We start from the raw sequence: 144,179 nt of genomic DNA on the forward strand, positions 1-144,179 counted from the left end.
TCTTAAGGAAGCATACAGTCAACTAAATGACGTCGAATGTTACAGAAAAAGTACTTCATTGAAATACAAAGCAATGCAAGATATGTTATTCCAAAGTTTGTTAGCGTGGAAAGGTTTGGGACTCTTGAGTTGGGATGAATATAGGTTTATAAAAAAAGAACATCCACTGGTACCGTATATATATTTTATACCTAAGGTCCACAAAAGTCTAACCATTCCACCAGGAAGACCAATTATTGCAGCATGCAATTGGCCGCTAGAAAATCTTTCCAAATACATAGATTACTTTTTACAGACTCACACGAAGAAGCTAGATTCCTATATACAAGACACTAGTGACTTTCTCAACAAAATTAAGGATCTAACTTGGAATACAGATCTATTATTAGTAACACTAGACATAACCTCTTTGTATACATGCATTAGGCATATGGATGGTTTAAGAGCAGTTGAATACTTCTTGAGCAGGAGATCAATGGAACATATAGAACATACACGAATGTTGTTAAACATGTTATCTTTCTGTTTAGAAAATAATTGCTTCCTCTTCAATGGCCAATTTTATTAACAGGTGCAAGGCGTGGCTATGGGGGCCAGCTTTTCCCCCAGCTATGCCTGTTTGTTTATGGGCTGGTGGGAGGAGCTGGTCCTCAAGCGTAAATATGAACAAACCTGTAAATGCAATATAGTCTCCTGGATGCGCTTTATCGATGATTTATTTATTGTTTGGCGAGGAACTGAGGAGAGTGTTTTACAATTTGCAGAGGATATTAACCACAATGATCTTAATCTTAATTTTACTTTTCACATCAGTAAATGCTCAGTGACATTATTAGATGTACAGGTTTTAGTACATAACAATATATTAACAACTACCCTTTTTAGAAAACCCACTGCTGGCAATACACTACTACATGCCAAGAGTGCACACCCCAAACACTTGATAAACAGCATACCTTATGGGGAGATGCTCCGCATCAGACGCATCTGTAGTGATCCATTGGACATGATAGTAAAACAAAAGGAAAGCCAGGCAAGGTTTTTAGATAGAGGGTACAGTCCCAGAGTAGTCGAAGCAGCTATGACTAAGTCACAGCTTAAGCCAAGGGAAGAACTCCTTCAATACAAAATAGAGACAGGAAATGAAAAGTTGGAGCCAGTTCGTCTAATTCTAACCTACTCATAACAAGAAAAGAAGTTGAAGAATATTGTCAGGCGTAACTGGCATTTCGTTTGAGATGACCCAGTGATAGGTGACTTAATGCCCCCAAACCCTGCCATAGCTTTTCGTAAATCTACAAGTATGGGCAATGTGTTGGCGAAAAACAGTCAGGAGAACTTTCAAAAGGAGAGTTGGCTGCCTACCAGAAAGGGATTTTATAAATGCTCCAGCTGTAGGGCATGCCAAATTGGAACCAATACTAAAACCTACAGGACATTTTTCTCTGATAATATCAGAGAAATTAAACAACACTTGACATGCAAAACTGAATACTGTGTGTATGTCCTGGAATGTGATTGTCACTTAAAATATGTAGGGAGTACCAAATTGGCAGTACATAAGCGCATCCTACAGCATTTAAGGGCAATAACCAATAAGGATCAGAACTATCCCGTTGCAAGACACTTCGAAACCACACACAACAGTGACCCCCGATTCCTCCACTATTTTGCTATTGAATCAATCCCTATAACAAAGAGAGGAGGGGACAGGGAAGCTTCTCTACGATGGTTAGAGACCAACTATATATTGGAGTTTAATTGCAAGTGGCCGGGAGGTTTGAACGCAACGGAAGATCTACATACCCTCTTATGAGCAAAATAGCGAGTGAATGGGGTTGTATCCCCAGATAAGAGTGTATACATGGCACTCAAGTGCAAAATGTCTGATCCCATGTAATGTGGCCAAACCCTATATTATAAAAGCAATAATAGAATATCCTGTCCTTGGAATCCTGCTGAGATAAGTAAATTAAGAAGAATGAGGAGATGGGAACAAAGTAAAATTATCTATCATAGGGGCCGCAATCCCTTGACATTGTTATTGACGATTAGTTTTAAGAATTTTCATGGGTAGTTTTTTTCTATGTGTTCTTTTATTGATTGTTTTAGACAGGTCACTGGGCTATTGTCCATGATCTAGTATTTTTTACCCCCATCATTTTACACACTCTCTTTTATATTTTCCTGTTTTATAGAACAAACAGCATCTCTTATCTCTGAATTTGTAGCTTTTTAAACACGTGTTTAATGGGTTTATGTCACTTTGAAATGCACTTGTCACTTTTCTGAATTTAGCGTTTAGGTCTTAGTTACCCTAAACGTGTGGTATCATAGCACTATAGCCCTTTTGGAGAAAAAAACATTCTATTTTTTATCGTTTTGGTGAGCACTTAGTATTATGTGATGTATATTGTGCAACAAATTGATTCATGAGAAAAGTTTGGATAAAATGCAATATATTTTTCCACCATAGACTGATCAACTTACATAAGAATACTTGTATGAGGAAATTAGGGCATTCAGGCTTTTATTTAGTAGATTTGCAATATATATTGGCAAATGTATTCTTAAAATGCATAAACTATGTTGAAATGTATTTGTACAAATAATAGTATGTCTTCTATGACTATCAATGGATATACTGCACTTTCACTTTTAAAATGGGTAAACTCTTGATGTATTATCAGGTGATCAAGGCTGCTTGGACAGCCGAAACGCAGCTTGACATAGAGAAAATAAAATAATGCTTAATACAGTTGGTCTACGCTGGTGATTTCCGCGCGTAAGCGGGTGAATATCGCGAGTTGCTGAGATATATATATATATATATATATATTCACTGAAAAAACCATAGGTTTCCTGCACGTTATAGTTAGAAATTAGCATTTAAAAAACCTTAGAAATTCAATGGAAAAACCATAGGTTTCAGGGACGTTATAGTTAGACATTTCACTCGTACAAAACCATAGAAATTCCCCCGTTATAGTTAGTTCAGCTAACTATAACTCGCGCCCCCTCAATGCACTGCTGATGATGTCACATATTACATCATTCATGACATCGTCAGTGACATCACTGATGACATCTCAAATGACATCACTGATGACATCATCCAGTGACTGTGTGTTTCTCTAAAGTTTAAATATGTTTTATATATATGCCAAGGAGAATGAGTGGGTGTATAAGTGTCTGGATGGAGGATTTAATATGTGCGTGACTGACTGTATAAGTGAGTGATTAAATGTGTCTAACTGTATGCATGGGTTAGTGACTGAACTGTCTGAATGTGTGTATCAGTATGTCTGTTGTTGTGTAAGCTGCTGTATCTGTTGGTCAGTAGCTACATGAGTGTCTATATTAGGCCTGGGCGAAGCACTACGCTACGCTCGCGTAGTTTGCGAAGTTCGCGCTACTTCGCGCTACGCGAACTGCACGTAGCACAGTGCGAACACGCGTAGCGTAGTGTTGCGTAGTGCTGCGGTCATTTTTTGCTTGCTCGCGGTCCTCAACGTCAAGTTGGCGACCGCGAGCAAGCAAAATGACATCCTGGCGAGACTTTTTCCTTGTTCGCGATCGCGAGCATGGAAAATAAACCTCCCGGCGAGATTCCCAACGCGAGAAGGTCAGGTTTCTCATTGCGAGGGGTCGCGTATGCTCGCGACCGCTCGCGATGAGAAACTACCAGTTCGCGTTGAGAAAGCTGCAGCTCGAGTAAAAATCTACTCGAGCAGCAGAAAACTACAGCTCGCACTGTGCAAGATGCCATTTTCAATGATTGCACAGTGCCGGTTGCTTGTCCGCACTGTGCAATCATTGAAAACAACATCTTGCACAGTGCGAACATGTTACTTCGCAGTTCGCGAAGTGCTACGCGTAGCTCGCGTAGTGCGAACTTCACTTTGCGTAGCTTCGCGAAGTGCTACTTCGCGAACTACGCCCACCCTTAGTCTATATGGGTAATTGATTGGTTGACTGAGTATTTGTATGGGAGACTGAGTGTGTGTGGGTGGGTGGTAGGCGTGTGACTCTGTGCATAGATGTGTGAGTGGTTAATTCACTGGGTGTATGGGTTCAAGAGCGCAAGTGGAAACAGTTGTATGGGCGGATGAGTGTGTGTATGGGTATGTTGGTGAGAGATTGGATGTCTCAGTGGTACATGTCCAAGTAACTACATATGTAAAAGGCAGTGTATGTGAGACTTGGAGTATATAAATGACTATACGTGAGAGTCAATGACGGTGAGAGTGGCTGTATGGATGAGTGTGTACTTGTATCAGTGATTGTATAAGAGAGTAAGTATGTGTTAGCATATGTTTGAATAAATGAGGTGGAATGGAATGGAATGGAAAGGCATTAATAGAGCGCATGGCTACTCGGGAGCATTCCAGCGCTAATAGCGTTGCGGTTCCAACTATAAACAGTTTTAGGGGAATAGATAAGTTTTAAGTTGCTTTCTAAAAATCAGATGGTTAGGTTCCAAGCAGATATTAGTGGGTAGGTGGTTCCAAAGTTTAGCAGCATCGAATGAGAAGCGACGCCCTCCGCTTCGAGTTCTTTTTATATTTGGAATTACCACCAGTAGTTTATTATCTGACCTGAGAAATCTCTAAGGACGGTAGGGGTGAATAATGCTTCTGATAATGTAGGGGCTTTTGCCTGAGAGAGCTTTTTGCATGATACCTAAAGCTTTGAATTGAACTCTTTCTTGGATAGGCAGCCAGTGCAGTGATGACAAAGCAGGCCTAGCTGAAAGGCGCTTGGGGGTGTTCAGAAGCAGGCGTGCAGCACAGTTTTGAACTATCTGTAGTTTCTTCATAGTTTTGGCTGGGGTTCCTAGATATAAGGCGTTAGCATAGTCCAAGCGTGTCAAAATCAAAGCTTGGACCTATATCATTTTAGCTGAAAAAGGAAGCACGGGGAGGATTTCCTTATCATTCTTAAGATTCCAAAACAAAAGCTGCCACCTTGCCTGATTGTTCTTTAAGATCTAACTTAGAGTCAAGCCATACGCCTAGACTCTTAATGTGATCCTTTGGGGTGAGAGGAGTCCCAAAGCAACTAGGCCAGAAAGATCCTATACTCAGTGAAATGAAATTATCCAGGAGCATGAGCTCAGTCTTAGCTCCATTTAATTTCAAGTAAGAGTCGTCCATCCAGCTTCACACCTTTTCCAGGCATAAGGCCAGTTCCGGGCCTGTATTCTCTTTTTGATTAAGCGCGACCACCAGCTGGGTGTCGTCAGCGTAGGTGATGATCTGAATGCCAAAAGGTGTAACTATATCTGCAAGCGAGCTCATGTAGATATTGAATAGAGTGGGGCTCAGGGACAAACCCTGAGGAACCCCACAAGTGGCATTCGCTTGGAGATAGTTCCTTCTTCAAAGACGGCAAAAGATCTGTCCTCTAGGTAGGATTGCAGCCATTTTAATGCTGTTCCTGCCACTCCTATCCTTCTCAATCTTTGAACCAACAATTGGTGGTTCACCGTATCAAAGGCTGTGCTGAGATCTAACAGAATGAGTGCAGCGTAGCCCCCTCCATCTAAAATTTTCCTAAGTTCCTCCACTGCTATTAAGAGTGCAGTTTCTGTACTGTGTTTTGGTCTGAATCCATTCTGTGACGGATGCAGACGAGAATTATCTTCGAGGAAGGAGGATAGAGTCAGGTTTTTGTGCTTCTCTGCTAGTTTACCCATACCTGGTAATAACGAAATAGGACGATAGTTGGTGAAAACATCAGGATCCAGATTGTTTTTTTTTAAAAAGTGCTCTAACCATGGCCTGTTTCCATTAAAAAGGCACTATTCCAGTTGCTAAAGAAGCATTTATCACATTTAGTACAACCGGGGATACCGTCTCGGTGATTAGATTTAGGATATTAGGGGGAGCAGCATCTGACGGTGCTCCAGATTTAAGCTGACTAAAAAGTCCTTGAAGAGAGGAAAGACTTAAAGGAGGAATTACCTCCAATAGCAGATCTCCGTCTTGGCCTGTCTCTTCAAGTACCGGTAAGGAATGTGGGGTCAATACTTGAGAAAAGGAGTTATAAATCATTTGAGTTTTGTTAAAAAAGATTTCAGCCATATCATTACACCATTTGGGTATGTCTACAACGGTGGTGGAAACCGTAGGAGGGTGATAAGAGACTTTACAATCTGGAAAATTTCACGTGGACGATTTGTCGACAGCATGATTTTTTCCTCATAGTAGAGAGCTTTGGCTGCCTTTATTTCTATTTTGTAGATCTTTATAGCCTCTCGATATTTGTTTTTATTGATGGCAGAGGGGTGTTTCCTCCACATTCTTTCCAGCTTTTTATGGAGTGTGTATAACTGTATAGGTGAGGAAAAGGGAGTGTGATAGATTTTTTGCATGACTGACTAGGTGTGTGAGTTGCTCCATGGAGAAGTGGTGGTGTGTGAGTGTCTGTATAGGTGTATGCGTGCATATGATAGTGTTGTATTGATGAGTGACTATATGTATGAGTGATTGTATGGGTGCATGAGTGGATGTGTGTGTAGACCTAGGAATCAGTGAGTGTGTAAGTAGTAACAAGTATTGATGTTTCGATGGTTTCGAAAATGGTAGTCTGTATTTTACAATGGTTGTATCAAAGATTATATTAAAGTGTGAGGAGGTACATCAGATTTTGACGTGAATGATGTTATCAGTGATGTCATCAGTGATGTCATTTGAGATGTCATCAGTGATGTCATCAGTGATGTCACTGACCATGCCATGAATGATGTGATCTGTGACATCATCAGCAGTGCATTGCGGGGGCGCGAGTTATAGTTAGCTGAACTAACTATAACGGGGGAATTTCTATGGTTTTGTACGAGTGAAATGTCCAACTAACTATAACGTCCCTGAAACCAATGGTTTTTTTCAGTGAATTTCTAAGGTTTTTTAAATGCTAATTTCTAACTATAACGTGCATGAAACCTATGGTTTTTTCAGTGAATTTCAATGATTTTTTAAATGCTAATTTCTAACTATAACGTGCCTGAAACCTTTGGTTTTTTCAGTGAATTTCAATGGTTTTTTAAATGCTATTTCTAACTATGCCTACAAAGTTAGGACATGTGAAGAAAGAGGAAGAAAAGCGCAGCAAGAAGCAAGGCAAATGCAGAAAGAGGCAACAAAAGTCCAGAAAGACGAAGAAAAGTGCAGGAAGAAGCAAGAGATGTGCAGAAAGAACCAACAGAGGAGCAGAAAGTCCTCCTGTGTCTCCAACTTTTCAGTGACGGGTACTGGTGGTAAAAGACTCTGGTAAAAGACTTAATCCCCCAATTTAAAACTTCAAACTTAAAACGGGGCGCGTTGCACAATGGTGCAGAGAGGGGGCGGGGCCTGATGTGAAAAGTGTGCAAATGCGTCCTGTGGCGCATTTTAAGTTAGGGGATTAAGTCCCCTTGAATCCTGAGGGTCCCTGGGGGCCAACTAGCCCACCAGGTACCTCCAGTAAGCACCAGGGAGCTGCGTTGCAGAGAGGTGTTCAGAGGCCTCGCCCCTTTTTACACCTCTCTGCAACGCAGTTCTTTGGCGCTTACTGGAGGTACCTGGTGGGCTAGTTGGCCTCCAGGGACCCTCAGGATTGAAGGGGACTTAATCCCCCAATTTACAATGTGCCATGGGGTGCATTTGCACACTTGGTATGTCAGGCCGCGCCCTGTGCACCAATGTGCAAATGCGCCCCCTGGAACATTGTAAATTTCGTGATTAATTCCCCATGAGTCCTGAGGGTCCCTGGGGGCCAACTATCCCACCAGATACCTCCAGTATGTGCCAGGGAGCTACGTTGCAGAGAGGAGTTCAGAAGCCACGCCCCTTTTTACACCTCTCTGCAACACAGCTCTGTGGCTTTTACTGGAGGTACCTGGTGGGCTAGTTGGCTCCCAGGGACCCTCAGTACTCAAGGGGAATTAATCCCCTAAGTTAAAACGCGCCACAGGGCCTGTATGCACACATGTCCCATCAGGCCTTGTCCCCTCCCTTCACCACTGTGCAAACGCGCCCGTGACGCGTTTTAAGTTGGGGGATTAAGTCCCCTTCAATCCTGAGGGTCCCTGGGGTCCAACTAGGTGTAAAAAGGGGCGTGGCCTCAGACCACCTCTCTGCAACGCAGCCCTGTGGTGCTAACTTGAGGTACCTGGTGGGCTAGTTGGCCCCCAGAGACCCTCAGTATTGTAAGGGAATTCATTCTCCAACTTAAAATGCGCCACAAGGCGCGTTTGCATAGTGTTGCTGGGAGGGGGCGGGGCCTCCGACGCGATGCCAGCTTTTCTTTAATTTTGTTTTTTAGAAGGGGGGCTGTGTGGCCCCCCTACCTTTCCTATTTTTTGGGCCCTGGGGACCCCATCCCCCAGGGCCTGACCCCTAATTTGTTCATTTTAATTTAAATTAAATGGAAGGGGACTGCGCGGCCCCCCTCCCGAGGCCATTTTCGGCCCCGGGGACCCCATCCCCGGGGCATGGCCACTATATATATATATATATAGGCTTCTGCCTAGTTTATTTTTTATTTTACTGGCGAGGAGGGCCACGTGGCCCCGCTCCCGGGCCACTTCTGGCCCCGGGGATCCCATCCTCCGGGGCCGGCCATTTCCGTTAGGGACCATGGGGGGAGCCCCAATGCCCCCACGGTCCCTGCCGGCTCCCCGCCTCCTGCGGGATCTGGCATTGCTTTTCCACATGGGGAGATGCTGACATGCAGCTCCCCGTGTGGAAAAGCAATTCTGCTTTGCTTCATTGAAGCGAGAACAGGTTTCCCTGCTCTCGCTTCAATGAAGCACAGCAGCTTTTGCAATGACAGGGCGGGAGCCGCACGGCTCCCGCTCTGTCACTGAAAACAGCAGTGTCCTGGGGATGGGCACCCCGGGACACTACAGAGCCGGCCCTGGGGGTGGCGGTCCCTGGGGCTGCGGGGGGGGGGTGCCCCCCGCAAATAATTAATAAAAGTCCCAGGGGTTGCGGTCCCCGGGGCTTGGGGAGGCCTTGGAAGCCCCCCACACATTTAAAAATTAACCCTGGTTGTGGCGGTCTCCGGGGCTGCGGGGGGGGGATTGGGGCCCCCCACACATTTTTGTAGTGTCCCTGGGACCTGGCCCACCCGGGGGCTTCAATACAACAAAGCACGGGAGTCCGCACCCAGCGCGAATTTGGCCGAATTTTTCTTTTTTAATTATTTTTTGGGCACTCAGGGTCCTTATGGGGCCCCCTGAGCAGGCCTAGGGGGTCAGAGTGTTCCTACCCTGAACCCTTTCCTTTTTTTTCTCATTTGTCTTTCCCTTGTTAGAACCAAGTCACAAGATGGCTGCCAACACTTCCTGGTTTGGAGTGTTGACAGCCAATTCGAATAAAGCTCGGGGGGCAACTCATAAATCAAGCTCCAGGGAGGTGGCGGTTCCCAGAGCAGTGTGGGGGGATTGGGGCCCCCCACACATTTTTGCAGTGTCCCTGGGACTTGGCCCACCCGGGGGCTTCAATACAACAAAGCACGGGAGTCCGCACCCAGCGCGAATTTGGCCAAATTTTTCTTTTTTGAATTCTTTTTTGGGCTCTCAGGGTCCTTGCGGGCCCCCTGAGCAGGCCTAGGGGGTCAGAGTGTTCCTACCCTGAACCCTTTCCTTTTTTTTCTCATTTGTCTTTCCCTTGTTAGAACCAAGTCACAAGATGGCTGCCAACACTTCCTGGTTTGGAGTGTTGACAGCCAATTAGAATAAAGCTCGTGGTCAGGAGGGTGCGCGGATCCACCGTGCCTCTAGATATCAATATTTTTATTTTTTGAATTTCTCAGCAACTGCTGAATGGATTTACTACCTTTTTGGCAAATTTGGTGTAATTCCGTTCAGCAGTTTGGGCTGTAGCCTTGCCCAAAGTTTCCCATGGGAAATTGATTTTTTGACTCTTATTTTTTAAATTTCTCAAAAACTACTAAACAGATTTACACCATTTAAAAAAAAGGTCGCTTTCCGAACCAAGCTCTACCTTTTTGCCAAATTTGGGGTAATTCCATTCAGCCATTCAGGATGTAGCTCATCTCAAAATTTCCTATGGAAATTAACATGGGGAAAACGTGTTTTGGGACACCCTTTTTTCTCAGCCCCCGCTTGACGAATCACCCCCAAGCTTTCAGGATAGGAGCTGACCTAGATAGACTTTTTTTGAGGAGAATTTTGCGAAGATTCGGTAAACAACGCAAAAGTTATTAGCAAATGAAAAAATGCATTTCCTATGGAAACTAGGTTCTAACTATAACTACCTACTGGCGACCGCCAGTAGGTAATATATATAAATATTTATACATATCTAAAAGAAAAGCAGCTGAATGTTGGATTGTGGGACCGGCAGAAAGGCGCCCGAGTGATTGGTGCAACTGACAGAATTTGGAAACACCACCCACATGGGGGAGGGTACTTACCTGGTGCCCAATCGCCTGTCACGCACACCGTGTCATCTTTGCCTATCGGAGTGAAGCAGGTGCTTTTTAAAGATGGACACTGACTGTTTGGTTTGGTCAGGGAAGGCATCTGAGGAAGGTATTTAACCGAAATACATTATGCCAATCCATTAAATCTGCTGGTCCAAACGATCCTCTGTGTCTGCCTGCTTCTTCATTGTGGGGGGCTTTGGATGTGATATTGCGGTGCATGGCCACTAAGCACCTTGGGCACCCCATCCACAAGCAAGTGCGGCGAGCTAAGTGGCAAGTTGGACGTTTTTCAAGGTTTTGGAAAATTGCCGCGCCGCTGCTTTTCTGAGAGATTTAACAACAATGGTTTGGACTGCCTTCAGTCCAGGACTCCATGTCGGGACTTCCTGTAAAAGAAAAGCGGATGGATGTTGGATTGTGGGACCGGCACAAAGGCACCCGAGTGATTGGTGCAACTGACAGAATTTGGGAACACCACCCACATGGGGGAGGGTACTTACCTGGTGCCCAATCGCCTGTCACGCACACCGTGTCACCTTTGCCTATCGGAGTGAAGCAGGTGCTTTTTAAAGATGGACACTTACTGTTTGGTTTGGTCAGGGAAGGCATCTGAGGAAGGTATTTAACCGAAGTGCATTATGCCAATCCATTAAAACCGCTGGTCCAAACGATCCTCTGTGTGTGATTGCTCCTTCATTGTGGGGGGCTTTGGATGTGATATATACATATCCAAAACGCCTCCACCCGACTGATCGTCAACGACCCCCGTCCTGAGAGACCTGCACTGGCTCCCCATCGACAAGAGGATCACCTTCAAGCTCCTCACCCACGCACACAAAGCACTCCACAATGCCAGACCAGCCTACCTGAACAGCAGACTCAGCTTCTACACCCCCACCCGCCAGCTCCGCTCCGCCAACCTCACCCTCGCAGATGTCCCCCGCATCCAATGTATGACCGCCGGCGGCAGATCCTTCTCTTACCTCGCCACCAAAACCTGGACCACCTACGACAGACCCAAGACCTACTCGCCTTCAGAAGACTCCTCAAGACCTGGCTCTTCGAGCAGTAGCGGCACCCCCCCACCCCTCAGCGCCTTTGGACCCTCATGGGTAAGTTTTTTCGTATATATGTATATATATATATATATATATATATATATATATATATATATATATATATATATATATATATATATATATATATATATATATATATATATATATATATATATCCACAAAAAGTTTGCCCTGAAGCAAGGACGCAACTTCCCAGCTGAATCGCTTTTCAAAAGCCTTTATTGTTGAAAACCGGCATTTTCAGCTCCAAACAATTACAGATTCCTGACGCGTTTCAGAGCCCCCAGGCTCTTTCTTCAGAGGATGACACTGCCAAACTGAAATGCAAGGTAGGCGCCATTGACTGCATGCATTATATATACAGCCCACGTGGGCTTCTCATGTGAGTCACGATTGCAGCATGCTGGTACCTGTAGTTTTAAGTCCAAGCAGGGTATTCCCCCAGTGGGTTCAGTTTCGGTAACAGTATCCTTTCTTTTAAACAAATAAAATACCAGTGTGGGTCTCGGAATGAAATCCCCAGTTTTCTTTTTCCGTGATTCAGCTGCGCCTAAAGGTCATGAATGTTCAAACCTCTGTGGCCCCATTTTGACTCCATGGTGAGGCATCCTTCTCGGCCGGGCTGCCGAGTATAAATCCACAAAAAGTTTGCCCTGAAGCAAGGACGCAACTTCCCAGCTGAATCGCTTTTCAAAAGCCTTTATTGTTGAAAACCGGCATTTTCAGCTCCAAACAATTACAGATTCCTGACGCGTTTCAGAGCCCCCAGGCTCTTTCTTCAGAGGATGACACTGCCAAACTGAAATGCAAGGTAGGCGCCATTGACTGCATGCATTATATATACAGCCCACGTGGGCTTCTCATGTGAGTCACGATTGCAGCATGCTGGTACCTGTAGTTTTAAGTCTAAGCAGGGTATTCCCCCAGTGGGTTCAGTTTCGGTAACAGTATCCTTTCTTTTAAACAAATAAAATACCAGTGTGGGTCTCGGAATGAAATCCCCAGTTTTCTTTTTCCGTGATTCAGCTGCGCCTAAAGGTCATGAAGGGGGAATACCCTGCTTGGACTTAAAACTACAGGTACCAGCATGCTGCAATCGTGACTCACATGAGAAGCCCACGTGGGCTGTATATATAATGCATGCAGTCAATGGCGCCTACCTTGCATTTCAGTTTGGCAGTGTCATCCTCTGAAGAAAGAGCCTGGGGGCTCTGAAACGCGTCAGGAATCTGTAATTGTTTGGAGCTGAAAATGCCGGTTTTCAACAATAAAGGCTTTTGAAAAGCGATTCAGCTGGGAAGTTGCGTCCTTGCTTCAGGGCAAACTTTTTGTGGATTTATACTCGGCAGCCCGGCCGAGAAGGATGCCTCACCATGGAGTCAAAATGGGGCCACAGAGGTTTGAACATTCATGACCTTTAGGCGCAGCTGAATCACGGAAAAAGAAAACTGGGGATTTCATTCCGAGACCCACACTGGTATTTTATTTGTTTAAAAGAAAGGATACTGTTACCGAAACTGAACCCACTGGGGGAATACCCTGCTTGGACTTAAAACTACAGGTACCAGCATGCTGCAATCGTGACTCACATGAGAAGCCCACGTGGGCTGTATATATAATGCATGCAGTCAATGGCGCCTACCTTGCATTTCAGTTTGGCAGTGTCATCCTCTGAAGAAAGAGCCTGGGGGCTCTGAAACGCGTCAGGAATCTGTAATTGTTTGGAGCTGAAAATGCCGGTTTTCAACAATAAAGGCTTTTGAAAAGCGATTCAGCTGGGAAGTTGCGTCCTTGCTTCAGGGCAAACTTTTTGTGGATTTATACTCGGCAGCCCGGCCGAGAAGGATGCCTCACCATGGAGTCAAAATGGGGCCACAGAGGTTTGAACATTCATGACCTTTAGGCGCAGCTGAATCACGGAAAAAGAAAACTGGGGATTTCATTCCGAGACCCACACTGGTATTTTATTTGTTTAAAAGAAAGGATACTGTTACCGAAACTGAACCCACTGGGGGAATACCCTGCTTGGACTTAAAACTACAGGTACCAGCATGCTGCAATCGTGACTCACATGAGCAGCCCACGTGGGCTGTATATATAATGCATGCAGTCAATGGCGCCTACCTTGCATGTCAGTTTGGCAGTGTCATCCTCTGAAGAAAGAGCCTGGGGGCTCTGAAACGCGTCAGGAATCTGTAATTGTTTGGAGCTGAAAATGCCGGTTTTCAACAATAAAGGCTTTTGAAAAGCGATTCAGCTGGGAAGTTGCGTCCTTGCTTCAGGGCAAACTTTTTGTGGATTTATACTCGGCAGCCCGGCCGAGAAGGATGCCTTACCATGGAGTCAAAATGGGGCCACAGAGGTTTGAACATTCATGACCTTTAGGCGCAGCTGAATCACGGAAAAAGAAAACTGGGGATTTCATTCCGAGACCCACACTGGTATTTTATTTGTTTAAAAGAAAGGATACTGTTACCGAAACTGAACCCACTGGGGGAATACCCTGCTTGGACTTAAAACTACAGGTACCAGCATGCTGCAATCGTGACTCACATGAGAAGCCCACGTGGGCTGTATATATAATGCATGCAGTCAATGGCGCCTACCTTGCATTTCAGTTTGGCAGTGTCATCCTCTGAAGAAAGAGCCTGGGGGCTCTGAAACGCGTCAGGAATCTGTAATTGTTTGGAGCTGAAAATGCCGGTTTTCAACAATAAAGGCTTTTGAAAAGCGATTCAGCTGGGAAGTTGCGTCCTTGCTTCAGGGCAAACTTTTTGTGGATATATATATATATATATATATATATATATATATATAGGAGAGTTCAACTGCTGTGGAAATCATGAAGAAATTAGAAAAGTTGAAACGTACAGAGGTCTCAAAATGGTGGGAAGTAAAATCACTCACACGATATTTGGATGTAAGACGAGTCCCGCGAGGACTAAGAATTTTAACTGCACCAACCTATGAAAATCCCGACCCGGAAATGTTGCGTGAATGGGATGCGAACAATGCTCAATCATCAGCAAACATGTTGAAAATCTTAGTTAAATATGCGAGCTCGGACCGGGACAAAATACTAACTGAGATCCGAGAATTAGAAGAGAAACTTAGAACAGTAAGCGACTCAACTGCAATTTCTAATTTTGAAACTGACCTCCAAGCACGTTTAATTAAACATGACAAAGGACAGAAATGGCTCAGCACACAACTCAAATTCACGTGTAATTAATTCATCATATATATATAGGGCCACAGCGCCGGTTGGTCTCCCTCTACTTTCTCGAACACGCTGAGCGCGGACCCTGTGGCATTCTGACCGTATATCACGTACGTTTTTTAATCTGTGAGCATTAGACTTTTACTTTTACTTTTTATTCCTCATACCCATTTAGGGTTTTTCTTTAATACCTAAACTATGGTAGTGCTGTTTTTTTCAATCAGAGAGCTACTAGATGGTGCCTAGTTAACTCGTCAATATGGCGCTGACGTTTACACATGAGTGCGGTTCCGCTTACCTTCTTACTTAAGAGCCCGATGTATAATTTGGAATCTTACTAGGATCATTGTTGTCCACTAAACCTTTATAGATTAGGTATGGAGGGTCCCCTCTAATATGAGGGTGTTCACTCAAGTTTATATTTTGGCTCTCATCGAATAATATGCCTCGTGTATGTTGAGCCTTTGAAGAGCGTACCATCACTCTCAGCGTTTTTCTAGTATTAGCGCTGTGTCCGCGTAATGTACACTTTTGCGTGCATAGTAGGACAGTGTATTAACTCGAATTCCGTGATGAGAATAGCATGCTTTGTATTAACAGGGATAATTTTTTTTATGGTCTACTGTTCTACCTTCAGCCTAATAAATGTCTACGTCGCCATGTTTAACTTGGAAATGGCCTCTTGCTTCGCAGACTTAAATCAATCGCTTTCATGCTGACAACTTTACATGTTGTATCCTTTAGAACAACCTGGCCTCTATTATTGTATAGAGAAGTGTAATCAAAACAACAAAAAATTAAAATTAAAAAATTAAAATTAAAATTTTAAAATGTCCTTGTTTTCTTGTAGGATCAAGGCTATCGCACCTTGAATCTTCCACCTCCACATCACATAAATATAGAGGTGTTTGTCTGTATGAAGGTATGTTTTATGCACGCAATTTGTTTGAGTAAATGTTACATAAATATAGAGGTCTTTGTTATTATGAGGGTATACTCTGTGCACCCAATTGGTTTAAGTAAATGTTCTGACATTATGGTTCTAACTAATTACATCACATATTTATCAAACTTACAAACTAACCTGTCTAAATGACTCAATAATACAGTAAGAGTGAGTTTCAGTTGTTGTTTGTTGTTCAGGCAAGGGTACAACTACTCATTAATTGCTTATGCACACCATAAAATTTTGTTTCTTTAGACGAAACAAGATAATTCCAAATACTGTGAAAGGTTTGACCTTTATTAGCATAAACAAATTGAGATAAATAAATTTCTGCTCTTTACTATAGGTTTTAGACCTTTGAATATACTAATTACAGAAAGAATAAGGGAAAACATTGACTCGCGTTGGACCGTATAAGCATTTTCTGTGAGGTATGTGCAATCTTAGGCAACAAATTTATTGATTCTGTTGCATGTTGAATACTATTGAGTAATGTTAATGGTGAAACGTCTTGCCTGTAGATCTACTGTAGATATACTGTTTATAATACTTACAGAACAATCTGATCAAAACTGTAATACATATATATAATAGTTAGAAAAAACTGAACATAAATTCAACTTGTCTTTATATGGTTAAAACGATCAGGATAACTCTGTTAGATCCTCCTGAAATTGTATTTTTTTAACTAAAGTTTCTGCTTTCGAACACATCCCCAAGTCTGTACAGATTCTTGGATTTGACTGTACACATAAATGTATTGAGATTGTACTTTAAACATTTAAGTGATAATTGTGTTTCTTCTTTTATGTATTTTTAACTGTATATAGTAATGTATGTCCTGTATATGTATCTTTATATCCGTGAAGAAGTCCCGTTGGGACGAAACGCGCTGCGTCGGCTATGAATTGTATGCTGTACTTTTAATTCAGAATAACTTGAACAACAAAATAAAGAAAATTTCATCATCCAGATACTGAAGTCTACCGTGAATCCTTGGGGATACTTCACATAATTGTTTGTTTATTGACTTTGACATATATTTCTGTCCATTACACGTGAATTTGAGTTGTGTGCTGCGCCATTTCTGTTTTTTGCGTTTTCTTTGGGTGACACCAAATATTAGGGACGCAGGAAGGTCATGTCCCTGGCTCTTTGCACCACATTTTTGTTTATTTACATTATTGTATTAATCTGATTGGTGCAGGTTCTCTAGTGCCCTGATCTTCTCTCTGCTGTTCAGTATCACATATATTTGGGCCACCTAGCACATTCTAATTTACAAGTAACTATTTCAAACATAATGAATTTTGAAGACAATAGGGAGGAACTGATAGGGGACCTTTTCAACACTGTAAGAAGTGAGACCACGAATAACCCTACATCATTTGCAACTAAAAATGAGGGTTTAAAGAGTAAATATATTTGACTTGAGAGACTAAAAAAACAAGAGCTTGCCAAATGGGGGGACGGAGCCACCCTAAAGAAATATCTTGAAAACAAGAGAATTCCACATGGGCTCTGTATCCTCATCTTCCCCAATTATGAAGATCTGGACCCTGATTTATTAGCTGAATGGGAGGAGGGCCTTTATGACTCATCTTACAAAATGATGGATATTCTTATTAGGAATTCCGAACTTAAAGTTAAAAAAATCAGGGAAGATATATCCAGATTAGAAAAAGAAATTAGTGATATGAATATGGGAGATGTCACCGCAAAGAATCAAGAAATCTTAAAAAAAGAACTTGCTAAATATCAAATATATCTTAAAGAGAAAAAACAACAAAAGATATTACGGGATCAGGGAGATTACGATAAAGGTCGTATATTCACATTCGCACGTAAATATGACGATATGATGCCCAAACAGACTACTGATATACAGAGTAATGTGAAAGATACGAATACCTCCTCTAGTAACACCTCCATCTCCTCAATTGAAAGTGATCCCGGTGAAGGTACTAGTACATCTAGTATTCCTAATGCGCCTTCTGTTTTTTTACGAGAGGTACAGCGGTACCGTCTGGGAAACAAAAAGAAAAATCCTATCGAAGAACAAGGAGGGGTGGCAAGAAACACAAGGGCAGGAACAAAGGCACGAGTAGAAACACAACAGGGCAAGAAATAACAAAGACTGTGAACCATGAAATGGGCAGCAACAATGATGATGTATTGAATACTTTGAGCATTGTGAATTTATCATCTAGAGTTCTAAATAACTATGAGAAATCTGTGTTAAGCATGGGTCTTAACTTTTGTATAACTGAGAGACCTTTTTTTGAAAATGTTCATCTAGACTTATTCAGATTTGTCCGCAAACTTAAATTAAAGAAATATTTTGCAGAACATCCCTTTGCTCATCTTTCTGTTCCTGACACTGTTCTTGACTCAAACTTTAGCATTTCTGATGTGAATGTATTGCATCTTCTTACTATGTTAGACGATGTCAATGACTCAACTAATTTAATGGATTTTGCATTAGATCTCAAAATACATGAAGACACGTCTATAGACAGTGGCTTACACCAAAAATCCAAATTCACTCCGACAATTGTAACAGATTTCAGTATAGATGAATTCTCAAGAAAAGTAACTGAGGAATTACACAAACTCGAGGACAGTTACGTCAAGAACAAAAAATATGCGTGCCCCCCTAATCTAACTAATAAGGATAAGGAATTTTTATACTCAATCAGAGATGATAACAATGTAGTAGTCCGTGAGGCGGATAAGGGCGGCAACATTGTCCTAATGGATAGAGTTGACTATTTGGCTGAAATTAATCGCCAACTAGGACAGGGCAACTGTTATGAACAACTTAAGAGCAATCCCACTACAGCCATTGAAAAGACCATTAATGCGCATCTAACTGATTGGCAGGAGTCATGCCTTATCACTGATTTGGAATATAGATACCTTACAGCAAATAATTCCAGGTACCCCTGTATCTACATCCTACCGAAGATACACAAAGGTGGTTCTTTTCCACCTGGCCGGCCTATAATATCTGGCAACGGAGGACCCACTGAGAGAATTGCTGAGTATGTTGATCATTTTCTTCAGCCAATAGTACTAAATTTACCATCTTACTTAAGAGATAGCAAAGATCTAATCTGCAAATTGGAAGATTTCAAATGGGAACAGGATACCTTCACGTTCGTAACTATGGATGTGGAAGGTCTCTACACGTGTATACAGATGTCATGTGGCCTAAGAGCATTGAAATTCTATTTGCACAAACGGAACGCAAAATATCTTCACCACACGCATATGTTACTACAGATGTCCGAACTGATTCTGACACATAATGCATTTATGCATGGTGGGGATTGGTTTCTCCAAAAACAGGGGACCGCCATGGGCTCCAGGTTTGCTCCATCTTATGCTAATCTGTTTATGGGATTGTATGAGGTGGAGCATGCCTGGGGCTCGGGTGCAGGTAAATGGATAAATAACATCCTTTTCTTCTGTAGATACATTGACGATATCTTCCTCATATGGAAAGGAAGTGAGGAAGAGCTTTCAGAATACCATCATTATCTGAACAATAATGAATTTAACGTAAAATTAACAATCAAGAGCTCCAAAAGGGAGATAGACTTTCTGGACCTAAGACTGTATATTAAAGACAACACAATACATAGTGATACCTTCAGAAAGTCGACTGCCTGTAATAGCGTTCTCCACGCTAGGAGCTGTCATCCGAAAGCAACCATTTCAGCAATCCCCTTTGGGGAAATGGTTAGAGCTCGCCGCAATTGCAGCGAGGATCATACATTCCTAACACAAGTACAAAAGATTAAGAAAAATTTTACACAAAGAGGTTACGATAAGGATTGCCTACAAAGGGCTGAGGATAAGATTGTCAAAAAAGACAGAAAATCTATTCTTTCCAAGGCCAAAAGCAAGAAGGCTCATGCTGAGCATGTGGATTTGTCATTTATAACTGAATATAATTCATTCAGTGGACACATTTTTAACATACGGAGAAAAAATTGGCACTTGCTTACATCTAACATTTCATCTGTCAATATAGTTTCTCCTAAACCAAAAGAAATCTACAGAAGAGGAAGAACCATTAAGAATATCATTTGCCCCAGCTATGTAAAACCATTGAAAATTTGTCAACAAACTTGGCTACCTGAAAAACCCTGTGTTTTTTTCATTTGTGGTAATTGCAATATTTGTAATTTGGGGACCAATAAGACTTTTAGTTTTCAATATAACAACTCGAAGAAATTTGAAATTAAGTCCTTTATCAACTGCAATACCACACACACGGTTTATCTTCTTAAATGTGCGTGTGGAAAAGCTTATGTTGGAAGCAGCATTCGCAGTTTAAAGACACGAATACAGGAACATGTCAGGGCTATAAAAAAATTTAGATGATAAATATCCTGTCTCTGTTCATATACATGAAACCCATCCGGAAAATACCAAGATCACTTTTCACGCTATAGACCATGTCACCAAAAATGAAAGGGGTGGGGATTGGACTGCCGATTTAAGACAAACTGAGACACGTTGGATTTGTCGTTTACGTACTGTAAGGCTTAGTCTTAAAGCCAACACTGAATTTCACCATTTTCTGTAGTAGCCTTTGTCGTCTTGAGATATGCCCCCAAAAATAATTTATACATCAAATAGGATTATTACATCCCACAGTTATATCAATTGGGTAGTATAACCCTGGCTTTCTTTCTTTCCTGAGTTTTTCTAGTCTCAGATGTTTATTGGCATTGACTAATCTCTATGATTCGCGACAACACAGGTCAGATGTTCAAATAGGAACTATGGACATCTATCTTTGACTATGATTTGCGTGAGCAGATATTCTCTACGGTTCACCAATGGTGTTATTCCGTCTCAGGGGACGTAACAAAATCTCAGTTCACCTCTGAGGGCCATCTGCCCATAACATGAACTCACTATCTGTACTATCGGTTGTGATTTGATTCAATAAACAATGTTCTGATACCTTTCTCTGTCCTAAATGACAATTTTAAGATGGTGGTAATGTTATACATGTTAACTTTATGCAGATAATGACCATGGTATACATGAAACCTCTGCAAAAAAGGTAAATATGTCATTCTAGGCTCGACAGTGCTTTTCCCTCCTTTTTGTTTGGAAATAACCACTGTAAAATGGCGGGCACTTTTTTCTTCTCCGCGTTCAGCAAATGTCAATTTGGTTATTGCTCAAATCTCTTATTGGGTTCTTTTTATTCATCGAAAGTAAGTCTTAATTATTCTCTTTCTCGCTGTTCTAAATATATTTTTCTAGGTGTTTAGATATTCCTTAAGTCCATAAATCTATCTCTCGTATGGATCGCTACATCACTTTAAGATGGCGAACTAGTTTGCGTGGGCTTTTCACAACATTAAACAAATTTTATCTGAGCTCTCAACTCCTCCGTGTTCAATAAATGTCAAATTGGCAACTACTCAAGTTTCATATTTAGTTTTTAAAATTATCCTTTTCTTGTTGTCGTAAATATATATTTTATGTTTAAGATATCCTCCGTTATTATTAACTTCTCGCTAGGTTCGCCACACCACTTTATGATGGCGGACAAACTTGCAACTGTTCAAGCTTCACTTTGCGTTTACATTAATTATGGAAAGTAAGTTCACAATATTCCTCTTGTTGTCTTAAACACATAATTTTGTGTGTTTAAGATATCTTTTAAGATCACAAGATATCTCTCGCTAGGATCGCCATATCATTTTAAGATGGTGGACCAGTTTAGGTACATGTTCCATAACATTATACGGCTTTCATTTGGGCTCCTAACTTTGCCTCACACCACACAGGTGTAGTGAGTTAAATTCATCATATATATATAGGGCCACAGCGCCGGTTGGTCTCCCTCTACTTTCTCGAACACGCTGAGCGCGGACCCTGTGGCATTCTGACCGTATATCACGTACGTTTTTTAATCTGTGAGCATTAGACTTTTACTTTTACTTTTTATTCCTCATACCCATTTAGGGTTTTTCTTTAATACCTAAACTATGGTAGTGCTGTTCTTTTCAATCAGAGAGCTACTAGATGGTGCCTAGTTAACTCGTCAATATGGCGCTGACGTTTACACATGAGTGCGGTTCCGCTTACCTTCTTACTTAAGAGCCCGATGTATAATTTGGAATCTTACTAGGATCATTGTTGTCCACTTAGCCTTTATAGATTAGGTATGGAGGGTCCCCTCTAATATGAGGGTGTTCACTCAAGTTTATATTTTGGCTCTCATCGAATAATATGCCTCGTGTATGTTGAGCCTTTGAAGAGCGTACCATCACTCTCAGCGTTTTTCTAGTATTAGCGCTGTGTCCGCGTAATGTACAATTTTGCGTGCATAGTAGGACAGTGTATTAACTCGAATTCCATGATGAGAATAGCATGCTTTGTATAAACAGGGATAATTTTTTTTATGGTCTACTGTTCTACCTTCAGCCTAATAAATGTCTACATTGCCATGTTTAACTTGGAAATGGCCTCTTGCTTCGCAGACTTTAATTAATCGCTTTCATGCTGACAACTTTACATGTTGTATCCTTTAGAACAACCTGGCCTCTATTATTGTATAGAGAAGTGTAATCAAAACAACAAAAAATTAAAATTAAAAAATTAAAATTAAAATTTTAAAATGTCCTTGTTTTCTTGTAGGATCAAGGCTATCGCACCTTGAATCTTCCACCTCCACATCACATAAATATAGAGGTGTTTGTCTGTATGAAGGTATGTTTTATGCACCCAATTTGTTTGAGTAAATGTTACATACATATAGAGGTCTTTGTTATTATGAGGGTATACTCTGTGCACCCAATTGGTTTAAGTAAATGTTCTGACATGGTTCTAACTAATTACATCACATATTTATCAAACTTACAAACTAACCTGTCTAAATGACTCAATAATACAGTAAGAGTGAGTTTCAGTTGTTGTTTGTTGTTCAGGCAAGGGTACAACTACTCATTAATTGCTTATGCACACCATAACATTTTGTTTCTTTAGACGAAACAAGATAATTCCAAATACTGTGAAAGGTTTGACCTTTATTAGCATAAACAAATTGAGATAAATAAATTTCTGCTCTTTACTATAGGTTTTAGACCTTTGAATATACTAATTACAGAATAGTATAAGGGAAAACATTGACTCGCGTTGGACCGTATAAGCATTTTCTGTGAGGTATGTGCAATCTTAGGCAATAAATTTATTGATTCTGTTGCATGTTGAATACTATTGAGTAATGTTAATGGTGAAACGTCTTGCCTGTAGATCTATTGTAGATATACTGTTTATAATACTTACAGAACAATCTGATCAAAACTGTAATACATATATATAATAGTTAGAAAAAACTGAACATAAATTCAACTTGTCTTTATATGGTTAAAACGATCAGGGTAACTCTGTTAGATCCTCCTGAAATTGTATTTTTTTAACTATAGTTTCTGCTTTCGAACATATCCCCAAGTCTGTACAGATTCTTGGATTTGACTGTACACATAAATGTATTGAGATTGTACTTTAAACATTTACGCGATAATTGTGTTTCTTCTTTTATGTATTTTTAACTGTATATAGTAATGTATGTCCTGTATATGTATCTTTATAGCCTTGAAGAAGTCCCGTTGGGACGAAACGCGCCGCGTCGGCTATGAATTGTATGCTGTACTTTTAATTCAGAATAACTTGAACAACAAAATAAAGAAAATTTCATCATCCAGATACTGAAGACTACCGTGAATCCTTGGGGATACTTCACATATTTGTTTGTTTATTGACTTTGACATATATTTCTGTCCATTACACGTGAATTTGAGTTGTGTGCTGAGCCATTTCTGTTTTTTGCATTTTCTTTGGGTGACACCAAATATTAGGGACGCAGGAAGGTCACGTCCCTGGCTCTTTGCACCACATTTTTGTTTATTTACATTATTGTATTAATCTGATTGGTGCAGGTTCTCTAGTGCCCTGATCTTCTCTCTGCTGTTCAGTACAAACATGAGAAAGGAATACGCGAACGCAAGGCAACCAAATTTCAACGGGATAGGTTGGACTATGCCAGAGGTCAAATCTATACGTTTGCAAAAAGAGTTGACAGCATACGAAAACAAAGGCTTTCCAAAGCATCGGCAGCGCAATCTAATCGGAAACCAATGGGCATCAACCAAGACGAACTGACGGATAAGAGCTCTGATATAAGCTCAGCGGTCAGCTCGGAAAGTGAATCAGGAGCAGAGGGAACCAACTATAACCAAGACGCAGCACCAACAGTTGTTGAGGAATTAGTTTTTTTATTAGTGGACAGGACAAAAAGTGTGAGACCAAATTTTCAAAAACCCAAAAACAAAAACTCGCCAGGAAACGGAAGAACAGGCGCCACGGCAATGGAACTGAGGTCAGGAACACGGAGGAAAGATTCTTATCAGCGCAAATAGGTATGGAACCTCTGACTGTTATTAATTTAACTAATTTGACTCTCACAGGAGAAGAAACCAGGATATTTGCACTGGGCTTGACATTCTGTATAAGAACCAACTTTGACTACACTGAAAGCAGAATAGATCTTTTCAGATTTATCAGAAAATTGAAATTAAAAAAAAAAAATTGTGCATAAAAAATGTCTTACAGAATTTACAAATATTGACGAATCTGTTAATCTTCAAATTAGAGACCTGGAAGCTCTGTGCACTTTACACCAACTACAAAATGAGGGAGAAGGTGCATGCAATGATCCTGATGACGGTTCTTTGATGGGGGAATTGATAGGTCTTAATCTTTGTGACACTGCAGATACTAACTTTAGGCCCAAATTGACATTTATCCCCAACACCCCTAGAAATGCCATAGACCTCTTCTCTGACAATGTGATTAAAGATTTCAAGGCCATTTCTTTAAAATCGAGTACTAATTTCCCCAAGAAATGCAGTAACTTTTATTTATTTATTTATTTATTTATGGGCTTGTAACGCGCCGGCATCACACCCGAAGGTGTATCTCCGCGCGGAGCTGTGAAGAAACAGGTAGGGCAGCGCTCCAACTAGAACAGGGTAGTCTTAAGGTGTTTCCTGAAGGCTAGATGGCTAGGGCAATCTCTGAGGGAGAGAGGAAGACTGTTCCACAGACGTGGGCCCATGATGGAGAGGGAGCGACCTCCCTGTCTGGTCTTGTTATGTCTAGGAACCTGAAGTAATAGCTGATTGCTAGACCTAAGAGTGCGGGAAGGGCGGTGGTATACAAATTTCTCGGCCAGGTAATGTGGACCGAGGTTGTGAAGACTCTTGTGCACCACACAGCAAATCTTGAATTCCACCCGTTTCCGGATGGGAAGCCAATGAAGGGCCTTGAGGAGGGGCAAGGATGGGGTTCTAGAGGGGGCATTGGTCACCAGGCGGGCCGCAGTGTTTTGAACCACCTGGAGTTTATTAAGCACTCCTTCGTTGGCTGCTAAGAATAGGCCATTGCAATAGTCCAGGCGGCTCAAAACGAGGGCCTGGACCAAGGTCTTTCTTGTATGGTCTGGTAGAAGGGGGAACACCTTCCGAAGGAGGCTAATAATGTGAAAGCAGGAACCCGCCGTGGTGCTGGCATGATGGGCAAGGGTGAGATCATGATCTAGACGGACCCCCAGATTTTTCACCACCTGTTTAGGGGATGGGGCCTGACCCAGACTGGAGGGCCACCAGTCAGGGGTCCACAGGGTTTTTGCCCCTCCGAATAGCATGACCTCAGACTTTCCCACATTACACTGGAGAAAGTTCTGGGCCATCCAGCTGGCGATCGCAGTCATGCCGTTGGAGAAAGCTTGTCTTATCTCCGGAGTAAAGTCTTTAAAAGTGAACAGCAGCTGCGTATCGTCAGCGTAGGAGATAGGCATAAACCCAAAAGACCTCACAATGTTAGCCAAAGAGGAGACATATACGTTAAACAACGTAGGGCTGAGACAGGAGCCCTGCGGGACTCCTCTGGTGATGCTGGCCGAGGGGGAGCTGAAGGAACCCATATTCACCTTCTGGGTACGTTCAGAGAGAAAGCTGGTGAACCACGCCAAGGCGGCACTATCAATACCAATCTCCTTTAATCTGGTAAGGAGAATTGCGTGGGATATGGTGTCGAAAGCTGCGGACAAGTCCAGCAGCACCAACACCACTGACATCCCTCTGTCCAGGGACAAGCGTATAGCATCCGTGACGGAGAGGAGAGCCGTCTCGGTGCTATACCTGGGCCTGAACCCCGACTGAGAGTGGTCCAGACAGCCGGCCTGCTCAATAAAGCTGGAAAGGTGGTGATTCACATGCTTCTCCATCAATTTGCTGATGAACGGCAAGAGGGAGATAGGCCTCAGATTAGTCATATCAGACCAGGGGATGGAGGTGTTTTTCCTGATAGGCTTGACCATGGCCTCCTTCCACTCCCGGGGGACCAGTCCCTCAGAGAGGGAGCGATTGATCACCGTCTGAATGGAAGGACTGAGGACACTCCCAATGAGGTGCATGACACGGGCAGGAACAGGGTCCACTGGGCTGCCTGATTTAATAGTCCCGATCAGGGAGGTGACTTGGTCCAAGCTAATCTCGGGAATAGAGGACAGCGCAGTGGAAACAGCACCGACTGTTCCGGGCTGGGGGCTAAAAGGGGGGACCGTCTCCTCAATAGGTGGGCTTATTTGGGAGATTTTACGATAAATGGAATCGATTTTATTGGCAAAAAACCCAGCGGTATCCTCACACAGTTTTTGGGTCAGCATTTCAGGACTGTCACAGGCGACGGGCTTGGTAAATGTACAAAGAACCTGGTACAGTAGTTTAGGGTCGTTGCCAGCCTCGGACAGTTGGAAGACAATGTGGGATTTACGGGCAGCTCTGATGTTTTTATGATAGAGTCTCATGGCTGAGCCATAGCGATCTTTATCGGTCATACTGCGTGAGTTTCTCCAGGCTTTCTCCAACTTCCTGCAGGCCTTTTTCTCCGCACGTAGTAGGTCCGAGTACCATGGTTCCTGCCTGCGGTCAGAGCGCCGATTACAGCGTCTTAAAGGGGCAATTAGATTGACCGCCGTGATCAAGGCATCATTGTATTTAGACAGAGCCGAACTGGTGGAGTCAGAGGGGAGAAAATCGGGAGGTACGAAAGTAGATTTAAAAGTGTCAGCAGACACCTTATACCACTGCCTGCGCCATAACGGAAGGGGAGCAGGTAGGGAGCGTTTTGTGAAGAGGGCGGGGAGGGAAAAATTAATTACAAAGTGATCAGTCCATTCCACCTGCGTAGAAGGATAACACGACAGGAGGTGCGAATTGGACAGGATTAAGTCGAGGGTGTGACCGGCCCGATGGGTTGGACCCTGGTTGCACTGCTTAAGACCAAGGGTAGATAGATCAGCCAGCAAGTTGCGCGCATCTGCATTGTCAGCCAATTCACTGTGGACATTGAAGTCTCCAAGGAGTACAAAATTAGTCCCTATGCTGATATGAGGAGCTAATGTCTCCAGAAGGAGAGTCGAAGCCTCCCCACAAGGGCCAGGGGGACGGTACACCAGTGCTCCCTTCCAGCAAGCTTGTGACAAGGACCCAATTCTGAAAACAAGGATTTCAATGTCCCTAGTACAGCATTGGCCGAGAAAGGTGACAGTGAGAGTGTCTTTATAGATTACTGCGACCCCGCCGCCGGTTTTGACAGGGCGGTCGAGCCTAAGAATCTTGTACCCCAAAGGGATCCCCAGGGTGATGGCAGGGACCAGATGGGGTTTGAGCCAGGTCTCTGTACAAAAGCAGAAATCAGGGCGGGCCGAGTGGATTAAGTCCCAAACCTCCGAGTGATGCTTCGGGAGGGATCTTATATTACATAATATGCTATTGCCCCTAGGAGACCTGGGACACAAGTCCTCAGGGGTCAATGTGCCTGAAAGGGGAGGGCATGGGTTTGACTGGTAACGGCAATGCCTACATGAGAAAGGGCCCTCTAGACATAAGTCAGGGTCCTGAACGCAACCTTTCAGCGGCGGGTGCCACAAATTACGTAGGTCATTGGAGGAGTACCTAAGTCTGTCGGAACCGCCAGCGGAAGGAGCCTCGATGACAGGGGTCATGGCCCCTGGCCCCGTGCGGGCACAGACGGGCTCCTCTCTGGCTCGTCTCAGGCGCGACTAAGGCGCCCCCTGCGCGCAATCGCTGCGCGCTTGGGCGACGAGAGGGCTTAAATGCCCTGCCTGATGCAGTCAGCTAGAGCGCTAGCAGCGCGATGGTGTGGGTGGGGTCACTGGCTCTTCCTGTCCCGCCCTCCGCTCAATCGGCACTGGTTGCCGTGTCGGACCGGGGCGGGGCAGGGGAAGAATCGAGCACAAGCCCTCAAGGAGTCAGAACGTCAGCACAATCTCACCGTAATGGCAGTAAGTATGACAAAGGTTTTTTAAAATATCGTAGTGACAAATTAAAAGCTAGACTGTGCAAACACACACAAACAGGTACCGGCTAGTGGGGAGCGCAGAGCGCTGTTCCAATCACAGCAGATAGTAAAGCGGGTCGGGGAGACTCTGCCACCGTCCTCCCTTCCGCAAGCTCCCGCTGCTCCTCGCCGCCTTAAATGCCCTGCCTGATGCAGTCAGCTAGAGCGCTAGCAGCGCGATGGTGTGGGTGGGGTCACTGGCTCTTCCTGTCCCGCCCTCCGCTCAATCGGCACTGGTTGCCGTGTCGGACCGGGGCGGGGCAGGGGAAGAATCGAGCACAAGCCCTCAAGGAGTCAGAACGTCAGCACAATCTCACCGTAATGGCAGTAAGTATGACAAAGGTTTTTTAAAATATCGTAGTGACAAATTAAAAGCTAGACTGTGCAAACACACACAAACAGGTACCGGCTAGTGGGGAGCGCAGAGCGCTGTTCCAATCACAGCAGATAGTAAAGCGGGTCGGGGAGACTCTGCCACCGTCCTCCCTTCCGCAAGCTCCCGCTGCTCCTCGCCGCCTTAAATGCCCTGCCTGATGCAGTCAGCTAGAGCGCTAGCAGCGCGATGGTGTGGGTGGGGTCACTGGCTCTTCCTGTCCCGCCCTCCGCTCAATCGGCACTGGTTGCCGTGTCGGACCGGGGCGGGGCAGGGGAAGAATCGAGCACAAGCCCTCAAGGAGTCAGAACGTCAGCACAATCTCACCGTAATGGCAGTAAGTATGACAAAGGTTTTTTAAAATATCGTAGTGACAAATTAAAAGCTAGACTGTGCAAACACACACAAACAGGTACCGGCTAGTGGGGAGCGCAGAGCGCTGTTCCAATCACAGCAGATAGTAAAGCGGGTCGGGGAGACTCTGCCACCGTCCTCCCTTCCCTTTACTTTGAAAGAAAATATCACACTGTCATGACCAAAATCAAAGAAAGACCTGACATTGTAACTCGACAGGCAGATAAGGGTGGGAACCTGGTACTCTGGTCCTTGGAGGCTTATAACAGGGAGGCAAAATCGCAATTAAGAGACACTAACAGTTATCTTAAGGTCCTGGCCAGTAGTCTAGATGAGGTTAGAGTAAAATATCACAAAGACCTCTCCAGATGGCGTGGAATGGGCCTTTTGTCTCAAAAAGAATTTTTGTTCTTAAAGATTGATAACCCGGTCACCCCTGTATTATATTTAATCCCTAAAGTCCACAAAAACCAGAAAACTCCACCGGGGAGACCGATAATCTCTGCAATAGGTAGCTTATTTGAATCCACTTCTAAATATTTGAATTCTATTTTACAACCATGTGTCAAATCACTTCCTGCTTACATTCAGGACACAGGACATTTTTTAAGCAAGATTGCAGAGATTGATTGGAAAGAAACATATATCCTAGCAACGATGAATGTAACAAGCCTGTATACCAGCATTGCTCATGTTGATGGTCTAAAGGCTACTTCTCACTATTTGAAAACTAGACCTATCCAGTTTTATCAACATTCTATGATGCTTTTGGAGATGTGTAGACTGTGTCTCACAAATAATTTTTTCCTTTTTGGAGCAGACATGTACAAGCAACAACGGGGCACGGCGATGGGCACCTGCTTCGCCCCCAGCTATGCCAATTTGCATATGGGCTGGTGGGAGGAGCAGGTGCTCAAAGTCCTGCACAAAACGACCTGGGAGAAAACCATCATCTTCTGGGTTCGTTTTATTGATGATCTATTCATGGTGTGGGATGGGACCACTGGCAGTGCAAAGGAGTTCATTGATCTTATCAATGACAATGACCTAAACCTCAAGTTTACGGAAACCATCAGTAGATCATCAGTGCCCTTTTTAGACTTGGAGGTATATGTTATGGATGGGAGCATTCATACGAAAACTTACAGGAAAACCTCTGCAGGAAATTCGATTCTTCACGCGGGGAGTTTTCACCCCCAATGTTTAAAAAAGAGCATTCCATATGGGGAACACATCAGAATGAAAAGAAACTGTAGTGAGTATATTGAATTATCTAAAGCACAAACTGATCTTAATTCAAGATTCTTACAGAGGGGCTTTGAGATTAAAACCTTAAACCAGGCTATGAAGAAAGTTGAGGGCATGCAAAGACATCAACTCCTTATGAGATCAAATGAGCAAACTGCTAAAATGAAACAAGATAAGGGTGAGGCTATAAGATTAATAACTGGTTATTCAGCATACCAGGCTGATGTTAGACACAGTCTAACTAGGCATTAGCATCTACTCAAAGGGGATCCAATTTTGAACAACCTTATTCCCAATAGACCACTGCTCACGTTTAGAAAGGCAAAATCAATGAGAGACGAATTGGTGATAACAAGCCCAGAATTAAAAACTAAACAGACGTGGCTTAAACCAAGTCCAGGCTTTCATCGATGCTTTAAATGTAAAGCCTGCAAAATTGGGAAAAATGAAACTCAGGTGATTTCCACATTGATAAAAAATCCGTGGAAAATCAGATGCTCGCTTAACTGCAGAAGTGAGTTTGTAGTCTACATCCTTAAATGTTCTTGCCCCAAGCTATATATCGGGAGCACGATACAGATGGTACATATTCGAATCTTACAACACTTAAGGGCAATAAACAACAAAGACCCCAACTATGCAGTTGCCCGACACATTTATGAGACTCATAATGGGAATGCAAATGAGTTATGTTACTTTGCTATTGACCAGGCTCCCAAATCCCGGAGGGGAGGAAATAGGGAGCGGAAATTGAGACAACTGGACTCAAGGTACATTATTCTATTCAACACAAAGGTGCCGCATGGTTTAAACTCTGAGGAAGATTTACACGTTCATTTATAAATTTAAATTCAACCAGACAGATCCTTTTGAGTGTTCGTATTTTAACAGAATTCTGCAAATATTTTTTAAGGTCACTGTTGGTTTTAAACCGATATTGTTTGATTAATTTCCTCTTAAAGTGTGCATATTGATGTTGTCATTCCAGTTGAAATCATGTGTTTGAGACGCGGGAACTTTTAAACAATTTGTGTGTTGCTTTCCATATTGAATAAGAAATTATACTACAGAGGATGGTTTATAGATCAATCATATTAGAATTTTGTATATAGAAGCACTTGCACTTTTTGTACATAGTAAACCATTCAAATGTATAAATTATCGAGGCAGCTCTAAATGATGTAACATGGAATTTCTTACCTACTTAGGATAGAAAACTTTAACAATTATTTATATATTTATATATTAATATGGGATACTATTTTAAGTTTAATAGGCACTTACTGTGAAGCCCTTTGTCATTTTAAAAACCTTAATTTGATTTGCCTTTCAGATATTTCTTATAACAAGAAAAGATCAGAGAGAGAAACTTAAGCAAATGGAGAACACAATGAAAAGAAGCCATAATAAGATAGTTATCCCAAAGATAAAGCTAAAATTTTGAGTTGAAAACATCGATATGATAAGTTATGGGAAGTATAACAAATTGTTAAACTGGGTGTCATTACAGGCTTGATAATCTTCAAATAGAAGCAGAGAACACATTCACTGGCTGGCAATGTATGTTAAAAGACGACACTGTGGGGGGAGGAGCCTAGCGCGCAACCAAGATGGCAGCGTAGGTGCGAGGCTCCCGAGGACCTCCGCAACCTCCTACATTTATCCTGTATTTATCCTGCCTCGGTTGAGGGGACTGTGTTGGTGAGCCTGAGCTGAGGTGGTACCCGTTTCCCGTTCTCAAATTGGACCTCGGGTGCCGGAGTGAGCACCGATTGAAGTTTGCGGCCTTCTCCTCGCCGGACCCCGGATTTGCGCTGAGGGGTGACCTGGTGGCAAAGTGAACAACAACGGCGGGCTGGGCCTGGTGGGTCGCGTACCCCGCACTTTCGCTTTCACTTTCGCACCCCCTCGCCTTCGCTGCGAGTGAGACGTCGGAGCTCTTTGCATTGGTGTGGCCTCGCTGGGGGACCCTGCCTGCCTGCCGGCTGTGACCCACCCCGCCGATCTGGGGTGGCCCCCCTCGGAGCTTGTGGCCCCGATTGCCTGCCCTCTACGGCGTCGCTGGTGCGAGTGTGAGAACGGTGGCGATGGCCACGAAACAAGATGGAGATCGATCAAAGACCAAGTCGACCCGGCGTGGTGCCGTCCACCAGTCCAACATCATGGACCGCTATACCCTTCAGAGGGGATCTCCTGGCGGACCAGACAAGTCCTCTGAGGGCCCTTCTGATGCTCCAGACTTGCCCACGGATCTGACTCTGCAAGACGTCATGGGCGCCATTGCCGAGATGAAGGCCTCGGTGGGCCAGCGGTTCGATACCCTGGCACATAAAATCGACGCGGTCCTAGTGGATGTTGGCCTGGTGAGGGCTGATCTCTCTAAGACCAACGACCGGGTTGATTCTTTGGCCCACACCGCATCGGGCCTCACGACTGAGGTGGCGGCCCTACAAACGGAGGTGCGCCGACTTCGTCAGGCGAGTGAGCTTATGGATCGGCGCCTTGAGGATTCCGAGAGTCGGGCCCGGAGGAACAACATCCGCATCATCGGGGTGCCCGAGGGACGGGAGGAAGCGGCGGCGGATCTCTTCGTGGAAGACCTGATCGCTACCCATCTCCAGCCTCGGGGACTGAATACATTTTTTGCCGTGGAGAGGGCCCACAGAGTTCCCGGGGGAAGGCCGAAGGTCGGGGCCCCTCCGCGACCTCTCATTGCCCGGATTTTTAACTTTCGGGACAGGGACGCGATCTTGCAAGCCTCCAGACTGCAAGGGCCGATTAAGCTGGAAAATATGGAGGTGAACTTTTACCCTGATTTTACCCAAGCGGTCCAAAAGCAGAGACTGAGCTTCCTGGGCGTCAAGCGCCGACTTCGGGACATGAACCTAAAATATGCCATGCTCTTCCTGGCCAAGTTGCGAGTGGAGGTGGATGGTCGCTCGCACTTTTTTGATCGTCCCGAAGCAGCCGGGGACTGGCTGGATACTCTGTCTGGGGATCGTGGTCGGGATGGCGGGGGGGGCGGCGGGAGGAGACGGCCCACTGGATCGGGACTGAGGGGTTGATATTGGGCCTCACTCTGGACGACTATGATGCCACTTTCGACTAAGCTTCTGTCTTTGTTGTTTCCTCTCCCATGGAGGTTGTGAGGGGTCTGGGAGGGGTACTCTTTCCTCCTCTAGGGGGTCTAGTTAGTTTCATTATATAGGGGCGACAGGCACACTGCAAGTTGGGGGGGCTGTCCGGGCTCATGCAGGGGTGCAGGGAGGGGCGAGTGTTGTTGGGGCGGGTGGGTTGGGGTGGGGTGTTGTTCGTTTATACCACAAGGCAAATGTATCATTGTGTCATCTTTAAAGTGCTCTCTGGGGGATGAGCGATGGCTTCTGTTTATGATGGGGGGTAGGGGACTGAGTTTGTTGTCCTGGAATGTTAATGGACTGGGGGACAGGATAAAACGAGGTGTGGTCCTGCAGTTCTTGAAGCGAATTTCGCCCGATATAGTTTTTCTGCAGGAGACACACCTCATTGGCAACTCCTTTCGTGCTATGAATCGACGGGGCTACCGCCTTGTGGCCCATTCGGGCTTCACGTCTGGTTCAAGGGGTGTGGGCATTATGGTTAAGAACTCGCTCCCGTTGGAGATTGATGAGGTGCTCCATGACGACAGGGGACGCTACACGGTCTTGGTGGGCAGAATGGAGGGCAGAGTGGTCGTTTTTGTGTCAGTATATGTCCCGCCGGGGCTGCAGACGACCACCTTTGCGGACCTGGGGCGCCTCCTCCTTGGCCTTCCGGAGGGGATTCTAGTGGTGGGGGGGGATTTTAATGCTGTGGTTTCCGGAACTGTGGACCGTCACCCCCCTAGGGATCTCTCCCGGGCCCAGGCGTGGTTGCCTGGCCTCTTGGATACCTTGGGGCTGGTGGATTGTTGGCGTTTGAAACATCCCACGCAGCTCCAGTATACCTTCCACTCCGGGGTTCATGGTAGTCTTTCACGGCTAGATTATGTCCTGGTTCCGGCGGCTCATGTGGGGAGGGTGGGAGAGGTGAGCCATTTGGCACGGGGTATCTCGGACCACTCCCCGCTCTTGTTGCGCTTTGATATTCTTCCGAGGGGAGAGGGTAGGGTGGTCCCGATTAATTCCTGGTACCTGCGTGACCCCACCATCCGCGCGGAGTTGGTTAAGTCCCTTAAGCGCTACTTTGACGAGAATATGGGGTCTGTGTCATCGGCGGTCTCACTGTGGGAGGCATTCAAGACGGTACTCCGAGGAGAGGCCCTGTCCCTTATTTCCCACTCCCGGAGGCGCGAGCAGGAGGAGGTGACCCGTGTTGAAGCTGAGATAACAGAGTTGGAGGGTGATCTAGAATGTGGGGTGACGGATAACAAATTACATGTTCTTCGACTCAAGCAAGCGGCCTATAAGGCCCTCGTCACGGAGGCGGCCAGGGGCCTCAGTAGAGAGCAACAGGGGAGACTGTATGATGTGGGTGATAAGGCTGGTAAATTGCTTGCGTGGCTGGACAAAAAGGAGAGAGCGAGTCGAGTTGTCCCCTTGATTGAGAAACAGGATGGTGTGTGTGTCACTGAACCGGAAGAAATTGTTTCTTGCTTTGCAGACTATTTCCGTGGGGTGTATTCCCCGGTGTCCTCCCGCTCTGAAGAGGATTCCCATGCCCTGCTCAGAGATATCGCGCTGCCTTCCCTCTCGGAGGAGGACAGAGTGTCGTTGGACGCCGCTCCAACTTCTGACGAAATTGCCCTCGCCATACGCTCGGTCGCTTCCGGCAAGGCCATGGGTCCTAATGGTCTTCCCATCGAGTTGTATAAACTGCGACCGGATACGCTGGCACCACATCTCCGTGCTATGTTCCTTGCGGCCCACTCGACGGGTTCCCTCCCGCTAGACCAGCGTCTGGCTACAATTGTGGTTATCCACAAAGAGGGGAGGCCACGGGACCGAGTCACATCCTATCGGCCCATTTCGCTATTGAATGCGGAGCCCAAAATCCTTGCCAAAGTGTTGGCCAATCGGCTGGTCGGCGTAGTGTGTGACTTGATTCACCAAGATCAGTCCGGCTTCATCCCCCATCGCAACACAGCGCTTAACCTGCGGCGTTTGCATGGGGTGCTCGCACGTGTCCCGTACATACGGGAGCCAGCCATCTTGGCGTCCTTGGACGCCACTATGGCGTTTGACACACTGGAATGGCCATATATTTGGGCGACGCTCGCGAAATTTGGGTTTGGCCCTGGGTTTATCAGTTGGGTTAAATTGCTGTACTCTGGCCCGCTGGCACAGGTGGTCGTGAACGGTAGAGTATCGGCTCCATTCGAGCTGGGCAGAGGCACGCGGCAGGGCTGCCCGTTATCGCCGCTCCTTTTCGCGCTCGCCTTGGAGCCCCTGGCGGAGTGGCTGCGGTGGGAACCTTCTATTCGTGGTCTCCGCTGGACCCCCGAGTATGAGGACCGCGTATCTCTCTACGCTGACGATATTCTCCTATACCTGGCTTCCCCACGTAAGTCATTGATAGTACTGGTTGATGTATTGCATTCGTTTGTTCTTAATTCCGGCCTTGTCATCAACTGGGCTAAATCGTGCGTCTATGTTCTCTCTGGGGAGGAACTTATCCTTCCGCGGGGCTGTCCTATCCAGATCGCCCCACGGGGATTTCGGTACCTGGGGGTCTTCATTACCCTGGATGTGGAGGCCCAATATAGTCAGAACTTGCTTCCCCCCCTCCAGCGCCTGAAGGAGGATGTCGCACGTTGGAGGCGCTTGCCGCTCTCGCCGCTCGCCGGGCGGCATTGTTTAAGATGATGTCGCTGCCGCGTTTCCTGTACGCTCTGCAGAACACAATGGACGTCGTCCCGGCGCGCTACTTCCGCGAAGTAGAGAGTTTGCAGCGCCGCCTGTTCTGGGAGGGGAGACCGCGTATCGCTCTGGCGAAGCTGACGCTCCCGTGGTATGACGGGGGGATTGCCCTCCCGGATATCAAGCGGTATTATTGGGCCTCCCAGCTGGCTGCGATTAATCACGGCATGTACGGGCCCGCTCTAAATCCGGCCTTTGAGTACTAAGGATAGAAAACTTTAACAATTATTTATATATTTATATATTAATATGGGATACTATTTTAAGTTTAATAGGCACTTACTGTGAAGCCCTTTGTCATTTTAAAAACCTTAATTTGATTTGCCTTTCAGATATTTCTTATAACAAGAAAAGATCAGAGAGAGAAACTTAAGCAAATGGAGAACACAATGAAAAGAAGCCATAATAAGATAGTTATACCAAAGATAAAGCTAAAATTTTGAGTTGAAAACATCAATATGATAAGTTATGGGCAGTATAACAAATTGTTAAACTGGGTGTCATTACAGGCTTGATAATCTTCATTTAGAAGCAGAGAACACATTCACTGGCTGGCAATGTATGTTAAAAGACAACACTGTGGGGGGAGGAGCCTAGCGCGCAACCAAGATGGCCGCGTAGGTGCGAGGCTCCCGAGGACCTCCGCAACCTCCTACATTTATCCTGTATTTATCCTGCCTCGGTTGAGGGGACTGTGTTGGTGAGCCTGAGCTGCGGTGGTACCCGTTTCCCGTTCTCAAATTGGACCTCGGGTGCCGGAGTGAGCACCGATTGAAGTTTGCGGCCTTCTCCTCGCCGGACCCCGGATTTGCGCTGAGGGGTGACCTGGTGGCAAAGTGAACAACAACGGCGGGCTGGGCCTGGTGGGTCGCGTACCCCGCACTTTCGCTTTCACTTTCGCACCCCCTCGCCTTCTCTGCGAGTGAGATCTCGGAGCTCTTTGCGTTGGTGTGGCCTCGCTGGGGGACCCTGCCTGCCTGCCGGCTGTGACCCACCCCGCCGATCTGGGGTGGCCCCCCTCGGAGCTTGTGGCCCCGATTGCCTGCCCTCTACGGTGTCGCTGGTGCGAGTGTGAGAACGGTGGCGATGGCCACGAAACAAGATGGAGATCGATCAAAGACCAAGTCGACCCGGCGTGGCGCCGTCCACCAGTCCAACATCATGGACCGCTATACCCTTCAGAGGGGATCTCCTGGCGGACCAGACAAGTCCTCTGAGGGCCCTTCTGATGCTCCGGACTTGCCCACGGATCTGACTCTGCAAGACGTCATGGGCGCCATTGCCGAGATGAAGGCCTCGGTGGGCCAGCGGTTCGATACCCTGGCACATAAAATCGACGCGGTCCTAGTGGATGTTGGCCTGGTGAGGGCTGATCTCTCTAAGACCAACGACCGGGTTGATTCTTTGGCCCACACCGCATCGGGCCTCACGACTGAGGTGGCGGCCCTACAAACGGAGGTGCGCCGACTTCGTCAGGCGAGTGAGCTTATGGATCGGCGCCTTGAGGATTCCGAGAGTCGGGCCCGGAGGAACAACATCCGCATCATCGGGGTGCCCGAGGGACGGGAGGAAGCGGCGGCGGATCTCTTCGTGGAAGACCTGATCGCTACCCATCTCCAGCCTCGGGGACTGAATACATTTTTTGCCGTGGAGAGGGCCCACAGAGTTCCCGGGGGAAGGCCGAAGGTCGGGGCCCCTCCGCGACCTCTCATTGCCCGGATTTTTAACTTTCGGGACAGGGACGCGATCTTGCAAGCCTCCAGACTGCAAGGGCCGATTAAGCTGGAATATATGGAGGTGAACTTTTACCCTGATTTTACCCAAGCGGTCCAAAAGCAGAGACTGAGCTTCCTGGGCGTCAAGCGCCGACTTCGGGACATGAACCTAAAATATGCCATGCTCTTCCCGGCCAAGTTGCGAGTGGAGGTGGATGGTCGCTCGCACTTTTTTGATCGTCCCGAAGCAGCCGGGGACTGGCTGGATACTCTGTCTGGGGATCGTGGTCGGGATGGCGGGGGGGGCGGCGGGAGGAGACGGCCCACTGGATCGGGACTGAGGGGTTGATATTGGGCCTCACTCTGGACGACTATGATGCCACTTTCGACTAAGCTTCTGTCTTTGTTCTTTCCTCTCCCATGGAGGTTGTGAGGGGTCTGGGAGGGATACTCTTTCCTCCTCTAGGGGGTCTAGCTAGTTTCATTATATAGGTGCGACAGGCACACTGCAAGTTGGGGGGCTTTCCGGGCTCATGCAGGGGTGCAGGGAGGGGCGAGTTTTGTTGGGGCAGGTGGGTTGGGGTGGGGTGTTGTTCGTTTATACCACAAGGCAAATGTATCATTGTGTCATCTTTAAAGTGCTCTCTGGGGGACGAGCGATGGCTTCTGTTTATGATGGGGGGTAGGGGACTGAGTTTGTTGTCCTGGAATGTTAATGGACTGGGGGACAGGATAAAATGAGGTGTGGTCCTGCAGTTCTTGAAGCGAATTTCGCCCGATATAGTTTTTCTGCAGGAGACACACCTCATTGGCAACTCCTTTCGTGCTATGAATCGACGGGGCTACCGCCTTGTGGCCCATTCGGGCTTCACGTCTGGTTCAAGGGGTGTGGGCATTATGGTTAAGAACTCGCTCCCGTTGGAGATTGATGAGGTGCTCCATGACGACAGGGGACGCTACACGGTCTTGGTGGGCAGAATGGAGGGCAGAGTGGTCGTTTTTGTGTCAGTATATGTCCCGCCGGGGCTGCAGACGACCACCTTTGCGGACCTGGGGCGCCTCCTCCTTGGCCTTCCGGAGGGGATTCTAGTAGTGGGGGGGGATTTTAATGCTGTGGTTTCCGGAACTGTGTTCCGTCACCCCCCTAGGGATCTCCCCCGGGCTCAGGCGTGGTTGCCTGGCCTCTTGGATACCTTGGGGCTGGTGGATTGTTGGCGTTTGAAACATCCCACGCAGCTCCAGGGGTTCATGGTAGTCTTTCACGGCTAGATTATGTCCTGGTTCCGGCGGCTCATGTGGGGAGGGTGGGAGAGGTGAGCCATTTGGCACGGGGTATCTCGGACCACTCCCCGCTCTTGTTGCGCTTTGATATTCTTCCGAGGGGAGAGGGTAGGGTGGTCTCGATTAATCCCTGGTACCTGCGTGACCCCACCATCCGCGCGGAGTTGGTTAAGTCCCTTAAGCGCTACTTTGACGAGAATATGGGGTCTGTGTCATCGGCGGTCTCACTGTGGGAGGCATTCAAGACGGTACTCCGAGGAGAGGCCCTGTCCCTTATTTCCCACTCCCGGAGGCGCGAGCAGGAGGAGGTGACCCGTGTTGAAGCTGAGATAACAGAGTTGGAGGGTGATCTAGAATGTGGGGTGACGGATAACAAATTACATGTTCTCCGACTCAAGCAAGCGGCCTATAAGGGGCCAGGGGCCTCAGTAGAGAGCAACAGGGGAGACTGTATGATGTGGGTGATAAGGCTGGTAAATTGCTTGCGTGGCTGGACAAAAAGGAGAGAGCGAGTCGAGTTGTCCCCTTGATTGAGAAACAGGATGGTGTGTGTGTCACTGAACCGGAAGAAATTGTTTCTTGCTTTGCAGACTATTTCCGTGGGGTGTATTCCCCGGTGTCCTCCCGCTCTGAAGAGGATTCCCATGCCCTGCTCAGAGATATCGCGCTGCCTTCCCTCTCGGAGGAGGACAGAGTGTCGTTGGACGCCGCTCCAACTTCTGACGAAATTGCCCTCGCCATACGCTCGGTCGCTTCCGGCAAGGCCATGGGTCCTAATGGTCTTCCCATCGAGTTGTATAAACTGCGACCGGATACGCTGGCACCACATCTCCGTGCTATGTTCCTTGCGGCCCACTCGACGGGTTCCCTCCCGCTAGACCAGCGTCTGGCTACAATTGTGGTTATCCACAAAGAGGGGAGGCCACGGGACCGAGTCACATCCTATCGGCCCATTTCGCTATTGAATGCGGAGCCCAAAATCCTTGCCAAAGTGTTGGCCAATCGGCTGGTCGGCGTAGTGTGTGACTTGATTCACCAAGATCAGTCCGGCTTCATCCCCCATCGCAACACAGCGCTTAACCTGCGGCGTTTGCATGGGGTGCTCGCACGTGTCCCGTACATACGGGAGCCGGCCATCTTGGCGTCCTTGGACGCCACTATGGCGTTTGACACACTGGAATGGCCATATATTTGGGCGACGCTCGCGAAATTCGGGTTTGGCCCTGGGTTTATCAGTTGGGTTAAATTGCTGTACTCTGGCCCGCTGGCACAGGTGGTCGTGAACGGTAGAGTATCAGCTCCATTCGAGCTGGGCAGAGGCACGCGGCAGGGCTGCCCGTTATCGCCGCTCCTTTTCGCGCTCACCTTGGAGCCCCTGGCGGAGTGGCTGCGGTGGGAACCTTCTATTCGTGGTCTCCGCTGGACCCCCGAGTATGAGGACCGCGTATCTCTCTACGCTGACGATATTCTCCTATACCTGGCTTCCCCACGTAAGTCATTGATAGTACTGGTTGATGTATTGCATTCGTTTGGTCTTAATTCCGGCCTTGTCATCAACTGGGCTAAATCATGCGTCTATGTTCTCTCTGGGGAGGAACCTATCCTTCCGCGGGGCTGTCCTATCCAGATCGCCCCACGGGGATTTCCGTACCTGGGGGTCTTCATTACCCTGGATGCGGAGGCCCAATATAGTCAGAACTTGCTTCCCCCCCTCCAGCGCCTGAAGGAGGATGTCGCACGTTGGAGGCGCTTGCCGCTCTCGCCGCTCGGCCGGGCGGCATTGTTGAAGATGATGTCGCTGCCGCGTTTCCTGTACGCTCTGCAGAACACAATGGACGTCGTCCCGGCGCGCTACTTCCGCGAAGTAGAGAGTTTGCAGCGCCGCCTGTTCTGGGAGGGGAGACCGCGTATCGCTCTGGCGAAGCTGACGCTCCCGTGGTATGACGGGGGGATTGCCCTCCCGGATATCAAGCGGTATTATTGGGCCTCCCAGCTGGCTGCGATTAATCACGGCATGTACGGGCCCGCTCTAAATCCGGCCTTTTAAATGGATAAGATGTTACTGCCGGGTGGTGATTATAACCGTGCGCTTTACTCCAGCTCGCTCGACGCACGTCTGACGGGGCCCACGCGTGTCATGGTACAAGTGTGGCACGCGGCTAATGTAGCGATGGGGTGGAAAGATCGTTTGACCCGGGCGTCGCCACTATACGCAGCTGAGCAGTTGGGCACCCTGTGGACTTCGAAGGGCTTCGAGAGGTGGGACATGATAGGCATCAGCAGGGTGGGTGATCTTTGGACTAGGGGGGGATTCAAAACGTTCGAGATGCTGCAGACGGAATTCCAGTTGCAGGACAGGGAGTACTTTCGGTATATGCAGATCCGTCATGCGCTAGGCTCCGTCTTCCCGGATGTTGCCTCCATCCCGGAGTATTCCCCTCTGGAGGACAGAGTGCTAGATGGACATGTACCGGAAAGCACGATTTCACTAATCTATAAAAAACTTATTAATGACCGCGCGGGATTGCTAACTAACCTTCGTGAGGCATGGGTTGCCGATGGCTTGGAGCTGGACGACGAGGACTGGGTCTCTGCGGTGGCCTCCCCGAAAGAGGTGGCCATACCGGCCCGCCTTCGCTTCGTCCAGCTCAAGATACTCCATAGGGTCTACGTCACGGGGCCAAGGCTATTGCGTATGGGTTATGCTGTGGACGGGCTGTGTAAGCGTGGGTGTGGTTCCTTGGGGACCTTTCTTCATGTTTTGTGGGACTGCCCGGAGGTGGAGCGATTCTGGCGTGGTGTGCATGAGGTCCTGCGGGTGGTTACGCGTGTGTCGCTGCCGCCTGAAGCGAGGAGATGCCTTCTGAGTGTGTGGGAACCAACCGACTACTCGGCGCCGCAGACGTGGTGGGTGACTCTGGGATACATGGTGGCCAAACGCGACATCGCCCAACTGTGGGGTTCCCAGAGGTCGCCGACCGTCTCGGCCTGGAAGGACAACATGGACTGGTGCATGTTTCGGGAAAAGGTGGTGTATGTTGCGAGAGGTAAGCCTGGGACATGGGTGAAAGTATGGGGCCCCTGGAACGCCTACCGCGGGGGAATCTGTACCCCGCCGTTATTGCCCGATCCGTCTCCGGCCCCGTCCCCTTAGCCGGTTTATCGCCCCGGTACCGGGCACTGAGTCCACCTAGTCGCTGTCCTGACCTTTTCCCCCCCATTGATACTCCTATGGATTGGTAGGGTCCCCCTTCCAGGGGAGCACATGTTGCTGTTTCCGATTGTGGGTCGCCTTGTGGATTTGTTTTTTGTTGTTATTTATATCAAAAAGAAACCGTCATATGGGTTCCGGATGGTGGGGCTATCAACGCTGCTAACTCCTGTGCATTTCCCTTTGCCGCAGCATGTGCGCTATTGTTTGTACCATATGCTCCTTCTGTCTGCTAGCGGCCGGCCTGAAGGTTGTAGGCCCATCTGTGTATATTTTTTGAATTTTGTAATAAACGGTTTCAAAAAAAAAAAGACGACACTGTGTTAAAATTATATCACTGGCAATGAGGAATTATGAAGTAGTCAGTTGCACACTGAAAGACTTGTGATATATATACATTTGCGGGTTAAGGATGCTGGGCACTTGCCCAGGACCAATAGAGTAAAGATTTTATATTTTTCAATATTATGCGATGCGTGAAATGGCTTTTTGCACTTTTTTGCACTAGCACCTTATTTTGCACATTAGGAGATAAGCACCATGGCACTTTATCATTGTAAATAATTTTTACATGGAAATAGTTTTATTGGGAACATGTCTTTTTAAATTAGAATCTCTCGATGAAGTTTCTGTTTGATTAATGTCCTATTATTTCACGCGCATATAAGCATATATTTTTTATATATTTTTGTAAAAGGAATAATCAAACAAATTATACTTTTAAAAATCTTTACTCTCGTTTATGTATTTAACAGTTAAATGCAATAGACGGCATACCAAATATGAAATAATATGTGGTATTGTACATTATCTGTGTGGATAAAGTTTTGTTCTAGACAAAAAATGGGAACTTAACATGAATGCATGTATTTAGACAAATCCCACAGTCTTTTCTTCATATTGAGTAGCCAGTGATTGGTGGAAATAACCATGTGACCTTCAAATGCAGTTTACGTTTTTGTATTTTAACCCACACACTGAACTAGTTTTCTATTGCATGATTAAGGCAGGTGATGCCGAAACGCGTAGCAATGGAATGTAATCATTAAACCTGTGGATTCAGTGAAAGTCGTTGGTGTCGGCCTCCTTTCTTTTGTCGAAGATTGGAGTTGGTGGTTGAGATATATATATATATATACATATATCTATATACAAAGAAAATCCTAGGGCTGGTCCAGTAACACTGGCGCAACACCAAGGCACAGCCTCCACAAGCGATGATGAATCAGGTGTCTTTATTCCAACATAAAGATATCCAAAAGTGACGCGTTTCGGCCGCCAGACATGCGGCCTTGTTCACACATTGGGCTGCATAGCAGTGAGTAATATTTATACACATACATGGTGACACATAAGAAGAATAGTAACTTTACTATGTATATATATATATATATATATATATATACATATATATCTGTGTGTGTGTGTGTATGTATATATATATATATATATATATATATATATATATATATATATATATATATATACACTGGAAAAAAACAAAGGTTTCACACTTGTTATAGTTAGGAATTAGCATTTATCAGTGTCATCAGTGATGTCATGAGTGATGTCACTGACCATGTCATGAGTGATGTAATATGTGACGTCATCAGCAGTGCATTGCGGGCGCGCGAGTTATAGTTAGCTGAACTAACTATAACGGAAGAATTTCATTGGTTTTGTATGAGAGAAATGTCCAGCTAACTATAACATGTGTGAAACCTATGGTTTTTTCAGTGAATTTGCAAGGTTTTTTAAATGCTAATTCCTAACTATAACGTGTGTGAAACCTTTGGTTTTTTCAGTGAATTTGTACGGTTTTTTAAATGCTAATTTTTGAATTATTAAATTAAATATTTTTTTTAATAATAAAAATAAAATTCCTATGTATTCATTAATATATTATCTGTATCCTTTTATTTGTTTTTGCTCTTTTTTTTAAATTTCAATTAGGATAAAGTTGAACAGTTTATTTAATTTTTGCAATTAATTTTTCTCCACTTTTTTTTTTTCATATAAATTCTTGTGGTGCGCGCTCTGAGCGCGCTCCTAGTACGTTTTCGTAAGTTTTTTATGAATACCGTCGTACGTAATTTACGTACACATATATACTTTATAGTGCGTGCTGGGAGCGCGCACCCAGTACGTATGCGTACGTACGAACGCATGCGTGCGTGCGTCGTACGCGCTCCACGCGGTTCACTTCCGCATACGCTTAAATTACGCGCAATAACGTTCGCGTATACGCGTGTTCAACGTATGCGCGTTATGTACGCGCATATGACGTATGCACATGCGCTCCTACGCGTTCGCGCATGCGTAATCACAAGGTGCGCGCTCGGAGCTTGCGCAGTGCGCGCACCTCGGGTTATATGCTTAATAAAACAACACTTCTTATTGGTTATCATTACTTTCAGTTTCTGATTGTTTCAACACCACACCCAATCCCCTCATGGCAAGTCATGTGATCATGAATCATCACTTTTGATTGGTTTGAAGTACTTTCAGTTCCAGATTCTTCCCAAACCACACCTACTCCCCTCATTATTAGTTCTGATTCCTTTGGAGAAGGAGCTATTCTGTTGTTGAGAGACAATGGCTGAACAGCAACAATCTTCAGACAGTGACCAGGACACTCTTGAGAGGCAGAGGAGCAGGAAGCAGAAAGACAGCTTTATATGGCAATTTTTCACTTTTCCAGAGGGACAAAAAAAGGTAAATGCACCTAAAGTTACTTGTGTACTTTGTCAAAAAGTCTTGTCACGTGGGAATCCTAACAAGAAGTATTCTTTTAGCATTCACACTATGTTGAGGCATGTTGACAAAATGCATCCAGTGACTTTTCGTCGAGCTTCTGGAGCAAACCCTCCACCTGCTCCACCGACGACATCTGCAGCAGCTCAGCCGAGCACATCTTCGGCAGCTCAGGCGAGCACTTCTTCTGCAGTGGTGCCTTTGCCTTCTTCCACACCTCTTTTTGGACCACCTTGTTTTGCGAGGTTGTCCACACGCTGCACTGATTGCGGTCGACTTATTTCTGTGTGTGAGACCAGTCTTGATCTCATTCAGAGAAAATTTGATGCGCATGAGTGCAGTAGGTCATAGATTTTTTTTTTTTTTTTCGTTTTTCTCTTCCTGTTCCCTCCATTAACTCAAGGGCTCTTTTAAGAGCCACTTAAAAACTAAACCCCCAAAATATTTTGGGGGATTTATTTTTTTATTTTTATTTTTTGGGTGCGCGCACCCTGCACGCACCCAAGGATGTTTTTTAAAAAAAATTACAAACAAAAAATTAAATTTAATGTACAAAAAGAGGTGAAGAAATGGAAGCATGAAAAGGGAGGATTGAGAAATACAAATATTTTTCACTTATTTTTTAAAAAAATAAATTATTTTGAAAAAGATTTTTTTTAGTATTTTGCAAGGGAACAGAATTTCTTTTTTTCTTTTTTCTTTCTAGTTCTGCAAAAAAAGAAAAAAAGTATTAATATTCAATCATACATTACAAAAAGCATTACATGTTTTTACATATTTTACAAAGCAATTTTTTGCCCTTTTTTTGCTGTTTTCAGAATTTTTTAATTTTCACTTAAAATAGTGAAAACAATTGTATTCATCATTTAACAGCGGTCAAAAAAAAAACAATCTACAGAGGCAGAAAACAGCACATGTCCTAACAGCTCCTTGAGACCATGACCATGTGTTACAGGGTGAGTGATTAGACTAGATCAATAAAAATGAGGCCTTGGTGACGTTGAATGTGTTTGCATTACACAGTGCTATCTGAAACATCACACAGAGCTGATTACTACGCATGAGAGTGTTGGAGAAGGTGCTGCGTGTGTGCCAAGAGTGTGTTTCTGGAGACTGTGTATTGTCTGGTGCAAGACAGATGAGCAAAGAGACTTCAAAACTGCATGAAGACTGCTGGGATGTATGTACAGTGCATGTGTGCGAAAGGTTAGTTTCAGTTTTGAACATATGGCAACTACCTGTGCCTTTGCTATGTTGAAATGGAAATCTACCCTGTTGGTTTCAAATGTTTTAGCTTTTGCCTCTCATTTGCGATTAAGTGATTTCTGCTGACTGCTAACCACCACATTTGAAGAAAACAAGCTGTCCCTTTCCTGCAACTGCATGTTTTACAAAACAACTGCAACACAAAATACATCTCTGGCCACAATTCCTATATTCACACAGACTCATGCTGTGTTGGTAGGCACAAAACACAGGCTGCCCCTTTCCTGGATCTGCAATCCTTACAGAACAACAACTTCACAAATTAAATCTCAGACAACAATTCCTATATGCACACAGACTCATGCTGTGTTGGTAGGCACAAAACACAGGCTGCCCCTTTCCTGGGTCAGCTATTCTTACAAAACTAATGCTAATTTCAAATGTGCTGCCATTTTCCTCTCTTTTCTTTCAAAGTGATTTCTGCTAAATCCTAACCATCACAATTAAAAACAAGCTGTCCTTTCCTTTCAACTGCAAGTCTTACTTTTCAACAGCAACGCAAATTAAATCTCTGTCAACAATTCTTCTCTGCACACAGACTCATGGTTTGATGGTAGGCACAAAACAGTATTCCTCATTCTTACCAGTACACATAAACTTATTGTGAAAACATACTCCATAATATCTTACAAGTTCAAAACAGTTAAATATCTCGCAAACCTCAAAATGTAAAACATAACTTTTGAAGAAGATTCACAATTCTAATATTTATCTCAAAAATCACCACATACATCCCCTCTCAAACTCATAACTCACCTTTTAAAATAGTTAGTTGAGAAAGAAATGTGCCACTCAAACAGCAGACTATCAGAGTCAGAATATCAGAGCTCCACACCTCTCTCCTCTCTCCAGAACCAGTAAATGGCAATGTTTCCCTCTCTTTTTTCACACATATACATGTTAATTTCAAATCTCAGTGCTTCCCACTTTTTTTCAAATGAAATCACACATTTCTATTGGTTGAAAACTTCAACCCCTTTCCAAATGTACCCTTCCCCCAACTTGTCTCCTGCCTGCTACCATAGCAACAGGTCATGGAACACTGCTGTGAGGAGAGAGGTCAGAAGTTCAGCAGACAATGTTTCATATCCAAAGAGCAAGAGTGCTTGACTTTTCAAACCTAACAGCAAATCCATAGTAATGTTCTTTGGTAACACATTTTTCTGAACCAATACAAAACATGCTTTTTAAAATGTAAACAAACAGCCTAGTTTTTAGTGTAGAATGGTTTGAAACAGCCAATGAGTTCTTTTTATAAAAAAAACTATGTGTGCCCCCATTTTTCAACTGTCTTTCATTTCATATTGCCTTTCTACTGAAAGACACCTCCTGAGTGCATCCAGATTTCCTTGGAAGATGTTCACAGTGTGGATTGTAGGTCACAGCTATGTCTTCTGGAGTGAAAAATGTGCAGAAAAAAGAGGTATGGTGAGAGACCTTGCTTTGCCAAATGTAGACATTAAATGGATTGGTCAGAGAGGGTTAAAGTGGCACCAATTAATGCCTTTGGTGAGAACCTTTCTACATCTCCCACAGCCTAACCTTATTATTGTGCACTGTGGTGGTAATGACCTAGGCACTTTAACTGGGGTAGGTCTGGAAATGCTTATTAAGGACACCTTTGTGCAATTGATGTCGCTTTTTCCACAAACTGCCTTTGTATATTCTAACATATGCCAAAGGCAAAAGTGGAACTGGTCCAACCAATTTTGTCCGCAGATTGACAAAGCAAGGAAGCACGTCAACAAATCTATTTCTGCTTTCCTCAGAGACTATGGTATGGGTTCTATATACCACAACAACTTGCGTTACAACATGCAAGACATTTATAGAGGAGATGGTGTACACTTCACTGATGAAGGCAACAGAGTCTTCCTCTTGAACTTTAGACTCTGCATCGGTACTTACTTGTAGGTACCAAAAAACACACAATAAACACAAGGGCTCTTTTTAGAGCCACCTTATATCTTTTCACTTAATTGCTAATTTTTATAATTTTTTTGTTTTTAAAAAATTTTCGGGTGCGCGCTGGGTGCGCGCACTCTGCGATATTATTTTTCAAAATATAAATCTTTTTTTTTTGCCCTACAAGGTCCTACTGTGACCCCCTTACAATGCCTAGTGGGTCAATATCTCCCCACTCTGCCCCCTTTTCACGTTCTCCCCCTTTGTTTATCACTCCCTCTTTATGCGAGAGACAAAATGGCGGCCACCGCTTCCTGATTTCCACCGATTCGAATGTTTACTGACATCTAACAACCAATCAGAAGTGCGCTCGCGCACGGCAGGGTGCGCGCACAGGTCTTGCTCAGTGCGCGCACGCTGCGCGCGTACAGATATATATATTGATTTAAATGCTAATTTCTCAGGAAATACTGAACAGATTTACACCAAACCTGCAAAAGGCACTTCATGGACCTTATGGCTACCTCTCTTCCAAATTTCACATAATTCTGTTCAGCCGTTCGGGCTGTAGCTGCGACTAAAGTCCCTATGGAAAAATGCATGGGGAAAACGCGTTTTGGGACCCCCCTTTTTTCTCGGCCCCCGCTTGACGAATCACCCCGAAACTTTCAGGGTAGGAGCTGAGCGGAGCGCCCCATTAGTTTTGAAAATTTCACGTGGATTTGTCTACCGGCGCCAAAGTTATTCAAAATAGAATTTTGAGATTTTCTATGGAAACACGGTCCTAACTATAACTACCTACTGGCGACCGCCAGTAGGTAATATATATATATATATATATATATATATATCCAGTTCTGCTGCTGATTTCGTTCCGCAATCTCCTAGGTAACAAAGCAGGCACGGACCACAGTTTTGTGCTTGTTAGTTTATTTCTCGCTAGTCGGCCATGACGCGTTTCGGTCCCTCCTGGACCTTGATCACATGACAACGTGTTATAACCTATTGTTGTTGTGGTGCATCTTCCTTATTAATATTCTGTCCCTTGCTGCTCAGCCGCTTCTTGGCTTCAGCCTCCATTATATAGTTTTGAAAGTGCAAGTGCTTAGTGCAAAAACGTGATTAGAAGCAACACAATCCACAATATCATAAACAGTAAAAAAAATACTTAAACTGGTATTGTGTAAATATACTTTGTTTTTCACTGGACTAAATGCAAATTCTTTTAGTATCAGATTTAAATATTATAAAAGACATAATGCCAAAAAAAACACTCAATGAGTGCATATGGGTGCATAAAATTCAAATGTGTTCAAATTGCTTTACAATATTGTAAAAGTACAAAGTTATATAATACAAAAAATACTGATTAACGCCTCCAGTGCAAAATTTTTCAAATTTAAACCGTAGTTGCATGAATGCATATTGACACTAGATATAAGATAGATAACTTATAAGACTGCACTAGAACGTTAGCCAGAGAATGTTGCTAAACTTACACATTAATGCTGATACAAAATAGTGCAATGTAACACACGTGCTAAATAAATGACAAAGACATAAAAAATATATATATATATGGACCTGGTTACGAATATTGTACTCATGCGTGTAGCCTATTTAACTGAATTTTCTCTTATTGGTAAGGCGTAGGCAAACTCTAATATCATAAAAAGTCATATAAAAGCTTTATAAAAAATCCTTGTTTTTTTCTTCTCATAAACAATGGGCATCAATTGGCAGTTGTTGATTTGTCCCAAATGATAAATATCTGGATTGTTAACTCAATCTGGCTGAAAAATACCTAGGGAGTTATTTTGCCTACCTTTAAATTATTAGTTAACTTGGTGCAACATATGATGTACTTATCTAATATGGTTTGTTATGTTGACCTGTTAAATACAAGTGTAAAGGTCCTCGGTGGCATTCAGGCCTCCCGGTATCTTACTGTCTAGATTTAGGATATAGCGGGTCTCTAGTTTTCGTAGTGCGTCTTCTCTATCACCTCCTCTTCTGTTTTTTGGTACCGCATCAATAAGATAATATGATAGATGTTTGGGGTCGCTGTTATGTATTTCCTGAAAATGTCTGGCGACCGGGTAAGAGGGGTCCCTATTGATAATGGCTCTAAGGTGTTGTAGAATTCTTTTATTAGCTGGAAGTTTCGTGCTGCCTACGTATTTGAGATTACAGGTGCATTCTAAAACATATACTACATGATCCGATTTACAATGTAGGGCCTGCTTTATTTCCACCTCTTTCTCACTAAATGGAGTTTTGTAAGTTTTCCTACTTTTTCCATGAATGATGGCTTTACAGTTTTTACAAGCTATGAATCCCTTTCTTTGAGAAAGCCAATTCAGAGGTTCACATACCTCAGGGCTGCTTGTAACTAAACTGTTACTCACTGAGGGAGCCCGTCTGAAAGTAAGACCTAGTCTTTTTGGCAGTAATGATCCTATTACTGGATCATCCAGCACTATTGACCAATTGCGCTGCATTATGTTTCTAATAGTTTTATGCTGCAGGTTATAGGTGGTAATAAGTCGCAAGTCATATGTTGAGTCACTTTTGGGTTTCGTAACTAGAAGTGGCTCTCTTTCCAGTTTTGATGTTTTAGCAATGGCTAAATCTAAGGTTTTAGCATTGTAGCCTCTGGCTAGAAATCTCTTTTTGCAGTCTGCTTGTGCTTTTTGCAAATCTGACCCGCAACTACAAATACGTTTGATTCTTAGCATTTCCCCGTAGGGAATGCTATTAATCAAATGTCGTGGGTGGAAACTTGACCAGTGTAATAATGAGTTCCCTGCTGTTGGTTTTCTAAAAAGTTTTGTTTCCAGTATGCCGTTCTTAACATATAATTCCACATCTAAGAAATTGATGTTATGCTTATCGATTGTTGCCGTAAAGCTTAGATTAATTTCATTAGTATTTAGGCTTTTGGCAAAGTCATAAGCATCCTGTGCAAGACCATCCCAAACCAAAAAGATATCATCAATGTATCTATAAAAGAATTTTACATGTTGTTCCACCATCGAATTGCGTGTCACACCGAGGACCAGCTCCTCCCACCAGCCAATGTGTAAACATGCATAGCTGGGAGAGAAGCTGGCCCCCATCTCAACTCCACGAGTCTGCTGGTAGACAGTTTTGTCAAATAAAAAAACATTATTATGCAAACAGAATTGTGTCAAATCAATCAACATCATGCTATGTGCAGATAGTCCCGGCTTTCCTTTACTGAGGAAATGTTCTAAAGCCCTTATGCCATCCCTGTGTTTTATACTCGTGTATAAGGACACCACGTCCAGGGTCATTAAAAGATAACTGTCCTGCCATTTGAAGTTGTTGATCTTTTGCAGGAAGTTACTGGTGTCTCTTATATATGTAGGCAATGCCTGTACCATTTCTTGAAGGAAAAAGTCTATATACTGACTGGCGTTCTCCAATAAGCCGTTTTGTGCCGAAATAATTGGTCGACCAGGGGGGTTCTTGGCATCCTTGTGTATTTTAGGGATAAAATATATATTAGGTATGGTAGGATTTTGATTTGCTTTGCATGATCTTATAATTCAATTTTTTGATTTCATTGATTACTTGGTCATTAAAGATGTCGATACTGTCTCTTGGCATTATGGGATTGAACGTTGATTTATGTTTGAAAGGTGTATTTTTTCTGCATTCTGATAATGCAACAAATGTCGGGGAACTTGTGATTTGGCTTAATTCGTCTGGAGTTGATGGTTGAGTGTTCGTTGCTACTGCCCCCATGTTGCAGTTGGTATTCTGTAGTTCAACGAGAGTTTCAAGTAGAGAATCCTCAGACGCTTGCAATGGTTCAATTGAGAAGGATTCCGCCGTTTTTGTTTGGTTTTTCATTTTTTCGTTTTTTGGTGGCTTCTCTGATACTGTTCCTCTTTTTCCTTTGATGACTTAGTACTGAGTTCATGATGTTTTTTCAATATTAATTTCCTTATAAATCTATATACATCCATTCTTGTATTGGCATAGTTAAAGTTCGATTCAGGGCAAAAGGAGAGTCCCAACGATAATATTTGTTCTTCTGATTTCGAGAGGACGGTGTCAGTGAGGTTAATGACTGTTTTGGTTTCATTAGTGTTTAGTTGTGCTTCCATCAGCCTCTCCCTCTCCCTCTCCCTCTCGTTTTTTTGTTGTTTATTGGCCATTCTGTTGGCCTTTCTCCTCTGCCTTCGTTTGTGGTTCCGCCTCTTCCTCTGGCACTCTGTTGAGTCCTTGGGCGTAAGGTGGCTCTCCTTTCCTCCACTAAAAAATTCATTTCTTCCCCTGGTGACAAATTAGATGCCGCTATTCTTGGAGCTGGGGGTTGACCCTCTGGTTCAGTTTCACTTTCCAAGTTCGAACTTAAATATGAAACCGATATTGATAGATGGGATGCTTTATATAGAGATGTCTCAGTAACTCCTTCATTTTGCTTTGTCATTTTCTTTGTTTTCATTACATCGTATTTTTTGGAAAAAGTGAAAATGCGACCTGTTTCATAGTCCACTCTGTCGCGGTGAAACTTGAAAGCCTTTCGCTCTTTAATTTTATCTTCTTCTCTTTTTAATCGTAATGCTATCTCTTCCCTTAATTTCTTTTCTTCATCGCCTTTGTTCATTTGCTTAATCTCATCGTTCAATGTTTCAATCTTTTCCTGCAGCGCTATTCTGTCAATTTCTGCGTACTTTACCAGTATTTCCACTAATTTCCTAGAAGAGTCCAGGTTACTTTGAGCCCAGTCCCTCATCATGTTTGGATTGGGTTGGTCGTAACTAGGGGCTATCAAAATTCTTAGGCCCCTTGGAATTCTATTGACATCCAAATAGTGCTGCAAAGACTTATTTTCCCACCATTTTCCTTGTTCCGATTTGGACAGTATATATAACGTGAATTCCGCTGCAGGTTCCTTTCTCCCAATGTAACGGACACGGACCCAAACTGGTGCTAAAAAGTGTTTATTCCACCGTCGCTATATATATATATTATCTACTGGCGGTCGCCAGTAGATAGATATAGTTAGGACTGGGTTCCCATAGGAAATCTGAAAATTCTATTTTGAATAACTTTGGCGCCGGTTGACTTATCTTCGTGAAAAACTAATGGGGCGCTCCGCTCAGCTCCTACCCTGAAAGTCTCGGGGTGATTCGTCAAGCGGGGGCTGAGAAAAAAGGGGGGTCCCAAAACGCGTTTTCCCCATGCATTTTCCCATAGGACCTTTAGTCGAAGGTACAGCCCGAACAGCTGATCAGAATTACTTGAAATTTGGCAAAGAAGTAGTCCTCAGGTCAGGCATGTGTGTTTTTCTTTAATGGTGTAAATCCGTTCAGTAGTTCCTGAGAAAATCACAGATATATCTGGGCGGAGCCTAACCACACATCTCATCGTGAGATCTGATTGGCTGTCAGCACTTCATCCAAGAAGTGTTGGCAGCCATCTTGGGACCAATATACATGATAGAACCTCATTAAAAAGCATTGCAGTTAATAGAAGGTTTTAAGACTTTAGTTACATTATAAATCATTTGTTGATGGTACCATACTCATTTTAGGAATTGTGGTGTGTTCTAAGGTGATTTTACCATGTGAAAAAGCCTTCTGCTGTGATATCATGAATCATGTTTGAGAGAAAACTATTTTCTCATGCTTTTCCCACAGAGGTTTGGAAGGTGATCTATAAGCTAACTGAGAGCATATTTTCTGTAAATTCACATTATCTTTCTCAGTCATGTGAGAATGAAGTCTGACATTCTCAGTAAAACATGTACATCCAACAAGGGCAGAGACTGTCAGTTGATTCCTTTGTGTTCTACTGCAGCTTCCCAGAGTGTTCTAAAGAACAACTAGAGCGCTAACAGTCCTACTTATGACAAACGTATTGGCACACCTGAAGCCATCTTGGTTGGAATAAAGTGGTCATTCTTAAAACATTTAATTTAAAGAGGAACAAAATGAGGGGGTTAATTTTGCCATAGAAAATATGATTAGTGCTGCAGAAAGAAAAATTAGGGCACATTTTAACTTCTCAAATCCTCTTCTATGTCATAAAAAAATTCTGACATGCAGACTGAAACATGCACTTTCAATACCAGCAGCAGACTTCCCTGGTGAGCAGTAGCTTTACTACAGTGATCTAATGAGCAACTAGAGTGCTAACATTCAGAATTGATGGCAAATGTGTGACACATCTGAATGCCTTCTTGATGGAACCAAGTAAAAAACTGAAAGTATTTCCTACTGAGGAGACTGCAGTAAATGAGAAAATTAGGAAACTTCATAACAAATAAATCTCCCGAGATGGCCACCAGAGACAAAAGAGCCCAAATGTAGCCCAAATATCACCCAGATGTAGCCCAAGTATAGCCCAATTACAGAATGTCCCAGTGTGTTCTAATGAACAACTACAGCGCTAACAGTCTTACTTATGACAAAAGTATGGCACACCTGAAGCCATCTTGATTGGAATAAAGTGGTAACACTTAAAACATTAATTAAAAAAGGAACAAAATGAGGGGGTTAATTTTGCCATAGAAAGTATGATTAGTGCTGCAGGAAGAAAAATTAGGGCACATTTTGACTTCTCAAATCCTCCTCTATGTCATAAAAAAATTCTGACATGCAAACTGAAACATGCACTTTCAATACCAGCAGCAGACTTCCCTGGTGAGCAGTAGCTTTACTACAGTGATCTAATGAGCAACTAGAGTGCTAACATTCAGAATTTATGGCAAATGTGTGACACATCTGAATGCCTTCTTGATGGAACCAAGTAAAAAACTGAAAGTATTTCCTACTGAGGAGACTGCAGTAAATGAGGAAATTAGGAAACTTCATAACAAATAAATCTCCCTAGATGGCCACCAGAGACAAAAGAGCCCAAATGTAGCCCAAATATCACCCAGATGTAGCCCAAGTATAGCCCAATGACAGAATGTCCCAGAGTGTTCTAACAAACAACTAGAGCGCTAACAGTCTTACTTATGACAAAAGTATGGCACACCTGAAGCCATCTTGATTGGAATAAAGTGGTAACACTTAAAACATTTAATTTACAAAGGAACAAAATGAGGGTTTAATTTTGCCATAGAAATTATGATTAGTTCTGCAGAAAGAAAAATGAGGGCACATTTTGACTTGTCAAATCCTCTCCTATTTCATAAACATATTCTGACATGCAGACTGAAACATGCACTTTGAATACCAGCAGCAGACTTCCCTGGTGAGCAGTAGTTTTACTACAGTGATCTAATGAGCAACTAGAGTTCTAACATTCAGAATTTATGGCAAATGTGTGACACATCTGACTGCCTTCTTGATGGAACCAAAATAAAAAACTGAAAGTATTCCCACTGAGGAGACTGCAGTAAATGAGGAAATTAGGAAACTTCATAACAAATAAATCTCCCAAGATGGCCACCAGAGACAAAAGAGCCCAAATGTAGCCCAAATATCACCCAGATGTAGCCCAAGTATAGCCTAATGACAGAATGTCACAAAGTGTTCTTAAGAACAACTAGAGTGCCTACTGTCTTACTTATGATAAAAGTATGGCACACCTGAAGCCGTCTTGATTGGAATAAACTGGTAACACTTAAAACATTTAATTTAAAAAGTAACACAATGAGGGGGTTCATTTTGCCATAGAAATTATGATTAGTGCTGAAGAAAGAAAAAATAGGGCACATTTTGAGTGACTTCTCAAATCCTCTTCTATTTCATTAAAAAATTCTGATATGCAGACTGAAACATGCAATTTTTATACCAGCAGCAGACTTCTGTGGTGAGCAGTAGCTTTACTACAGTGATCTAATGAGCAACTAGAGTGCTAACATTCAGAATTTATGGCAAATGTGTGGCATATCTGAATACCTTCTTGAAGGAATCAAAATAAAAAACAGAAAGCATTTCCTACTGAGGAGACTGCAGTAAATGAGGAAATTAGGAAACTTCATAACAAATAAATCTCCCAAGATGGCCACCAGACACAAAAGAGCCCAAATGTAGCCCAAATATCACCCAGATGTAGCCCAAGTATAGCCTAATGACAGAATGTCACAGAGTGTTCTTAAGAACAACTAGAGTGCCTACTGTCTTACTTATAGTAAAAGTATGGCACACCTGAAGCCATCTTGATTGGAATAAAGTGGTAACACTTAAAACATTTAATTTACAAAGGAACAAAATGAGGGGGTTAATTTTGCCATAGAAATTATGATTAGTTCTGCAGAAAGAAAAATGAGGGCACATTTTGACTTGTCAAATCCTCTCCTATTTCATAAACATATTCTGACATGCAGACTGAAACATGCACTTTGAATACCAGCAGCAGACTTCCCTGGTGAGCAGTAGTTTTACTACAGTGATCTAATGAGCAACTAGAGTTCTAACATTCAGAATTTATGGCAAATGTGTGACACATCTGACTGCCTTCTTGATGGAACCAAAATAAAAAAACTGAAAGTATTCCCACTGAGGAGACTGCAGTAAATGAGGAAATTAGGAAACTTCATAACAAATAAATCTCCCAAGATGGCCACCAGAGACAAAAGAGCCCAAATGTAGCCCAAATATCACCCAGATGTAGCCCAAGTATAGCCTAATGACAGAATGTCACAGAGTGTTCTTAAGAACAACTAGAGTGCCTACTGTCTTACTTATGATAAAAGTATGGCACACCTGAAGCCGTCTTGATTGGAATAAACTGGTAACACTTAAAACATTTAATTTAAAAAGTAACACAATGAGGGGGTTCATTTTGCCATAGAAATTATGATTAGTGCTGAAGAAAGAAAAAATAGGGCACATTTTGAGTGACTTCTCAAATCCTCTTCTATTTCATTAAAAAATTCTGATATGCAGACTGAAACATGCAATTTTAATACCAGCAGCAGACTTCTGTGGTGAGCAGTAGCTTTACTACAGTGATCTAATGAGCAACTAGAGTGCTAACATTCAGAATTTATGGCAAATGTGTGGCATATCTGAATACCTTCTTGATGGAATCAAAGTAAAAAACTGAAAGCATTTCCTACTGAGGAGACTGCAGTAAATGAGGAAATTAGGAAACTTCATAACAAATAAATCTCCCAAGATGGCCACCAGACACAAAAGAGCCTAATGGCAGCACAAATATCACCCAGATGTAGCCCACATGTAGCCCAATGACAAAAGTGTGCAAAACACTTATTTTTTGTGTATTTGCAGTTTTATATAGTGCAGACTTGTCAGGTATTGGAATGCTTTACATGAGCATTGGTTACATCACACAAGATCAAATTCATTTTGGTTGTAGACATGTGGAGATTAAGTGATTTGACCACAATCACAGAATGTTGAGCTGAAGCAGAAACTCCAACCTGGTTCCCCAGTTGCAAGGTCTGCAGCTCTGCAAGGAACACCACATCCTCTCGCCAAGGTGCAACATTTAATCAAGTGGTCAACGGGATAAAAAAACATAAAGATTACAAATAATTTAAAAGTTCTTTGTCGCTATTTGAAAACTCAGAAAATATGTCCTCATTTTAGTTTTTTAGAGCACTAACCATAATTTTGATGCAAATAAGACCCTCTCATATATGTAATTTCTAAAGGAAATACTCTAGGTATTACAGTTTTGATTACATCAAGATGACGTCAGGCGTTCCACACTTTTGTAATAAATATAGAATGTTAGAAATCTAGTTGTTCATTGGGATACTGCTGAGAGGCAGAGGCCAGGGGCACGGACTCTGAAAATTGAAAGCAGGTAGGAGAGTGCAGAGGCAACAATTTGACCACACTGGGCAGGCAGGAAGGGCAGTGGCAGCACAACAGACTATGGAGGGCAGTGGAAAGGGGGGCAGGGGCAACAAACCAACAATACAGGACTGGCAAGAGAGGCTGTGGCAATATAATAGACCATTGTGGGCAGAAGGAAGAGGCAGTGGTAGTACAACCATACATGCCAAAAGACCCGTTTCAGCCAGGAAACGTCCAATGTTTTTAAGCTCAAATGGGTTTTATTTGATCTGTCTCCTGTCTGCAATCTCCTCTTTTTCAATGTAACTCAAAGGGGAAAATCAATACCCCAGTTTTATTTCAAAATCTCCCTCTTGCCAAGTTCAAAATGTTCACAAGTATGGTACATTGAATCATGGTAGGCAGGAGGAATTGGGGTAGGGACATGGACTCAGATAATAGAGGACAGGAGGGACATGGAAAGGTGCACCAAACTGACCCTACAGGGCAGGCATCAGGGTTTGCAGCAGCACAATACACCACACAGTGAATGCGGGACGGGAGTGCAGCACAACAATCCATAGAAAGCAATAGGGAGGGGACAGGACCATGCACATGGACAACAGAGAACAGATGGGAAAGAGGCAATGGTAGCTAGCTGACCATAATGGACAGACAGGAGTGAAAGCTGCAGCATAACAGACCATAAAGGGCAGGAGGGACGGATCAGGGGCATTACAATGGAACAGACAAGCCAGGAGGAAGGGAATAGGGGGTCTGCACATGGAAACAGAGGGCTGGGGGCAAGGTGGCAGGGCAGGAGCAGCAATATGACCATGGAGGTCAGGTAGGATGGGCACTAGAAACAAGACACACCATGAAGAGCAACAATGAGACTATGGTGGCATACACACAGACCATGGAGGGAAGGTGGGAGAAGGTCAGGGGCAGCTAGCTGACCACACAGGGAAGGTGGGAGGGGACATGGCAGCACAGAAGACCATGCATGGCAAGCGGGAGGGTTAGTGGCAGCACAATGGCTATGATGGGCAAGAAGGAGGGTGCAGGGGCATGCACAAAGGACCATGGAGGATAGAAGGGAGGGTCAGGACCTGGGCACAGACAAGAGAGTTCAGGGGAAGGGGCCTCACAACAGACCACGCGGGGCAGGCAGGAGGAGCAGTTGCAGCACAACAGATCAGGGAGGGCAGAAGGGTGGGGCAGTAAAATGGACCACGGAGGACAGGAGGAAGGGGATAGGGGCATGGCATGTGGACAGGCAGGGTGGAGGTGGCAGGGACAGGTTACAGTCATCTGACAATGCTAGGCAGGTGGGAGGGGAGTGGCAGCTCAACAGAACACTCAGAGTAGATAGGAGTGGCAGGTCCATGGAACATAGTGGGCAAAAAGGATGGAGCAGGGGCATGCACAAAGACATCGGAGGGCAGGGGGAAGGAGAATAGGGGCAGCAAGCTAAGCACAGAGGCTAAGCAGGAGGTCAATGATGGGCCATAGAATTGGGCAATGGAGGGCAGGAGGAGTGGACTGGTACATCATGCTAAATGGAGGGCAGTGGCAGCACATCAGACCATGCATGGCCGGAGGGAGGAGGCTAGTCCATGGATTCAGACAACAGAGGATAGGGAGGAGGTGGATGGGGCAGCAAGCTAACTGTTCAGAGAAGGTGGGTATTAGGAACTTTATTGTTTTTAAAATGTGTGTCTGTGCGAACTACTTAAAATATGAACGAGTATGCAGCATAATCTCACTTTTTTTCAGGAAGAAGAGGACGTTTGTGACTGTGACTCCGGGCTCACTTGGCAGAAACACCCCCTGACCCTCCACCCCATCACAAAATGTAATGCCCGTGAAAAGGGTAGGTGGACGCAGTGTTATATAGTACATAGTCCTGAGAGCACGATTGAAAATGAAAACTAGATGTAGTATATGGCATAAACTATGCACCAAAAAGTGTGATATAAGATGAACCGGGGAGTGAAATATAATATGCAATACATTGTGCGCAATGACAGATTCATTGGAGAGCGCGAGATAGCACAGGCACTAGCGCGTGCTATGCGATATGCGCCTTGCAGTGTAATATGCACAGGGCAGTGTTGTGTAACATAACTAGTCTCTAAAGTTGTAATATAAAATATGTGCTGAGGAGTGTAACGTTGCATATGCACTGTGACAAAGATGAGGATCCCAGATTGTAATATGTATGGCATAGCGCTGTGCGTTATAACATACACATCGAGGAAGGCACGTTAGATGGGGCAATATAACCTGTGCGAAGGCAAGTGTGGCATGACATATTCACGGGGTGGTGTTACAGTGCACATGGGCTAGAGAGTGTCATAGCATACGCACTAGCTGGTGGAATACAACACAGAGGTGTGAGGCAATCAGCGGGCACTGGTGGGTGTAACACAGCATTGGGCTCAGCCAGGAGCACGCTGTGACTCTCAAGTGAGGTTCGTCTCCTTTCCAGAGAGTAAAATAAAAAGTATTACACATCCGGCGGTGGATGTGTTTTTTATTAACCGTGAGGGGGTTTTCTTGCATAGTTTGGTCGAATTTTTGTCGAATCACCTTTGATTGGCTTGATGTGCGTGTATATTAAATGTGCCCGTCAATAGCTACCCATGTTTGTATAAATAAACGACAAGGGTGTCTACTTGGAGAGTACCCACCTGCGGGGGCGCCGGAATTAGGCACGGTAGGGCGTCAGACATGTCAGAGCTTCACTAGCGGTGTAAATACATTCCATGTGGATTCATTCTATGCATAGTCACCTTTTAATGAATATCACGCAAATCTTCATGGTGATAGGTACATACGATTTGTCCAGCATGTCCTAGGTGTTTCTATAAATATATATATTTTTAAAATAATAAAAAACAAAGGCCGGCCCCGGGGGATGGGGTCCCCGGAGCCATAAGTGGCCTGAGGAGGGGGGCAACGCAGCCCCCTCCTAAAGAATTTAAATTAAAAAAAGGCCATGACCCGGGGGTTGGGGTCCCCGGGGCCGATTAAGGCCTTGGGAGGGCCAAATTTATTTTTTTCAACAAAAAAAATTAGGGTGCAAGCCCTGGGGATGGGGTCCCCAGGGCCAGAAATTAGAAAAAGAAGGGGGGCCACACAGCCCTCTTAAAAAAATAAAATAAATAAAAGATCGCACTGGAGGCCACGCCCCCTCCTTGCAGCACTCTGCAAACGCGCGCCCTGGCCAGTTGTAAGTTGGGGAATTAATTACCCTTCAATACTTAGGGTCCCTGAGGGCCAACTAGCCCAACAGGTATCTCCAGTGTGCGCCAGGGAGCTATGTTGCAGACAGGTGTTCTGAGGCCATGCCCCTTTTTACACCTCTATGCAACGCAGCTCTGTGGCGCTTACTAGAGGTACCTAGTGGGCTAGTTTGACCCTAGGGACGCTTAGGATTCAAGGGGACTTAATCTCTCAACTTAGAACAGCCACAGGGCGCGTTAACACAGTGGTGAAGGGAGGGGACGGGGCCTGAGGTGACGTGTGCAAACACGCCCTGTGGCGCGTTTTAAGAGGTAGTTTTAATCCCCTGCCCTATTATATAGTAGGGGCTTACAGAGGAGTTCATGCTGATCACAGGGGGACCCCAACGCATAGTGTTCCCTAGTGTATGTAGGTGTTTTCACTGTATTCTGAGTGTCTTTTAACATAGCACTGGCTCTAGGACTGGTTAGTCAGACTCAGTTACCACCAATATCCGTCTGAAAAAGTTGAGGGTACAGGATGATTTTGCTACAAGGCTTCTTTCTGCTCTTCTGTTTGTTCTTTCTGCACGTTATCCTTCTTCCTGCACTTTTCTTCGTCTTTGAGGACTTCTGTTGCTTCTTCCTGCATTTCTTTTTTTTCTTTCTATGTGTTTTCTTCTTTCTTCACATGTCCTATCTCTGTAGGCATAGTTAGAAATTAGCATTTAAAAAATCTTTGAAATTCACTGAAAAAACCTAAGGTTTCAGGCACGTTATAGGTAGGAATTAGCATTTAAAAAACCTTAGAAATTCACTGAAAAAACCATAGGTTTCAGGGGCGTTATAGTTAGCTGGACTTTTCACTCGTACAAAACCATTGAAATTCCCCCGTTATAGTTAGTTCAGCTAACTATATCTCGCACGCCCGCAATGCTCTGCTGATGACGTCACTTATTACATCACTCATGACATGGTCAGTGACATCACTCATGACATCACTGATGACATCTCAAATGACATCACGAATGACATCACTGATGACATCATCCTTATGATAGAGTGGCAGATCTCCTCTTCCCCTAATATAACCTTTGATACACACATTCAAAAATATAAACTACAATGTTCAAAACAATGGACATACCAATACCAGTTACAACAACCTATTCAGTAATTCTAAGATCCACATACACATACACTCATTCACCAACAGTCCTATACAGTCACTCATATATGTACTCACTCATCATATGTACTCACACACCTATACATCCTGTTACACAACGCCACTCATCCATAGAGTTACTCACACACATAGTCACTCATGCTAATAAAGAATCAAACATCCATTTACTTGCATATACAGTTATACACACACCACCACACTTACTTCTACAGAAACTTACACATACTTAGTCTTTTAAACAATCACTTATAGAAACACATACTTATTCATACAGGAACTCTTTCAATCTCTCACTCTCACATATACTCACTTATATACACCAATAGTCACATATACTAGTTTAAAACATATGTTGTTACTCATAAAGTCACTATTGAGACAGTCTATCACTCACTAACACACCCATGCACACACTCATCCACCTATACAGTCCTGCACACATGCTGTCTTCAACACATACAAACAGTGAGTCACTCATTCATGCACCTATGCACTACGTAATACTCCCCACCGAACCATTCAGACACTCAGACACTCATACTGATACTCAAAAAACCAACTAATAACCTATATAGACACTCATGTAGCTACTCACCAACCCATGCAGCCACTTATACACAAAGTGAGAGACTGATACAGATATTTACACATTTAAACATTACTCACTAAGCCATGTATTCACTAAGATACACTTAATCAGTCAGTTATACAATCAATTTTTCAAAAACAAATCATCCATTTAGACACTTATATACCCATTTATTCTTCCATCGACCTTGAGATATACATATATAAAACAAACCAAAATCCAAACTTTTCAGAAGTTCTTCCAATGCACCAAAACTTCTAAAGCAGGAAACGGACACCAATTAGTGCTGTTGTTGATTTATTTGCTTGCAACAAATGCTGCCATGACGCGTTTCGGGCTCTCAAGCCCTTGATCACATATGTAATTTTCAGAAAAACACACATTCACTGGATGATGTCATCAGTGATGTCATTTGAGATATCATCAGTGATGTCATGAGTGATGTCACTGACCATGTCATGAGTGATGTAATATGTGAGGTCATCAGCAGTGCATTGCGGGCGCGCGAGTTATAGTTAGCTGAACTAACTATAATGGGGGAATTTCAATGGTTTTGTACGAGTGAAAAGTACAGCTAACTATAACGCCCCTGAAACCTATGGTTTTTTCAGTGAATATATATATATATATAGTGAGATGTAAAGCACATGCATTTTCTGTTGATAAATGCATATTATTCCACAAATACATTTTAACATATGATATTATCATGGAGTATAGTAGAATATTAAGAGTCCTATCCAAAGCACATTTTGATTAACAAATACAAAAGATCAAACAATGGTAATATGAACATAAAATATTAATTTAAAAGTGTCTAGAAGTAAACAACTGCAGAGATTCCCAATCAGGTTTTAGACCTCAACGAGCCACCTTAATGAATGTGTGCATCAGGGACAAAAATCAATATTGCATTATAATTCTCTTTGAGCTGTATACAGCCTTCGATGCAGTGAACCGCAACACCCTCATCTCCATGCTGGTGGCCACAATTAAGATAGGTGGGGTTGTACTCCAATTGTTTACATGATCCTCTCACAATAGAGATACCAGGTAAAACATGGGGCCTTACTATATAAATCAATAATATAACCAATAGACTACCCTAAGGAGCATCCCTGTTGCAAGCTCTTTTCAACAACTACACGGCTCTATTTGCTGCACTCCTCAGGAGCCACAGCTACCATATGTAAGAAAGTGGATTGTTCATTGACTGAGGTGTGAGACCTGGTCAAGCAGCAACCACAAACCTTGTCAGGGTGAGGCACAAGTTAACCCTAAATTAACCTGTGCTCAACCCTCTGGTAGCTTGGCACAGAGCAGTCAGGCTTAACTTAGAGGCAATGTGTAAAGTATTTGTACAACAATACAAACAGTAATAAAATGAAAAACACCACACAAGAAGGATACCAAACCACGTTAGCACAATAGAGCTATGTTTAATAAATAAAATACGCCCAAAAAGACAAAAATAATAAATCACAAAGATATGCAGTTTTAAAGATTTTAGTGAAAAATGCACCAAAAAGCACAAAGTGTCACAAGTTCAGACAAACCGTAATGGAGCCTGGGCCAGCCACAGGGACCCAGTTAGGCTAGCTGAACAAAGTACATTAAATCTTGGTTTGTAGAGCATTGTAAGGATCCACGTTGAAGATGCATCGTGCCAGTGAAGTGATGCATTGGTTCCGAGAAGCAGCGAGGCGAGGTCTTGTCACTGTGCCATCGCAGAGGATCCCATTTATGAGGGCTTGTGATGTGAAGTCCAGTGTCGGTGATGTGTTACGAAGTTGTGGTGATGCTTTAGTTCCTAGGCTGTGATGCAGAGTCCAGCATCATTGTCGAGGCTGCCATGGCTGCCATGGACAAGGGATGCAAGGGCTTGCACTGAGGATACGTTGCATAACGGCGGTTCCGAAGTAGCTGCATTGCCGGAGCTTTGCGTCTGTTCCAACACAAGCAGCTGTGGCAATGCATAGGTTTTGTTCAAGGTTCTACCACGCAAGAGGGGATGCGTCAGTTCTACTGGATCCACTGAGGCTGGCAGAGTACCTTAGGCATGCACAGATGGTAAAGTCCAGGTGCCGAGTTGAAGGTTGTTGGAGCCTTCTATACCTGAGGCTCGTGTCAGGAGGCATCCCAACCAGCTCTTGGAGTCACTCTGGTGGTCCTGGGTTTAGCAGATGTAGGTCTAGTACTCCCAGGCAAGAGGACAGCAGGTCAGCACAGCAGAGTGGCAGCACATTCAGCAGCACAGCAGTCCTTCTTCATGGCAGAGTACCCACAGGTTCAGACATGCACTGAAGAGTTGGCTTATGTGTTACTATTTTTATACCTTGGGGCCCTCCTTTTGGAAGGAGGGAGAAGTTTCTAGACAGTGTCTTTGAAATGCATGCTGTTTCCTGACTCCCCTGCCTGGGTTCCAAACTGGCTGAAGTGATAACGATGAGGTGTTAGGCCCTTTGTGTGATGGCAGAGCACTCCCTATTCAGTTAGAAGTAGGACCATGCTTATCTCTGCCACACTTTATTGTAATAAGGAATCCCCAATGTTATCCAATGAGAGGGGTAGGCCTCACAGTAGTGAAAAACAAATGTAGGTGTTTTTCACTACCAGGACATGTAAAACTTAAAAGAATATGTTCAACCTTTTAATTGCACAGCACCAAACCCTACAGGCCACCTACTGCCTGTCTTAGGGGTTACTTATATGTCATAAAAGGAGTGTTTAAGGCTAGACATGGGGATTGCTAGTGCCAAGTCGACATGACAATTTAAAGCTGTATTCAGGATGCAGTGACAGACCTAAGATAGGTTTTAAGGTACTACTTAAGTGGGTGGCACAATAAGAACTGCAGGCCCTTTGGTAGAAATTAATTTACAGGGTCTAGGTATATGGTATGCCATTCTACAAGGGACTTATAGATAAATTAAACATGCCAGTTTGCTACAAGCCAATTTAACCATGTTTTGGGGGAGTGAGCATAAGCACTTCAGCACTGGCTAGCAGCCCTATGGCCAACAAACTGAAGATCAGCAAAATGGAGAAGGAGAGGCACAACGTTTTGGGAAAGACCGCCCTATGGTTGACAGGACTAGCACCATATGTATGTCACCACCACTGAAACAAACATTCGAATTTCAAAAGAACCTGAGCCCAGACATGAGGTGCATGACTGCCTCCAACAGGTGCACAAACAGATGAAAGACAAATGGCTTGGCTTGAATGGGACACAAACTGAGATCTTACTCATCTGCCCTGATAAAACCGGAAAATCTTACTTCATTTTGCAGTTTCTACCTCAGTACTCTTCCCAGAATGAAAAACTCTATCAAGCATCTTAAAGTTATCTTTTGCACTAGACTATCTTTATTCTCTCAGGTTAATTCTGAGACCAAAAGTGTGTTTGTCACCTCTATTGCCTCCATGTGGTACAGCCACCTCTTCAAACTAAGACTGAATCATTATCTCATAGCGGGGGGCCTCTCTTGCATCTGCTCTTAAGTCTATGGGGCTGGGGGTGGGGGGTGCCAAAAAAATCTTATGTGAGCTGTAAGGATCAAAACACTTTGTGGCCAGCTTCTTCTATCAACTGAAAGACCTGCACAACATCAACACAGTTTTAACATCTCTTCACCAGTCACCCATATAAAGAAGGATTCATTTAAAAATTCTCTGCCTAGTACTCAAGGATTGAACTGTTCTGCTCTCGAAAAACCTCCCAACATATTCATTTCATACCAACTGATCTGAACTGATACTTAAGTTTAGTCTCCCTGAATATTCTCTGCTGTTCCCATCAGGATTAAAACGGTATATGGGAAGGTCTCTGCACAATCAGTGTTCCTTCATTTGAAAATCTCGTCCTGAATCTGTGTGATGCTAGAACATCAGATCTGTCTAACGACCTCTTCGTCGAAGTGTATGCTTCTGAATGACTTTTGCCCATTCCCTCTCCCCTAAAAATTCTTACTGCTGCACATTTTTTCTTCCATTTGTCATTCCCCTTCCATCACCAAGACATACCTGTAGAATCATTTAGTCGCATGAGAACATTATGCAAAGTTTTAAATAAACAAATTTGATATGCAAGGTCTGAACAGTAACATATTAAAAGCTGGGATTTGTGAATGATTTTTCTGCATGCAGTGCCTATGCGTAAATTCTATCAACCACAATTTCCACATCAAGGAGCCCACTCACGCCAACTTTTTCACCTTTCTGGAGAGCCTTATCAAAATAGGCCTCACCCAACTGTTCACCAAGCTCACACAAATAGCCAGACGAACACTCAATGTCATTTTAACCTCCAGTGACACAATCAATTCCACCCACATCACCGAACTCACCTGGACCGACCATGCCGTCGCATTTCACCAACTCTGATGCCCAGCATACTATCTCCAAGCAACACAGTGCCACCCACCACAGCTGGGGCAAGGTAACCGACATGCAATGGACACAGGCCCTCAGCACCATACAACCCGGAACTTCGGCAGATCTCGACCAGGCCATTCTGAAACTCTCCACCTGGATCACCAACTGCATCCACTGAGCTGCCCTGCTGAAAACAGCAAAGGCCATCAAAACCTCAAAGCAAGCCAGTTGGTACACCCCAAAGCTCAGAGCTGCCAAGCGCAGCTGCCACTGACTCAAGAAGACATTGTGCACCACTAAGAATACCTCCGACAGGGCTGCTCACAAAGCAGCCTTTAGCAATTACCATTGGCACCTCAAGGAGGCTGAGAGGAGCCATCACTGCCCACATCAACACAGCGGCCAACTGCACAATGGTGCTCTTCAGAAAAGTCAAGGAATTATCCAACCCGACAGCCTCTGAGAGCACCATCCCAAGAACTCTGCAGCACACTCTTGGACTACTTCCACAGCAAAATCATAACCATCTAAATCAACTTTGACCCCCAACCCATCTCACTCAGCCTCAACAACCTCAACCTCCCAGCGAACATCAGCCGAACATTTACCACCTGGTCTCTACTCACCATCACAGCCATCATGTCATTCATCCACTCTGGGGCACCCACTGACCTGTGCCCTCAACATTTTTTCAACCTCAGAGCCAACCCAATTAGGACAACACTCACCTGCATCCTCAACACCTCAATCTCCACAGCCACCTTCCTAGAAAGATGGAAACACACACAGGATAAACTCCTCCTAAAGAAACACTCGGCTGACCTGAATGACCTCAAAAACTACCGGCTGGTCTCCCTGCTCCCCTACCCAGCAAAGGTACATCAACAAACAACTCACTAAATACCTGCAACACAACCACCTCCTTGACGCTTCTCAATGAGGATTCAGCTCCAACCACAGTACCAAGACTGCGCTGATCGCTGCTACAGATGACATCAGAACTCCCCTCGACTGTGGAGATACAGTGGCTCTGATCCTCCTTGACCTCTCCGTGACATTCAACTTTGTCTCCCTCCACACCCTCATTGGCAGACCCCACAACTTCAGCATACAACAAAACACCCTCCAGTGGATCACCTTCTTCCTCATAGGACACACACAGAGCACTTGGGTGTCCCCTACACCTCCTCACCCAAGGACATCAAATGCAGCACATCACAGGGATCATCCCTCAGCCCCACCCTACTCAATATGTTGATGAACCCCTTTACAGATGTCGTCAGATCTCATGGACTCAACATAATCTCCTACGCAGCTGACACTCAAATAATCCTCTCGCTCACTGAGGACCCCTGCAACACCAAAGCCAACTTCTGCAATGCCATGACTGATGTAGCCAAATGAATGAGAGACAACTGCCTCAATCTCAACTCAGACAAAACAGAAGTTCTGATCTTTAGGAAGAAAATCACTGCTTGGGAGCACACCTGGTGGCCAGTAGAAGTCGGACCCAAACCCACATCGACCGACCACACACTCAACCTCGGCATCATCCTCGACAGTCAACTGACCATGAAAAGACAAGTCAACACAGTCACCTCCTCCTGCTTCCACACCCTCCCCAAACAGACTCCCCATCTAGAATAGATGCCAATTAAAGATTCTCAAACATGCCTTAAAAGTTCTTCACAACCAAGGACCATCCTACATCAACCACAGACTAAACTTCCATTTGCCCTAGAGGCACCTGTGCTCTACCTCACTCACCCTCACACACACCACTGAATCCAATAGAGCTGCAGTAGGGGCCACTCCCTCTCCTACATCGCCGCCAAGACCTAGAACAACCTTCCCCTCCACCTCCGAACAGCACCCTCCCTGGCAGACTTCAGAAAGAAGCTCAAGATCTGGCTTTTTGACTAAAACATGGCACCCTTTGCAAAGAGATAGCCCTAGGTGTGATAGTGTTGTCCTTTACAAATACTGATTGATTGATAAATAAAATTGACTTCGCAGTCTTGAATTCAAATTAAACCCTTAATTGAGTTTAGTATGAGGTTGGAATTTTATAAAGCTTCTGTTAGATAGAATACTTTTGATTACACTCTTTCCTGAAGCAAATTCAATCATTCGGTCCATGCTCCTTTACCTACATGAAGATTAATTTGAAGCATCAGACAATTTGTTTATGATTCCTTTGAAAGGAGTGAGTGTTTACATGAATTTCTCTTAATCCAAGTGTTTCTTCCTGCACTGCCAAAAATCATTGTTAGGAATGTGAATATGAAAACTACTTGTTAATTGAGTAACTTTTATAATCAAATAATTTGACCTTTCCTTTGCAAGAAATGTGTTACTTAGTATTATTGGAAACTCTGTAGGATCAACTAGATTTGAAAACCCTCTCATCAATATTCCTGATTTTACTATAGAAGGTTAGAAGCCTCAGTTGTTGACCGCACATTTGCAATTATCTTGAAGCCTAAATACTTCCTCGCTAGCCTGAGTCATCCTTGTAGGAAAGTGAAAAAGAACATCAGAATAACACAAATGTAGCCTCATTCTATGAAAATTGGGACATCTCAGCATATCATCAGCTTAGTCATGAATTGGAGATGTCCGTCTCCATTTGAGCCAAGACCAAGTGCTAAGACAGGAGTGTCCAGGATTTATTTTAGTCACACATTTCTCTGGTTGTGAGGTAGAAAAGCATTTGTCATGCATCGGGCCTGAATTAGATTTTGGCAGATGGAGGCAAATATTTGGTATAGTGGAGTACTCAAGCCATACCGAGGGTCCTAAGCCCACCAAATTTAGAGATATTGCTCACCAGTCAACATCTCTTAACATAGGCAGGAACCGCTATGATGGCAGTTCCTGTCAATGTATTAAAAGTTTGACAGATGGTACTGTGTTCATCAAACTTTTAATAGGTTTTTATATGCTAAAAAACAGATTCCCAAAGCGGGATTTTATTTTTGAAAATACAAAAACTAATGACTCCCACACCATGAGAGTTGTCTTCCATGGAGTGGGGGTTATTTTGCAGTTTTCACTGCCCCTTACCTCTAGGTCTTACTAAAGTGCATTGCTGGAATTCCAGTTTGCAGATGGGCCAGTTTCTGCAGCTGGATTCATTCCCCTTGGTAGAATGAAAAATTGCCATAGACAACACTGGCTGAGACACAATTAATTCAATAAACACTTCCAGGTGTGAGCATCTGCTGTACTAGCCACCCTTATCCAGGCCCATAGACTCATCCAGAAGTTCACAAAATGTGCCTATGTGGCTATAAGGCTTTATTAAGTAATTCCATAAAACCCTAGTTCAGAGGGCTTCTCTACTAAATTAACGTTCTCTTGGAAATCACCATGTTTTCAATCCCACTTTGGTGCATTCCATTTTTTTCTTTTCTCTCATTTGGCCACAAGTACTTAATTAATCATACCACAAATCATTCTCCTATGCTATAACTGATATCCCATTATTTCACAGTCTTGCCCCTGGATATCCACCTCAGGATATATATAATCTACATTGTGCTCTAACTTCCTTCTTGTCCTGATGTTGACCCTTTTAAGGTTGAAATGTCATTGACAACTCATGGTGAACAGACTTTTTGGAACTCTAAAGGCTGCCCAGGAGTACTGATTTTTTTTAATTTTCTCAATCCATATATGCCTCATCAGAATAACCCTCTTAAAATACTTTTTGTGTTTATCGCTTCTTTTAACTGACACAATTATCTGGCTGTTTTGATTTCTTTTCGTTTCACTGGCATTTTGTGACCAATAACTTCACAGCGTACTGTTCTTTCTGTAGAGCCAAAACATACTTTAAATATTTGTAATGCCTCTTTACATATACATCTATAAAAATATTTATATGTACATATGGTCTCCTTTAAATAATGTGTAGAATATGAGCATGCTGTGCAATAAATAAGAATAACAGCTATCATCATCATCATCATCCTCAAATAACTTTATTTTGTTATTTGTTCCAAACCATCAAAGTATACAAAAAGTTAAAACATTTGTCTATTTACAATCTAAAAAATATAAAAACAAGTGCATTTCCAGTTCACAAGTAGACAAAGGCATAGGAATGGTCGATCAGAGCCTACATCAGAATACATAAAAAACAGCTTTAGTACAGCCTTCCTACTGGCAGCCACGCTGCTTGCAGATACGTTAAGGAAAAAGATGGTTTTCCTATAATGCACAGCACATAGAATACATTGTTCAACATAATACAATCAGGACAATTAATATTATAATGCAACCTATGGAAAAAGCTTCTGTCGGATTATCCAGAAGGCAAATAAAAAAACGGCTAACAGCAAAAACTATTGTCCCAGATACATCAGTTTTTAAAATTCTATACGCAATCTGGTATTGCCTTGCTTCTAGGTTTAGGCAGATTTGTCTTATCCACCTCCTACGTATCTGTCGATATTTTGGGCAAAAGAACAAAACGTGTTCTTCAGTTTCTTTTGCTTTAATACAGGTGGGACAAGAATCTATTAGTAAACCAACCGCCTCCTTTCCAGGGAATTTTAGGAGCAAATTGCCATAAATGGCATGTAGCACAATGGCAAATGGAATACAGCCTCTCACAGCTATTCCATCTTGGTAGTTAACGTGGGCTATATAAGGGACTGTGCCTTTGCAGTTAGTCATTACCGATTTTAGAAGGAGACAACATAGTGCCCCGATTTCCACACATATTATTCTAGGTTCATGCCACGCTTGGCTCTGTGGTGTGGCACTGGGTGGTCTGCTCGATCTATGTTTGTTAAAGTCCAGTTGCTGGGGGTGCTCCCCCCTTTTTTTCCAACATTGTCACCCTTCCTTGCTACTATTGATATTGAGGGTGCTGAGGTATATCTGTGGGACAAATATTAAATATATAAAATACACATAGTGGCACGGTCATAACTGATTATGGTAGGCTCATGCTGCGCTCTTCTCTATGGTTCGACTCTGGGTCTTTTGCACTGTTTTCATTTGCTCACATCTCATGTTTGCGGTGCCCCCTCTTCTATACCGTCTCACCTCCCCCGCTACCACTTGATCCTTAGGGTGTTGAGTTATATTCGGGGGACAAGTAAAACATATGGTGGCACTGTCTTACTTTTATCTGACAAATCGTCTGTTGTATGTGGATCTGGCATACCATGTTGTTGGTTCACTTGTCCTTAGGTGTGGAACCCTTAATTCCTTTGCTCTGGCCCACCGTATTTGAGTGTGACCGGATGTTTTTGGTGCATGTGGACATAATTCTGGAAATCCGACACGATCTGATATTGTGTACTCATCAAAAGTGAGTATCATGTTTAAGTTATGGATACCCCCATTTACTCGTTAATCATTTTAATACAGATTTTTTCTGAATACATGAGACATATTGTTTAATCTTATTTATACAGACTGAACACGGGGCGATCCATTTGTCCAGTCTACGGCAATACTCGTACTTTGATCTTTGTTCATATTTACGGACATTTTGGCATTATATGTCAAGGTCAAATATTCTTATAAAGCGCACAAATCACCGAAAGGTCTCAAGGCGCTTGCAGCAAAAAGACAGAGAAACAGACAGTAACCTGAATACCCAAAGCAAAAACTATTGTGAAATAAGCCAGGTTTTCAGCCTTTTGCAAAAACGTGGATGGTCTGCTATGGATAAAAGTTCTGATGGCAATTTGTTCCAAAGCATGGGGGCAAGGTAAGAAAATGAACGGCCACCATTACGAAAAGTTCGAATATACGGCTGAGCACGATAAGATTTAGTACCAGACCTTAAGTAACGTCCGGGTACATACCATTGCAATTTTTTTGCTAGATTACGAGGACCAATACCATACATTATCTTGTGTGTGAGACTTAAGATCCTGTAATGTCCTCTTTGACGAACCGATAGCCGTGCAGGGTTCTAAGAATCGAAACGGAAGAGCATCTCGGGGGGGGGAGATTGAGAATAAGTCTGGGGGCAGTATTTTGAAGAATCTGGAGTTTAGAGAGCAAATCTTGATTAAGTGCCGTAAACAAAGCATTACCATAGTCGAGACGACTAATGACAAGTCCCTGTACCATAGGTTTCCTTGCTTTGATGGGTAACCACTTAAAAATTTTACAAAGATTACGCATAATCCCAAAACAGACTGCTAGGACCTGGTTAATATGGGCTTTCATGGACAAAGAGTTATCAATAATATGCCTAGGTTGCGTACCGCTAACTTGGGGGAAGGACAGGTACCCAGCTCTGGGGGCCACCAATCCTGCGTCCAGAACTGCTCGGCTCTTCCAAATAGAATAATCTCAGTCTTGCTGCCATTCAACTGTAGCTTATTTAAGCTCATCCAGTTGTTAATTTGGACCATGCAGCTCTTAAAGCGGGATAGTGCGCCATCATAATCAGAGCCACATGTAACAAGCAGTTTACATATCGAGAAGCGCCTCACCTATGGTGGGTATCTAGTATATTCTCTCTCTGAACAGCTCCTTGGACTTCTTGTCCCCCCCCTCCGTAGCTGTCTATTCTATTGGTACCAATATAGTATTAATATTAAATATAGTAACCTGTGCTTTGACTTAACATATGGTCTGCGGGCATACCAACATGGTTCCTCTTATCATAAGGACTTTTATGTGCAGCTGACTTTTATCCTTTCCGATCATTCTCCTAACCCGCTATTGGGACTAATGACTCCAATCCTTGAGGGATGAACTTTACTTTCTCCTCTGAAGCTTTGCACTTGTATCTTTTCTCTCATTTTACTTTTTTGTTTTTTCTGGTCTCTGTTCCTCTTACATTTTTTCAGAATAAATGTTATTTGGCAGTTAGGGGAAATTCTCCTATCAACTATGTATGCAACCCAGATTTTGGAATTTTGAATAACATAGTGTCAAATATCATGTGCTTTGACAGGCTCTCGGGCTTTAAGTGTCTATATGTTTTTTCACCTGAAGTGCTGTCCTGATGGATTATTATTATCATTGGATCTTATGTCATTCGTGTTGAAGGTTTCATTTGGAATAGGTTTTTATGTCACATCTGATTTTTAAGAGTATGTTTTTATACAAAGTCAGTCCTGCCATATTGTATCTGTTCTTTTTGTATGTTTTGTACATAGTGGTACCGATTACGATCCGGTAAAAACCGGGTACGAACCGTCGGTCGGAGCGTTTTCTCCGTCCGACTCGTACCCGGTTGTAAAACTTTACAAACATGGAATTACGATTCGCACGGAAACACCATTTCCGTACGAATCGTAAAAAACACCGACCGACGAAAATATACGTACGAATGTGATCCGGGAATGCTGCGACGTGACGTCGGGACACTTTCAGGCAGCGTTTCACGACCCAGGAAGTACGATTCCAACAGACAGCAGTCCGGACGGCAATATTTTCACGGCACCCAAAAAGTGCCGGAAAAGCGAAGTTCGGCGCGAAACGACCAGAGTAGGTGGCCCGGTACGTGCCGTACACCCCCCCAGCCCCCGTATGTACGCGCCGACCCCCCCAGCCCCCGTACACTCGAGTCGTACCCCCACCCGTGTATGTACACCCGTTTACGTGTCGTACCCCCCCGTGTATGTACACCCGTGTACGTGTCTTACCCCCCCATGTATGCACACCCGTGTACGTGTCGAACCCCCGTGTATGTACACCCGTGTACATGTCATACCCCCCGTGTATGTACACCCGTGTACGTGTCAAACCCCCCCATGTATGTACACCCGTGTATGTGTCGTACCCTTGTGTATGTACACCCGTGTACGTGTCGAACCCCGCATGTATGTACACCCATGTACGTTCGAGTCGTACCCCCACCCGTGTATGTACACCCGTGTACGTTCGAGTCGTACCCCACCCGTGTATGTACGGTGCGTACCCCTAGCGCTGGGGTATGCACCGTACATACACGGGTGGGGGTACGACTCGAACATACACGGGTGTACATACACAGGGGGTTCGACACGTACACGGGTGTACATACACGGGGGTACGACACGTACACGGGTGTACATACACGGGGGTTCGACACATACACGGGTGTACATACACGGGTGGGGGTACGACTCGAACGTACACGGGTGTACATACACGGGGGGTTCGACACATACACGGGTGTACATACACGGGGGGTACGACATGTACACGGGTGTACATACACGGGGGTTCGACACGTACATGGGTGTACATATACGGGTGGGGGTACGACTCGAACGTACACGGGTGTACATACACGGTGGGTTCGACACATACACGGGTGTACATACACGGGGGGTACGACATGTACACGGGTGTACATACACGGGGGTTCGACACGTACACGGGTGTACATATACGGGTGGGGGTACGACTCGAACGTACACGGGTGTACATACACGGGGTGTTCGACACGTACACGGGTTTACATACACGGGGGGTTTGACACGTACACGGGTGTACATACACGGGGGTACGACTCGAACATACGGGGGCTGGGGGGGGGCGGCGCGTACGTACGTGGGCTGGGGGGGGGTCGGCGCGTATGTACGGGGGCTGGGGGGGTTTGCGCATATGCGGGCACATGTCTCCATGGTTGCTATGGGAGTTCGGTGCGGACGGTGTTTTTTCCATACGGTTGTAACATCAGACGCACGGGATGGATCGTGATTCCGCGGTCGGACTTCACTTTTCACATTTGTACCGTAAATCGTCCGTGGACGTGTCGGACACATTTTCCGACCCGAGGACGTGTGGGGAATAATTCCCAATGCGATTCGTATGGACTTTTTCCCATGCGAATCGTAATTGGCAGTTTGCATGGCACTTGTACGATTCGTACGGTAAAAAGACTGGATACGGGTTGTCCGGGGAATTTTTTTACCGGATCGTAATCGGCACCAGTGTGTTTTCTAAATGTCTTTAAATGTTTTTGTACTGATATATATGTATATATTTGATATTCTACAGCCGTGAAGAAGTCCAATATCTTTGGATGAAACCCGTTGGCTGATCGACTTGAAAAAGTTGTTGATGTTTAATGAAAATAAAAAAGGATCATTTAACCCCTTCAGCCCGGCGCGGATTTCCGCGCCACGCTGAAGGTTCCGTGCGCGGGCGGGGCCATGATGGAACGGTTCCGTCATGCGCACAGCGCAACCGACGTGCATGACAGAACCGTTCCGTCATGCGCGTCGAAGGGGTTAAAGAACAACTCTGGACATAGTTCTCATATTTGTGTGATATTACCTGTAAAGGGGTGCACCACTTGCTTTGTTTTTACTTGCAAGGATTTAGCTGCAGTTTCTGTAGCTTTTTGTGGCATTTTCAATGCGAGTTAACAAAAGGGCCACTAGCCCTTTTAAGAGATTAGATTTGCTGCATGTGTAGTTGTGCACTAGGTATTCCTCATTATCTCTTTCCTTTTTACCCAAAACTCCTCTTCTCCTGTGAGTTCTTGGAAGGTGAGTCGCGGTGGTGGGGGTTCGCAGTGGGGGTGTGGAGTCGGGCTGATGTACTGGGTTGAAGGTCTTCTTGCTGGGTGTGGATCAGAGCTTCATGGCTAGGCAAAAGCCAGGTAGGAATTGAGCTGTGTGAGTGGTGACCATGGAGGTGCTTGCTATAGCTGGCAGGTCTGGGAGCATGCTCTCATCGAGTAGAAGTAGAGCTATAACCCCTTTCATCTCTTAAAATCTACTCACTGCAAGAGGTACTCTGTTTACTCAATGTACATGACCATTAGAAAGCAAAGAGACAGACATGTTGTAGTAAGTCCCTCCATGCTACATTTCCGTATAAAAGCACTACCAAGGTGCATCATCGCGCCCTGCACATTGGGGCTGTAAGTAATGTGCCACCGACTCCAGCATTGTTAACTGTGGGTCCAGTACTGACTAAAGAAACCATGTCTACTGATTCAGCAGTAAATGTGCACAGTCCCATGGGTTTTTCTCTGAAGAATGATCCTAAATGGAGTGTGAAATCAGTTGGTAAGGGGAAACTATTGGGTCAAGAGTCTACTGAATTATTTTCGCATAAAGAAAATATTGAGTTTCAGCAACAGAATTTGGTAATGGACTTCACTCATCCAGATGTTAATATCGACTGTTTGCAGTTCTCCCCTAAGTCTGCTAATCGTAGTGGGAGTGATCAGGGAAGAAATGATACCCCTCCTCCAAGAGAGACATGAGCTCTTTTTGAAAGCATTCCCTTACCATCGGATGATCTTTAAAATACTCCAGATTTACCAGAGTTCATTAATCTGGGGCATATGTAGTCTTAATAACAACAAAACCAGAGAATGGAGGGTTCAATGGACTATGTTTTAAAGACCTGCAGGGAGGGTGTCCCCTATTTACAACGTATTATAACACAAAGCCTCACTGGGCCTGGACTCACAAAGTGTGTACGGGGTAGCAAATTAGGAAAGGTATTGACTCTCAGTAGAGGAGAAAAATCCCTTCAGGACGATTACCCTCGCTCACCAAAGGTGACATGCTTCATCATTTGGGAATCTCCTCTCAGTGGAAATCCTAGTTCCACTGAGGGCTACAACCCCCTCACTATGAGGGAGGAGCTCAGGGATGTTTTTAAGTAGAAGCTGCTACACTCTCAGGGATCCTAAAGTCCCATGGTAAGTAAGGTAGTGAGGAACAAATTGATCTAACTTTATTGGCTTGCTCCCACTGGTAGACATAAAAAGCAGTGCAACAGCAGTATGGAAATTAAACTGCTGGTTGTAAACACAAGGTCAACATGTTTCAGCCCCTCTGATCAATAAAGTATCCGGGCTTTTGTCCGGACCATAAAGAAATACAAAGCTGCTGCTGAAGTGAAAAAACCATAAAGGTGCAGCAAAACACAATATTATTGTAATACTAAACCATCCTCCAGTGTATCCTTCAGTGATACTGGAAATACCTAAAAAAACAGAAATTAGGCATTTGTCAAGTCAATACTCCATAATGAGCAGACAACAACACACAAATAATTAAATTAAAGGGCCTTATTACTTGTCCCTTACTTCAACAATTTCAAAGGTGGAAAATAACTCACCCAATCTGTTGGATATTTTGAGGCTCACCTCAACCTGGCAACAGCTCAGGTAAGGGGGCCCCGCTCTACAAAAAAGAAGTACATAACTCTGTGTCATGTGTCTGTCTCATCACACTTTCACAGATTCATACAAAAAGACATAGAGAAACACATACTGCTCAAGTGCCCGAAATAAAACATAGAATGTAGACTAAAGAGAGACCTGGAGAAACATTTTAAAATATCTAATTCAATTTCTCAGTTCGTATAACTCATTTAGTCGCTGTATTAGCATTAATGTATGCATTTTTCGGGCACCTCGACAAACATACAAAAAGAAGAACACGACGTGCACTCACCTCTCCGTCGGTACCCCGTCGCAGACTGAGGCTGTGAGCGGAGGCACCGATCGGGAGGCGCCGTTCAAATTTAAAGTGTATCTGCTCTGTCCCCGAAGCCTACAGAGGACCCCATAGTAGTCCATCCATCTAATGCCTGATCAGAGGAGGAACGAAATTTTGAGAAAACATGACTCGTTTCATGGTTACAGAGTAAGATCACGTTGCAATGTAATTTGCCACAGAAACTGCTAAACCCATGAAAAGATAGAATCATGAGCAGACCTTCAATTAGTGCCCAACAGATGTCTTAAGTGCCAAAAAGACTGAGTATTACTAGTGTCTCAGAATAGCTATATTAGCATTCATGTATGCATGCTTTGTGCACCTCGAAAAACATACAAAGAAAAAACTGCATATGCCGAACAATGTGTCTCAAATGCCAAAGAGGATAAGTAATACTTGTACCTCAGAGTCGCTGTATTAGCATTAATGTATGCATTTTTTGGGCACCTCGACAAACATACAAAAAGATGAAGACGACGACGTGCACTCACCTCTCTGTCGGTACCCCGTCACAGACTGAGGCTGTGACCGGAGGCACGGATCAGGAGGCTCCGTTCAAATTTAATGTGTATCCGCTCCGTCGCCGAAGCCTACAGAAGACCCCATAGTAGTGCATCTAATGCCTGATCAGAGGAGGAACGAAATTAACGTACCTGTGCGGCTCACTAACACTAGTCGTCGCGCACATGCGCAAACTATTACGAGGAGATTTTTTGTTCACAACTAAGATCGTATTGCCTCAAGTAGAGATTAAAATCACGGTTACAACACAAGGCACCAAAGGACACTACAATCAGGGGCACAGTTAATGTTTATACCAAAAGATAGGCTTAAAGGTGTCTGTGCCAAGTAATTTTATGACCGTATAGCACACACCTCTGATCGTATGGAATCCTATCCCCAGTTGTAAATATAGGGATCTCTTATTAAGACTGATAAACATACTGAACAGTCCACAGTTAGTTAATGACATAGAGTCATACAGACACAAATAGGAATGTCGCTTGTCGTCAGTTTTACAGATTGCATATTAGACGGACCATAGATAATTGATGACATAGTGTAATTGAGCCACAATGGGAAATGTCACTTAATCACCTGTATTTGTAGACTGATCTACAGATTACCCCAAAGATCAATGCAGCACTGCCTGGTAAATGCCTGCATGGCCCTCTATTTGTAGTAACAGCACTGACAGGTAAGAAACCTGAATGGGCCTCTGTTTGCAATACTTATTGGTTATTAATAATAATTAACGATTGAGCAAGAACTTAGAGAAATCAGTAATATGCGGTGGAATAAAAGGTTGCTCAAGAACCACCCATTTCAAATCAGATTCTGAATGATTCAGATCTATAAAGTGATTGGTCATTTTTGATGACCTTTTCTTGCAAGCGTATGGTACTCTTGTGCTCAAGAATTCTTGTTTTCACTTTACGTGTAGTCATGCCCACGTAGCGCAAGCGACATGGGCATGTGATCATGTATACCAATTTCTCACTGTTGTAATTAGTGTGCTTAGATAATACCCATGGTCGATCAGTCCCGATATCTATCTCCGTAGTGTGTCTAGTTTGTGCACACGTCGCACATGACCCACATGTGAAATGTCCATGTACAGGAGGTAGTCCCCATAAAGAAGTTTGGCATCCTGTCTTTTTCAAGATGGGTCTTGTGTGTACAATCTGATCCTTAATATTGAAGCTTCTTTTAAAAGCAAAAAGGGGCGGTGGTATCGGAGAGACTCCAATATTGAGAATTTTCCAATGTTTCAAGATGCTCTTCTTTATATCATTGGAATATCCACTAAAGGTATTTACACACGTAAGTCTTTTTTCTTCTTCCTTGGGAGGAGTAATCTCAATCAGTGCATGCCTGTTATTGTTAGCCGCTCTTTTTTTTTGAGTTACGAATTGTTTTTGCCGGATATTTCCTTTCCTTTAACTGAAGAACTAGTTGTTTAGAATGTTCCTCATATTTCAAAAGAGACGTACAATTACGTCGAACGTGTAGAAATTGCCCGAAGGGCAAATTATCACGAACAGCTTTTGGGTGAAAGCTCTGATATGAGAGTAGGAAGTTACGTGCAGTAGGCTTACGATAAAGTTCAGTGCCCAAACTATTACCTTCTCGAAAGATTTGCACGTCTAGAAATGGTAGGCTAGTCTTGGAAAATTCGAATGTAAATTTGAGAAACTCATTCCTCGTGTTCAACCATTGATGGAATGATATGATAGAATCAGGAGGACCCCTCCAGACCACAAAGATGTCATTGATGTAACGCTTCCATATTTGGATATGTTGTACATAGGGATTGTTCTCTTGCAATATCTCCTTTTGTTCAAAATCGTGTACATAGAGATTAGCCAAACTGGGAGCGAAAACACTGCCCGGGGAAGTACCAGAGGTTTGGAAAAACAATTCTTCTTAAAATGTGAAGAAATTCTCCTTCATCGCCAATGTAGCACAGGCCATGATAAAATGTATTGGTGTTATACTATCCAGGGTGGTGTTATTGAGTAATTTCTCAATCGTGGATAGAGTCTCATCCGGTGGCATACATGTGTATAAGGATTCGACATCGAATGAGAGGTTTCTGCCAAAAGGCGCAAGAAGTCCTTGGTACCTTGTACATAGGTAGGCATGCTACGCAGTAAGGGTCTCAAGAAGAAATCAACAAAAGTTGATAAAGGCTCTAAAATAGAGCCAATCCCAGAAATAATGGGCCTCCCTGGTGGTGGTAGCTGCTCCTTATGAATTTTAGGAAGAACATAAAAGTAGGGAGTAATAGGATGGGGGGTTACTAAAAACGAAGCCTCATGATCGGTAACCCAACCTTTTTATTTTGCTTCATCGGCCATTTTTTTGACAGTTAAAGATAGACGTGCGGTAGGATCCATTTTCAATGATCGATAAAATCTGGATTTCTCAAGTTGGCGCCTACATTCTGCTCTATAAGTCTCAGTGTCAAGGATGACAGTTACTCCGCCCTTATCCACTGGTTTGATGGTAATAGACTCATCCTCAGCTATTCGTTGCAAGGCATGATGTTCTAATTTAGACAAATTATGAAATTGTCGCCTGTCATTCTGACACAAAATAGAAACATCCTTCAACACTGCTTTTTCAAAAGTACTGATTTCAACAGGAACCATGTGTTCCTGAGGATTGAATGTAGAGCAGATTTTTCTCCTCTACTGAGAGTCAATTCCTTTCTTAATTTGCTACCCCGTTCACACTTTGTGAGTCCAGACCCAGTGAAGCTATGTGTTAGAATATGTAGTCTTGCCTGAAGCTTTCCTTGTGCTACAGGGTTTATTGGACTCTATACTGAAATTATTTTAGAAATCAACAGCGAATACCAACCACATTCTGGATTCTTTTTCAGCTATGCTTCTGTGCTTGTCTCAGACAAAAACTACAAGTGGTTCAATTCTTCTATTCTTCCTTCATGACTCTTCATATAAAATATCTATATTTTCTCCCACTTTAGAAAAGGTAAAAACATAAAGGAAGAAGCAATATAGGTGGGTTCCCCTTCATATAAGAAATTCAGAAAAGTGGTAAAATTGCAACATAAAGTAGTTTACTCACTTCGGAAACTTTTTGATTGATGTAAAAGGGATGTTTCGAATAATTCTAAACTAACTCAAGGCCGCTCCAAGTGGCAAAACACACAAGGGTCTTTGGCAATTTCTTCCTATATTTATGAACAAAATGGTTAAGCGAACTAAGTCTACCTTAGCTATAGCTGATGCCTCAGTTGAAACTGAAACTTAAGAGAATAACATTTTGTCTTCCTGTAATAAAAGCATTAAGGAAACAGGCAGACATAAACTAGGGTTTAATAACCTTCTATCATTCACTTCTACGGAGCTGTCGCCTTCTGGGATTCCCAGGCTCAAGCAGTGCATAGATAAAGCACAGATGGCTCTGTTAGCGCAAACAATGTGGGAGTGTAATTGATGACAGGAGCAGACTCAACCACTTACAACAAAAGCCTCCTATTTTTAGTGTCCCTTCATCTTCAGGACAATGGATCTTGGCTGCTTCGGCAGAATGTGTCAAGGTAACAATGCGTTCTTACCTGAAGTCCGCACTGTGTGTATTGCTGAGACATCATGGACCAGCTTCCTAGCACCCTACCTTATATCCTGTGCTGTAATAGTATCACTAGGAAAACTCAGTAGGGTTTAAGGAGGAGGACCGGATGATGGACGCTCAAGAAGTCCTTGTTGGTGACCTGCGAGGCAACAAGAGAGTTCTATTACGTTTCTTTATTAAGCAAAACCTCCTACACTTTTTTCCTGTTTTACTATAATAACTAACCATGTGAATTTCTGTGAAATCCTACCTGCGATCAAGGTTGTAGCTGCTAAGCGTCTGTGGAGTTTGTGAATGAAAATGACAGTTCGGGTGACTATTCTTTTAGAACTTGCGTGCGTGGTGTTGAACTGAATTGGAAGATAATAAGACAGCATTAGTTGGTTGCTTGTGGTTTTCTCACTACTAACTATGTAAGACAAACTATAAAAATATACTCACAAAACTACACATCCACTGTAAAGGGTTCTTACATCATCAATAGAAAACAAAGTTCTATGCAGAGAGAAAATAAAACTTAGCACAATACTCTCTGCTGTATTGGAATCATACGTGCGAAAATACTATGTTGCAGTTCAGAGCGCAATACACTCAGTCATCTTGTACATAAATGTGAGCAATAAAATATTGAAGTCCTGGATAGTTCAGATCCATTGAGAGTCTTTGTAATGTTTCAAAGAGAAGGTTCCAAAAATTATTCTAAGAAAACAATATCTTACTTGCGGTAGGCACCAAAAGCAAGGGGTTACATTCCTTTGTTTTGTTTTACAGGGTCCAATCCCATGTTACCAGGAAATCAAGAAGTGAAGAGCAACTTGTTGCCGATCAGGTAAGCATCACTGGTTACAAGGTGTTAATCGCTGAGACTCCTGAAGGCTAAGCACCTTCTAGAACCAGGGTGTGACAAAAAATACTTGTGCCACACCCAAGATGGCCACCACATAGTTGACGTGTGCGTCACGTCCTGTCGAGACGTATTGCCAATGCAATTGTTCCGGCACGGCAAATGCGAAGTGCGCGAAGAGGAGCCGGACTCAGTAAACCTCCTTTCTGTATACTCTAATACTTTTAATGCGATCGCATATGAATCTTTTTCTTACTGCATGGCATATGTTGAATAGCATAATTCACAATGGCTGTAAACTTTAAACAAAAATATTAGACATTTCCATGAATAAACACAATAAATATACATAATGACAGCACGAATGAGAACCAAAAGTCAATAAACACATAAACACCTAACCTTTGGCAGTGCTGGTTGCACGGGATAGGGGTGGGCTTTTCTTGCTGGGCAACGACTGAGAGGACTCTCCATGCACTTTAATACAAACAGTGTGTTACATAAAGGAACTAGTCCCTATCTTAATCTAAGAGTCCTAACCTAAATAGGAACCCATAAGAGTTTTCTTGAAAAAGAGCAAGATTCTGGAGCATTTAGTTAGCTAAAGAATTAACTCCCAATAAAGAGTAGTTCAGGAAACTCAGCCAAGTTCCCTAACAAGTTGCAGTAGCAACTGTTAATTGTATCACAAAGAAGTAATCACAGCTGTAGCTATGATCAGCTGTAAGAGAAAGGCTCCCCGCCAAAAGGTCAGGATATTAGGAAATTGCTGAAACCAATAGCATGCAGTAATCTGGACAAGAATAAGGAAGAAATAATGAATTGAGTGTAAAGTGGCATCGAAAGGAAAGTCAAATGAATAACCTCTAACTTGAAACATGTCTATATGAAAACATAAAGCATTTGCAACATCCAGCATGGTTCAGCCAATGGAAACCGATCTTCTGATGATCTGTCGTCTCTTCTCCCATTTCTCATGGTAAACATTCACGCCTGGGAGCAGTTAAAGAAAAGTTTCTAATATGTCTTTCACTAGATACATGAGGGAAGGTTCTCAAAAGAACCTTTGCATGTCTAGTCTGTTAAGTGTTGTCAGTACAAAGGACTAGTCTAAAGCAATGAAACATTTCTATCAGTAAGTCTTGATGAGACCATACGAACAAATATCTTCAATAAGTTCAACATTGCAAATGGTCTATTTATTTTGAATTATAGCAGAATACATTGTTTAGTAAAATGAGGGAAATAATGTGGTATGCAAAAGCAAAAGAATTAAATTTTTCTTAAAACAGCACATTTTAAAGTGATAAACAATTTTACAGTTAGAGGATTATGTCAGCAGTTTCTAAAAGGCATTTTATTCTAATATCAAGCAGAAGTCGACAAAATATTTTTCGGGCCAAGTCATAGTAGCATCTTCTTCTAAGGTTAAAGATACATTATTTATTCATCACATTTTAAAGAGTCATTTTGTATGTTTCCTGTTTTCTTTTCTACAGATACAATAAAGTTAAACTCATGTTCTAGTGTCTGGCACATTTTCTTCATTGTTAAGTAAGGCAAATTTTAAGAAAAGTTTAGACTTTAACAGCTCCAAATACACAGGGTATGACTGAGCTTAAAATAGATAACCCTAATACCTGTAATAGGTTCCCCAACAACGTAGCAAAAGGAGGATGAATTAAGATCAATGGTAGACACTGTGAAGCAAACAAAGGTGAACTACAAACCACTCAAGTCGTAGGAAAGAAATCTCCTCAATCTAAGCTAATCTTCATTCGAAGAAGTCCACATTTTCTGAGGACCAAAATGCAATGAATTTAGAAACGTTATAACATCTGAAATTTCTCAGTTGAATAATACGAAAATTACAGCTCCTTATTTGTTGACAGATGACATAGATGTCACCTTTTTGTTTGCAGGTGATGAAGCTCCTCTAAATCGAAAAAGGATGTTGTAGTTGCTACACTTATTCACTCCTCTAAAAACTATTACTTCGGGGCAAATAAAAGGGTTCAATTCCTAGATAATACCAACTTGAACCCAGCAATAGTAAAGTTCCAGTCGCGTTTGCCACCTGAAATCATTTTAGCGAACGCTGATTTCTTTAGAAAAATTGGATATGACATCTATCCTATATTGCTCCCACAGGGCTTGGAAGGAGAAATGCCTGTTAAAGGTATCTGTAACTCTCCTATGAACTTGTCCCTTACTTACTTAAGTTCTACAGCTCTCCAGACAGACCTATATTCTCTAGATGGATCTGTGAAAGTGAAATCAAACCCTTCAGGAAGACAGATAAAAATAGCAGCACTTAGATCACCATCTAATGGAAGCTTCACCATGGACATAAATTGCTGATGCCTTGAATGATGGTAAAACAGTCCCATTACATTCATGCTTTGTTTAGAAGAAATCATACTTTCATGGAATACAGCAAAATAGATGAAAGTAAAATAAACTTCCTCATTTCTCAGAATTCTCCCTAATCTGTCTTAAAGAAACCTGCTCATTACATGCACTAATAGTTGACTCTTATTATGTGTTCAATTGCCCAGCAGGGACAACAACAACAGGCTATGCTAAAGGGGGTCTAGCTAAATTACTTTTGATCAAATTTGATCAGAAAATTCAAACAATACCTACACTAAGCAAATACGTTCAAGGTTTAAACATTTTGTTGCCACTGTGGAAACTCTTTTATTATTTAATGTTTACGTGCCACCAGCAGGCTGCAATGATGGCATTATTAATGAAATTGTAAAGAAAATAAAGGAAATAGGTGACAAAAAAAAACATGAGATCCTAATAACTGGTGAATTTAATGCAAAATTCTCAAACTCCTTACTTGAGCACAATCAACATGCACAACTAGAGGAAAGTTGGGGAATACAGGAGGCTAGATTTCTAAACAAAAGTATGAGTGACAGAAGGGGTGCTCTCCCGGAAGAGCTAAGCCTCTTGGGTATGATACATTTGAATGGGCGGAAATAATCAGATTTTCCGGCAAAGGTGACTAGAAGTGGCATTCTTTGTTTCTACATTATTTATTATACTAGACCCTCCTTTGAAGTATTCCACTTTACGGTTATAATGCAATTCTTCTACTATGTTAATGTCATCTCCTGAAAGTGCGAAGGACTGGCCACTGTGCGCCTATTCTAGGATGGCGAATCTCCCTACAGGAAGAGATAAATCATTTTGGAATCCTCACAACATGGCTAAGTTTCATAATAAGGTTACACCTTACCTTAGCTGTCAGGAGGAACTGCAGATAAATATCTTACTTTAATGGTATGAGAGTCTAATTGTTCAAACAAATAACTGCTTTATAAAAGAGGGGGGAAATAAGCGCAAAATTGAATTAGCATCTACTTATAGTACAGTAAGAAAAACAAGAGAAGACATTTTAGATTGTCCTCAGATACCTCTTTGAATTTTATTGTGAAAGGGCCTACATCCTGACTGACAATACCCCTGAGCTGGCAAAAGATTACAATCTGTCTCCTCTTCACTAGAGAGACTGTTCAATGATCAAGAGTAAGTGATTCACAAACCTGGCTTAGTACCATCCTGGATGGCAGCCTGGCTGTAACATCTGCTGGTGTTGACATACGTGTCTATAGGGTGAAGCTGAGCTATGAACCTGGGGCTCAACAATAACAAATGTATTCTCAAAACTCTTAGTCTGATGGGACGTATGACCCAAAGGTTGTGCTACGTAGGCTCAAAAAGTGGAGGATAGAACAGAAACTAACACCGTCCTGCTCACGTTTAGCTTCCACTACAGAGTTCTCAGGAGAGTAAGGCCAGCCTTTGTTAATGAGGAAACAGACACATGGGTGGCTTATTGAGGCAGTAAAAAAACACAGCAAATCGAGGAGGGTAAATACAATGCACATAGGATGTTTTCACAGCTGTAATCTGTCCACTATAGATGGAATGCACATATGGGACTTTTGCTGTGGGATTTTGATGCAAGTGTGCTAGCATTCTGACTTGCTCAGCCTGATAAGGGAGGAAAACACATTTGTAGATTTCACAAATATCACCTTAAATTCTGGAAACTTGCCTGAAGCAGCTGGCTAGGTAAGCTAGAAAGAGGGCCTGTTACATGACAACAAAGCTTTGCTTCTCTCCAGAGATACAGATGATGTGTCAGACGATCGCATTGTATGTGTTTATACCTTTGTATGATGAGGTCATGTAAAGGTAAAATTGAAAATATTGGACATTCTCAAATGCTTCTACATTGAGTTTTGTTAAGTCTTTTTTTAAAGAGAAGACGCGCATTACAATTAGCCTAAACTCTGGGATACCCCAAAAAACACTAAATATAGTAACTAGAATGTGGAAGTACCTGGCACAAAAGTTCACTTTTGATGTGAATAATTCATGAGTCACAACACAAACATCAGACTAATACTATAAACTGTAAATGAAGAACAGTACCAATGAACTTCCACACTAGTCACACATCAAAGAATGTTGACTATCTACGATCTTGTCTCTGCAATGTGCGTAGGCAGCACAGCTGTGAGGTGCACCTCCCTATGAACAAACACGTGGCTTCCTTCAATACCCAATGGGAGGAATCCCGATTGTAAATCATTTTTTATCGAATGGACATCAAATACCTGTTATTAAGTGTATTTTGATCGGCCAGACCCAGACATTTAAAAGACCACTACTAGCTTCTTCAAATGTGAACAAAAAGAGATTTTTAATGTGGACACAAACGAGAGGAGCTTAATTAAAAGTTGAAATGGACTCCCCTTGCTGTGCCTTAGAATAATCCTAGGATTACTAAAATATTAATAGAACAGGAGCACATACGTTTGTTCAAATACCATTTGTATACATCGGGTATGCAGTCAGTGAGGCCAATAAGCTGAAATGGCACGATACAGCGATAACAGAATAAAGTAAACACGACTAAAAGAGAAAAATAAGCACAACGATGGAGCATCCGCAACAGAGCACTATAACCAGGAATCTCTTATGGTTTCTCTTTCAAAAACCTTTCTATGTTGCGCTGTTCCTTCGGGTTTCTTCATAGCATTGCACGTATCTCCGCAAGGACATCCCTTCTGTTTCTGATGATATACAGATATAATTATTTCGTTACAAAAAGTGGGTGTAATTTTGGTGATCATCGTTGTGGCGGGTGAAAAATCGTTCAGGAAAAGCGTATTTCTGCAAACCGATTCAGGCCTAAGAAAGAATCAATGTCCCACTATCTGTCCTTCTGAACCGTGAGATTCCGGTTTGACGCCTTTCATTATTGACATTTCCCTTCAAAAAGGTGCATTTTCTGATTGATGTTTTGAATCTGACACTGAATTCCATCAAGTGGAATTTGGCATCAGTCTCTCTCTACCGCTTGTGCTTTTGACACGGGCTTCCAATCCCCTGTGCTTAAGTGGTTTGCTATGTCAGCAGCGCATTTGTTACTTGTGAACCCAGATTCTCCCAGGAATCATGACAGTGGAGGGTGCAAATCCTGTGTGGTCTACATGTTGCTACACACCTGCCTGCTCATTTGGGATCACTCGTGTTCTGTATTGTCTGCTTTTAACACTCAACCCCTGCCTTTTGTATTTACTCGTATTAGCTATGTGTATGTGTATTTTTTTAATTGTGTGCTCTATGTACCAAGAGATGTTTAAATATATGGGTGCAGATCATTAATGACACACTCACTCTATCCTTTTATTACAGGTCCATTTTTGGCCATATACTTTAGCCCAGTACTGTTTCATCTGCTAGATTTTTCTTTCTTTACTCAAGATGCTTTGGTATTGCTTCTCATTTTTTAAATCTATGACACAAACTATCAAATGTGAACATTCTCTCCTATTATCACCATGAAGAATGATACATAACGCAGAGATAATGGCTACAGCTTGGATGTATCCATTTATCTTTAGAAATGCTTGCAGCCTGATATTCAGACAATTTGTGACTTGTACCACACCATCTATTTCCGAGATACTTTTTGCTAATGGTTAAAGGTTGGTAATGTACTTCCAGTTAAAATGTGTTTTCTAGTCACAGCACACTACTTTTGAACAACACATTTCTCATCAGATTAATTTGAGGCGTATTCATTTCAAAAGGCGCACCTCTTGAAAATGAACATTTACTGAGTACTATGTAGGTCTTCTAAAATATTTAATTTGATTATTCACAACATTGTTAAATAATTGTGCTCACTGTTTGGTAGTCTCCATGAGTGATTTCACTGCTTGTACTCTGAGGGCATGATGTACTAATCCCAATTGTGAATCAAGGATGTGCAATTTGCACATGGAATTATTTGTAAATGAAAATACAATTTACGATGCAGCCTATCTACTAAAAGGTGACTTAGGAGGAGGCGTTTGTTCGGCCCGCGGCCCGTGGTCCGCAGTCCGGGCGAGTGGAGCGAATGAGTGGAGCAAGTGGAGGGAAGCCGGAGTGAAGCAGGGAATAGAGACTGAGCCAGAGCCGGAGGCTCAGTCTCTGAGCTGGAGTTGAGCAGGGGTTGATCCGTGTCGAGCTGGTGTGGCGGTTCATTTTCCCGCTCCGCCTCCCGCTCCCTGCACCCCTACTCCCCCGGTTCTCACTTTCCCTCACTACATCGAGCAAGTGAGCGATGAAAAAGCTCTGAAAAAGCAGTGCAGGGGTGAGCCAAGACGACTGTGAAACACCGATAAGCAGACATGCCGAGCTGAGCCGACATGACATGCAGAGCTGAGCAGAGCTGCAAGAGGCAAACGGCAAGCAAGTAGCTGCGAGAGGTCTCCCGTCTCCCGTCCACAGCCCGCAGTAAATCGTGTAATTTGTGAGAGAAGGAGCCAATTACAGGATGGATTCATGATTCTGGGCCTGTGAGGACAGCAGCAGGAGGAGGCAGGAGGACGTACATCTCTCAGAGGGTAAGAGAAACTTGAGAGTGATTGGAGGCTGGGAGTGGACTGGATCAGCTAGAAGCTTCCTCAGTGGCTTGCCTAGAAGTCAGCCATCCAGCCACTTTCTTTACTGGTTCTGCCCTTTCACTCTTGAGGAGTGGAGAGCGGCGGGAGTAGCTGTCAGCTGCTAGGTCACCTGTGCCAGTGCATGTTGGAGCCTGTAATCAGCCATGTTGGTCTGCACACTGCACTGCACAGATCAGGACTCAGGACTTGGGATATCGGCCAAGTCCCCTGTCCCTTGTTCCCCCTGTCGCCTGCGGAGGACTTCGCATGCGCCAGAGAGGCAGGCAAGCACACTGAACCAGAGGGTATGTGTAAGCGAGGGCAGGAACGAGCAATCGAGCAAGAGAGTGCAACCGTCGAAGTGGCGGTTGCAGAGTGAAGAGCCCAGGTGTGTTTGCCGAAGCGACCCAACTAGGTTGGGCGGGGCTAGCGACACACAAGTGCACCCAGCTCTCGCACGCTCTGCCACCTGTCATCCGCCATCGCTGCCCACGCTTCTGACCTCATTTACCTCCGCCATCCCATCGCTATTCAGTCGGGGCTGGTGACATATCCACACGTTGAGCAGAGCAGTTGTAGCAAGGAGGAGCCCTGTGAATTCTGGTGGAGCTGGTTTACGCGGGAGGAGTGGAACGCCGAGGTGCAGTCGGGCGTCGGGTCAGAGTGACCCAACCTAACGCCAAGCCAGATCAAAAACAGCATACATCGAACTCAGGACATACGATCTTAAAACTAAAAAAAGTGCATAAAAGCACAAATAGATGCGCTCGGGGAAAACTAGAAGAGTGCAGGAGGTAGTCCGGTGGGGACAGAAACAGCTAGCCGGGGCATCTTCTATTATAGAGGACAATAAAGATAAGATAGTCAACATAGCAAAGGGGACTTGTATGGAGGAGCCAGGCATGGAGGACCCGGAGGGGTCTGCAACCTGCCCTATTAGATCCCCAAATTGCAATCAAAACAAGGATATGCACATCAGGGATCTGCAAAGCCCGATACAACTGCAACCACCATCAAAGCCATCTGAGACAACTGAGTATTCCAAACTGACCTCCAGTGTGGCTAGGAGTAATAAGGAGAACTTGGAATGTTTTTCCCCTCGATGGGTCTAAATACAAAGAAAATCCAGTTTAACCGGGAAACCTGGGCCTTAAATAACGACCGGCAAAGAGGGAAGGAAAGTAGTGTGGCAGTGGCCTTGCAAAAGAAGGTGCCAGTCACAAAGGAACCAGCCGATAACAATTCTCCACAATGGAAATCAGAATCTCCAACTAGGGTTAGGGAGCTAACGGGGTCAACGGATCCACCGACACCAATGAAGTCAACTAACTTGGGGAAAGAAATCCGGACTCTAACTCAGGTGCATCAACAAATAGATAACAACATGGTAAACCCGGTTAAGATGGATGATCTAGACGACCTAGAAGGAATAGACCCTAAATAGAAATTAAATCTAAATCAGGGAACATACCTATCGGGCGCCTTTGGGGGTAAAACTTCCCCTGTAGAGATAGAATCCCAAGCAGAAAATGCATATGACCAATCTCATGAAGTACCACAGAGAAAGGACAAGGTTGAGGGAGTTAATCTGTGGGGGGGTCATCCAACTGGTTCTCATATCGAGGACCCCCCGGGTATTTGCACTCAAGTCGGCTCCCCAAATAGTCAACTAATGGGAGAACAAGGCCTGGATCAAGGCCGGAATAGTAATACTTTGGAGATCCTACTTAATTAATTTCAATCAGTTGTCAATGCCTTGACATATCAATCAAGCAAGCTGGACATTCAGGTGGATCTATTAACACAATGGCATTATACATCACGGCTATTGACACAAAAATAGGAGTATTGAACCAGTTGGTACAAAGGGTGCAGGAGGAGAGGTGCCTTCGGGGGAAATTCCTGTGCGGAGAAGTTAGAGCAGAGGAACAAAGTTGATTCCACACGGTAAAGTAACCGGGGAAAAAAACGTAGACCATGGGAAAAGGCTCACAAATGTCCAGTCATCCAGTACACCAGGTAGGAAGAGGGCAGAGGAGGATGGAGCATCAGATCCAGCTTTACGAGGGAAAACGGTCAAGATAAATAAACTTTCTAAGAGACAGTGCAAAAGACTTAGGAAAAGCCATAACAAAAAAGAGGCGGAGAGCACTTCAGTACATCAAGGGAAGGTGTATCCAATTTTTTGTTTAAACACAGGTAATTGAGTGGCATGTCAAGAAAGAAAAAAAGAAGACTTGGTAGGGGCTAATAAAGTGGAAAAGGAGATCGAGAGGATATCTGCTCGAGTGGAAGTAAAAAGGATGACGAAGGAAGTGGATGGACAAACTGTCGAGACTCAGCGGGGGTTAGACCAGATCAGACCAGGAAAATATGAACTAACAAGTCAAAGTAAAATAGTAAAATCAGTGGGGGACCTGGAAATAATTCAAAAAGCTCTTAAAGCAGAGAAGGGCATGGAAGACAAAGACAAAAAGGAAATTATAACGCGAACAAGAGAAGAATCATTAAGGATTGAAAAGGACCTACAAGGGGAACGGATGCAACGTCAGTCAGGTGACACTTAACGCAGATATAAGGTCCCAGAAAAAGCACTGCAGGTTAAGAACATACAGCAGGATATAGTCTGTACAATAAAGCAGGGTCAAGGAGAGTGTTCGATTTGCTCCAGTTCACCTAGTTGTCACTGCAAATTGACATTTTTTCCAAAATATAAATCCAGGGGGCATTTTGATAGAATAAATAGATGGTCTGTGATTCGAATGACAAAAGAAATACCAGAGTTATGTCATATAGAGTCTACCGACATACACTCAGTCACATTCGTAAATATCCCAACTTGGGGAGGTGAGGAACCGACTATGATTACATGGGCCACTCCAGAGGTAGTGGACCAAGTTTGGGCTGAAAAGGAGAAATTTGAAAAATGGGGCATTGAGAGGACCTGGGAAAAGGAGGAACCCTATCCACAGTTTTTAGATCCTGATGGTTGTGGCACTCGTCAAAAAATGGTAGGAGAGGATTGTGGCAGGGGACGTCAAAGCCAAATAAAAAGTCCATTAATGTGTAAGCGGCAATCTGGACTAACAACGATTCTAAAGGGGGCAAGGAGTAGTTTGTTTACACCTTTAAAGGACAACACAGCCACTCAGTCAGATAAATATATATACGTTATGATGAGCGAAGGCCCTCACCCAAAATCTGATTGGTCTTGACTCCCGAGTGCGCTGAGTGCCAGTTCAGACAAGGATCTAAGACCCTGACAGAACAAAGTCAGCAACGAAGGCCGTATTATGTATCTGCTCATGGAATATAGAGGGCCTGGCAACAAAGGTAGACAATGAGGAATTTATTAGAAGGTTCCAGATAGTCCTCTTCAAGAAACATGGGCCCAAGAGAAAATTAAGCTTCCAGGATATCTATGTTACAGTAAAGCCAGCAATCAAAATAAAATTGAAGGGGTGAGCAGCAGGAGGTCTGGCTTTACATGTAACAGTGGACCTAAGAATATAAATCGTAGAAGTAGAAATCGATCATTCGAACATACAAGCCATTAAGGTTTGGCCTCATAGTCCAGCTGATAGGATCCCCTTGATGATAATAAATGTGTATACACATCCCCTTGGAAGCCGAAAAAAAGAAACAATCGACAAGATTCTGAGTTTCTTGACATCGCAAAGCATAATGAATCCAGTTCCGTGGATCCTCTTGAAGGGAGATTTTAATATGAATCTCTTCCAGGTGACTCCTAGGGATCAAATACTGGACGTAATGGATCAAATCTGGCACATCCCAGCGACGGAAGTACCCAAACAACGATCAGATCGAATGGGCAAAAAAGTGGTTGAGAAATTTGGAGCACCACAGACTCTGAGTATTGAATCGCCGGACGTATCCGGATATACCAGCTCAAGCGACCCATCACTCGGTAAAATCGAAAGCCGTTATAGACTACTCTTTTGTATTACTCCCACTATATCAGATGGTATCAGATGGTTAACAAGTTACAAGTTGGGCAATAGGCTGGAAAGTGATCACCAACCACAAATGATTAGACTTGACTTAAATATTCCTCTACATGACCAAACTGCCACAGAATTAGATCAGTCCATTTGCCTTAAATATAAGAGACTACACTAGTCAGTAAATAGCATACACATTTTCGAACAGCAAGCAAGAGACCAGTGGGAAGCCTTAAATAAAATTGATCAAAATCCTTTGACTCATTGGGAGCAGTTTTCAATCTGTCTAGTAGAGAAAAATGCTGTCAAAAGTCAGGGCAGCAACAGTTACGTCTTTCCCAAATAAGATGTCTGCGCACCTTAAAACAGCGAAGAGAAAATTGAATCATGCCTTAAGGGTTTTAAGCAATGACGCATCCTTCAGAATCAGGAATTACACCCTACCAAAATTAAGGTCACTTTATGAAAAAGAGGTATGGTTGCAAACAAAAGCGGAGCTAGATCTGTATTGGTGTAAAATTAATTATGCAGCTAAACGTAAAGACGCACGTGAGTTTTGGAGATTGGTAAATCAAGCCAATGACAGGAAACAGCAACTAATAACTTAAAATATATCGGAAGAAGTCTGGGAAAAGCACTTGGGTTCTACGTCAGGTGCCATAAACAACATAACAAATCTAATGGAAGATGGATCAGGGCATAATTCAAGGAACATCGCGCAGTTAAAGATCCAGTACACAACAATGGGAAAAATTATAAGTTCTAGTCGTTGGAGTGGTGCTCCAGGACCAAATGGCATCCCTCAAGCCCTATTTAAAGAAAACTCGCAATATTGAGCGAAGAAACTGACAATTCTATTTAATCATGCCTTGCAGAATCAAGAAATCCCTGATAAATGGAGGGGCTCAATCTTGGATGAACGATATTAACTCTCATTCCCCGTCGGTGGCCGGTTTTATGGTTTCCCACTTACTGTATGTCGACGACATTGTATTAATAAGTTATACAAAGGTGGGGCTGCAGAGACTAATAAATGAAACTGCTCTATATGCTTCATCTCACGGGTTAAAGGTCAACTTATAGAAGTCAAAAACAATGCTGGTGTCAAAGGGGTTAGCAGCGTGACCTTTATTGAGTATAGAAGGGTCTGTTTTAGAATTCGTTTCAGAGTATAGATATCTGGGTGTCATACTAGATGCTAGGGGGTCAGGTAAGAATCAGTGGGCAGCACTACAGAGAAGAAATAACTAACTGCAGCATTCGCAACCATTCAGAATAACTTAAAAGGCCTTTCCCTCAAACCGTTACTACAAGTAATGTCAGTTACACATGTTCCATCTTTGACATAAGGAGTAGAGACCTTTAGAGGATGTGCTGATAATATCATAGACAAGCTGGTGACAGGTACCTATTGTCGCTTGTTTCATCTTCCTCAGCAGACATCACCAGCGCAAATTCGACTTGAATTTGGCCTTAGACGACAGAACCTAAACAGTTTAGGGGCATATTTGAAATTTGCCACAAACTGAGACAGGATAATAACGCAAAGCTGATGACAGTGATTTGGGAGGCGATAAGTGACAACAAACATAAGCAGCCCAACGAATACTTCAAATTGGCTATAGATACGTTTAAGGCTGAACAATTATGGGCTTTAACCATTTCACAGGTGGCATTTAACAAAGTGATAAATGGGAGCAGTAAAAAATGTCCTTGCTGTTGGATAAAGCAGTACTGGCAAAAAGAGCCCATGCATGGGCAGTGATTGCTTCCTATGGTATGCTCAAATCTCAGAGCTATCTAGGGGTTTTAAATAGCCAAAGGGCCATTTATGAGTCTTCGGTTAGGCAACAGCCTATTCCGTGGTGACACCCCAACATGGAAAAAGCTGAGTGGTAATAGGACGTGTCACCTCTGATATTTGTCATATCATTTGTAGTTGCCCAGCGCTATTAGTGGAACGTAGGAGGCTGTTGAGGCAGGATTTTAATAGCCAATTGATGCGAACATGTTTACAAGCATGTCATAGACAGCCTGCAGGGAGAAGCTTTACAATTCACTGGCAGACTTTTGAAGTTTATTGAAATAGCAGCGAGGAAGCTGACTAATAGTGATCAATGAAGAGATTTTTTAGTACTTATGAATTGAGGAATTGTACTTTAAAATTATGTGTTTTTTAAATATTGTATGAAACGTTAGAAAACTATATTAAGATGTTTTTTACTGTAAGTTTTTATTAACTGAACAATACATTTTTCATTCATTCATTCATTCATTCATTCATTCAATAGGTGACTTAGCTGATTCACAAGGGTTTGGATTATGACCTACCTCATGAATATTAATTTAACAGCTTGCACTTCGCAATCCCTTTGGCATAGATGCGAATACGCATATGGAGGCCTTTAAAGTACAGCAGATCTCTATCCCTGCATTTACATTCCCTCGTGTAAAGTGTCCATTAATGGCATAGATGCTTCTTTTTTTAAAAAATATATCTTGTTTGGGAATGAACTGGGCAGAACAGGTATTGGCTTTGATCTCATGGACTTTTTGCTCCGTATCTCAATCTCATGAGGCAGCAGACACGACCGCCAATGAGAGGTCTATCCCAGGTAAACAGCTTCTCCTTTACAAATCCATTTCCACCCCAAAATGGGGGACACCAAACCATCAATGGCTTACAACTGCAACATTCGACTGAAAACCCAAACAGCAGTGAGGCACTTCTTTCACTCCCCCTCCTCCTAATTACACTTCGCTAAATGTATTGTACAGGATAAAAATACATTCTTTTTTATTTGGAAATGGAATTTGATTCATTTTAAACAGGTGTTTTGTAGTTGTAAAATGTTATTTTTGGATCAAAGGTTTTACGACTGTAAGACACCTTCTTACACGAGACTCTGGTTTTCTGTAACCACCTGCCCCTTCTCATCCCACTTTGCCATCTAAGAGTGTGTAATGATATCTCAAAAATATTTTCTAAAGGCCTGGCTTTGCTTTTATGTAAACTATCCCCCAAAACTCATTTTCGCAAAATATCTCACAAACCAACTAAACTTAATGCTTAGCCATTCTTGGATGTTTTTATTGCTTGTCATCCCAGCAGTATGCAATGGGGAAGGTGTTGTCATGATGACATGTAAGCTGTATTTGAGGTGATACAAGTTATTCACAGCATTCATTGATTCTTGGAAAATCTGTCAGTTTGAACTTAACTCGGCCCGCGGCTGACATCTTGGGACATACATAGATTGCCGGAGTTGATCATGGCGAATCCCCCTGGGTGGCCAGCCGATGGTCCTGAGCACCGGAGATCGCTGTGTTCTGCACTACACCAAACAGCCCCATAGAGAGAAGAGCGTGGACGGGCCTGGCTCTTTGACGACCGCTCCGGGAGGAACTGCGGGCCGCCATCTTGAGAAGTAGTCTCTCTCTTCTCCGTTCAGAACTCAGTTGCAATGCTCAGAGTCTACAACTTAAACGTCTGCTAAAAGCCCCAAACGGCGGATCCAACGTACCTCGCAGGAAAAGGTAGACCAATTAGATACCTTGGTTCTCTCTTTCACTGTGCGTTGTTTCACCTTGCTGCAGACCTCCGACCTGCCTGACTTGCCTGACCCTCAGGCCAGGAACTAAAATGGCAGATGCTACCGCGGGGTTGAACTCTGGCTTGGAGTCCGACAGGCAATACTGATCAATTGGCATTTATCCAACTTCCAAAGAGAACCTAGTAAGCCCTACCCTTGCATTCATCCTTTCCTAAGCACTCAAGCTTCCTCACCACACAAAACAAACCTCCGACTTGCCTGTCTAAGATGCCTGACTTCAATATGGCGACCTACCTGCAGTCGAAACGTGATCAGACACCCCCCGGACATGACGTGCCTGACCTTAAAATGGAGGCCGCCTCTGCCTTTGTTTCCTCTGCAGCTTAAATGGCAGCCCCCAGCTCCTTCTCTGGATTGTTTTTTACTACCCCCCTTTTCTTTTACCTCTGCCCTCTAGTGGGGACATGTTCTTCCGCTACTCGACTGTAGCCTATGTATCTATTCTAAACTGTTTTTTCCTGAACGCTGAGACCTGAGCAACATGGCTGATGCCCGGTGGAGCTGCTAGACAGCTATTAAGGAGATTGGCCCTGGTTTCCCTCTCGACCGTCACCTACCCAGCCGGACATTGGACACAGTCCTTCCTCGTCTCCCTGCTATGGCTCCCTTCCTCCCCTCCCTCCTACGTATTCTCACAACATTGTTTTGTTTACTGTACCTTACTATGCTCTTGTAACTGATGTAACCTGTAACACAATGATCCTAAATGTAAAGCACTCTGATACCCTCTGGGGTCTGGTTTGCGCTATATACAACTTTATAAATAAATAAATAAAAATAAAATAAATAAATTAAAGAGTCATACTGGTTAATACCCTTTCAATAAGTCATTTGAAAAGCTTCGCACTGTCACCCCTAAAGGTATCTGGGTGCTGAGGGTGTTAGGTCTCCGTCGAAGAGCCAGGTCTTGAGTCTCTTTCAGAAGTTCACCAGAGAGGATGCCGTTCGGAGATGGAGGGGCACGTCGTTCCAGGTCTTGGTGGTGATGTAGAAGGAGCACCCCTGCTGTAGCTGCATCAGATGCAGGGAATATGTGCGAGGGTGAGTGAAGCAGAGTGCAGGTGTCTTGGGACAGATGGAAGTTTAGTTGGTCCTTAGTCATGGAAGGCTTTGTATGTGTGTGTTAGTATCTTTAACTGGCATCTTTTTTGGATGGGGAGCCAGTGGAGGTTTCTGAGGTAAGGAGTGATGTGGGGTATGTTTGAGGAGCTCCAAGTTGAGTCTGGCTGCAGCATTCTATATGGTCTGGAGTATTCTGAGGGTGGGGATACCAGCGTAGTGAGCTTTGACGTAGTCAAGGCAGCTGGTGGCGAGGGCCTTTGTGACCGTTTTTCTGGTGTTAACTGGGATCAATTTGAAGATTTTGTGTAGCATGCAGATGGTGTGGAAGCAGGAGGAGGTGACCATGTTGACTTGTCATTTCATGGTCAGTTGGCTGTCGAGGATGATGCTGTAGTTGTGTTTGGGGTCTGTTGGTGTGGGTCTGAGTTCTTATGGCCATCAGCTGTGGTCCCATGCAGTGGTGTTCTTCCTGAAGATGAGTACTTCTGTTTGAGTTGAGTTTGAGGCAGTTGTCTCTAAAGTTGGTTTAGGCATCGACAGGGTCCTCAGTGACCAAAGGTTTACTTGGGTGTCATCTGAGTAGGAGATAATGTTGAATTTGCGGGGTCTGATGATGTCTGCAAGGGAGGCCATGTAGATGTAATGCAAGATAGGGATGATGAATGGTCCTTGTGGTACGCCGCATATGATGTCCTTAGATGTGGAGGTGAAGGGAGGCAGTCGAATGCTTTGGGTGCATCCTGTAAGGAAGGAGGCAATTCACATGAGGGCATTTTACTGAATGATGATGTTGTAGAGTCTTCCAATGAGAGTGTGGTGGGAGACAGTGTTGAAAGCAGCAGAGAGGTCTAGGAGGATCAGGGCCACAGTTTTTCCGTGGTCGAGGAGAGTTCTGATGTCATCTGTGGTCAAGATCAGCATGATCTCAGTGCTGTGGTTGACAATGAATCCTGATTGTGAGGCATCGAGGAGATGGTTGAGCTCCAGGTATTCAGTGAGCTGTTGGTTGATAGCTTTCTCGAGTACTTTGGCCAGGTAGGGGAGCAGAGAGATCGTCTGATAGTTTTTTAGGTCGCTGGGGTCAGCAGAGGGTTTCTTCAGCAGGGGTCTGACCTCTGGGTGGTTCCAACTATCCAGAAAGGTAGCTGTGGAGATTGAGGTGTTCAGGATTCTGTTGTGCTCTGTGCTGATTTGGTTGGTTCTGAGGTTGAAAAGCTGGTGGGGTAGGGATGGGTAGGTGCCCCGCAGGGCCCCTTTGGCTTAATATTCTTTCTCAATTTAAAGCACTTTTTGTGCCATTCTAAATGCAGGATGTAAACAAGGTCATTTCACATGAATAATTGAGCATTGCTTATTTGTTGTTAAATAGACACTTTCAGGTTGTTGGAAATCAACCGTAAACGTTCCAGACTTTGAACCTGTCCAAAATCCTATATTCAAAGCAAAGTGAAAAGATAAAAGTATAGTATTTCCATAAACACAAGCACAGTTAAGATTTGTAATGCAGAGTATTGTTTATAAGGGAAAAGTTTGTTAATTTAGAAAGATGATCTGTGGTCTACAATTCTCATTCATAAAAGAGGACTAGACTGAAAGTTACCTTATTGCCAAAGTGATGATGTTAAGACAAAGTGGTACACACTGGCCAGTTCTTGGCTACAAAATGCTACTAGATAATGGAGTAAAGAATCATAAAACATACATTAAACCTAGATACATAAATCCCACGTGCCCAAAACACTTATTGCACTGAATAAAAATGCAGTTTCATGTTATAGAAATGGCCTTGCAGGCATTTAGGTAACGCCCAAGTACCCTGGCACATAACACGTACCTGTACCTTCCTCTAATGGTTTTCTCTCATCTTCCTGGCAGCTCTATGCATGCATAAGATGCAGTTACTACTGGGGCCCGTATATTTTCCCAGTTCACTAGTTACAGGTAGACATTGCAATAGAGTTAAGCACCATATTAATTGACAGGATAAAGATTATTCCCACAATATATGTCGAAGGAAATACGCTGTTTTTGAATGTGTACCTTGATTTTTTTGCTTTTGATGGACTTAAAGAACTGGTGTTTTGATCTCTGTACAGCAAGGAGTCTCCAAAAATTGGGTAACAGAGCCTTGTGTGGTATTCTTTACAGTAAATCAAAAGAATCAGGTCATGCTGTTGAGAAAAGAATGGTGGAAGACGGTGGGAATTTTGCTATGATTTGTGTATGGAATTCAGTCAAGTACTAATGGATTGAACTTAAAGAACACTACTTCTTTAGCACTGATGTCAGTGTGCTGCTTAGATCTGAGAAGGCAACTGTCGGAAGTAGCCGAGGAGCATGATTCCTGCTCCTTGAATCTCTGAGACTATTCATTAGAAATGGAGAACTGGGGAGGAGGAGCCTAGTGCGCATCCAAGATGGTCGCGTGAGCACAGGGCTCCCCGGACCCTTGCTGCTCCTCGGAATTTATCCTGAGAATATCCTGATGTGGTTTATGGAATCTGGCAGATGAAGACCGGCTGAGCACGTATCTCTTTTCAGAACTCGAATCGGACCTGGGAATCCTGAGCTGTCGTTGTTCGAACTTTTGGGACCCACCCGACGGAGGTGCCCGGGGCGAGGGTGAACCGTGGAGCCGTGTCGCAATTGAACAACAGCGGCTGCAGTGCGGTGCCAGTGGCCGCTCTACCACTTTCGGTTTCACTTTCGGACTTCAGGGGGCTGGCCTGCGAACGCACTTGATGTGGCGAGGTGTTTCCTTGGCCTCTGCACGAGGCCTTGTCTCCACCTGCCACGAGTGTGCCCATCGCCTTGGGTCCCCCCGCACCGCTCTCTTGTGGTCCCTGGTGAGGCGCTGGTCTGCGGTGCCGGTGCCCCTACGACTCTTGATCGGCGGTCCCCTTCGGTATCCGTGACCACATGGGGGGCAAGGGGGGCCCCGAGGGGCGTAAGACTAAGGCCTCCCTCCGCGGGGGACCGGTCCAGGCCAACAACATGGACCGCTACACTCAGGGCAGGGGGTCCCCTGGAGCGACCGGCCCCCCCCCGGATGCCGCCGGCGGTGGCACGACCGTCTCTCCGGAGCTTTCCCTGCAGGACATCATGGGCGCCATTGATGGCATCAGGGAAACCATCGCCACGCAATACGAGGCCCTGGCCCGTAAAATCGACACGGTGGCAATCGATGTCACCTTAATTCGGGCAGACCTCTCCAAAACTAACGAGAGGGTTCAGGCTCTTGATGCGCGGACCTCCACCCTTGGTGCGGATGTGTCGGACCTGCAGGCCGCGCTGGGTGACATTAAGGCGGTCAACGATCATATGGCTCGGCGGCTGGAGGACTTCGAGGGACGGGCCCGACGCAACAACATCCGTGTCATAGGCGTACCGGAGTCCTCCGACAACCGCCCGGTTGACCTCCTGGTCGAGGAACTCATCCTCCAACAGTTGGCCCCTGCAGGCCTAAGCAAGTTCTTTGCCGTGGAGCGGGCCCATCGAGTTCCGGGCGGTCGGCCGCGGCCGGGGGCCCCCCCGAGGCCTATCGTGGCCAAACTGTTCCATTATAGAGACCGAGATGCGATTCTGCAGGCCTCACGGGTCCACGGCCCTGTTCGTCATGAGAACTCATCCATTAACTTTTATCCGGACTTTACCCAACTTGTCCAGAAACAGCGGATGGGATTCCAGGGGGTGAAGCGTCGTCTCCGTGAACTGGGCCTAAAGTACTCTATGCTCTACCCTGCAAAACTCCGAGTGGAACATGAGGATCGGACTGCCTTTTTTGACTCTCCTGTGGCCGTGAGTGACTGGCTGGACTCGCTGCCGGACAGAGGTGGCCGTCCCGGGCCCTCTGCAGGCGCCGAAGGTGACGGGTCCCCTTTGGAGTGACTTTTGGTCCTTGATTTTGCCATTTTGCACTGTTCAGCTGGGTTTTACTTCTTTTGTTCATTTTGTCTCGCTAGGACCTGTGTGGGGGGCGGGCGGGGACGGGTCCCTTTCCTCCTCCGGGGTCTTTTCGTAGAATGGGGTTAGGAGGGCGACAGGCACACTGCAAGTTGGGGGGGTTTTCTGGCCCGCAGGGGTGCAGGGTGGGGGAGTTGGATTTGGGGGGGGGGTTGGGGGGAGGGAGGGGTTGTTTTGCTGTGTGTTTTTCGTTTGCAGGGCGAGGTACTGATTTTTGTCCAGATTCGGGAACTGTGCTACTGAATGGGGGGCCTTTGATCTATTGGAGGGGATGGGGGGGGACGGGTTGAGGCTGATGTCATGGAACGTCAATGGGTTGGGGGGCCGTATTAAACGGGGTGTAGTACTGCAGTATTTGCGCCGTCTGACTCCTGATGTGGTGTTTATCCAGGAGACGCATCTGGTTGGTAATGTTTGTCATGCAATGAACAGGGGGGGATACCGCCTCGTGGCCCATTCTGGTTTCACAACTGGTTCCAGGGGGGTGGGCATTCTCCTGCGATCCTCACTTCCGTTGGATATCACTAGGGTAATCTCGGATGACAGAGGGCGCTATGTGTGTCTGACTGGGAGGTGGGAGGGGCAGCCCCTTTCCTTGGTCTCAGTTTACGTCCCCCCGGGCCTCCAGAATTCCACCTTTGCGGACTTGGGTCGAATGCTGCTTGAACTTCCGGATAGTCTTTTGCTTATGGGCGGGGACTTTAATTCGGTGGTTTCGGGTGACCTGGATCGTCACCCACCCAGGGCCCTCCCCGCTGCCCAGGCATGGCTTGGTGGACTGCTGGAGACCTTCGGTCTGGTAGATAGTTGGAGATTAATGCATCCGACCCAATGTCAGTACACCTTTCACTCTGGGGCGCATGGGAGTCTTTCTAGGTTAGACTATTTCCTTATGCCCGCGGCACAGACTGGTCGGATACGAGAGATTAGGCACCTGGCGCGGGGTATCTCCGATCATTCCCCGCTGTGGTTGCTCTTTGACACCGAGTCGCGGTCTGCAGGGCGGATCGCTCCCATCAACCCGTGGTACCTGCGAGACCCTACGACTCGCGACAGTCTGGTTAAGGCTATGGACCAATACTTCCTTGAAAACGAGGGGTCGGTGTCGTCCGCAAGGTCCCTGTGGGAAGCCTTTAAAACCGTAATCCGCAGACACGCCCTCTCCCAGATAGGGGTGGCTAAGAAGCATAAGAGTGAGGCAGTGGTGAAGCTGGAGACTGACATCTCGGGGCTGGAGTCGGCCTTGGAGACGGGTGTCACTCCGGACGGGCTCCATGCCCTCAGCCTGAAACAGTTTGAATACAGGTCTCTTGTCACTGACGCTGCCAAAACGATGTATAGGGAGCAGCAGGGTCGATTGTATGATGCCGGGGACAAGGCGGGAAAGTTGATTGCGTGGCTGGATAAGAAGGAGAGAGTGAATCGTGTGGTCCCGGAGCTGCGTGTCTCGGATGGAGTGTGTCTGACTGAGCCTGGCGAGATTGTGGAATGTTTTGCTGACCACCTCCGGGCCGTGTACTCCCCGGTGACTGATAGGGACGAGGAAGACTCTTGCCTTCTGCTGAGGGATATTGCTTTGCCCTGCCTGTCCGTCGAAGACCGTGAGCAGCTGGACGCCCCCTTGTCTGTAGATGAAATTGCATCTGCGATTCGGTCCCTTCGTTCGGGCAAGGCGATGGGTCCCAACGGTCTGCCTATTGAATTATATAAGTTGCGCCCTGATAAATTCGCGCCCTTCCTCCGTCGTATGTTTCAGGAGTCCCTTGAGGCAGGCTCCCTTCCTGACGACCAGCGTCTGGCTACGATAGTCGTGATCCCCAAGGACGGTAAGCCACGAGACCGCTGTGCCTCCTATAGGCCTATTTCACTGCTAAACGCAGAGCCTAAAATCCTGGCCAAAGTCCTTGCCAATCGTTTGTTGAGCGTCATCTGCGATCTGATTCATCCTGACCAATGCGGCTTCATCCCTCACCGTAACACCGCTCTTAACTTGCGGCGTCTTCACGGCGCCCTCGCCAGGGCGGCGTACCTCTCCGAACCGGCCGTGCTGGTTTCTTTAGACGCCACGATGGCCTTTGACACCATCGAGTGGCCATTCCTCTGGGCTGTTTTGACCAAATTCGGCTTTGGGGAAGGATTTCTTGGCTGGGTGAAGCTTCTTTACACGGGACCCATGGCTCAGGTGGTGGTTAATGGTCGGGTCTCTCGGCCCTTCGCTCTCGGTAGGGGTACGAGGCAGGGGTGCCCGTTGTCCCCTCTGCTCTTTGCTCTTGCCCTGGAGCCGCTCGCTGCTTGGCTCCGCTGGGAGCCCTCGCTCAGAGGGATCCGGTGGGCCCCGGGCTTCGAGGATCGGGTCTCGTTGTATGCAGACGATATTCTCCTGTATCTCACCTCGCCGCGGCAGTCGCTTAATGTTCTCTTTGATGTTCTGACTTCCTTTGGGAGAAATTCGGGTCTAACGATCAACTGGTCTAAATCCTGTGTCTATCCTATCTCCGGCGACCCTCCTCTCTTGCCTCCTCGGCTTCCGATCCAATTATCTCTGTCCGGCTTTAAATACCTGGGAATATACGTCTCGATGGACCCGGTGGCTCGCTATGAGCAGAATCTCCTGCTTCCACTTCGGCGTTTGAGGGAGGACACGGCTCGGTGGTGTAAGCTGCCCTTGTCCCCGCTGGGTCGGGCAGCGCTGTTTAAAATGATGTCCCTTCCCAGATTCCTGTATGCACTTCAGAACTCCTTCGATGTCATTCCTGTGTCCTACTTTCGGGAGGTGGAGAGCCTGCAGAGGAGACTGGTGTGGGACGGACGGGCTCGTATCGCTCTGGCAAAGCTTACTCTCCCCTGGTATGACGGGGGCATCGCGCTTCCCGACATTCGCAGGTATTATTGGGCCTCACAGCTATCGGCCATTAACCATGCCACGTATGCGCCTGGCTTGAATCCGGCGTATGAGATGGATAAATTCCTGCTTCCCGGCGGAAATTATAACAGGGCACTTTACTCCAGCTCGGCTGGACGGACCCTTACGGGCCCTACTAAGATTGCGGTACGGATCTGGAGGGCGGCCAATGTAGCCATGGGCTGGAGTGAGCGATTAACATGTGCTACTCCCCTGTTTGCCTCCGACCGACTGGGAAGCCTCTGGACAACGAAGGGGTTTGAACGTTGGGACACGATTGGTATTAGTAGAGTGGGAGACTTATGGATTAAGGGTGCGGTTAAAACATTCGCGGTGCTCCAGAGCGAATACGAACTTACGGAAAGGGAGTTCTTTCGCTACGCCCAGGTTCGGCATGCCCTGCTCTCTGTTTTTGGGGAGGGGACCAAGATCCCGGCTTCTTCGCCCCTCGAGGACCGCATACTCGATGGTCATGTCCCCGACAGTACTATCTCTTTAATTTATAAAAAACTTATCAATAATCGGGCTGACCTCTTGGTGCGCCTCCGGGAGGCGTGGACGGGGGATGGGGTGGAACTGGACGACGAGGACTGGCAGTCCGCACTGTCGTCCCCCAAGGAAGTGGCCATTCCAGCCCGTCTCCGCCTGGTCCAGCTTAAGATTCTCCACCGGGTGTATGTGACGGGTCCCCGTTTGGTCTCAATGGGATTTTCTGAAGACGGGCTCTGTAAGCGGGGATGTGGGCTCAGTGCCACCTTTCTCCATATCCTTTGGGAGTGCCGCGAGGTGGCTGAATACTGGCGCCGGGTTCATGTGGTCATGGGACAAGTCACCGGGGTTGCGCTGTTGCCAGAGGTGCGTCGCTGTGTCCTGAATGTGTGGGAGCCCAATGATTATAACGCGGCTCAGACTCGGTGGGCGGCCCTGGGGAACATGATTGCCAAGAGAGATATAGCGCAGCTATGGGGTTCCCAGCGGCCTCCCACCGTGTCCGTATGGAAGGAGAACATGGACTGGTGCATGTTCAGGGAGAAGACTGTGTATGTGGCTCGTGGTAAACCTGGGGCATGGGGTAGAATCTGGGGGCAATGGAACACGTATCGTGGGGGTATCTGTACTCCCCCCCTAGTGGACACTGATATTGCTTTGTCCCCCTGACCCTTGATGGTTCCTTGCGACTTTTGGAATAACCGAATATAGACGTTCCTCTCCTGTGACCCCCCCCCCGACCTATCAGTACTCCTTCCTCTTGATAGCTATTTGAAGGTCTGAAGTAGAGTCCCCCGGAGGTAGCCTGACCCACACTTTTTGTCCTTATGCCTCGCCTTTTGTTATTATTTGTTATTTATGTTAAACCTATGTATCCTGCTTCCTTAGGACTATCCGGAGCCTTGTACGGGACTGGGCCCCGGGAGTCGACTACTGCCTTAAGAACTGTATGATCCTTTCTGAATCTAGCGGCCGGCCCTGGTGGTTGTAGGCCCATGCTTGTAATTGATTTATTGTTCAATAAAATTTTCACAAAAAAAAAAAAAAAAAAGAAATGGAGAACTGGTCTCCTGTTAACCCCACAAGATGAGACAGGATCCATTACCATCTAGAAGTAGACTGCTTGCAGAGGGGCTTCTGCCACTGACTATGGGAGAGTGTAGTATGTCTAAGAGACAGTGAGAGTAGAGATTGCAGAGTAAAAACAGCAAGACTACTGGAGACTGTGCTTTGTCTGTAGTCCTGACTGAGAGGGAAAAAAGCCTTCTTTCAACTTTAAAGCATAGTCTGGTGTCTTTGTTTATTTGGCAGAGCCAAGGGTATGTTTGAGATAGAAATCTCCAATACTGATATGTGCTCATGAAGTTTCCAGGCTGTTAACTGCTTGGGCAAGATAGGAACCAGAACACCACCGAGGAGCTGTAGACAAGATACGCGATTATGTCTTTTGAACTGGCCTAACACAGGGTGGTTCCCCAGGGCAGTGCAGCAGTGGTAGAAGGTAGTTGAGGGAACCCACCTAATCCAAATTCAACTACAGACAAAGACAAAAAACACTGTGGAGTCTAGCAACCCGAGTCTGGCGGCTGCCATGACAGAACACCAACACAGCAACAAGTGGGCTCACTAATATAGGGTTGAAAACAAAATAGCCTCCTCCTTCATCCCCACCAATCAGTGGAAGACAAGGAAAACAGAATCCATTCCACTCTATCACCAAGCCAATAGAAGTAGGACATCAATGGAAATGGGGGGAATGTCCCATCAAAAGCAATCATTTATAAAACAGAACTCAATGAGAAGTAGAGTCCAGAAGCTCCCTATCTGAAGTAAATCTTTATCTATGTAATCAAATGGATGTACCTAACCAGAAAGGGAGGGGAGTTAGATCCATCTCAGAAATATCAAAGATGGGAACAGGAATGACAGTAGTAAAGATTCAGCAGCTCCTCAATAGCAGAAATGACAGAAGTAGAGATTCAGCAGCCGCTCAAACGCAGGACCTCTTTCTCCCTTCAGGACCCTGGTTCCTACACAAGATGCCTCTATCTTTTTGGGGACAGAAGTTATCACAAGTCCAAAGGGGGGTCAAGAAAAGGACACTTCCCACCCTAAGAAGACTCAAAGCTCATCAGGAGAGAAGAGAAAACCCCACCTAACAAATTAGGAAAATATCTTCAGGACCACGCAGATGAAACATGTGATATTAAGTAATATCCTATCTAGATTGTATTAGGAAGGAATACAATTCTTGGCATTGTATTGTACTGGTCTTGTACCATGATTTATCAATGTATGAAAAATATTTGTTAAGCAGCCCCAAAAAACTTAAGGGCAGCAAAAATATATATATATACCGCTTGTTGAACTTGGCTCTCTCTACTAGGTCACCTAAGACGTATTTCCTTCACCCCTCCTATTCTTTTGAATTCGATTTTGTGGGCTTTTAGGACTCTGTGCACGTTACCACTACTAGCCAGTGCTAAAGTGTTTGTGCTCTTTCTATTAAACATGGTGGAAATTGCTTACACCCATTTGGCAAAGAACTGATTGTGCCATCCACTTAAGTGCATACTATTGCAGCCTGCACGGGCAGTTTTAAACTGCCATGTCTACCTGGTAAAATAAACCTTTTGCCAGCCCTAAACCTTCCTACAGCAGGCTCTAAACAGCCCATAAGGCAGTGCGCATTGTAATTAAAAAGTTGGACATGTACTTTAAAGTTGGACATGTCCTGATAGTTAAAAACTCACAATGTTTCACTACTGTGAGGACAACCTCTCCTATAGAATAACATTGGGTTACCTTATTACATTTAATAAGTGCTAACTTTTGAATGGAAGCAGAAATGAAAGTCATGTTTAGTATATGGGGAAATTGTAATTTAAAATCCTGTTTATTGCTGAAGATGGATTTTAAGTCACAATTCTGAAAATGACACTTTTAGAAAGTTGGCATTTTCTTGTCCTATCTATTTGGTGCCTAGAGCTTGTTCCTGGGCCACAGGGCTAGGTGCACTTGGCAGTTGACCTTTGTGAGGGTCTGGGCGTTGGCAGGATGGGCCATCCTGGCTTAATGAGGGGGTGGATCAGTAACCTAGCACTTCAAAGGCACTGGCTCAGCACACTCACAAATGACTTCACATTAGCCTAATATGCCCCCAGACAGACTTGGACCAGTGCGGGGGGGAAGGAAATCCAGACACCTCTGTATGGAGAAACTCCAGAAGCTTCTTCCACTTGAAAGTGGGCACCTGTTATAAATATTGGACCCTTAGACTCAACTATTCGGATCACTTCTAGAACTGTGGAATACTCAGAAGAAGGACTGCTCTGCTGCGGGAAGGACTGCCCAGATGCTCTGCTGTCCTACTGCTCTGCCTGCAAGAAGAACTGCTTTAGTATTCTGCTGTCTGAGGAAGAAGGACTGGACTTGCACCTTGAACCCAGGATCACCTGAATGACTCCAAAGGCTCCAAAACCCTCAGCCCTGCACCTGGACCATGCCTACAGTGAGTCCCAATACCAAAGTGGTGTCTCCCATGTCCTGGACCCTTGGAAGTGGGGATAAAAGGTGCACTGCCTGCCCAACTGGGGTGCCCATCAGAACGGACGCAGCTCAACGCAACCAGGCGCAGCCTTTGCAGCTCCCCATCAGAACCGATGCAGTGATACTCACCTCAGGGCAGACCTCGCCTCGTAGCCCATGCAGCTGCTCATTGGACCCGATGCAACTTGACACCGAACCCCTCATCGCTCCTCAGAACCGCATCTGACCAGCGAAACGTTCTGCATCCAGGACATGAGGTACAACTCTAAGAGGGCATAACCTCGTCCTTTTGTGCGGCCAGCGATCCATCTTGGTAGGCATGGCCATATGACTCTGTCCTGGTCTGGTGTTACCAGATAACCACAGTTGGTGATTTTTGCATCTAGGCACTATTTTTACCTAAATCTTTAAAATGTATATCTCCTGTTCTACTATTTGGATTTTTGTCATTTTGGTGTCACATAATGTTCTTACTTTTACTATATTTTTCTAAACAGGGGTGGGAGTTTTCTTGTAGTTTGTTTTCTCTTTATTACTGTTTAAGTGCTGCATAAATAATTTACACATTGCCTTTAAGTGAAACCTGACTGCTATTTACCAAGCTACCAGAGGGTTAAGCACAGGTTAATTTTGTGACTTTAGTAGTTATTCCTGATGGGGATTGTGGCTGTTGCTTGAGAAGGACTCACACACTCTTCAACCAACCACCCAGTTTCTTTCTTTTTTTTACAGAGTTTTATATAGCGCAAACTTGACCCGAATAGGGTATTAGAGTGCTTTACATAGCACCAGTTGGATTACATAAGGACACATTAATTTTTGTTAGGCACGAGGAGATAAAGTGATTTGCCCAGATCACAGGATGTTCAGCATCACTGCCGAGACTCGAACCCAGTTCCCCAGATTCGAGGTTGACCGCCCTAGCCGTTAGGCCAACTCCTCTCCCCTATTGGATTGGTAAAAATAAATAAAAAAAGATATTTGGGGGCATTGCGATGTCGGGTAAAATCACTTCTGCCCATCACCACATCAGTCATGGGACAGACCGACACCCGGTCGGCGGTCCCGACCGCCCCATTAGGATGCGACCGAACAATGCTCGGTCACATTCCTACATTTTACTTTGGAAGCATGCATTCCAGCCGTAATGCATTCTCCCATAGCAAAATGGGAGGTGCAGTTCATCCCTGCACCCCATGGCAGGCACCTCAATGTGCAGGGATCAACCGGAGGCCATGCACCCAAGGGGCCCTGCTGGGGGCCCCCACAGTCGAGTTCCGACAGCCTTTCTGTGTCAGAAAGGCCAGCACAGAAAGGCTGCCGAAACCCATATTGTAATCTCAAGGGCGGAACGAACCACCCTTGAGACTACAAGCTGCATTCCGCCTGGCAGATGGGCTCGGAGAGCCCACCAAAAGCCAGCTGGAATGACCGGAGGAATTCTTTTACGACGCCTCCATCAAAATGAGGCGGTGGAAAGAAATCCGACAGGCCCATTACGATGCGGCCATAAAGACTCCGACCTAGGGCCTTTTACGGCTGCATCGTAATAAGTGCCTTGATGTCAAAAGAAAATCAGTTGTTTAGTATTGGATGAAGAAGCCTTCTGACAGTTTCATGCAGAAAACTAGTCCTGCACTACCTCAAGAGCGTTCAACATTCCATTCTTTGTCAGTTAGCTAGATGGCCTAAAGGACCTCCTATAAACTGCACGTTGAATGTGCCTTAGTACATCTCACTTTTAATTCACTAGATTTAGGACCATGAAACTTATTATTAGCTAATTGAGGGAAAGGATTGAAAATAATAGAATTACTTGGTTTAGTCATGACCTAGAGATAATAGTGAACTAGCAGCAAAAAAAGCTTACCTTTACCATTTGCCTAAATTATGTAACATGTAAGAGGCAGGACTGCAAATGAGAACCAGAGGTGTAGGAAACATAAAGAGGTTAATGTACCATTGGCTTGGCCTGCTGCCTTTTTGCAGCTGTTGTCTGTACGTGGTGGGTTTGACTACTTGTGGACTCTGTGAATGTTTTAAGTTCTCTACTGTTACATTTGGATACTTTGTGGTTTTTACATAGCTCCAACGCAGGGTACTCTAAACAAAAGGAGAGCAAAGTATTGTTCTTAGTTTTCCAACAAATCAATTTGTTTGGATAACATGTAACGGGTTGAAGATAGTCAACGAGCATCCTTTCAACTACTCCATGGGTGTGTGTGCAGTTTGTGAGTCTGTGTTGAGGGCAACTCGAAGGAGTGAAGAGACATTTGGGGTACCATACAAAATGCAGTCTGCATGCATCATGTTTTGGTTGTTGCACTCCCTGTCACCAAGGTCCGCCAACTTGAACTTTTTTTTTTAAACTTGCTAACATCGGTAAAAATCCAGTTTTTAATATAGACAGGTCAAGCTTTTGACATTTCTAAGTATGAAGGGTCGGAAGTGCACTTTTCTTGCCATGGAACATGGTAGCACTAAATATGTATTTTCATTTTGCATGTTTAAGCTCTGGAAATGCACAATGGGTCCGGACTGCATGTTATGCTAACTTTTTTCATTTTGCACTGGTCTCTTGAGGCCAGAGTAAAATTTAAGGAAGCCATTTTGGTCTGGATAGCTCTAAATTAACTAGAGATTTATTATTTGCATGTTTCCCAGGATCCGTAGATGGCAAAAACGTACTAAATAAGATCAATCAAGTGGGCATTTCATGCATTGAAGGCTTCACCAATAGACCTGAAAGGGAATTGCTTGAAACTTTCTCCTGTGGAGGCACGTTGTTAGTCCCATATGTTGTAGCACCGAATGCTGTTTAATTGAAGCATTAGATGCTTCAATCTGTGCTGTTCTTGTAAAGCACACCTAACCCCTTGTGTGGGCGTGCAATTACTCATAAAAGTGAAAGGTACTATCCTGGCACCAGCATCCATAGGTGATGATGATGGGGCTCCTTAGGGTAATGTTCTTAGAACTCTTGAATACTCCATTGAACTCCTTATACCTCACCATCACCCAGAAATGGGGAACAACCTTTACAACGCAACTTTTACAACGCACTACCTTTACAACGCATTTTTTACAACGCATAATCCATTACAACGCATGACATTACAACGCATGACACTACAACGCATTTTTAAAAACTACCTTTACAACGCATTCCATTACAACGCATACTACCATTACAACGCATACCATTACAACGCATAATATTACACTACACTATCCAACACTTACCCTACTGTTGCACCCCCTGGAGTTAGAATAGTAATTTTTACCCCTATACTATCCAACACTTACCCTACTGTTGCACCCCCTGGAGTTAGAATAGTAATTTTTACCCCTATACTATCCAACACTTACCCTACTGTTGCACCCCCTGGAGTTAGAATAGTAATTTTTACCCCTATACTATCCAACACTTACCCTACTGTTGCACCCCCTGGAGTTAGAATAGTAATTTTTACCCCTATACTATCCAACACTTACCCTACTGTTGCACCCCCTGGAGTTAGAATAGTAATTTTTACCCCTAAACTATCCAACACTTACCCTACTGTTGCACCCCCTGGAGTTAGAATAGTAATTTTTACCCCTATACTATCCAACACTTACCCTACTGTTGCACCCCCTGGAGTTAGAATAGTAATTTTTACCCCTATACTATCCAACACTTACCCTACTGTTGCACCCCCTGGAGTTAGAATAGTAATTTTTACCCCTATACTATCCAACACTTACCCTACTGTTGCACCCCCTGGAGTTAGAATAGTAATTTTTACCCCTATACTATCCAACACTTACCCCACTGTTGCACCCCCTGGAGTTAGAATAGTAATTTTTACCCCTATACTATCCAACACTTACCCTACTGTTGCAACCCCTGGAGTTAGAAAAGTAACTTTTACCCCTATACTATCTAATACTTACCTTAAATGTAATTTAATATTATGCGTTGTAATGGTATGCGTTGTAAAGGTAGTATGCGTTGTAATGGAAATGCGTTGTAAAGGTATTTTTTAAAAATGCGTTGTAGTGTCATGCGTTGTAATGTCATGCGTTGTAATGGATTATGCGTTGTAAAAAATGCGTTGTAAGTGCATGCGTTGTAAAAGTGTGCGTTGTAACGTCATACATCCCCCAGAAATCCTATGTCTAGTGGCATAATGCACTCTGTGATGAGCACAACCTCCTGCTGTTGCCGCTTGATGGGGATAATGAATGGGATACAGAATGTGTCCTATGCATTAGAAGAAGAAATGAGAAAGCTGGGTCAACATGCCATGTCTCTCATTATTCTTCTCTTTATTGTATGGGTGCCAACAGGATACCACATTCTTTATAAAGAGGGTTCTGGTAAGCAGAACTGATTCTTTATACAGTGTGAAAATGTGGATCGGGCCACACATTAAAATGAAGCGTGAGTAGGGGGAGGGAAGTGGGATGCATGCACATTATCATCAGTATAAGCAAATTACAGTATGGGGGAGACATACATGCACACTTCAGCAATAGGCATTGGTCTGTATGGGACACACGTGGAGGGAGATGTTGCGGAAGGGACTGGTGGGGGGGCGGAGGCCCTTTTATAAATTTGAAAGAAATATCTTTAATTGTACATTGAGTTAATTTCTATTGTTGCATAGCTCATCAAATGTTGACCTGCAGGGCAGAAACTGCACACATAATATTCTCACCTATGTAATTTATTTTTTAAAACAAGAACATTAACTCAGCCCTCTTGGAAACATGTATTAAGTGTTCTGTGGTGCAAGCTTAGCTCCACACCCAGTGAGTGATGCCTCGATGCACCCATGCCCTTTTTGGGACTAGCTCTGCTCAGTGCATGGTTCCCAGTTAAACCAGTGTTACCAGATCATTGCACTAATGTGCATGGTACCCAAAAGCCCTTAACCATCTCTGGTATCAGATGTTCCCCTTTACTTTTGCATTAGTTTCCAGACACAACAAATCTTGCTTTGTACATATGTGTTCTTCAAATACACTCTGAACGTCAGTCTTCTGAGATGTTCTATGTAACCTTTGTGTGGTGCCCAAATAATTGAATGCCACCCTTTCCACAAGCTTTGTACGTAGTACCAATATACGCCAATATACCCATGGTACAATTTTGGCTCTGTGCACCAACGTTAGTGCCCATTTACACCGTGAAAATTACATCACATTTCTGAAAATAGGCTGTTACTTATTTTTTTACAAACCTGTGAGGTTCCACAGGTTTATTTTCTGTTATTTCTTAGCGCAGGGAAAACCTGGTTAGGTAAGCATGTGCTCTACAAATTCCATCAATAGAATATAGAATAAGCCCCACTTAGTACCTCTTGAGTTTGTAACCCGTTTACATGGAAATTGTGCCGCAAAGTGAAGTGTGTGCATCACCACTGTGAAGACTCACCAGGCACTGTTGCAGCACACTGCTCCTTGACTGTCTGCAGCGCTGCACAAGCACTATCTCGTAGGGCTAGCGTATGCATTGTGCACGTCTGCATGTGCCGAACGACTTGATAAAACCACTGTACTCTTCCTCACTCACTGATTGTCCACAAATCATGACATGTCTGTTAAGACAAAAGTCTTTAAGGCTTAGAAGCCTGTCTTCCCTTGATGCATTGCATGCCGACGGTTCGTAATCCTGATTCCTTTAATATTCATATATATGGTTCAGTAAAAAGAGGCATTTCTCTACATGTTTTTATTCAGTGATATTACAACAGTAACAAAATAAAGCACACCTATTTGCAAGTATGTGAGACTCTCGAACATGTATCTGATAAGAAGAGAATTCAAACATCACCTTAACATTGTGCGTCCTTGGTCTTCCAAGGACACGCGTTTCATTTTTAAAGGAAAACATCTCCGGGGTCCTTTGATCATTTCCCCAACGTCTAGTTATAACACCTGCTGAGCAATATTTAACTGCAAAGGATGCGGCTTGTTCCACCAGAAATGAACACCGTCTCAAGCAGCTAACACCAGGAGCCAGCCTTTCATGTGCGCTGCTTTCAGGGGAGAGCAGCAATCAATCACCGCGGAATGTCTGCAGAAAAGCAGGCACACGACCTGCACCTCGGGAGAAGACACTGCCACACACATACCTCTCAGACTAATGTTTAAAAAATGATATTGTTTGCGGTCGATGGCTATTCGGAGAAGCTTGCAATATGTTATGCAACGTATACTTATTGCTATTCAGAGTTAACTCTTGGGAGTTAAAATAGCACAAGCATCGTGCACAGACCTGAGGAAACCACAAAACGGCCCATTAACCCTCCCCCGCCCAGAGTTACCAGGACCTCCGTTATCTGCAACAAAAGGGGGAGGACGCCACATCCAGTGCACTCGTAACACGGTTCTAGGGGGTTGATTTACAAGTCCCTTGCGTCACTTTTCCCATGTTAAAAGTGGCACAAGGGGCTTGTAAATCTGCCCCTTTAAATGTGGTAACGCACAAGAATGAAGCAGCTAATAGCCATTCCCAGCTCGTCTCACAACCACAAGCAGCACCTCCTGCTCCAGAAGGTGACAGGACACCTCTGAGTGCATTTCAACCCCCGACAAATATGCGCTTTAAAAATGTCACGAGATCCCAGTCCTCCGCAGCACTGGACTTGCCATCATCTGGGTAGGTGATTGTTTAACTCATAAAACTGCATGTCAAAATATCCATCAACTATAACAAGTGACTGCCTCTCAAAAAACGGCGCTTCAGAAAAGAATGAGATAGACCTATTAAATAAATAATTTCCTTAGGCTGGCTTGTCAAAATATTGGAAAATATGTAAAAACGTTTCACCGGTTACAGTTAAGGAATTCACTTTCAATCTTGAATGTTCTGGATAAGTGCAATGTGGAGGGTTGTTTTTAGCAATGTGGTGTGATGCCTCCCATTTCAGGACCTATGTGAAACTGCATCGCTAAATCGTTGTCAGTTTTGTCTGCTAATGGAATGGGCCAATTAGAAGTGTTTTATGTTAAACTCGTATCACCGATGTAAAAAGGGCATTTTGCGCTGGGAGCTATTTCAACCCACACTTTTAAAGCTTCTAATGGTTTTCTGTCTGGTTGATTTTTCTCTGATGCTTTTCAGATGAAAATTGACGTTGATACTTATTCGTTGCAGGGAATAGATTTACTACTCCTCAAGGATTACATGTACTATATGAGTCACAGCAAAGTCAGACATTAGTATAAATACCCTTGGTAACTGTATTCCTTGTGATATACCAAAACAGTCTGTGAGTGGCACCCTATAATGTTCATAAGGTAGTAGTTCGGAATTCAACTACCTTTACTTCCATTGCACAAGTAAACCATGGAATTTGGAGTTCCCAAAATTAACAAGCATTGGCAATCCAAATAGATTCCAATAGGAATGGCTTATAAAGGAATGTTGTATGGTAACGGAGCAGAGCAATTTTAGCTCTACCCTTACACGTCACATAAATGCAACATTTATGTGCACTTAGCACAACATACTCTGTGTGCCTTAACTTTATTAATGGGAAGTGAAGTATTCAATTGTACTATTGAAATGCTTTCCCTGTAGAGTACAAGAGACAGATAAGCGTGTGTATATTATAAACTACATCGCCGGGGGTCAGGAATTGCTGGCCGGGCTTCCCTCCGCTGCTTTCCTTGGCTGGGTCCCCCTTGATGAGCCTCTTTGCTTTTCTGCCCACGATCAGAGTCCTCCAGCTGTAATTGAACTCCGGGCCGGGCTTTGCTCCGCCCTTGTTACTGGTTGGGCTTGACTCCGACACACCAGGACTTTACTTCCCATCAGCCTTGATTGCCGCACAAGTCGTTACCCAGCGCCTGGAGGCGCATAAAGCTCCGCTTGGTCCCTCGTCCCGCGGGACGCGCCAGGAGAAGCCCGGGACAAGGCCGTCAGAGGCCGAAGGAGGCCGGGCAGGGCACTCCCTCTGATATCTGAACTACGAACATATGACTGTAAGTACTGCTGCTCCATCCAGGTTAAGCACACAAGCAATATATCCCTGCTGTCCACAGTGACTTTATATTTCATTTGGGGCCAGTGGAACAATTATAATGGGAAAAAGGAAGCTAATGGAGGGAGGAGGCCCACTAGTAAGTAAAAGAGGGAGGAAAGCTAAAAAAGTTTCCCACGCCGCCAGCAATTGCGTCCTAACCAGGATTGAGGGCATTGTGAATGACTGCGAGGACATTTTGGGTGCCAGTATTGACTATACTCCAGCTGTCGAGGAGGATCGGTCTGTGGACATGTCAGCACAAAATCATCCCCACAAAAGAGTTGTTCCCGCAATGTTGAATATGAAACGACTTATAAAACCTTCTACTTGTGCGGTATTTAGATCAGTGGAGGGTACTCCTGGGTCTTCATCTCTAAAAAACAATTCAGATTTAAGTGTCTCTATAGAACCTTCCAGCGATTGTTTATCTGTCCAACTACCCTGTTCAAATAGGTACGCTATCTTAGACCCCTGTGAAGGTAACAGCTTAATCACCACCCCTAGTAAAGTAAGAACGGCCAAGCCCCCTGCCAGTCCACTAACATGCAGTCGTCGTGGCCCCCAGAATGATGCCCTCCGACAGAGAGTGGAAATTCTTGAAAGGGAACTGGCTCTGCTGAGGGAGAACGTGGACCTGCTTGGAAACAGGCCTTCTGGCCCAGCCATCCCCCCCTATACCGACTAGTGCCAGCTTAGGTCGGGAATTGGTGGGTAAGTGCTATGAGGAGGCTGCGCGTGGCCCAGTGAATGGCCTAGTGTCCAAAGCCCGGACATCTACCGTTACTCCTATCCCCCACAGACAATCTAACCCACATTTTGAAATGGGTTTTGGTAAGGATAATAGAGGTAGCGAACTAGATAGGCCCCCCTTAGGAGCTAAATTAGATAGTACTACTATGATCAGGGCAGAGCAGTCTGTCTGGCCATGTCTAGGGTCCAACAGGGGTAGCATACATACAAGGGGCCACGTTTCTACAATTTATATGACTAAGGTCCCAAAATATACCAGCTCCTACCATTATGAAAGCCAAGAATCCCTTCTTAATAAAGTAATCCAGTGGATAAGATATGTGAGGGGATGCAGGTCGGTAATACGGGAGGATGTGGCAAAAGTAACGAGGATCAAAAAAGATGGTTCGTTGACAGACTGCATTGAGATTAAGGTATTCAATGCTGTAATTGCTGAAAACTTGGTGGCACTTGAATTTCGCACTTCCCCCCCAGGGCACTCGTCAATTCAATTCCGCAAATCTCCATTATGGTCATCAGAGGGCGTAGGAATTGAGTCAGGCTTAAATACAATAGATTGACTGGATATTACTTTATCACCAGGCCCCGGTTTCAAAATCAAGGGGGGGAGAAAAGATGATACAGCCTCTAGTCCATACTCCAGGGGGAAAGGGCTAGAGGAGCCAGGGAGTTTAGTGGTCGATTACAACAGGCACACAAGTGTGGGAGGCACCGGAACTGGGGACAATAGTTCAGGGAAATTACGCTTCCTTTCCTGGAATATAGCTGGGCTGAAAAAAAATTGTTGCTCCCTGAGTGGAACACATTTATAGATGGCCATGATATTTGCTTGTTTCAAGAGACTTGGAGTCTGGTACCCCTCCATAAGTCCGAGTTTGCTACCTTTTTTATTCCAGCTACGAGATCAGGGAAAGGCTGTCCAGCTGGGGGGCTTCATATTTGGCTAAATATTTCTTTAAACTGGTCAACGCTCATGCATATAATCCCCTCAGACGACATCTTACATTTGACGGTGAAAGGCCCAAAAAATGGGTTCAACTTGGACATATTTAATGTCTATGCTAGAGGGTCTCCCGGGGCACAATCCTCCCCTACCATAGCAATATTGGAGAGAGAGTTAACCAATATTAACCCCAACTCAGTTGTTATTGTGTCAGGGGATTTCTACTGCACCTTTGAACCTCTCTTCACTGAGGACGTTCTGGGTATTGGAGAGCAGGATACTAAATTTGCAATTCCCCCCCTTAGCCTAACCCCAATCAAGAAGTGGACTCAAAGGGCTATACAACTGAGTGCCCTTACATTGGAGTATAACCTAAGAGCCGTTAATGGAAGGACACGCTCTGATTTGAGCGGGGCCAATACTTACAACAGACTCAGTTGTCCGTCAAGGATTGACTACATTTTGCTGGATATACGGCTTTGGCATGACTTAGCGGATATGGAAATCCTCCAATCCCAGGACAGTGACCACAATCCACTCTGTATGCTTTTAAGCAATAATTGGTCAGCTTCTAAACACCACACTGCAACAAAATTGTCAACCAAAGAGGTAGTGCCCTCTCACTGTAACCGACGCCTTGAGTGGCACAGGGTCTCACAGGAAGAGGATATATTGTGCAAAATTAGAGTTCTCGTAGAGCAGAAGTCCCAGGAGCTTGACCTGCTCCGCGAGCCCCTTATGGGAGCTCAGAATTCTCTTCTTACAAATCATTACCAAAACTTTATTGAAAAAATGGGACTGTTTTTTACTATACCGGAGCCTCGTTCGTATAGAAAAACCCCTGGGCCCTCTAATATGTGGCACTCAAGGGCTTGCAGGGAGAAGAGACACATGTTAACTGTAGCTCTCCAAAGTAGCAATATTCCTTCTGTTAGACACGCCAGGAATGAGTACGCTAGGACAATTGAGAAAGCCAAGCGCACATGGGAAGAAGCGTATTGGCAGGATCTGAAGTCTGCCTCTCTTTTGAAAGACGCCACATTGTTTTGGGGACTTATTGATAAAGGCAGCCGCATGGGTGATGATCTGATCCCCAATCATATTACAGCACAGCAGTGGCATACACACTTCACTGGCTTATACAGTGTGGATAATAGTCATCCACTCCTCAACAGCGATAAGCCCCCCTTATTCTCGGAAGATCCCCCATTAGATGCGATCTCCGAAACTGTTATCCCGCTTGATCTCTTCAAGCTTAATGAGGTCTCCCTTGCTATCACAGGGCTTACATCTGGGAAGGTGGCGGGCCCCTACGGTATTCCTGGAGATCTTCTTCTCCACGATCCAAAATTATGGGCTAATTTCATCCTGCTTACATTGAATTTAATTGCCAGGGGCCATCCTGTCCCGGACTCTTGGAAAGGCGCTGAAGTGGTAGCCATATTTAAAAGGGGGAACAGAGAGGATCCTGCCAACTATAGGCCGATTAGTTTAATCGATCTAATACAGAAGGTGGTTGGCAGGGTCCTCCTTATGAATGTCACGACGTGGATGGAGGATGTTAATGTACTTTCACATTGTAAGGCAGGTTTTAGACACGGGGTGGGTACGATGGACCAGGTCTTTCGGTTTCTTATGATCTACTGGAAAGTAGTGGTCATTGGGAAAGGCAGCTTATATCTGGCCTTTATTGACCTTAAAACCGCGTTTGACTTGGTCCCTCGAACCAAACTCTGGATGGTGCTGTCTGATCTGGGTTTCCCACCCTTGATCCTCGACATCATCAAACGCCTCCATGAGGGGAACTATGCAAAAATTAGATGGGGCATTCAGGGCCAGTTGACAGAAAGGGTGGCGGTGGATAGGGGAGTTCGCCAGGGTTGTGTGCTGGCCCCAACTCTGTTCTCTCTCTATATAAATGGGGTGGTTGATTACCTGAGAGAGGTTCCATCGGATGCCCCAACTCTGACAGGGGAGAAAACTCCCACCCTCCTCTTTGCCGACGACACCCTTTTTATGTCAAAAAGCCCAAGTGGTCTTCAAAGGCTGCTTGATAGGTTCAGCCAGTTTTGTGAAGCACAGGGCTTAGTAATCAACACTTCTAAAACAAAACTAATGTTACTATCCCGATCCAAACGTTTTAGGAATGATATCTCACTTAACGGCATGCCACTAGACACCGGGGACTCTTTTGATTATCTGGGTATCAAGATCACTAACACGATGAAATGGACTGGCCATTTAGATAAAATGCTTCTCAATCATAAAAAGGTGGCGGGGGCGATTTTAAGGAAACAACGGCTCTCTTTTAGTAAGACAGTCGTCTCGGCCCTAAAGGTCTACGATGGGAAAGCTCTACCCTCAGCATTATATGGGGAGGAGATTTGGGGGTTTGAGAATACCTGTGACCTGGAGAAATCCGAGAATCACTTTCTAAGAGGATTGGTTTCCCTCCCTTTTTCTACCCCCTTGATACCATTTCGTATGGACCTGGGCAAACGTTCCATTAGGGACTTAGTAAGATTACGCCCATTGCTTTATTGGGTCCGCCTGAGACGCACCCCTGAATTGGCCAGTTATGCAGATGCACTGAACGAGATCATTAACTTAAACTCAGGCAATAAGATCAAATGGATCTGTAAATTAAAGCAGCTGGTTACAGACATTGGATTTGGGGAGGTGTGGTAAATTTAAATTACCTAGACTTAATTTATGCGGTAAAATTCAAGAAGAATAACTCAGTAAAAATAAGAGGCAGAATCCGTGGTATTTGAGGTTATAAAAGGGAATTTATTCCTTACAAAGGAATGATGGTTCGAACCAGGCAATCGAGTTCCGTCACCACGAAGGTTCAGGAAGGGATCAGCAATACATTATTGACAGGTTGTCATATTTATATTAAATGCATTACAGTAAAGACAGATGCAGGAGGCGTAACAGCTGATAGGAAAGATAAGTATACACATACGTAATAAAAAAGGCGTTACAATAGGCGTGCATAAAGGCGTATACTAGAAACGTCATTATGATGATGACACAAGTGGGTGGATCCATAAGAGAATCCTGCAAAGTCAGCAGAAATACATGGCAGAGATGCGCGCACAGCCGCATGACGTGTGATTGACGTGTAACTAGAGGGTGAAGGGAACTTGACATTTAGCCCTACATGAGGAGACAGGAGTCTGGGATGTCAGGACAACCTAGTCCCAAATCGTATCTAATATCTTGTGTTTAAGGAACTATATTATCTGGAAGGAAAGGTCTTTTCGGACAGAGTCTATTCTAAACTGACTGCTAGTGCGTGTACAAGCGTCTAAGTGTCTACATGAGATGCGAGGGGGCATGGGCCTACCATGGTAACGAAAGTCATGAATTACTTGCACGGAGACAGTAAGGCCGGGCCCTTTGCTCTGCAGCTGGAGGGATGTTTACCTAAGCTACTAGACAGGAATGCATTTCTCGAGGAGCGGAGCAGATAACTTGAAGGCTGAATACAGTTTTGGCAGGCAACAGGCCGGGCTGGGCACCGTTAGCCGCGCAGGAAGTAAGACAAAGTTCATGGATACAGATGCAGGTCCAGGCTGGAGCATTCAGAATGCGATGGCAGAATTCAGGGCCTACCTTGCCAGAGCTGGAAAACGTGAAAAGTATACCATATAAAGACGGTGGCAAGGCATACTTAGGAACGGAATATCTGACCCATTCATGGCAGATCTGAAAGAGGACATATTAACGTTGGACACAATTGTATTTGCGTCTTCGTAGCTTGAAGTGGAGGGAACATACATGTACTTGTAGCATGTACATGGAGCCGTTGGGGTCTAGATAGGGGACACAATTGATCATAAAAATTCATATTTCCTCATTCCCTCCTTGTCCCCTACGGACCCTTCATGAAATATCGATCTTCAGGAATCCATCAATCTGTTCATGTAACATCATGTGCTCTTCTTTCTTCTTCCGGGATCTTGAATGAAAACTTGAACGTGGAATACACGATGTGGCACACAGGCCGCAAATCGCTGGTCCACATTGTAGACACAGGCAACAACTGAATACTATGAGAAGGCCAATACCTAGGAAGGATAGGACTTTCCATCCCCAGGCTGACAACACGCTCCAGAACCAGCCGGACCATGTCCAGGTGCCTGGATTCTGATGTATCTGGTTTGCAATCTTGTGAAGACGAGTTATGGCTTTATATACGGATGGCGCGTTTTCTGGAATGAAAACACAGCAACTTGATCCGATGACTCTACAGGCTCCGCCCCTATCGGCTAGGATGACGTCAAGGACAAGACGATTTTGGAGAACAACAATCCGCATCGCAGACTGCTCCTCTGTTAAGTTGCCTAGGGAAGAGGTAGTTTCATTCACTACTGCTTCAAGGGTTCTGGTTAATCTACGTATCAGTTTACTGTTTGAGACAACACCTATGTAAGGAAAGAGACCTTTATTGAAGTCTGTATATTGTTCCCATGCTGTTTCAGTGTAGTCAACAATCGGGATATCTCTCTGGGGTCTATGGTGTACTAGATTGGTATTTCTATGATAATCAGGAGGGGCTAGGAAAACAGGTGGCAGAAGGAATGCAATGTAACAGGTACCATCCCAATCTAGAGGTAGGCGTATATATGCGGTATGACCACATATGAAGTAGGAATGACGGGAAGCTCTAAATGTAGACTTGCCTTTATCATTGAATTCGATCACAGTAGTACATTTACTATGACCCAGGTGTACTGAACCATTCTTTCTTACACATAATTCACCTTTGACTGGAAATACTGACATAGCAGGCAAGACTAGTGCAGCTTCAGATTCAACATTCAGAATCATGAGGTTAAGTGTAACATTACCTAATCCATATACTTCATTTTCTAGATCAGTTCCTGTTCTTTTGAGAAGTCCCTCCTTGTTAGGATAACAGGCTTTAAGCAAAACTAAGTTCAGGTTTCCCCATACCCAGTTGCTCTGGTAGACTACAGTGTTTGAATCTAAAGAGTTAATCAAACTAAACCATGCTCCACAGGAACCATTGTGTGTGAACGGGTACGGAAAGAGAGGCAGAACTCCTTTGTATTTCTGATAGGGAGGGAGTCGGCCACATATCCAACAATTTGTAGCATTGCTGGTCTGATGGGAATGATGTAACATACTAATGAATGTGTTGTTGCGCAGCGCAAATCTATAGGACAACTCATGTGGGGGTAGTTCACTAAAAGAATGTTCGGCAGTAACATTGTAAGCAGAATGAGCACGCTTGAAAATAGGATAGTACATGTGTAACAGTATACTTGCAACAATAATAAAAAGACTTAGAAAAAACATAATCAACAATGTCACTATACAGTGACTATGAAGTGATTTACAGTATGCATGTTTCTTGAGCTGTTTCTGTCTATTTCTCTCTCTAATTCGGTCTAGAGGATACATGTCAGAGACTTAATTCAACCGATTCACCTTGGAGAGGACTTAAACAATCGAATTGTCTGACTTGCTAGACCTTAGTTTCAGTTTGTATTCCTGTGATTCGGTCTTTTCAACCAGGGGGAGTTTTGAATCAGTCTCTGGAAGGGGGCAGGGCTGAGAGTTCAAATCAGATGGTAGTCCATGAAATTTCTTGATATGGCTCGAGTGTAACCATCCCTTGCGACCCTCGACCTTCACTGCTGTCCTCGTGGTTAGAAGTACCAGCTTTGGTGTTTGCCAGCGAGGCTCCAACGGGCTCCTCCTGTCGAAGTTTCGTATGAAAACAAAGTTTCCAGGAACCACTTCATGGGGCTTTACCTCGGTGTTGTCGGGAAAGGCTGCAGCTACCTGTGAACGGCAAGATTGTAGTGCAGACATCAAGGAAGCAAGGTAATCTGTCAGCATATTACAATCAACATCAGTGATTTTACGAGGTATAGGCGTCCCCCACATATTTGGCGGCCTACCGAAGACCACCTCGTACGGGGATAGCCCTGTGCGAGAATGTGCTACCATTCTCATGTAAAAGAGTGCAACTGGTAAGGCTACTATCCAGTCGACGCCTTTCTCTCTACAGATTTTAGAAAGTCGTATTTTCAGAGTCTGATTATGACGTTCCACGAGACCTGCTGCCTCGGGATGTCGGACACAGTGGAATTTCCATTGATAGCCTAACAAGAGTGAAATGTGTTTCATTAGCTCGGATGAGAACGGCTGGCCATTATCTGAGTACACGATACGGGGCAAACCATACCGTGGGAAGAATTCACGAACTAATTGTTTGGCGGTAGTCGGGGCAGTGTAATCTGAGACGGGATATGCCTCTGTCCAACGGGAAAGAGCGCATACAACTACGAGGACATATTTGAATCCTCGACATCGTTCCATCTGGATATAATCCATCTGGAGGACTTCAAAAGGATGATCGGGAGGTTGAAATCCACCCTGCTCTACAGGTACGCCTTTACCTGGATTGAACTGGCAACAAATCATACAAGTTCGGACTTTCTGTTTGGCTGCAGCTCGTAAGTGTTTGTTGAACCAAATGTGTTGAATACTGTCTAACATAGCTTTCTCTCCTAGATGTGCTGGACTATGTATTGTGTTAATGATAACTTGAACCATTGAGTCGGGGAGAAACCATATAGATTTTCCCTTCGTCATCCATCCCTGATCTGTTTGGATCCCTCCTAATTCAGTCCATTTCTTTATTTCCTCTGGTGTAGCATGTGTCTGTATGTCAATTACATCAAGGGCGGGATCCCTAACTGTCATGCAGTGTGTCGGCATCGGAACTATTGTCTTTGTCAAGTCAGTTGCATGAGTCCTATTCTGTGCTGTTTGCTTAGCTGTTCGGTCTGCTAGGTCGTTACCCTGGGAAATAATATCGGTGACTTTTGTATGGGCTTTGCACTTCATGATAGATATTGAAGTAGGTAGATGTATTGCATCTAACAGAGCTTGAATGAGGGGACCGTGTTGAATGTTGGCACCGTGAGAAGTCAAATAACCTCTCTCTCGCCAAAGGACTCCGAAGTCGTGTACAACTCCGAATGCATAACGTGAATCTGTATATATGTTAACTTTTCTATTTTTGGCTTGAATACAGGCTTGTGTCAGAGCAATAAGTTCTGCTGCTTGAGCTGATAATGTGTCAATACAATTTGTTTCAATGACTTCGGTGTCTGTCGTGACTGCATAAGCGGCCACTAACTCTCCTGTACTTGTTCTCATACATGAACCATCCACATAAAGTGTCAGGTCTGGGTCTGGTAATGGGACATCTGTCAAGTCTTGTCTGGGTTTCGTCGTAATAGTAATGACTTCGATGCAATCATGTGCCAGTGGGTCTGTTCCACTTAATGGCAAAAGTGTGGCAGGGTTTAATGTACTACAACGTCTGATTTCTATGTGTGGCTGAAACAATGTTAGTTCGTAACCTGTCAGTCGTGCTATAGTCAAGTGTTGTGTTTGTGTCCGGTTCAAGAGAACCTCTACTGCGTGTGGTACTTGTACTGTCAATTGATGTCCTAATACTATGGAATCGCTTTGTCTGATCGCTAGAGCTGTCGCTGCAACTGATTTCAGGCACGCAGGAAGAGCTTGAGCTACGGGATCTAATGTGCTAGAAAAGTAAGCACATGGCTTGTGTGATCCTGCTTGTTCCTGAGTGAGTACTGACAAAGCAGTACCTTCACGTTCTGTAACAAAGAGTGTAAAAGGCTTACTGTAACATGGTGTCGCTAAAACAGGTGCTTGGCATAAAGCTTTCTTTAAGTCTTCAAATGCTTGTGTATGTTCTGGAGTCCAAGGGAGGACAGTCGATGTCGCTGCCTCCTGGGTTGTCAACTGAATGAGTGGTTTTGCTAGAAATGCATATTGGGGAATCCACTGCCTACAGTACGAAGTGAGGCCTATGAAGGCCCGTACCTCCTTTTGGGTCTTGGGTGGTGGCATGTTTACAATTAACTGAATGCGGTCAGGTGTGAGCTGTCTCCCCCATTTGGACAGCAAGTGCCCTAGGTACACAACTTGCTGGGCACAGAATTGCAGCTTCGAAGGGGACACCTTGTGCCCCTTGTCGGCCAGAAAATGTAAAACCGTCAGTGATGCTTTTTCACATTCGGGTTCGCTTCGGGTGGTGATCAGCAGATCATCGACATACTGAAGCAGTGCAGTGTTGACTGGCATGTGGATACTGTCAAGTTGTCTTTTCAGTGCTTGGCTGTAGATGCTAGGACTTTCTGTAAATCCTTGAGGCGCGCGTGCGAATTTAAAACTTCGTCCATTTAAACTAAATCCGAACAAATATTGGCTTTCCGGATCGATTGGGACGCTGAAGAAGGCGTTCTTGAGGTCAATTACAGTAAAGAACGTTGCTTCTGAATCAATAGCTGTCAGTAATGAAGAGATATCTGGGACCACAGGATATTGTGGTACAATGCATTTATTCAATTCGCGCAGATCAATAACTAATCGATATACTGGGGGTGCTTTTGGATCAGTTCGTTTAAGAATCGGAATGATCGGAGAATTACATACATTGGAGTCGGTTTCTACAACCACTCCTTGTGCAATGAGCTCGTCAATGATTTGCAGTAAAGCCACTACAGCATCTGGAGGTAACTTGTATTGTCGCATTCGTGGTAATACCACTCCTGCTTTGAGTGTGACTCGATATGGTGTAATGTGCATACAACCTACATCAGTGGGGCCCTTTGCCCATAAATGTGCAGGTAGATTCTGTAACCGGTGATCCATGTCTCTTGACACGTAGTGACCTTTAAAGTCACGCAAAAATAGTCGTACTCCGTCCGGAGAACAACATATTATAGCTCCTAGAGCTTTCAATGTTTTTATACCTAACAAGTTTTCTGGGCATGATTTTGTAAGCAATAGATCTGTAGTTCGTGTTAATGGACCAACTGTAAATGCAAGCGGTTGCGATACTTCGTTAATAGTAGGCTTTCCTGAAAAACCAAGGGAAATATTTTGTGAGCCTGAGAGGGGTGCCCCTGGGACTTCGTCGTGACTTATAGTTGTTCTGCTTGCCCCTGTATCAAGTAGAAACTTTCTGTCTTTCCCTAATACTTGACTCTGTACATAAGGACCCTCTTGATCTACAGGAACCTCAATAAGGGGTAAGCCAACTTCCCTCTCTAGGCTATTTCATGTGTATCGCTGATACTCTGGATAGTCATTTTGTGCATACTGGTACATCTGTTGCGTCGTGTTTTGTGTTGCGACAATAGGCTGTGGCTGTGGTTGTGGTACCACTACGGTCTGTTGTGGAACCGGCATAGGCTGTACATGTTGAGGTGCTTGTTGTTAGATCTGATCCTGTCTAGGCGGACGTGGTCTCTCCTTGGTTTTACCCGTAGAGATATTATGTTTCAGAACTGCACAATCGTTTATATAATGACCTGGCTGTTTACAATAGTTGCATGTCCCTTTAACGGGAACCGCTGAATTACTGGACTGTGTCGTACCCTTTTTATGACCGTCAGCTGGAACGGACTGAGCGACGAGCATTTTCATTTTCGTGTCTTTCATACGTCTTTGTTCGTGTTCTTGTTCTTCTCTAATTCTATTCTGGTGATACTGTAACATTTGTAACATCTGTGAAGGAGTGTTAGCTTGCCAAGTGCTCTCAACTTTCAATACTCTATTTTTAACCTGTGGCAGGGAATTCTCGACTAGTTTTGTTACAAAAAGATGTGGATATGACTCGCTACTCACTTTCAGGCCGCTATTAATACCAAAACATTTTTCAAATCGGGAATAAAAATCACTAGTGTCTTCATCGGGTTTCTGTTTACAAGCTGAGATTGCTCCCCAGTCTTCCTTTTTCGTAGTTAATAAACGTGGCAATACTTGTACTAATAATCCTGGCAATGCTTTTGTTTTGTCCCCAAGCCCTACGCCTGCAGTTCGGGCATTTTCTTCGTTTTCTAATACTGTCCAATCAATCTTTTGGTCTCCCACTTCCCACTCTTTTTCTTTGAGTTTCTCGTAAATACCGGCAGGCAATAATACTTTCAATATTTTCATAATGTCAGGATAGGTATAATCACCCATGAGTAACATGTCCTTTAGTTCACGGTGAAAACCTGCTGGATCTTTGTCATGGCTGGGCACTAATTTTTTCATTTCCAATAGTTCTATTTTGGTTATGGGCGTGTACACAAACACGCGTCTAAACGTATTGTCATCATTTCTAACTGGGTGTACTTCGCGTAAGGGATTCTGTCTGTCTATGTAATACATTTTTCTCTCCATGGAAGGAGCTGGATCATGTTCTGGACACAAAAAGGCACTATATCTATGTCGGTATTCTAGAATTACTTTAATTAGATCGGTACCTAGACCTCTCCATTTATTCAGTAGTAGTTCTATCAGTATATCAGGTAGGGGACCAGGATCGGAGTGTTGGCCTTTATATAATATAAGGAGATGTTGTATCATGTATATACTAGCTAAACGCTGTTCATCTGGGGCGAGATTCAGAAACGTGTGTGCTAGTGCATCATCACTGTATTTTTCAGAGCTGTCAGCCCATTGTACTGCTGACCTGGCTAATTCTTGTTCGTCCATAGAATCGAGCACATGGTACCCCCTTCGTTCTCGAAGTAATTTATCAGTAGCCTGGAAAAAGTGTTCAGGGGTCCTTGGATTTGAGATAGCTGTTTGAAAAATTCTGTTACATTCTGGACGTATCGGACGCATTGGATTATTGAAAGATCTTCCTTTTCCTACATAAGCTATCGTTTGTCTAGCTGGTAATTCTAATAGTCCTGTGTTCATTTCTGACTGTTCCTCCTCCTCTTCCTCTGATTCAGTTTTATCTGCTTCTAATCTTCTTTCATGTATTCGTTCTACTTCTTTTCTGATCTTTCGGCACATGACTTCTATATACTTCTGTTTATCATGTTTCCCGTCTGCTATATTCTGACCCCATCTGGTAAGTACTTGCATTTCCTCCGGATCTACCTCAGACCTATCTCTGTTTCTGATCAAGCAGTTTATGAAAAAGCGTAACAATAATTTTTGCATGTCTACTTTCTGGTATTCCATGGCCTCGCCAATACTTTCAGGACCTTGCCCTGTTTGGACAAAGCGATATATTTTGTCTAGATGTTCAACCATTCCTGGTAATGTCATTAAATAGTTTGCAACTCGTCGTAAACGTACTGAAGATAGCAACATTCTGTCGTGTTTACCTGGCACTGGATCATATCTACAATCTGTAAGAGGCTCATTTAATATATTGTCATTAGCTCTTTGGGGTGTACGTTGGTGTGCTAAATCCCTATAAGTCAATCTAGTTGCTGGCGGTGGCGTGGAAAAACCTCCTGTCGCACCTCCTGAGGTGCCAAGTCCAAAAGGATTTGTTGGGTGTAGGGTAGAGAGTGTGGGTGCAGAAAGGACTGTAGAAACAGATGGAACGGTCTGAACGTGAGGAGGGGTTTGTTGCTGCGGAGGTGGGTGCAGCTGATCTTGGGGTTGAGCGTCGTTAACAGGTGGTGTGCGTGGCTGCGCACCATTAGCATATTCGGGGGCTGCATCATCTAAATAGGAAGAAAGGAAAATGTCCTTTGCGGTCTTGGGATGTACTTTAATCGGGAGTAATGGAGGTGGCAGATCTTTTGGTACCTCCAAGGTGGCCTTAGGCAAACCCTCGGCCAGAAGAGGATACATACCATTCATAAGAGTGTTTCGTTGTCTGTCTACTTGTTCTGTTTTTATTCGGATACCTTCGTCAATTAATATGTTTTCTCGGGCTCTTTCTGAATCTTCCCTACTTTTCTCTTCCTTTCTGAGCGCTTTCTCTGTGCGTCTATGCGATTCTTTACGCCATAGTTCAATGGCATCTTTCTGTGACTGTCTGGCTTTCTTTTTCCATAATACTTCTTCTACTCTCATGATGCAATCTGCATCCCATGTTCCAGTAGCGGGCCATTTCTGACTCTCTGCTAAATCCTTGGTGTAGTCCACCCATAGATCAAGATATAATACGGCATCTAGGCCATGTTTATGGTACATAAAGTACCCTGGAGTGTCCCTAGGTGGGATGGGAACAGCTTCCTCGAGTATCCCTTTTCTAGTTTTTATCTGTCTTAATTTTGAAAATAACGGCATCTTGAACCTTGCTACTTAATTCTTACTCGGTCTTGAACACAATAATTACAATAAACACAATAATGAAGATCGAACAATCACTCATACCACGACATTTAAAACATATCAAAACATTTTTAGATACGAACAATAATAATTAAAATAAAACTAGTTAACTGCATAATGCTAGATATACTGTATGTACTGCTAAACAGTACAGATACACTGCTAAAACAGTGCAGACCAGGTCTGTGTACCCAAACCCGTCTTGACCGGCACAAACTAATGTGCACGTCTAGATGCGTCCCCAGCAACGGTACTCACCGGGAAGCACGGAACGGAAGGCCTCGGAAGTCTGGACTGGACTAGACCAAACTGGACTGGACTCGACTCGTGACTTAGATACTTCGGAACTTCGGAATCTGGTGGGCCTCTGTATACCTCGGATCTTGCTCTCTCAGCTAGGCTCTGGTCGGGATTCTCCGCACTGCCTCGTCTGGGTGTTGATCGCAGCCTCAGTCGCCCCCGTTGGCCTGAGGGAGATACAGGAAATCCTGCGGGTACGCGTAATTGTCCGTCCGGCTGTGGCAGGAGACCGGGTCTGCAACGCACCTCCGGCGCGTGGGGTGTGAGAGGTGTCCCTATTCGGGCGCCAATTATGTGGTAAATTTAAATTACCTAGACTTAATTTATGCGGTAAAATTCAAGAAGAATAACTCAGTAAAAATAAGAGGCAGAATCCGTGGTATTTGAGGTTATAAAAGGGAATTTATTCCTTACAAAGGAATGATGGTTCGAACCAGGCAATCGAGTTCCGTCACCACGAAGGTTCAGGAAGGGATCAGCAATACATTATTGACAGGTTGTCATATTTATATTAAATGCATTACAGTAAAGACAGATGCAGGAGGCGTAACAGCTGATAGGAAAGATAAGTATACACATACGTAATAAAAAAGGCGTTACAATAGGCGTGCATAAAGGCGTATACTAGAAACGTCATTATGATGATGACACAAGTGGGTGGATCCATAAGAGAATCCTGCAAAGTCAGCAGAAATACATGGCAGAGATGCGCGCGCAGCCGCATGACGTGTGATTGACGTGTAACTAGAGGGTGAAGGGAACTTGACATTTAGCCCTACATGAGGAGACAGAAGTCTGGGATGTCAGGACAACCTAGTCCCAAATCGTATCTAATATCTTGTGTTTAAGGAACTATATTATCTGGAAGGAAATGTCTTTTCGGACAGAGTCTATTCTAAACTGACTGCTAGTGCGTGTACAAGCGTCTAAGTGTCTACATGAGATGCGAGGGGGCATGGGCCTACCATGGTAACGAAAGTCATGAATTACTTGCACGGAGACAGTAAGGCCGGGCCCTTTGCTCTGCAGCTGGAGGGATGTTTACCTAAGCTACTAGACAGGAATGCATTTCTCGAGGAGAGGAGCAGATAACTTGAAGGCTGAATACAGTTTTGGCAGGCAACAGGCCGGGCTGGGCACCGTTAGTCGCGCAGGAAGTAAGACAAAGTTCATGGATACAGATGCAGGTCCAGGCTGGAGCATTCAGAATGCGATGGCAGAATTCAGGGCCTACCTTGCCAGAGCTGGAAAACATGAAAAGTATACCATATAAAGACGGTGGCAAGGCATACTTAGGAACGGAATATCTGACCCATTCATGGCAGATCTGAAAGAGGACATATTAACGTTGGACACAATTGTATTTGCGTCTTCGTAGCTTGAAGTGGAGGGAACATACATGTACTTGTAGCATGTACATGGAGCCGTTGGGGTCTAGATAGGGGACACAATTGATCATAAAAATTCATATTTCCTCAGAGGTATGGTCCAATCAGACCCCACCAACTAAGCAAATTATCAAAAAAGCCTACTGGGATTGGGTGAAGGGAGAGGAAGCTCGTAATTCCAACCGAGGTACCTTCACTAATCAGTTTTTTTAGCATAAGCTGGTGGCTAAATCTGAGCAGTATCTGGAATATATACAATGTCCTCGTGAAAGAACCCTCTATATGAAGCTTAGGTTCGGAACCCTCCCGCTTAACACTCTGGTAGTGAGGTGGAAAAACCAGAATTCATTATCTGCAAACTGTCCTGGCTGCTCCACCCCTATCGAATCGATCCCCCACTTCCTCTTTGCATGCCCGGGATACAGGGCGGCAAGGAGGAAGTGGCTCAGTCCTATCTGAAGAAATGTGGGCTTTGTGAACTATAGGGTGGCGTTACGTTGTTTTCTAACTGATGTTTCCTCCCTGGTGGTGGTCTGCGGGCTAGCCAAATTTTGGGTTGTGCCTGGTTGATACGTACTAAAATGCTAAGACTGCACAAGAGCTTGGATACCTGAGATATAGGAGCATTTTGCTTTGTTCATGATGTGTTTTTTATTGTTCCAATTTGTATATATTTTATCCTTTTACCCCACTTTTTAAAAGTTAGTAGTATAGGGGGATACCTTTCATCAACTTCCATAATGGGTGTGATTTGAATAATGTGGCAGGTGGTTCCGCCCTGAAAGTCCGTCCTCCAGAGATGACGTCACTTTGGGCCCATGTGACCCGCTAGTGATGTCACTGGTTCCCCTAACCCGGAAGTCCCTTCTACGAAAATGAGGTCATGGAGATGTCACTTCCCGCTCATGTGACCAGATAGTGATGTCAGCTGTGACCCCTAACGCAGAAGTCCCTCTTCCAAAAATTTAGTCATTGAGATATCACTTCCCGGCTCATTTGACCCATGACCCAGAAGTCCTTTCGAACAGGAAGTGACGCTGCCTATGAACCCCCTTACCCTAGAAGCTCTCATGACCCCTGACCTGGAAGTCCCACCCAGGAAATGATACTTTCTCTGAGGCTTAAACTGGAATGCATATCCTTGAAGTAGCGTTCCCCTATAGCCATGTAACCAGGAAGTGAAATCGTAGAAAGTTTGTTTTTTTAGCTAAGGGTAGATATTTAAGGCGGTTCTGAGAATGTCCCGGCTAGAGCACGTGCTACGCTGCACAAAAGAGTGCACCATGATGAGATATAGGTACTACGACAAAAATACTTCTTCTGCTAGGGGTCTAAATACTATTGGTCATTATTACAGTAGATTGATGACGCCATCAAAGCAGGGGGAGAATGAGCACACTGTATTTGAAGATCAAAGCCATGATGTCATAGGGTTCGAGGAAGAGCTCTGCCAGCAGTTATCAAACCTCAAATCGGATGACATTCCACAGCTAATATCTCCGATTAAGAAGGACTGGTGCAGCGCTGCCTCAGATATTGAAAACCGATCTGAAAATAAATTTGCTGAAATGGAAATTGTGGAAGAAACTATAAATGTTCCTGACTCACCAGTGCATGGAGATATGGTATTTTTGGATGATATGACTTACAACGCCACAACCCTGAAGAAGGTTATTCATCAATGGAAGTACATGACTCTCCGGAGCAAAGAAATGCATTTGAACAAGCAGAATGCTCTGAAGTGAGTAAAATATGTTCACTTATGTTGTTACACTGTATGCACATGCATATTTAATAGGAACTAATAGATTGTCTTTCTTTCTTTTTGAACTGTAGAAAGCATCTGAGAAAATCATCAGTGATGAGGGTCCACAGCCAGCAGTTGCAACTGCTTCTGCTGTCCAAAATAGACTAAAGGTTACCTACTCAAAGCAGAGAGATGTGTAATTGTGCATATTATGGTGATATTGCCAATTTTGAAAAGGCAGACCGGGGTGTACCCTTCTATGACATTCAGGAGGTTAAGGGGTTTGCAGCCAGTATTGTAAATGCCTGTTTAAAGCAAAAATGTTATGCTCGCTCTAGTGGACATAAAATCAAAGACCCTCAACAGGATGCCCACGACTGTCTACAAGCGTCATACATGTCAATAACTATTCACTGAACGTGTTTTTGTTAGATCCTCACAAAGTTTACATATTGCGAAGGCTGTTGTATAATTTGCGAGGGACAAATGTGCATGCTGATATGATATATCTTGTCAAAAAAATTCAGAGAAATTCAAGCTTTGTGTAACACTGACAGAAACCATGAGTGGATACAAGGCGAATGATTAGTTTTTGTTAAAAAAGTGCTTGAAAGATCTGTAAAAAAACATGTGTGTGATATTTACTTTAAAAATATACCTATTGGAGGTTCTTTAACTCCTAAGAGGCTGGTTTAAAAATTTGCTATGGCTACATTTCTCTTTTACTTACGTTAATTTACTTACTATTTCGGACAAATTTCAGAACGACCATCCTCAATCTGACTGTTATATAAGACCAGGATACATATGCACAGCAAAATTGCTATACCTGCTGCTTAAAGAAAGACTACCGGAAGTATAACCAGCAACTTTGAAATATTTGAAGTTGTGTGTTCCATCTGATACTCTACAGTGTATTAATAGCCTCAGGTGCATTGCCAATTTATGTGTAAACACATGGTTACCTACAATGGATAAATATTGGCATTTATGCAAGTACCATATGAATGGATTGAGTTTACTACTGTATGTCGGAGTGCAAGACGGATTAGAACATTTAATTGTGGATTATTTCAATATTAAGGGTTTTGTACTTTTTGATAGAGAAATGTATGAACTAATAAATGCCGCAAGTGTACTGTGTATACAAAGATATATGAGTGGAGAGAGGTACAGCCTATTTTATGCCATTAATAATATAATCCACAAAATAGCAAAAATGGTGACTTTACGTCAGCGTATCTATGAACAGTACAGTGAAAGATGTACAAGATGTCTTTCCCTGAATACAAACTAATGGTGACAGGCACTTAGTATGCTTAAGCATCCCTATTATCTGCAAGCTTTAAATATTCAAAATGTAAACCATGTGCTTCTAATTATTTCTTTAATTTAATGACCTCACACTAAACAAGTATCTTTGATTTTATGAATTGCACCTGTGAGTAACATGGCTGATGCTCTGCTGAGTAAGCTTTATTATGATGAAAAAAGAGGCTAGAAGTTTAGTTAGTGCTGAAGCTTTGATAAGAAGAGTTGGGCTGAATAAGAGGCTGTTGCAAGAATTGTGGTGAAGTAGTGGTTAACTGGGAAAGATACATATTGTCTACATAAACCTGTTCAGAAGTGATTTAGGAGAAGACTAACGATTTTGGAAAATGTAGACTATCAATGGCAGGCTGATCTAATTTGCCTTCAGAAATTTGCTAAACATAACAATGGTGCACAATATATACAATATATATTGACTGTCCTAGATGTACTATCTAAGTATACCTTTGCAGAGGCCCTAAAAGACATGCTCGGTCCAAGTTTTACTGCAGCTTTTAAGGCCATATTTAGCAAAGGCTGAACACCTCAAAAACTACAAACTGATGCTGGGAAATAATCTTTTAACAAGACTTTTCAGAGATTTTTCAAACCGCACACAATTCATAATTTTATTATGCACACAGATGTGAAAGCGGCAATAATAGAATGTTTTAGTAGAATTTTTAAATCCAAAATATGGAGGCATTTTAGAGCATCCAGCATCTTCCACTACGTGCATGTATAACAGTCATTTGTACATGTTTATAGCACTAGTCACCATCGGGCTATCAAGACTACACCTGATTTTGTAACACACCAGAATGCTTTAGCAGTTTAGAGGACTGTGTACGGCGATCGATTCATGGCTCGAGTAAAGAACCCCGTTCTAAAAGAAGGGGATCACGTTAGAGTGTCTAAGCTGAAAGATGTATTTACGAAAGGTTATCAACAGACTTTCTTCAATGAAATATTTACAGTGAAGAAGGTTCAGCTTAAAGAATACGTCTATATTCATCACTTACAAGATTATGAAGGTGAAGCTGTTTCAGGGTGCTTTTACAGTCAGGAGTTGCAAAACATCATGGAGGCTCCATGTAGGTTCCATAGGGTTGAAAAGGTGATAAAATGGAAAGGTAAAGGCGCACAGAATCAAGCTTTTGTCAAATGGCAGGGTAGGCCCAAGAAATACAACAGTTGTGAGTGGAGGATAGCTCCCTAAAGGACATAAGAAGTAAGGGCTCTTGAAGAAATAAAAATATGAAGACCATGTCATTTTATATGACCTTACCTTCAAACGCTTCACCGGACATGTTTCCGAACAATCAGATCTCTAACTTTACTGTAGAACTGGCTAAACCAGTAGACTTAAAAGGGGATTTGGAAGTCACCCTCAAAGAAATCCAGTACCCTGGACTGGGAACTCCTTTATTAAATCGAAGGCTAATTTTACCGTTAAGCGGTATCAGGCAGTAGAGTTCATTCATGCTGGATTTATTACTCAAGCGTCACAGTCGTGGGCAACCCCATCAACAAAGCTCTAGCTAGCATTAACATGTATTCATATATTCAGCTGTTTTTAGATAGTGTCAGAAGTTTTTTTAAGAAACACCGTCCTTGATACAGAATTTATTTGCACCGGCAAGTTAAGTAGAGTTTTAGAGACAGTACAAAATGTGAAAAGTACTGACCTGTCAGATCCATCATGTTCAGATATTAATGGGGATTTCTACACTCTCTATGTATACAGTGATATTATAGAGCCACAGAGCGTCAGTGATAGCTACTCCCCTTTGCTAAGGTGTGTGCAGGTCAAGGGTGACAATACCCATTTGCTAATATTGAGTTTGTCAAGCCTCACTATGTAGCAATTTCTAAGAACCAGTTCGACACTTAGTTTGTTTTGATATTTGATCAGTCACAGGACGTGTCCTTTTAATACCGGATAGTGATTATGAAGCTTCATTTAAGACTGCGACCTGACAGTGAATATTGTAAATAAATCAACATGTTGTTCTTGAAAACATTTGGAGACCCTTCCCTATATAGGGAATATTACCGTAATCAGGCTTGATAACGGGGTTTATCTTTCTTTCAAGGTGCACCTGATATGTATGCCACAAGACTGGGAGGCCTTTTTCAAAGCTTGTTTAGAAGAGATGTGCCTTTCTTAAGAAAAGGATTTGAAATAGCCAAAACCCCATGTTAAAGCAGTTGCTGCAAACATTGTTCATGATTTGATGGGCTCAATTACATCAGCTGTTGCGAAAAACAGCACTAAGAAGGAGCTGGATGTCTCTACGGGCCTAAGATTGGTACCAAAAGGAAGCGCAAAGCATCAAGCAGAAGGTGTCTAACACTGCCCCATAAAAAAGGAAGCGAAATCCAAAATCCTCTCACAAAAGAAGAATATCTGCAAGTCGGAAGAGGTCTTTCAAGAACAGGAAAACCGCTGCATGTGTAAATATTTTTGAACTCAAAAAGCAAGAGAAATGACCTTTGAACACTATGCCTCCGGAGAATGTGCCAAGTCATAGTTAAGCTCATACAGACCAGCATTGAAATTAGTTTTTTCATGGTAGTCTCAACTTCAGCAGCTTTAACACCTCTGGTCTCAATGGAGTTCTTTGTATCTGGATCTTCAGACGTGAATATGTATCTTAACAATTCTCTTTAACGCCTGATTTGTAAAATCACAAAAGCTGATGAGCAAATATAGACGCAGATGCCAAAGTTGCGACAATTTCTTACTCCATTGCTATATTGTTAACCAAGTATAGATAACCCATGGTGACTATCTCATAACCAAAAGTGATGATATGTATGCTTATCGAGCCTAATTTGAGAGTCTTCCCACTTTGTAAATACAGATCTGGATGGTGACAAAGAGGGTTTTTTGAAGACAGCCAGCTTCGCATCTGGAAGCAAACAACAGTTTGACCTCCTCAGCCATATACATTGTGATCTTGTTTTCTTTTCAGGATAAACTACTTATCAGTGGTGTTGATCCTAAGATAAAATGTTCCTGCAACAAAGATGCATTTTGCCTTATCAGCGGAGACACTAAGGAATATAAATTTGTGATACTTTCAGCAAGTTTATTCATAAAGTGAGTGAAAGTGTCACTCGGCGTCAGATTGGCGCACACTAAAGCTTTGCAACTATCAAACATCAAGAATAATATTGAGAGAGCGGCTTTGAAAATATTTCGCATACCTGCAGGAAAATGCTTAACTCAGCACCGAAATGTATTTTTGGGGCAACTCCCTAAACTCCGAATTATAGGCTTTGTTGAAAATACTACCTTTAGTGGGGGGTATGTCGCTAATCCATTCAATTTCAAACTCAATGGCATCACCTATGCGGCCCTGTTCCATGATGGAGCTGTGATTCTTAAGACTACCTACACACCAATCTTTGATAACAGCTATTTTGAGTGGGAAAGTCTTAATTTGGTTTCAATAACTGAAAAACATTTATGGGACTCTGGTGTTGCTGTAGCCAGAGAGGCACATGGGGCTGGATACACACTGTTTGCCTTTGATCTCAGGCCTCATATGGTGATAGTGATCAATATAATCTTATAAAAAAAGGCAATCTGAAAGTCAAAATCAATTTTAAACAACCACTTGCAGCAAATGTGAGTGTATGGTGGTGCCCTCTGCGTTTAACAATGCGCTACAAATCAATCACCCCAGGCATATTTTGTTTGATCATATATAAAAATAAGAGAAAATTGATTCATTTCAGATATCTGATGTTCTGAGAAGACATAAAAAGGCAAAGAACTTTCTTTAGGGGTTTTTCAGTCAACACCCACCTTAAGGATATTCGGCTTGAAAAGCCTCTTACTCTTGTATTTAACACAAACCCCCACTAAAAGGAAAGAATCCATTTGGCAGCTCTGTTTTTAGATATGGAAAAAGTAATTGTCTTTGACAATTGTGCAGCTTTTCCAGGACATAGCATATACACAAAGCCTTTATTCTCCTATTTTTAAAAAAGTAGCGAAAGAGTTAGACTATCAAGATACTCTGGCTCTCACATTTGGCAAGCACTGTATCAATTTTATATGTAAAATGTCAGAGGGTATGTCATTTAAAAAAAAATTGAAATTACTTTGAAGACCTTGTGAAAAATGACTATCAAATACATAAAAAAAACTCATGTGGTGCAACAAAAGTGTCTAAAACTGCTTACACATTGTGTCAAAAATGTAAAACCATTTAATTGGATCTGTTATGTAATATTGTACCTGTTCTTTTGAAGTTGAAAAAAAAATCCTTTGTTAGCATCTCAGTAATGACTGTCTAGTATTACAAATTTTAAACAGTACATATTTTCAAACATGCATATAACCTGTTTTAAAAAAACGCTTTTGATGCTTGTGAGATATTTTTCATGATGAGTTTGCAATGCTTATCAAACATCAAGCCCAGTAGTGATTCAAAATAAGAAAGGAAACTGTAAAACGTTTTAAAATGTTTTATTTTGTAAAGATTTTGAAAACACTTGTTACTATAAATAATTAATTAATTAAATAATTATGGTACAGCAAAGAAAACAAAATTGGAAAATAAAACACGCATATATGTATATATGTGAAGACATGGACATAAATAAAAAATTTTAAACAGTCTGTTCCTTGGGGCAAACTCTAAAGAGATGTAGTCAACAGTTAACCATGTGTTCTTCTTAAAAAGTTTCTTCTTGGGTCGCAGAGTTAAGCCAAAATCAGGCACAAGTGGCGCAACTTGTCAAAAGAAAGGTGATGTAGTTGTGTATGAACGAGACTAAAAAAGATCTCTGCAGCATTGCCTACAATGGAAGAAGGAATGTTAATTTCTGCATTGGCCTGCTTAAAAAGTTCCCAGTCTCTAGGAGTTCCCCGCCATGTCTGGGGTTGTTTAATGCCACATATTAAGGTATAGATGTTAAATCCTTTGACAGGTTGCCCTCTGTAAAAAAACTCTCTTTTCTCGTTCCATGAGGCAGTGTCTTTTTCACTGGACATTTTATTAAGTAACATTTCAGTGTTTTTCTGCCTGATGTTGCCTAATATTTTGTGATCCAAAGGTTCTGATGGTGGTGGGGGTCCTTGAGTGACTGGTTGCAGTGGACTTTCAGAGTCAGTAGTACATAAAGTCCGCTTATTTCGTCCTTCCAAGCACCGTCAAAAGTAGTTGAAAAAGTTCTGGAGTACTGTCGAGAACAGCATGGCTTTGTCACTACTAAATCTGTACAGTTTAGGGTGTTTTTCGTTTCAGTATTCAGTCTCTACATTTCATTTTCCGTATGTCTCAGTTTTCATATGTAGTGGGCCTCAAATGTTCCATGTGATATCTGGGTACCAAGTACATCTTATGGGCATACTTCATCGGTTTCCACTCAAAAGGCGGGTGATGAGAGAAATAGATATACCCAACAAAGACCATATAAATTCTCCCAACTATTTCACCAATTTCTTTAAACCAAGGATGTGCATTTATCACTAAGCTTTTTAAAGAGATGACACTTCTACTTTAGAGCTTTGAACTGATGAACTGATATTGGGAATTTACCTTTTAGGGTGTTTAGGGCAACACCTGAAAAAGCAGCAACTAGATCGTCAGAAGTGACGCACAAGATAGCCTTACTTTGCGGGGGCTGGCTGTGACTAAGCATTTTAGCAGGGCTAGATTTCTATGTAGATATGCTGACAGAGTACTTGAGTATCGCGTTTAGATCATAAAATGTTAAAAGGGAGTCACTAGCGAATCTGTTTATAAGGTTTGGACTTATTTTTGAGTTTGTAAGCAACCAAGAGTTCAGGTGGAAAAATATCACTACGTTATCTGTAGTCTTCCAGAGTTGCTGTTTTTAAATCTACCACTAAGTAGCCATGGTGGTTCTCTGTAGCATCGTTATAAGCTTCCAAAAAAATGTGGGTGTTTCCGGGCTACATTTGTTTGGCTATAACTGTTATTTGTTGTTTATCTATAGGGTTTTTACACAGCACTAGGTAAGATGCATCAAGATTCATGGTACTCCTACCTTTATAAGACAAATTCTGCACTATATAACAAATGCTTAGATTTTGGTGGTGTGAATATTGTCAAGATCTCACCTTATTTTTTCTGCAGGAGTAGTAGGAAATCACAATGCGAGTTCCCAACCTCAATCTCAAACAAGGTAGTCCAACATAAAGCAGAAAGGGAAGAGGGGAATGGAAAAGAAAACAAGCATTTGCAATGCAATAGGTCTCGCATTTACGAGAGTTTAAGCTATTGGCATTGTAAATGACAATGCCTTTTATTTTTGTTTTTTAAAACATAAATAAAAGGCATTGTTAATTACAATGCCAATAGCTTAAACTCGTGTAAATGCGAGACCTATTGCATTGCAAATGCTTTTTTCTGTTTGTATTTAGAACTTTTTTCCTCCATCCCGAGGCTGCACTTTGGAATAGGAAAACTTTAGTAAAAGACTACATTCACAGGGGAATAAATGAAAAGAAGGCGAGGAGAGGGTAAGGGTGATTTGTTGAAAGCATGGTTTTCTGCAAGTGAGAAGAAGCTAGACAGAAAGAGGGAATAAGAGGAAACAAGTAAAAGTGAGCAGTAGAAAGAGAAAGCTTGTGGAAAAGTTAATATAGAGGAAAGGGATATGAAAAACAGTAAATAGGACAGAGTTACATAAATGTGACTGTAGAAACAGATGTTAGAAAGAGCCAAAAAAAGGAGTAGTGTGCGGTGGAACATACATTTAGTAATATCGAAAGATAATGAGGAAATTGGAGGAAATTGGAGACAAGAATAAAGAAGTAATAGTGAGATATAGAACAGAGGGAGTGTCAGAAAGTATTAAAAGGAAAAGTGCTGGAAGATGAACAGAAAAGAGGGTGTAGGGAAAAGCGCAAAGGAGTGATTTTCAAAAAGCGAGATCTAACAAGCAAGAAAGGAAGAGGAATGGCGAAGAGGCTGGGACGGCAGTGGGATGTCAGGAGTGCTGCGGTATGCCTTTGCCCTTGATGAATGAAGCTTACTTATTTGCGTTTTACATTTAAAATATACATTTATTTTTCCTTAGTGATTTTGAATACATTCTCCTTATAGAGACAAGGAAGTGGATCTATTATTCCACAAGTACATGGTATAAATAAAACATACATCAAGGGCAAGTTCTAATGTCCAAGCACTACTCAGGTTCACTAACAGCTGGAAACAGACTGCAAATTATACACAATTAACATCACGTTGACTAATGGCAAAACTTCCAAACACACACATGCAGCCACACACCCAGTCGTCACACATGCTACCATACACACACATAGCCGCATGTTTACTCTGATGCATACATATACATCAAACACAAGCAGTCTCACGCCCACCTGTTATGAAACTATCAATCACACACACGGTCACACGTCCAAGAGAGCTGCTGTAAAAACATAGCCAC

This window comes from Triturus cristatus, chromosome 4_1, assembly GCF_964204655.1.
Source record: "Triturus cristatus chromosome 4_1, aTriCri1.1, whole genome shotgun sequence".
In the NCBI taxonomy this organism is placed as follows: Eukaryota; Metazoa; Chordata; class Amphibia; order Caudata; family Salamandridae; genus Triturus; species Triturus cristatus.